The following is a 119,833-nucleotide window of genomic DNA, read 5'->3' as shown; positions in this document are numbered from 1 at the left end:
TCAGTCTTGTACCATGTTTGGGTACTGTGTCCTGAGTAGCAGTTACATATCGTCAGAAATGCTGCCTCTGTTAGATGGCTCTGCTGGGAAATCACATGACTTACAGTCATGACAAAAAAAGTTACAAACATGTTACAAACAAAGCCTGACTTTCGGTTTCCAACACAGTTGCTGCCAAAGAGAATTGTCTGCCAACATTTTCTAGCTACAGACACGTGTAAGCTGATAAGCTGTTCCCTAGCCAGGAGGAACAACCCTGTCCTGAGCTGCCCCCGGCACAGCATCACCAGCCAGGCAAGGGCATTCCTGACTCCTGATAAATGTTTTCTTAATATTTAGGAAGACATAAGGCTTAGAGGTCAACACTGAGAACTGCAATTCCTGAAAATGGCATGGTGTGATTAGAAGTGGTGGAGGGAGTGAAGGGATGGCAGCTCTGAGGTGCACTGACCTGTTTGTCAAGATCATGTGCTGCTTAGAGCCAGGCACAACTTATGTTGCCTCCAAATTCACTGCTAAAATCATTGTTCCTGAGCTGAATTACTGAGCAAGGGTAAGATTCAGCCTTTTGAGAGGTTCCTTGAGAAGCTGAAGTGCTGTCTGTGGAGTGCTGCCCAGGAGAACTTTTATTGCTGCCTCTCACTGATCTTGGCAAAGTCCATGTGAAAAACTGGGGCTTTTACCTGCACAGGTGTGTTGGCTGCACATCACATTTTTGTATCTCCAATATCTGTAGGATGAGTAGCACTCCCATGCTGGAAAAATGCTCAGAGATGCCAGTGTACCTTTGTATTTAGAGTACTGGTGTCCATGGTTTTGCAATTGCAATTTTTAAATCAAGATAAGGCATTCTGTCTAATAGACTTGCAATGACAATTAACTTCATCATTATCTCAGGAGATCCAGTTGTATGAATTAGATTGCAATAACTGTCCAAGCTCAGACACCCAGCTAAATTAGAATTTCTGTATTTCTTCTTGCAATGGCAGTTTTGTAATGACAATCTTTACAACTTGGTGGTTCTGTTGATATCCTGCAACTGTTGAGCACAAATAAACCTTCTACTAAGGGACTGCAGCCAGCAAGGCTGCATTTAAGGGTGCTGACTCTGGCATGAAGCAGGAATTGCTCCTTGAAGGTCAAGGGAGATATAGGGGAATGAATTGGAATTAAGCAGAAAATTGGATCCATGTTCCCACCACAGCTTGTTCTGTGTTAACTCAATGAACTCCTAACTTCTAATAAGTGATGTGACACCTCCCTGGGTAACTCTGAGTTCAGTTTCTGTGCTGTTAGCACAGAACTGTAACTTCCTGTTTCTTGTTGACTACTGGTGTCTCATTGCAGTCACTTTCCCATCCACAGCAGCCTCCCAAGCTGCACCACCTCACTGAGGAGCAAAACAAAAGTTCAGGTCACCATCTGCACCAAGAGAGGAGTGAGTCACCTGCATCTTATTTTCCTCACCAGCCTGTATGATAAACTGACATGTTGAAATGTATCTGGAATTGCACAGCAAAGGAGGAATGGGGCAGAGGGAGGTGAGGTGGGCAGGGCAGCAAGAACTGTGGACACAACCTGTATGATGCAGTAATGATGCATCTGTATCTGCAGCATCTGTCATTAAACAGTTGAAACCAGTAATTTGTGTTGAGAGTCTGGAACAGCTTGGAAATTTAATTTCACAAACAAAGAACTAAATAACAATTCTGGCCTTCCAAGACCTGCTTCCTGGCTCTGCTATAGGCTGATTACACAAAAATCTTGTCAAGCAGTTTGTGAGTGGTTTTTAAGGAGCCTAGACACATGGCTCCCATCCAGGTATGTGCTCTCTTTCCCAGCCTCAGTTCCTCACCCATGTTCACTTGGAGAGAGAGGTTTAAAGGACTGATCTTTGAGCTGTTGTTTTTTAGTCAGTATTATTTCTAAGAAGCACTGGTTTAAAATGATACAGTGGAGAAGATTACTGATACTGTGTATGTCTTGAGATTTACTTTAACTGCCCAAAACTTGTGCACAAGTAAAGTTCATTTTTGTATGTATGGCCTACAGGAATCTTGTTACTTACTCCCTGGAGACACATTTCTTTTATGTGGAAAAAGGTTCTGTCTCCCCTGTGATGCTGTGCTGATTGATGGAAGCTGTACTGTGAATGAAGGGATGTTCTCAGGTGCAGCCCTGGAGATAGAAATGCTAAGGTTCTCTGAAAGGGAGGTGTCTCTATCTGTTCTGACAGCAAATTATTTACTATTTATTTGTGTAGTTTGCAGCAGGAGGGAGAAAAACTGTGGCTTGAATAATTCACAGTTCCTTAAGCTTTTGGACATTGTCATTGTGTAATAAGACTTTCTTATCCACATTAAAAACAAGTAGCAGTTATGTACTCTTAGGAGTAGAAAGTGAAAATGTATACATAAGTAAATTGAGTTATTTGACAGAATATGTATTTTATCAGTTTTTGGATTCTGCTGTTGCAGCAGTTCAGCTCAAGCACACAGAGAGAGGCCAGTGTTAGCCCAAAACATCAAGACACTGCAAGGCATAAACTTAGTTCAGGGACAAAATGTGTCCCAACCTCCTCATACTTACTGTACAGAACCTATTGTGCCATGCATGGGAGGAGGCAAGAGAAGGAAAGGAGCTGCTCTTCTCTCTGCCATGTCCTGGCCTGGAGTGGTTCTGGATATCTACAGTTAACTAGCTTGTCATTTCTTCTCCTTCCTTGTCAACCTTTCTGTCAGGAGAGATACCCAGGTGGTTTTGGGGAGGCAGAGTGTGATGGGTGTTCCTACTTCCTACTCAGCTCCTTCCCTCTGAGGAAGACACCTGGGCACTGCTGTGGCACGTGTAGCCCCAAAGGAGGCTGCTAATTCAAGGCAAAACTCAGCAGCAGCCTGAGTGCTTTTAATTACCCTGAGGACATGAGGAGAATGTGCACAGGGCTGTTCAATTATGTCATGCTCAGCACAGTTAATAAATATTCTTAATCTAGTCAATAAACCTTTCATCTTGTAAATGTTAGGATAATGCTCCTTCTGTTGAAATTAAGTCTTGCTGATTTTGGTGCTTGTCAAATATCTCCTACCTTCTGCAAAATCCATCAGACCACAGATCAGAGCTGCAAAGGTCACATGTCTTTAGGGACTTCCCTAAACCCTGGCAGGCTAGATCTCAATTCCAAGCCTAAAGACCATTGAAATCATAAAGGAATAACCACATAAACATGAATGTTGATTATATGAGACATTGTACTATTTAATTCATATTGCAAAATAAATAACAGACTTCAGCACTTCAGTGTATGTGATGCCAAGCTCAAAGTGTTAATCTTTTCCAGTGGCCAGGACAAATCATACACCCCATATCAACTCCCAGTATCATTAGTAGCTATTAGTACACCAGATATTTCAACACCACAGAGATAATTATGCCATAATGAATGAAAGAAGAAATTCATTGCAAGAGGAGAATAATCACATTCCCAATACTTCTTAAGAAAGCAGAGAGGAAATTACTATCTGATGCAAATTAATGAGATGAAATTAATAAGTGTCAACCAATAACATACTCCTCCAGTGGGACCAGACTGCAGGCACGTAGTACAATCTCTTCTTGGCCCTCCTCCCATGCTCTGGGGAGGCCCCGCTGAGGAGGTGCATGTTGAACAGGCTCACAGCCCACCAAAGGGCAGGCAGCTCAAGCAGTGCCAGAGTGATTTTTCACCAAGGTACCCTTGCAGGCAGTGTCTCACATAAGCAGCAGAACAAAACTGGATCCATGTGTCAGAATAATTTCATGTAATTAAAGCCATCCTCTGGAAGGTATCACAGTGTAAAGCTCTTTTTGCAGACATGTCCAATGTGCATCCAGCTCGGAAGGTGCTGGTAACCTCTTGCCAAGAACACGAGGAGGAGCTGCTGCTGTGGGCATGGATCTCATTAGTCTATTTGCATAATTACCCTTTTCTAAATGTTCACATTTTTAAATGTATTGTAAGACTAGCTGTCAGCTAAGCTTAAAACTGTGAGGCAGTAAAGGAATTTAATTCTACTTACAAAATATCCTATTTTAATAAGATATAAATATTTGTTGGTTTTATGTGATGCTTAGCAGCTTCACAGTGTCTCTGAAGTATTAATTAATTAATAAGCCAATTATGATCAGTCTGAGAACAAGGTATAATGTGCTGGAAACAGAAGAGGCTTTGATGGCCCAGAGGCACAACAGGTCCTGGATTAATTGTGCTTTGTAATAGAGCTGCTTGCTTCCAGATTAATTTCACTGTGCCTGTGCTAGTAACAGGGGATGCTAGTGGTGATCAAAGACAAATATATCTATTTAAAGTTCTCCTTAACAGGCCAGACTAAATGGTGATGGGCCGTGTTGTGGTCTGGCAGACACACCTTGTCAGCCAGCAGCTCCTTAGGGGAGAATTCACTTCCATTATGACATTGCAGTGTCTTCACCCAGCCCAGCCTGCATGTCTTCAGTCTGAACTGCATGCCCAGGAGGGAACAAACCTCAAGGCTGGGCTGAAAGACAAAAGAAAGAAACAGAAGTTTCTTTCATGGAAAGAGTCTGGGGCATGAATCTCTGAGTTATGCTGAGGTATGGTGTCAAAAGGGTCTGACCAACTTACCCATTTTTAACACCAAGGTGGGAGGGACAAAGCGCCTGTGGCTAGGAAAGTGTAAAATCTACAGCTGGAAGTGAAGCTGGGGCTCCTTCTGGCTTTCAAACTGCTCCCAGGATCACTGGCAGCAGCTAGCAGTGCTTATCCAGCCCTGTGAGTGAGCAGCACCAGCCCAAGCAGATGCACTCTTTGCACACTGCAGCCTCACAACCCTTCTCTGCGGCTCTTCCCTGCAGCCACGGGAGCAAAGCAGTGCCGGCTAGCTGCTCCCCGAGCTTGGCTGGAGGAAGCCACAAGATTTGCCACCCCCAGGTTCCCTTAGAGGACCCCAGGTGGTGGTGCTGTCTGTGGCGTGGGTGGCACAGGCGAGGAGGACACCACGAGGAGTCCAAGGCAAAGGAAAAAGAGAGGACACTTGCGTGGCTGTCAAGGAGGCTTTATTCCTTATTGGTTGCAAAGGCAAGTGACAAGGGAGACAGGCTCGGGGGGGAGCTGATACAGGGAGTGGGCGTGGAAGGGGGGGGAGATTCAAAGTAACCAATAAGAGAACAACATAATTGAACCAATAAAGATCATACATGGGAGGGGAAAAGCCCCAGGGGCAAATCATACAGCACAGTAAGGGTGATTGACATGGAAAAATCTCGAACAAAAGGGGGGGGGTGGTTACAGTGACTGACAAGGGGAGTAGGTGGCACCACTGGGAGGGGAGAGGACTGATAAGGGCAGGGAGGGAGGAGGGAAGGATCACTGGGTTTGATGGGCAGGCAAGTGGCGGGAAAGGAAAGTAACAAACAACCTGGGACAAACCATCATGAGGGGAGAACATGGGGGGAACTGAGGACCAAACCATTTTCTTAACACAAAACAACTAACACAAATAATAATAACAAATCTTTAAAAACACGATGCCACACTTCTCCAAGGGCACATCACCAGGATGTTTTGAGAACTCTGCTGTGGGTTGTTTCCTCTCCAACAGGACTGTTTCTGCTCACACAGCAGTTGCTAAATTCCTGTCACAGCCCACCAGTGTTCTCACATCTCAGTTTCTTCACATCGAGATAAAACTCATGAGAATTAATCATTGAATATTATTTGGTCCTCTTAAAAGCAGTCCCATCAAAAATATGCTTTCAATATTCAAGTTTCAGAAAATCCTTAGGTTTCCATCCTCTGCCTGAGGAAATCCCCTGGATCTGAAAGAGTTTTGAGTGACTCAGGGCTGCCTGCCCTCTTAGTTTTTAATCAAAACTTCAATCAGAGCTTATGTTGGAGCTCAAATCCTAAAAGGATTTCCACTGTCCCCACTGCCACTGCATGTATGTGACTCCTTCCACAAACAAGCCTTGGGCTCATTAAATGTCATTAGTTAATTCTGCAGATGAGTTTTCATTTCTTGTAAGTTAAAGATGCACAGAGCCCAGCAACCAGGGAGATGCACAGCCTGAAGTTCAGCTGCTGTGTATCTCTTAGCTGACTTGCATCTGCTGAAGATTTAGTGCATAAGTAATATTGATATGTCAAAATATCCACAGCAGATGTAGGATCACGGTAATTGCTTGTGTCACATCAAGTGTGTTGTGCTGCCCAAGTTCTTAAATATCCTCCTAACTTATTGCCTTGTAAATTCAGCATTGAGTTACTGACTCAGCTTGTAAAGGCTTTAAATCTTAGCAGTGCAAAGCTCACTGTGGACATGGAAATTACTGTTATTAAGGATAATTGATATTAACATTCGAGCCAAGGCTTCTGTCCTCTTGCTGCAAGAAGAAGAGGCTTTTCTTTTTTGTCTATCCAGAATATTATAGACTTGTACTCAAATTTATCTGCAAATTTGATACTCAGGTCATCCCTGTGATTCACTGAATACCTCAAAACAATCCCAGGCAAACAAAGAACCAGTGATCTGTGGCTCTGTGGTCTGTTATTTTAGGTGTCACTGACCTGCAAAGACGTGAAGAGCTCCTCAATGCAAGAAAGACAAGGAGCTACCTGAGGGTACAGCAAAGATGATTTGGGGTCTGGAGCATCTCTCTTATGAGGGGAAATTGTAGAAGCTGAGCCTGCATAGTCTGGGCAAAAGTGAGAGGAAATCTCATTAATTAATATAAATATGTCAAAGGAGGGTGTCAAGAGGAAGGTGCCACACTCCTTTCAGTGGAGGAGCAGCGGCCATAAACTAAAACACAGACAGGTCCACTTCAATATGAGGGAGAATTTCTTTCTATTGAGGGCAGCAGAGCACTGGAAGAGCAGCCCAGGGAGGTCATGGAGTTCTCCCTCTCTGGAGATGTTCATTCACAGCCCACGTGGATGGTTCCTGTGTCTCCTGCTCCAGGTAACCCTGCCTGGCAGGGGGGTTGGACTGGATGATCTCTGGAGTCCCTTCCAACCACAACAATTCTGTGATTCTGTGAAAACAGTTTTATCAGACAATAGAAAGATTTCATTTAGGAGCACATAAGATCTAATGACACAAACCTCCAAACAAACCAACAGCAGCAAGAAATATGTCTTCAAAATTATGTTCTACTTTCCTAGGTTTCTCAATAGCTCCACTTATCCTATCTAGATTGTTTCTCTATTGATTCCAGCTTAATGAATCAGTAGGTACTACACTGTAAAGCTGTGATTGCAGTGTGTAGTAGAAGGTATATGCACAAAAATGCTGCAGAATTGAAAGGAATTCTTTGCTTTTAGAATCACAGGAATTACCAGAAAATTGAAAATTTAGTATTTAGAAGAATTCCTACATTAACACATAAGCATTAAAGCAATTGCTTCAGTCATGTGATTTACTACTGACAGGCAGCAAAGTCAGGCTCATTGAAGCAGACAAACTGGAGGGTTCCATTCCAGCTGCCACTGCCTGGAGATTGGCAGAAAAATGCAAGGCAAACACAGCTGCTCCCTCTGTAAGCACAGCCAGGGATGGCTGCTTTTGAGTGCCAGGGGGAATTCAATGCTCTTAATGCCTAATAACTGTCTCCTTGCTGGGGATTCAGAAGTAGCTCTGAGGAACAGAGGAAACCTAGGGGTTAGTTCATATCTACCCTAGGGTATATGGAAGTGTGGTAAGAACTATGCATCCATTGGGGAGAAATCATTAATAGAGTGGTTCTTTCCTCAGGATTTGTGACATTACTACACTAATAACTGGCAATGCTTTGCCAATGCAGCAGTGGCTACCTCAGTCATGCTTGTAGTGTGCAGAATTAATGCAGTTATACATACTTGTCTGTTTGACAATTTGCTGGGCCAAATTTGTGTCTGTACTAGCAGCCTGTGGCTAACAGCAGGCTGGTATGTGTGAAAATGTGCAAAGAATCAAGTATTGCCAGGTGAAAGTTTTACAAAGGGAGCTTGCAGAAGGCTGTGTCCCTGGTTTCCTGGAGGGAGGCTGACAAGGTGGAAGGGAAATGGCATATTAAGACCTCAGTCTGAAACAAAATGTTGTCTTATTTCTAGTAGGTGTATGCTCATACTGAGGTAAAGATCACCTTGGAAGAAGAAGCCTGAAACCATTTTACAATTAATGAAAAGTTCTCTCAGATAATTGTCAAGCACTTCTACAGCTTGCTGTCAAAAGTAGGTTCAGAGAAAACAATGCACTTACTTGTCCCCCTATTTTATTTCAGGTCAGTGGTGTTCTGTTGGGACAAAGTGTTTTTCTGTCAGCAGCTGTAACGTCACATTTTGACAATTCCAGGCAAACTTCCACCATGCCTCAGGTTTGACCTGCACAGCTTGTTTTCAGCATCTTGTAACCCCTCAGATGCCAGGGGTGGCTGTGGTACTGTGAGCAGCTGCACAGTGGAGTTACTCCATGGTCACCTCCTCAATTCCAGTTTAATTAAAAACATCAACACCATGACCATGTGCCACTTCCACAGCCAGCAATGGCCTTGCTCAGCAGGACCACCAGGAATGTGAAATAACCTCCTCTAGCAGCAGAGATCTTCAACTCCTCTCACACAGTCCATTAAAAATGGGATGGATTCTCAGATTTAATATTCTCTAGGCCAGAGTTTCAGGTAGAAGAAACCTCAGGCTGAGCAGGGTTATTGCTGCTGTCATCAACCATCTGTTCTGCTCTTGGGAAGCTCTTGCCATGCCTGGCTGCTCTGAAGGCTGCTGCAGAGCATGTGGTGATCACTGGCACCTCAGACCTCTGACAGAAGAGGTGAGGCAGAAAACAGCAGGATAAATACTCAGTTAGAGGACACCTAAACCCTAAGGGAAGCGAAACCAAGTCAAGGTTTGAGAATTGGGATTAGGACATTTTACAAGTGTCAGGGACCCACCAGGGAGGTCTAATACTGCCTCAGTGGAGCAATGGAAGCACAAATACTGCCAAGGCAGCCTATTGCTTTTTCTTGCAGTTAATGCTGAATGTGACTATCTTTGGCAGGATATCTCCTGGCCAGAAGTCCAGCCTTGTTGAAGGGTTTCAGAACTCAAGTAAGGTTCACTTTTTATTTCTTCTGGAACCAAATCAATAATGTGTTTTCTTGAAGTGTGATTGTCCCATCAAGTGCTGCTCCAGACTGATCTTTCCCGTCCTCCCTTTCTCCACAAGCCATCCCACTCTGCATCCTTTGCAGCTGCTTCTCTGCCAGTTCCCATACAGGCACCCCTCTGCATCTGGAGTACCAGCACCCCTCACCCAGACAGAGCCACTGCCCCTCTCCAGCACGGCACAGAAGGCAGCACTAAATGAGTCTGAGAGAAAAACGCCAAGGCAGACACCCCACATTTACAAATAGCCTCAACTCCACCAACTCCTGCACAGTTGCTGGTGCTGTCCAGCAGCCTAACAGAGCTCAAAACAACCTGCATAGTTTGGGGGTCTGACCCCAAAGATACTCCTCCAGGTCCCCCAAAGGAAAGCTTTCTCCCCCAAACATGGTTCTCACTAATTATGGATATAGCATTTTAAGCATAAACAAGACATGACACCTTTCTGGAAGAACAACTGTTCATTATTTATTAATTATGAGGTGGGAAGGACGTTTTTCCACATTGTGACTGCCATGGATTTCAGGCTTTGAAAGTGATCCATGCAGTGATATCACTGCTAGAACAGGAGGTGTCTGTGACCTCATCTTTCACCTCCCAAGTCCCCAACCTCCACTGTTTGCTGGAGCTGATCAGGTCAGTTTGCTCATGGGGTACTGCTGCCTGCTCTGAGCTCTGAGGTGTATGGAGTTGCGAGTGGGAGTGCTCAGCTCTCAAAGGTGCTGACAAACCAAACTTAATTCCTCAGAAACTGTAAAAATATAGAAGAATGGGTGTTTGAATTGGGTTTGACCCTCAAATTTCAGTGCTGGGAGTTTTTTTGTGATGTTAGGAGAGCTTTGTGCATAGTAGCTAATATTTCTCGATTGGGTGCAGAAAGGAAATCACCTGAAAGGGCAAACATAACAATGACCACAGAAGAGATTTGCCTCTCCTTACTCAAAAAACTTTCAATCCAGATGCTGCAGACAGTCATGGAGCAACCAGTAACAATACCTTTTAACAAAATGCATGTGAAGATAATTACCTGTTTGTGTGCTTGATTCCCAGAACTGTTGAGCAAATTGGTAATGTAAAAACAATGGCAGGTTAATCTGGGTATCAAAATTGTAGCTGCAGAATAAAACAAAAGACACAAACTGCTGCAGATGAAGGGTAGTTAAGTAGCTCTGCAATACCTTAAGGCAAATCTATTTGTCTATGGACAAATGTCTATGAACTGTTTTCTACTCTTCTGAGAGACCCTAAACATAGATCCTAAACCCAGAGACCATCTGCAGCACTAAACCCACAGTACTGTAGCTGTAAGTAGGATTTGAGTTCTGTGTTTTGAGCAGGGAAGGTTGAGCTCCTACCTTTGCTGTGAACACCTCACCATTTAGGGCCTGATTCAGTTTGTGGGTACCATTCTGCTGTTTTGGGTCATTGTTGCATCCTCACTGTTTATCAGTACATGGTTCTCACCATAGGTTTTTATCTTTATTGGTATCACTCAGCAGGGGAGTAAGGCCATACAGGGCTTCAAGTTGAAAAGAATCTGAAAAACTGTAAAATTATAGTTGGGACGTAGATTGACTGTAGGGACCCTGAGAGTTGGAAAAAAGCCCCATGATACAACTTCATCTCTTCCAAAAGAAGAAAGGGAGCTAGAAGAGTCTGAGTGCTGCCTAGCTGGCTTATAGAGGCCCAAGAAGATGGTTTGCTGTGAAATGGGGCTTTGGGAGACCTGAAAAAAAAAAAACCTTGAGAAAGAAGTCAGTGTCTTAGGCAGGCAGAGGAGGGTAGTTAAGGAGAAATTACTTGCACACAAAGCTATCCTCAAACAGATAAAAGACAATTTTAGGCAAGATGAGTTTGGATTTTTACATTTTAATATGTCTTTGAATTAATTATCACAGCAGTTGCTAGTAAGCCTTCTTTACACTTGTGGCAAAAGCTGAACAATGGCCAGGGACTCCAAGCCTTGCTTGAGCTCTTCCTAACAGCAAGTCTTTTCTAGTATATTTCTCCCCGTGTTTTTGAATATGGCAGAAGTGATGGAATGAGCAATTATCCTGGAAGTGACACCAATACTGGCAAGAAGACCAGCACCAGCAGCCACAAAAGGAGCAGAGGCCACAAGAGGAAGACCAAGCACGGGAATACCAGCCATAGCAATAAGACTGCCAGCTCCTATAGAAGACATCACTGCAGAAGAAACGGTATTGATATTTTGAACTGTTGTCTTGGCCTGTAAAGAGAAAGTAAAACACAGGTTAGAGACATGATAGCCACTTATATTTACCCCCTGACTTGATAACTGAGAACAGGCAAAGATAATCATGGTAAATAAACCAGTGAAAGGCATGTGCCCCATTAGCAGAAGGGGCAGCACCCAGGTTTGTACCCCAAGGAGGTGGCACTCAGGGAGAGGGCACTGTCAGGGTGCAGACAGAGCACAGGGACCCTCCAGGGGCAGGGGCTCTGGGGAGGCAGCGCTGCTTTGGAGCCCACGCCTGGCACTCGGCTGTCCCCTGCAGGCTGCAGGCTGTGTCCCAGTGCCCGGCTCACAGCCAGCAGCCAGGAGCTGCTCTGGGAGGCACCCAGGGGCTCACCCCATGCCACTCACCGGGTCACCATAGCGGAGATTTGTCACAAAATCCTCAGAGTATATGCCAAGGTCATCATATGGCAGCTCCTTGCCAATGCAGCCCTCAGCATGCCAGATGATCTCCTCAACAGGCAGAGGAGTGCGGTCACAGTCATACTTGTTGTTGACAGCTCAGTCATCATTTACGCCCACCTTCAGGAGCTCCTTTGTAACCCTGGCCTTTCTGATGAATGTTGACTTACTGTTGGCTGACAGGGGTGGACCATTTTCATCTGGGGAAAGCAGGGAGGAGATAAGGAAGGCAGGCAGAGCCTCTCTGGCCCCTTCAAAACCTCAGATGGCTTTTGGACTGCTCCTGGAAAGGTCATCTACACACACAAGGTCCACATGGAGCAGCACCTGAAGGCAGAATGGGCTCCTGGATCACCCCAACAGCCCTGCTGCATTCTGCCAGGCTGCACCAGCCTTACCTAGAGGTGTCACATGGATGACATATCCATCCCCCACGTAGAGGGCCCATTGCTTGTAAGGTCCCCTTTGGATCTCAATCAGGTCCCCAGGTTTGGGGCAGTCCTTGTTTTCTGTCATATCAAGATTTTGCAATTCACTACCTACAGAAGCCCTCAGCTGAAAAACACAGAGTAAACATTCAGCAATAAATTTAGTTTATTTGGTGAGACAGTTAAGCTTAAAATCAGTTTTTCCAGAGAACATGTCAGTAGGATGCAGCTGATAAAAAAAGTGTGACAGAAGGCCTGCACCAGCCCTTAGCAAAGCACTGGAAGGGAGGTGGAAGCCTAAGTAAAGGAAAATTTGTTTTCAAGTGCTTGCAGACAACTACAAAATTCATCACAGACAAAAAGAAATTTTTTTTTTTTGATAACATGCTTGACTTAGTACTTAGTGGGACAGCTGGGAGAAGCAAGGCCAGAATGCTGAAGATGCACGCAAAGCTATATTCATATAAAATATTCCAGGCATGATGAGTTTGGGTTATACAAGTTATTAGGGCCTTAGTTTCATACTTTCTGTAAAGGGTGGCAAGACCTGGGCAGAGACGCCATGAAGCCAGGGAATCCCTGCCTTTCTCTGAGCTTTCACTGATGGCCTATCAATGCCTCTTTTTTTCTGGTTTTCACCCTCAGCAAGCCCACCCACACAGTGATGACAACAGCAAAGATCCTACTGCCAGCATGCAAACATTTGCTGTCTTGGTAGGTAAAGGGAAACTAAAACTCAGGCTGGAAACAGGATGAGCACTTTCATTTAGCCCCAGGCCCAGGCATGGTAATGGAGCAGGGATAATCAGAACAAGTAAATCAACAAGAGAAATGTGCCCCATTAGCAGAAGGGGCAGCACCCAGGTTTGTACCCCAAAGAGGTGGCACTCAGGGAGAGGGCACTGTCAGGGTGCAGACAGAGCACAGGGACCCTCCAGGGGCAGGGGCTCTGGGGAGGCAGCGCTGCTTTGGAGCCCACGCCTGGCACTCGGCTGTCCCCTGCAGGCTGCAGGCTGTGTCCCAGTGCCCGGCTCACAGCCAGCAGCCAGGAGCTGCTCTGGGAGGCACCCAGGGGCTCACCCCGTGCCACTCACCGGGTCACCATAGCGAAGTTTTTTCACAAAGTTCTCACAGTTGCTACCAAACCCGCGATAGTTCAACACCCTGTCATTACATATCTCAGCACGCCGGATGATCTCCTCCACTGGGAGAGGAGAGTAGGAGTCGTCATACTTGTTGTTGACACGCCATTTATTATTTCGCACCACCACCTTCAGGCGCTGCTTCTTCACCTTTCTGATGAATGCTGCAACCGTATGCACTCCCAGCTGTACATCTTTTCTACCTGTATATGGGAGGGAGGAGATAGTTCAGGCAGGCAGACCCTCTCTGGCACCTACATGACCTCAGAGGGGTTTGACCTTTGCTCCTAGAAAGGCCATCTAGACAAACAGGGCTCACCACTGGCCCATGGAGAGCGACAGGGCTCCAGAAGCACACCAAGAAGCCCCCTGCACCTTGCCAGCCTGCAGAACCCTTACCTACAGGTGTCAAATTGATGACATATCCACCCCCAATGTACAAGGCCCAGTGCTGATGAAATGGCCGGTCGACCTCGATCAGGTCTCCAGGCTGGAGTTGGGAATTCTCCTGTCCCATCTCGGGATGGTGCAGTCAGGCCGTGCAGGTGCAGCTGGTCTGGCTCAGCGCAGGGCAGAGCGCAGCGGGAAGGCGAGGGCTGTGCAGGGGCAGCTGCCGGGAGCGCAGGCACGGAGGGTGTGTGTCAGGGGCGGGCGCCGAGGGCAGCGGCTGCCGGAGCGGGGGTCCCGCTGGGCCGGAGCCGGCTCGGGGCCGCTGCCGCCCGCCGGCGCAGGGCGAGGGAGCGAACGGCCCCGCTCGCAGGCAGCGCATCCGCCCGGGGCTCCACCGCGCCGGGCGGGCGTCCGGCTGCTGCCGCCGTGCCCGGCTGCCCCCGCCCGCCCGCCCGCCCGCCGTGCCCGCGCTCCCCTCCCGGCCGCGCTCCGCTCGGCGCTCCGCCGGGGCCGGGCCGGGCCCGCTCCGGTGCCGGGACGCGGCTGCCCGGGGCTGCCGCCGTGCCGAGCCGTGCCCGGCCTCTGGGGCACCTCCGGCCGCCCGGCAGAGCCGCGCCCGCCGCCGGCTGCCTGGAGGGGCCGCATCCTGCTGGAAACGCCCGCTGGCATCCCCCGAGCTCCGCTCACCCCATCGCCTGTCTCGCTGCTGCCGTGGCCGGCCTCCCGGCCCGCTGCTCCCGCTCTATATACCGTGGCAGAGACGATTCCGCTGTTCTTCAGGGGTCACTGCCCGTCCTGCCACAGCAGCTGCACGTCTAGCACCGCCCATGCCCCTGCACGGGGAAGGTTCCGCTCCCTAGGGTGGTGCCAAATACACCAGTCGAGTGAAAAAGGTAACCTTGTTGCCGAGAAAGTGTGGCCACCACCTCATTATGGGGAGACTCTATCCCCGAGTCATCCTCCAGTCGAGTCAGTGATGGGACAGCCCTGACCCTTCGCCCTGTCATTCTGCTGGATGAGTTTTTGCAGAACAAGTGCTGGATCATGATTAAAACCTGCCTTGGGTTCCAGTCTATCAGTTGCTACCAAAAATGGCAGAGAATGCTGCAGAGGGATCCCAAATGACCTTGTGTAAATGCAAAAGACTTTGCAGCAAAAAGCTGATGGATTCCATTTATGTTAACCCCATTCACAAACACAGACTGGGGGACCAGGTTGCACAATGCTGGGGCTTCTCTGGCCTGCACTGAATCAGCCCAGGTTTTCACCCTCTGATGCGCACCACATTCAGATGCTTCAAATCTCTACAAAAGCCCTTCTGCTTAGGGATAGGCTGTGCCCATGCCCCTGGCCAAAATCAAGGATATTTCTCTCATGTCTTGGGAAAAGAACAGCCTTGACTCTATTCCATGGTAAATGCTGATCTTGGGCCTTGCCAACAGCTCCTACAAAGGATCAATATGCAGCAAGTGATGGATTCTGCTGCTCCTCCTCACCCTCTCACCAAATCCTTCAGGCAATGTTCCACCAAATCCTGTCAATGCACCCACCAGGCTCCAAGGAAAGGCAGCCCATCATGAGCAACATCATCCTGACTGCAAAGAAATGCCCGGTACAACAGCAAACTTCTGCATTCTGTGGTTTCACTATTGGAGCTTTCACAAACAGCAAGACAATTCCTCAGATAAAATAATGCCAGTTCTGTTGTTTTCCAGGATGAAGTAGAGATGTGAGAGGTCCATATGCTGCCCTCACCCAGTGCTCACTTGTCAGGGTGTGCAGAGAGAATGCTCTGAGAGGAGAAAGTTTGCTCAGGTTACTGTATAACCACCTAAATAGTTTTCCCATAAAAACTGTTTCAATTGCATTTCCAGGAATTCAAAAAGGAATTTCACTTTCAGTTTCATTATGATGTGTTTTCCTCTATTAAAGACAATGTCTTTACTCAGATATAATAATAAAGGGCAGGACAAAAAGAAAGATTGACTTGGTTATTTTGAACATGGTAAAACTGCTGTTTAGAAAAGCAGTGAATTAGTTCCGTCCTTTGCTTTCCTTTAATTAAGAGCTTTTGGTTACCTACTAAACCATCTTTTACTCAAGCCACAAGTTTTTCACTTTTACTCCTCCTCTCTCCCTCATGGGGCTGGCAGGGCAGTGAGTGAGCAAGCGGCTGCCTGGTGCTTTGCTGCTGGCTGGGGTTAAACCTGGACAACCTGTTCAGAGCAGACAAAACCAGCCAGCCTCTCACACACAGCTGTGCTGCTCTCACCTGGCCCTGCAGTCCAGGCAATTGCCTGTAGGAAAAGCAACACAGGCTCTGTGTCTCCCAGGTTGAATACAGGAAACCTGCTTCCAAACACTTAAGGCAGATCCTCCACATAAAGGAAAATAAAGCAGACCTTCCCTGAATGGTTTTCTTCCAAGACAATGCACACATCAGCTTTGTGACAAGGAGATGGTGTGGCTCAGTACATTGGGAGATGAGGCATAGGTGCTTCACAGATCATTCTTCATATCCCTCACCCCCAGCACTGCAGGGACCCTGGCTTTGCCTTCCTGCTTGCTGGGTTTGAATTGATTGATCTGGTGCTTTAGAACCCTTATGAACACACAGGAATCAACATTTAGTCACTGAAGAGAGAATGGCCACAGCTCCAAGGGTCAAAGTCCTCTGGCTGCCTTTGTAATTCTTTAAGCCCTTCAGTTTTATTTTGGAAGCTCAAATAGCAGAATCCTAGAATGGGTTGAGAGTTGGAAGAGACCACAAAAATCACCTAGAAGGTTTATTCAGGTTGAAGGCCAACAATCACAGCACAACCAGGGGTGAAGATGGAAATTTTGATGGCACAGTGGACAAAAAAGCCGATTGAGAAAAAGGCAATGGGGCTTTTTCTGTCAGACCTGGGGTTTTTCTGTCAGACCTCCCTACACTGGGGGTCTGCTGTTGCCAAAGCAAGCCAGATGAGCCAGGGAAAGGAACACTTTGTAGGCAGGGAAAAACTGAGCTAAACACCGTCGCACCGAAATCAGAATGACCCTGTAGAACACGGAAGGATACAGCCTGTAAAACCTTCCCTTCCATCCTATCTCCCCAGCTCCCAGGAGCTGCTCAGTTTGGGCAGCACAAGCTGCCTAAGCTTTCAGGACACGGCACATTCCCTGCCTGTCATTTTGCAGACATGGCAGCCAGGGCTGTCCTGTCACAGTGTACCATGTCCCAGCTTGATGATAAAGGGGAGCACGACAGGGCCCCCCTTTCCGAGCTCCACAGACTCCCAGCTACCAGTGGAGGTTTGGTGCAGAAACAAAAAGGCAGCAGCACGGTCCTGGGGTGGCACTGGGGTAACTTTATTTGATGGTAAAACTCCCCGAGTCCAGGATCCCGGACCCCCATCCGGGGTCGAACAACAGCTTATAAACTGGGGGAGGTCTCAGAGGAGGATACAATCTCTAGCTAATCGGGAGAACTGTGGGCGGAACACAAGGCAGGGAATACAGTGTGTCAACCAATAAAAGAATTCAAGGGAGAAGAACAGCTTAAGTAAACTAATGGAGTTTCAAAGAATACAAAACTGACAGGGAAGTTTCTAGAGGGGAGGGTTTGAAACTTGACAGGGAATGGCAAAATAACAAACAAAACCCCTGACATTTAACTAAACTAACTAACAGGGGGAGAACAATACAAAGGGGTTGCAAAACTACAAATTAAACAGCAAACATGCCAAATAAAAACAAAACAAAACAAAACAAAACAAAACAAAACAAAAAAACCACAAAAAACCCACACTACAATGTTTTCCACTCTTACGGGTTTAGGCTTCTAGGGGAATTTTTCCATTGTCATAGTGAAGATGCTGGGAGCAGGAGAGGGTGACTGCCTAGAGGTGGATGGCGGGTGAATAAGTCCTGTAAAGGAAGTGGCTGATATGCCTGGCACATCGACGGAATGGTTTATGGGGAGGAAATGGGGTCTTTGGCAGTTTTGTAGCTGGTGTTGCTCTCCTGCGCTCGGGGGATGCGGAGCCTTCGCGCGGTGCCGCGGGCAGTGCTGCGCTCTGTGCCGGGACTGGGCTGCGCCGAGTGCCGGCCCCGCGCTGTGCCGGTGGCGGTGTCGCTGTGCCGGCCCCGCGCTGTGCCGGTGGCTGCTCTGTGTGTCGCTGTTTCGCTCCCCGCGCTGTGCCGGTGGCTGCTCTGTGTGTCGCTGTGTCGCTCCCCGCCCGTGCCGCCGCCGCTCTCTCGCGGGTTCCCCGCCGCTCCCCTGCCCAGCACCGGCGCGGCCGTGCCCGCCCGCCCTCGCAGCGCCCCGGCCGGCCGGCAGCGGCACTGCAGCCCGCGGCACAGCGGCACCGGGCGGACAGCGGCGCTCCGCGGCTCGCGGGCTCCGCGGGGTGAGCCCTTGGCCGCCCTGGGCTGAACTTTTTCTAGTAAAAAACTCTGATTCATCTTTCCACATTTCTGCCTGAAAGCCCCGTACTTTCGAAGTCATAATCCTCCGGAAGGAGGGGTCTTCTTTCTCTCTCAGGAAGGTTCCCGGCTTCTTTAGCAGACTTCTGTCTTTTGTACCAGAATACAAACACACCAAGACTCAGCCGATAAAACCTCAGCAATCCTTTTTATTGCAGTGATACACAGAATGAGCCTCCAGGAGCTAGCTGATCAAATCAGGAGGAAAAGCCAGCACCAGTGCTGGGCAAAGCACTTGAGGGGAGGTGTGTGGGATGGGGAAGGAATGGATAACTCGCTTGCAATTCCTCCTAGACTACCACCAAAACCATCACACACAATAAAGTAAAAACTCGTGTGGCAAGCAAGTGCGAGCTGCTGGGGATCACCTTGAATAGTGACAATCTTGATTTGTTATTCCTTACTGGGATGGCAGGGAGAAGCAAGGCTGAATTTTTAAAGTTGCAAACAAAGCTATACTCAAAAAGATAAAAGAGAATTTCAGGGAAATATGAGTATAGCTTTCAGACATTTTATGAAGGATTCTTTAATTTTTACAGTAAAGTAGGCACAGTTGCAAGGAAGCCGTGATGGCATTTACAGCAAAAGCTGGGCAATGACCGCTACTGCCAGGAGATCCTCACACCTTGCTCTGATCTCTGCTTGACAGCCCATCTGTAGCACTATATCTTGGATTTGCCCCCAGACAATGCAACTCTCAAAACAGCAAGAGCTCCAAGAAGAGCAGTTCCTAAGAGAGCTGTAGCACCTCCAAAAACTGCTTTTTCTGCCTATAAAAGAGTAAGAAAAACACAGGCTGTGGACATGATGAGCGCTTCTAATTACAACGCCCTAGCATGATAATAAATATAAGTCAGGGGTAATCATAGTAAATAAAACAGTGAGAGGCATGCGCCCCATTAGCAGAAGGGGCAGCAGCCAGGTTTGTGCCACCAGGAGGTGGCACTCAGGGAGAGGGCACTGTCAGGCTGCAGACAGAGCACAGGGACCCTCCAGGGGCAGGGGCTCTGGGGAGGCAGCGCTGCTTTGGAGCCCACGCCTGGCACTCGGCTGTCCCCTGCAGGCTGCAGGCTGTGTCCCAGTGCCCGGCTCACAGCCAGCAGCCAGGAGCTGCTCTGGGAGGCACCCAGGGGCTCACCCCGTGCCACTCACCTGCTCAGAGACTCCTTTTCCATAGCGGAGCATTGTCACAAAGTGCTCACAGTTTTTTTTAAGCACATCATATGACACCTCCTTGCCAATCCATTGCTCAGCATCCCTTATGATCTCCTTCACGGGGCGAGGAGTGCGGGAGCGGTCAAACTTGTTGTTGACACGCCAATTATCATTTTTCACCACATCCTTCAGGAGCTCCATCTTCACCTTGGCTCTTGTGGCACTTATTGAAGAGCTGCTAAGGAAAATGGATGAGGCTTCTTCATCTGGGGAAGCCAAGGAGGAGACAAGGCAGTCAAGCAGATACTCTGGCTCCTCCAGGATGTCAGATGGGTTTCTGACTGCTCCTGGAAAGGACAGCTACACACACAACATCCACCACCAGCTCAAGGAGGGAGACAGGGCTCCAGAAGAACCCGATAAGCCCCCTGCGCCTTGCCAGGCGGCACAAGCCTTACCTGTCACGTGGATGACATATCCATCCCCCACGTAGAGGGCCCAGTGCTGGTAAAGTGGCCGGAATATCTCGATCAGGTCCCCGGGCTGGGGGTCGCGTCTGCCTTCTGCCATCTCGGGATGGTGCAGTCAGCTGGGCTGGCTCAGCGCAGGGCAGAGCGCAGCGGGAAGGCGAGGGCTGTGCAGGGGCAGCTGCCGGGAGCGCAGGCACGGAGGGTGTGTGTCAGGGGCGGGCGCCGTGCCCGGCTGCCCCCGCCCGCCCGCCCGCCCGCCGTGCCCGCGCTCCCCTCCCGGCCGCGCTCCGCTCGGCGCTCCGCCGGGGCCGGGCCGGGCCCGCTCCGGTGCCGGGACGCGGCTGCCCGGGGCTGCCCGCCGTGCCGAGCCGTGCCCGGCCTCTGGGGCACCTCCGGCCGCCCGGCAGAGCCGCGCCCGCCGCCGGCAGCCTGGAGGGGCCGCATCCTGCTGGAAACGCCCGCTGGCATCCCCCGAGCTCCGCTCACCTCAGCACCTGTCCCGCTGCTGTCGGGGACGGGCTCCTGGCCGGCTGGTCCCCCTATAAATAGTTTTTTTTAGAGGAAATTGCGCAATCCTTCTGGGGTCGCAGCCCTTCCTGCCTCGGTACGTCTGGCAACACCCGTCCCGTGCAGCAACAAGCCTCTACTCCCCTAAGGTAGTGCCAAATACACCCGTCGAGGGGAGAATGTCATCTTGGTACCGAGGAAATGGGACCACCACCTCATTATGGGGAGACTCTATCCCTGAGTCATCCTCCAGTCCAGTGATGGGACAGCCCTGACCCTGTGCTCTGTCACTCCGTTTGAGGTTTTCTTGCAGAACAACCACGGGATCATGATTAAAACCTACCAGTCTATCAGTTGCTCCCAAAAATGGCAGAGAATGCTGCAGAGGGATCCCAAATGGCCTCGGGTAAAGGCAAAAGTCTTTGCAGCAAAAAGCTGATGGATTAGATTTATGTTAACCCCACTGAAAAACACAGACAAGGGGACCAAGTTGCACAGTGCAGGGGCTTCTCTGGCCTGCACTGAATCAGCCCAGGTTTTCATCCTCTGATGCGCACCACATTCAGATGCTTCAAATCTCTACAAAAGCCCTTCTGCTTAGGAACAGGCTGTGCCCCTGCCCCTGGCCACAACCAAGGTTTTTTCTCTCATGTCTTGGGAAAAAACCAGCCTTGACTCTATTCCATGGCTAATGCAGGTCTTGGGCTTTGCCAACAGCTCCTACAAAGGGTCAAAATGCAGCAAGTGATGGATTCTGCTGCTCTTCCTCACCCTCTCACCACATCCTTCAGGCAGTGTTCCGCCAATGCACCCAGCAGGCTCCAAGGAAAGACATCCCATGATGAGCAACATCATCCTGACAGCATAGAGAAGCACAATACAACTGCAAACTTCTGCATTCTGTGAAACGTTGGAGCTTTCACAAACAGCAAGACAATTCCTCAGATAAAATAATGCCAGTTCTCTTTATTGTAGGATGAAGTAGAGATGTGAGAGGTCCATATGCTGCACTCACAGAGTCAGGGTGTGCAGAGGGAATGCTCTGAGTGCAGAAGGGTTAAAGCTCATGGGTTACTGTATAATCACCTAAATAGCTTGCCCAGGAAAGAAGTCTCAACTGCATTTCCAGGAATTCAAAAAGGAATTTCAATTTCAGTTTCATTATGATGTGTTCTCTGGAACTAAAGCCAATGTCTTTACTCGGATGTAATAATGAAGGGCAGAACATAAAATAAAAAGAAAGATTGACTTGGTTAATTTCAACATTGAAAAACTGCTGTTTAGAAAAGCAGTGAATTAATTCCTTTCTTTTCTTTCTTCTAATGTAGAGCTTTTGGTCTACCTACTAAACCATCTTTTTCTTAAGCCACAAGTCTTTTACAGCAACTCCTCTGATTCCCTCCCTGATTGGGCTGGCAGGGCAGTGAGTGAGCGAGTGGCTGCATGGTGCTTTGCTGCTGGCTGGGGTTAAACCTGGACAACCTGTTCAGAGCAGACAAAACCAGCCAGCCTCTCACACACAGCTGTGCTGCTCTCACCTGGCCCTGCAGTCCAGGCAGTTGCCTGTAACAGAAGCAACACAGGCTCTGTGTCTCACAGGTAGAATGCAGGTAACCTGGTTCCAAAAACTCATGGCAGATCCTCCAGATACAGGACAATAAAGCACACTTATCCTGAAGAGTTTTCTTCCAAGACAATGCACACATCAGCTTTGTGACAAGGAGATGGTGTGGCTCAGTACATTGGGAGATGAGGCATAGGTGCTGCACAACTCATTCTGCACATCCCTCACTCCCAGCACTGCAGGGACCCTGGCTTTGCCTTCCTGCTGGCTGGGAGAATATTGATCTGGTGCTTTAGATCACTTATGAACGCTTCGTAATCTACATTTGGTCACTGAAGAGAGAATGGCCCCAGCTCTGGCAGACAAAGTCTCCTGGCTGTCTTTGTAATTCTTTAAGCCCTTCAGTATTTTTTTGACACCTCAAAGAGCAGAATCCTAGAATGGGTTGAGACTTGGAAGGGACCACAAAAATCACCTAGCAGGTTTATTCAGTTTGAAGGCCAACAATCACAGCACAACCAGGGGTGAAGATGGAAATTTTGATGGCACAGTGGATGAAAAAGCTGCTTGAGGAAAAGGCAATGGGGCTTTTTCTGTCACACCTGGAGTTTTTCTGTCAGACCTCCCCACACTGCGGGTCTGCTGCTGCCAAAGAGAGCCAGATGAGCCAGGGAAAGGAACACTTTGTAGGCAGGGAAAAACTGAGCAAAACACCGTCGCACCGAAATCAGAATGACCCTGTAGAACACGGAAGGATACAGCCTGTAAGACCTGCCCTCCCATCCTATCTCCCCAGCTCCCAGGAGCTGCTCAGTTTGGGCAGCACAAGCTGCATAAGGTTTCAAGACACGGCACATTCCCTGCCTGTCCTTTTGCAGACCTGGAAGCCAGGGCTTTCCCACTCTTACGGGTTTAGTCTTCTAGGGGAATTTTTCCCATTGTCATTGTGAAGATGCTGGGAGTAGGAGAGGGTGACTGCCTAGAGATGGATGGCGGGTGAATAAGTCCTGTAAGGGAAGTGGCTGATATGCCTGGCACATCAACGGAATGGTGCAGTAATCCATGGTTTTCCCGGGCCTTATATGGACCTTTATGCGGGAGGAAATGGGGTCTTTGGCAGTTTTGTAGCTGGTGTTGCTCTCCTGCGCTCGGGGGATGCGGAGCCTTCGTGCGGTGCCGCGGGAAATGCAGGACTGGGCTGCGCCGAGCGCCGGCCCCGCGCTGTGTCGCTGCCGGTGTCGCTGTGCCGGCCCCGCGCTGTGCCGGTGGCGGTGTCGCTGTGCCAGCCCCGCGCTGTGTCGGTGCCGGTGTCGCTGTGCCGGCCCCGCGCTGTGCCGGTGGCGGTGATGAGGCTCGGCACCACACATTCCGGGCTTCAACTGGAAAACACAGCAAGCCCTCAGCAATCCTTTCTATTGCAGCGATACACAGAATGAGCCTCCAGGAGCTAGCTCATCAAATCAGGAGGAAACGTCTGCACCAGTGCTCGGCAAAGCACTCGAGGAGAGGTGTGTGGGATGGGGAAGGAATGGATAACTCGCTTGAAGTTTCTCCTAGACTACCACAAAAGCCACCACACACAATAAAATAAAAACTCGTGTGGCAAGCAAGTGCGAGCTGCTGGGGATCACCTTGAATGGTGACAATCTTGACTTGTTATTCCTTCCTGGGACGGCAAGGAGAAGCAAGGCTGAAATGGTAAAGTGGCAAACAATGTTATACTCAAATAGATAAACGAGAATTTCAGGGAAATTTGAGTCTGGATTTCAGAATTTTTCTCGAGGTTTATTCAATGTTTACACCAATTGTACACTGTTTCTAGAAAGCCTTGAGGACAGGCATAGCCAAAGATGACCAGCGACCTCTGTTGCCAGGATCACCGCCTGCGTTGCTCTGAGCTGTTCCTGACAAGCAATCAGTAGCACTATCTCCTGAGCAGTGCCCTCGCAGCAAAAGCGGCAACACTAGCCACAATACCTAGGGCTGCTGCTATAACACCGCCATTAATTGCTTCTTCGACCTATAAAAGGGAAAGCAAAACACAGGCTGCAAACATGATGAGCAGTTATGTTTACAACCCATCAGGTATGATAATATTGAGAGAACAAGCAAATAAAATCAGAGCAAATAAATCAGTGAGAAGCATGTGCCCCATTAGCAGAAGGGGCAGCACCCAAGATTTGTGCCCTGAGGAGTTGGCACTCAGGGAGAGGGCACTGTCAGGCTGCAGACAGAGCACACGGACCCTCCAGGGGCAGGGGCTCTGGGGAGGCAGCGCTGCTTTGGAGCCCATGCCTGGCACTCAGCTGTCCCCTGCAGGCTGCAGGCTGTGTCCCAGTGCCCGGCTCACAGCCAGCAGCCAGGAGCTGCTCTGGGAGGCACCCAGGGGCTCACCCCGTGCCACTCACCTGATCACAGAGTGCTTCACCGTAGCGGAGCTCTGTCACAAAGTGCTCACAGTTGTTGGTAAGCACATCATATGACACCTCCTCGCCAATCCATTGCTCAGCATCCCGTATGATCTCCTTCACGCGGCGAGGAGTGCGGGAGCGGTCATACTTGTTGTTGACACGCCAGTTATCATTTTTCACCACATCCTTCAGGAGCTCCATCTTCACCTTGGCTCTTGTGGCACTTATTGAAGAGCTGCTAAGGAAAATGGATGAGGCTTCTTCATCTGGGGAAGCCAAGGAGGAGACAAGGCAGTCAAGCAGACACTCTGGCTCCTCCAGGATGTCAGATGGGTTTCTGACTGCTCCTGGAAAGGACAGCTACACACACAACATCCACCACCAGCTCAAGGAGGGAGACAGGGCTCCAGAAGAACCCGATAAGCCCCCTGCGCCTTGCCAGGCGGCACAAGCCTTACCTGTCACGTGGATGACATATCCATCCCCCACGTAGAGGGCCCAGTGCTGGTAAAGTGGCCGGAATATCTCGATCAGGTCCCCGGGCTGGGGGTCGCGTCTGCCTTCTGCCATCTCGGGATGGTGCAGTCAGCTGGGCTGGCTCAGCGCAGGGCAGAGCGCAGCGGGAAGGCGAGGGCTGTGCAGGGGCAGCTGCCGGGAGCGCAGGCACGGAGGGTGTGTGTCAGGGGTGGGCGCCGAGGGCAGCGGCTGCCGGAGCGGGGGTCCCGCTGGGCCGGAGCCGGCTCGGGGCCGCTGCCGCCCGCCGGCGCAGGTGAGGGAGCGAACGGCCCCGCTTGCAGTCAGCGCATCCGCCCGGGGCTCCGCCGGGCCGTGCGGGCGTCCGGCTGCTGCCGCCGTGCCCGGCTGCCCCCGCCCGCCCGCCCGCCGTGCCCGCGCTCCCCTCCCGGCCGCGCTCCGCTCGGCGCTCCGCCGGGGCCGGGCCGGGCCCGCTCCGGTGCCGGGACGCGGCTGCCCGGGGCTGCCCGCCGTGCCGAGCCGTGCCCGGCCTCTGGGGCACCTCCGGCCGCCCGGCAGAGCCGCGCCCGCCGCCGGCTGCCTGGAGGGGCCGCATCCTGATGGAAACGCCCGCTCGCAGCTTCCGAGCCCCGCTCACCTCAGCACCTGTCCCGCTGCTGCCGTGGCCGGGCTCAAAGTTCCCTCTACCCGCCATAAATAGGGAGCAGGAGGCGCTTGGGTGTGACCCGCTGGGCTCACTGGCTTTTTCCCCGGGGCCAGCACGTCGGGGCCCGTTACCTACTCCAGGAAGGCTCTTCTCTCAAGGTTGTTGCCCAAAGCACCGCTGCGTGAAAAATCTGGTCCTGCCCCATAGCAGTTGGGTCACCTCCTCTTTGCCAGATGCCCCTGTCCTCAAGGAGTTCTTCTGTTCCACAGCAGGCAACAACCCTGACACTGCTCCTGTACGTATGGCAGGATATCATCTTGTAAAAGAACAACGCCTGGATCATGTTTATAGTCTGGCTTGCGTACCAGTCAACCAGTACCAACCCAGAGAGAATGTAAAGGGTCAGTGCAAATGGCGTTGTGGAAATGCAAAAAATTTCGCAGCAACAACTTGATGGATTAGATGTACACTACCTCACATACAAACAGAATGAAGAGGACCAGGTGAGGCCCTTGAGCCAGGCTTGGGGCTGCACAATGTTGGGGCTTCCCTGTCTGGTACTGAATCAACCCAGGTTTTCATCCTCTGTTGTGCACTAGATTCAGACTGTTTAATGTCCTACAAATGCCATTCTTTTTAGGGACACACTGTGCCTGAGCTGGGTGTGCAACACAGCACAGGCAACGAGAGTTCTCTCAGCTGTTGGGAAAAGAACAGCCTTGACTCTACTCCATGGCAACTTGACCAGGTCTCAGGTCTTGTCAGCATTTCCTAGAAAGGCTCAGAAGTGTAGAATGTAGCAAGTGATGGATTTTTCTGCTCCTCCTCACACTCTCACCTTATTGTTTGGGCAGTGTTCCACCAAATCCTGTCAATGCACCCACCAGGCTCCATGGAAAGGCATAACACAATGAACAACATCATCCTGACTGCAAAGAGATGCCTGGCACAGCTGCAAACTTCTGCACTTTGGAAAATGTTACAGCTTTCAAGAACAAGAAGACAATTCCTCAGACAAACTAATGCCAGTTCTCTTGTATTCCAGGATGAAGTAGAGATGTGGGAGGTCCATATGCTGCCCTCACACAGCACTCACTTGTCAGGGTGTGCAGAGAGAATGCTGAGTGCAGGAAAGTTCGGAAGTTCTGTATAACCACCTTAATAGCTTAGCCATAAAAGAACTTTCAATTCCATTTTCAGGAATCCAGAAAGGAGTTTCACTTTCAGTTTGATTGTAATGTGTTTCCCTGTGTTAAAACTAAGAACATTCTTCAGATGTAGTAACAAAGGGCAGTACAAAATACAAGTGGAAACTTTGGCTTGGTTATTTCAAACACTGGAAACCTGCTGTCTAAAAAAACAATGGAAGTGATTTCTTGTTTTGCTTTGTTGCATGCAAAGCTTTTGGTTTACCTACTAAACCAACTTTATCTCAAGCCACAGGTTTTTACTCTTCTGATTCCCTCCCTCATGGGGCTGGCACGGGAGTGATTGAGCAAGTGTCTGCCTGGTGCTTTGCTGTTGGCTGGGGTTAAACCTGGACAACCTGTCAGAGCAGACAAAACCAGCCAGCCTCTCACACACAGCTGTGCTGCTCTCACCTGGCCCTGCAGTCCAGGCAGTTGCCTGTAAGAAAAGCAACACAGGCTCTGTGTCTCACAGGTAGGATGCAGGTAAACTGATTCCAAACACTCAAGGCATCCAGGACAATAAAGCACACTTAGCCTGAAGAGTTTTCTTCCAAGACAATGCACACATCAGCTTTGTGACAAGGAAATGGTGTGGCTCAGTACATTTGTAAACACTTTGTAGGCAGGGAAAAACCATACAAAACACCATCATGCCAAAATCAGAGCACTCCTGTAGAACTCTGAGGGGTACAGCTTATAAGACCTGACCTTCCCTCCCATCTCCCAGGAGTTTCTCAGTTAAAGCAGCACAAGTACAGACTCAAGACACTGTACATGCCCTGCCTGCTCCTTTGCAGACTTGCAGCCAGGGCTTTCCCACCTACAGAGACCCTCAGCTGGAAAACCCTCAGCAGTACTTGTTTGACTTTTTTGGAAAGTTGAGGTCAAAATCACAGATATACAGAAAAAGTTTACAGGAGCCAATTGATGAAAATGGATGAAAGGCCTGCACCAGTGCAAATGTGCCCAGACAACCACAAAAATCAACACAGACAATGAAATAAAAGTAGAAATGGCAACCAGGCTAGTGCTACTGGAGGTCACTCTAAATGGTGCCAATCCTGACTTGTCATTACTTAATGATAGAGCAGGAAAAAGCAAGGCTGAACAGTTGAACTTGGATGCAAAGTTAGATAAAAGAAGATTTTTTGGCAATTAAAGTTTGGATTTCTGACATTTTATTTAATTAAATATTAATTATTTATTGTTATATTAATATTATTTAATGATTACAGCAAGGGTGGCACAGTTGCTAGGAAGCCTTGATGGCAGGTGCAGAAAAAGCTGACCAGTGACTGCTGTGGCCAGGAGATCCCCCTGCCATGAGCTCTTCCTGACAGCTCATCAATAGTACTTTCTCTCTTTCTTGGATGAGTCCCCAAACAAGCCCTTCACAACAGCGGTGGCAAGACCAGCAAGAAGGATACCTCCTACAGCTGCTGTAGTACCAATTACTACTTTTGTGACCTATAAAGGGAAAGTAAAACACAGGCTGGAAATATGAGGAGCACTTATGTTTACTCCCCCCCACCCCCAGTATGATAATCTAGAAAAGGCAGGGATATCCAGGGTAAATAAATCAGTGAGAGGCATGTGCCCCAAAAGCAGAAGGGGCAGCACCCAGGTTTGTACCCCGAGGAGGTGGCACTCAGGGAGAGGGCACTGTCAGGCTGCAGACAGAGCACAGGGACCCTCCAGGGGCAGGGGCTCTGGGGAGGCAGCGCTGCTTTGGAGCCCACGCCTGGCACTCGGCTGTCCCCTGCAGGCTGCAGGCTGTGTCCCAGTGCCCGGCTCACAGCCAGCAGCCAGGAGCTGCTCTGGGAGGCACCCAGGGGCTCACCCCGTGCCACTCACCTGCTCAGAGACTCCTTCTCCGTATCGAAGCATTGTCACAAAGTGCTCACAGTTGCTGGTAAGCACATCATATGACACCTCCCTGTCAATCCACTGCTCAGCACGCCGGATGATCTCTTTCACAGGGAAAGGAGTGCGGGAGCGGTCATACTTGTTGTTGACACGCCAGTTATGATTTTCCACCACCACCTTTAGGAGCTGCTTCTTCACCTTGGCCTTTTTGGTGAATACTGATGTGGTGCTCACCAACAGAGATGGGGCTCCATCATCTGGGGAAGTCAGAGAAGAGATAAGGCAGGCAGGCAGACCCTCTCTGGCCTCTCCACGACCTCAGATGGGTTTCCTTTGCTACTGGAAACGTCACCTACACACACAGAGTCTACCAGCAGTAGCCCATGGAGGGAGACAGGGCTCCTGAGGCATCTCAACACCCATTTTGCACCTTGCCAGGCTGCACAAGCCTTACCTACAGGTGTGACGTTGATGACATATCCATCCCCCATGTAGAGGGCCCAGTGCTGGTAACCTGGCCGGTCGATCTCGATCAGGTCCCCGGGCTGGGGGTCGCGTCTGCCTTCTGCCATCTCGGGATGGTGCAGTCAGCTGGTCTGGCTCAGCGCAGGGCAGAGCGCAGCGGGAAGGCGAGGGCTGTGCAGGGGCAGCTGCCGGGAGCGCAGGCACGGAGGGTGTGTGTCAGGGGCGGGCGCCGAGGGCAGCGGCTGCCGGAGCGGGGGTCCCGCAGGGCCGGAGCCGGCTCGGGGCCGCTGCCGCCCGCCGGCGCAGGTGAGGGAGCGAACGGCCCCGCTCGCAGGCAGCGCATCCGCCGGGGCTCCGCCGGGCCGTGCGGGCGTCCGGCTGCTGCCGCCGTGCCCGGCTGCCCCCGCCCGCCCGCCCGCCCGCCGTGCCCGCGCTCCCCTCCCGGCCGCGCTCCGCTCGGGGCTCTGCCAGGGCCGGGCCGGGCCCGCTCCGGTGCCGGGACGCGGCTGCCCGGGGCTGCCCGCCGTGCTCGGCCTCTGGAGCACCTCCGGCCGCCCGGCAGAGCCGCGCCCGCCGCCGGCAGCCTGGAGGGGCCGCATCCTGCTGGAAACGCCCGCTGGCATCCCCCGAGCCCCGCTCACCCCGTCGCCTGTCCCGCTGCTGCCGTGGCCGGCCTCCCGGCCCGCTGCTCCCGCTATAAATAGGATGAAAATGGCGCTTGCGCCGATCCTGTCGGGCTCACGGGCGACGCTGACCGAGAGCTACCCCGTCCGTCTCCTCTTCCATCTCGTCCCGTCCCACCACCCCCGCCTTCTCCCTCCCACCGTCCCTCCCATCCTGACGCTCCGCTCCCGAGATTGTTTCGAAAACCACTGGTTTAGTGGAAAATCCGATCCTGCCCCCGAGGAGGGCGTGCCATTGCCACTTTCTCGGAGCCTTCCGCAGCTCCTCGAGCCCCTCCAGCCGCGGAGTGGCTCCGGTCCCGCTCTGCTGAGCGGTGAGTGAGCGCCCCTCAGCAGGAAACCTTTCGAGAAAAAAATGGGGTGCTGCCTTTCTACTTCTTCACCGTGATGAGAAACAAAAGAGGTGGAGCTCTGAGTGAAATAATTTTAGGGAAAAGGGTGTGTTTTTATAGCGTGGCCTGTACATTCCCTTTGGGACAGCAGAGGAATTTAATGATTGTGCCCGGCCAGGATCCTGGTCCAAGAAATAAGCACAGCTGAGCCCGTACAGCCATCTCCTTTACTGCTGCTGGCACAGTGTGCTAAAACTAATGAGAAAAGTGCCCTCTGGGTAAGTTGAACTAAGCAGTATTTAAAGCCTTGCATTTCAGAAGTCAGGCAAGCAAGCTGGTTGATACAAAAGATGAGAGCAGTGGAAGATTTGCCATCTTTTTGTCTTTCAGTGACATTGTTAATTCAGAGGAGTGTTGAACAATAGTTCTGCTTTCTGTATCATCCCCTTCTTTAAATCTGAACTATTTGCAAAGATTTGCAGTGGAAATTTAATCACCAAGGCAATTCTTGTGGTATGAAAAAAACCCCTAACATATACATGGAAACCCAGATATCTGCTTTACCTGGGCACAGCAGGGTCCTGTTGCTTGGGGGAGTCTGGGCTGGGATCCTGCAGGGGAGAGTCTGGCCTGTGCTCCCACCCAGGGCAAAGGGAGGTCAGTGTGGTCAGCACTGCTTGGCAGTCACAGAATCATGCTGTGGCAGGCACGAGAGTGCAATAGAAGCTGCCACTGAACAGGCAGCAAAGATGGTATTATAAACACAGTGAAATTCCAGCATAAAGTTGACAGTTCATTTGTGCACGAGTAGGCTTCCCTCACTGATTCATTTTCATTGTGTAATGAGGTTGAAAGGCCCTTTCTATTCATACCCCTCCCAAAATAGATGTAGCCTGTGTGTATGGGCAGCTGCTGTGCTCTTGAATGGACCAGAATAACCTAACTCACCACGGAGACTGCAAATACTTCTCTGGCTAACAATACACATGATTTTAGGGACACAAGGGAAAGGAAAAAGGATAATTAAATAATAACAAGCATTACAGAAGCAAAACCAGAAAGTCCTGTTAAGGAAACCCTCCTGTCCAACCATCCAGGACCCACTCTGGCAGTCTCACTTGCTGTACTTGAGCTGGGATTGAGGCCCTGTCAGAGTCCCTTTGAGGTGTCCCCCTTGACTCCCAGTACACTTCACATTCACACATCCAAAGTTTTCTCACCTGCACAGCCCCAGGATTGCCATAGCGGAGTCTCAAACATCTGGATCCTTAAAATAAATTAATCATGGTGCAAAACAAAGCAAGAGCTTGAGCTGGATGCCTCCAAGGAGGAGCCCCAAACAAAAGAAACCCTGTGAATTTTGTACCCTCACAGTTTGGGGTCCTCAGCTCCTGCAGTATCTCTGAGTGTCTGTACATGTGCTTGTGGCACAGGACCCCCTGCCCTTTGTTATGTAAATGGTGGGCATCAGTTCAGCCAGGCCTTGCCATTTAGTGCTCAGTCTGCATCTTACACTGCAGCTGCACACTGAGCTACCTGCAGTATATGTCTTCCTCAACAATCAGAAAGTAACCCACTACGAACTGGGAAAGCACCAGAAATATTTTCATGGTGCTTTAGGTCTCAAAGCTTCACTCACAGCCCTGCTAATCTGTTCTGGGCTTGGACAAGGCTCAGGCAATGCTTCAGTCCCTGAGCTTTGTGAGTGGTCTGTCATGGGGTGGGTCTCACACACAGCATGTAACTAGGCATTGCTGCAAATGCCTTTGGTCTCCTGATGTAGGGGAGTCCTAGGTATGGTCTAGGGCTGAGTTGATGCAGAGCTCCTCTCACATTCATCAGTGTGGCATCTTCTGAGTTTGCAAAGACCCCCCAAGGAGACGTTATGATACGATCTCATTCTTCAGAAATTTTTTGTAAAGTTATGCTCTTATTTAGTCCCTACAGGTTGGGGACTGATGACAAACCTGCTTCTTGTCCCGTCCACTCTAAGAGGATAATGGAGCTCATCCTTTTTATTACATCTGTCCTCAGGTGAGCTCAGTGTCTTGTTTCTTTCTCTCCCCAGTTGGACATGCCTTGCCAGAAGTGGGGTGAAGAACTGTGTCCATGTTGGTCAACTAATCCCCTCCCCATGGAAGGATTTGGGTAAGCGCTCATGAAGACCTGCCTGGGATGCTATAACTAGTTCATAGAGTCATAGAATGGTTTGGGTTGGAAGGAACCTAAAGATCATCCCATTCCAATCCCCTTCCATGGGTAGGGACACCTTTCATTAGACCAGATTGCTCAAAGCTCTGTCCGGCCTGGCCCTGAACACTTTCAGGAACAGGGCATCCACGATTTCTCTGGATAACCCATTCCAGTGCCTCACTGCCCACATAGTAAGGAATTTCTTTCTAAGATCTAACCTGTACCTACTTTCAGATATCTAACCTTTACCTACTCTCTTTCAGTTTGAATTCTGACCACATCAGCCTATGGTTTGCACACCTCTCCAAAGTGTGTATGTCATGTGCAGCACATTTGTGCCATCAAGGTCTGTCTGGAATTTATGCTTTTCAAACATCCTTTGAAGACAACAGAGTCTCTTACATTAGTTAGAACATATTTCATTTTGGGCCTACAATGTGAGATCTGAGAACTATTTTAAATGAACAATTACGCAGGTTTTCAACAAATGCAATGATAAATTTATTATTATTTCTCCTCAGAATATTAGAAATATGATTAAAATACAGAGTAAAAAGTATGACAAATTATTAGGAATAATATTGTTAATTATAGGTGTGTATTTGGGTATTCATTTTGATCAAATGCACTGTTCACAATGCAGCCATAATCTTGCTCATGTACTCTGGCATCCAATTTATTCCTGGACCCTTTCAAAGAAGAATCCCTTGTTATAACACATGTATCTGTCTTTCTCTTCCTTCTGTACAATGGGGGGGAAAAAAAGAAAAGAACAACCTATTTTAATTTCAATTCTTATTTATAGTGAGAGATCAAACAATGCTGTGAACATGAACAGAACTGGGTTTTGGAGAAGCTAGAGTTTTATGATAAGTGATGCATATGCTCTCTGTAAAATAAATGGAATGTGTTCACTCCTGATAAAAAAAGCTAAGTTTTCCCTCACATTCCTCAGAAGAGATCCCCAATGCTGTGGCTCCTTTCTGCTCTTACAAGTATGTGACTGATGAGAGTTTTGAGGTTTACAGGTGCTAAAAGTGGTGTCTTTACTGAGTGTAGCAAAGCTGGGAAAAGCCTTACCTGAACAGGTACACTGTAGAGGAGATGAGAATGACAATAACAGCTACTCCTGCCACAACTCCGATGACAATGGCAATGGTGTAGTCCGAATCCTCTGTGGCAGGGTCTTCAGCTGAAGAACAAACAAGAGCCCTGTCACTGAAAGCTAACCATGCTGTGAACAGAAATGGGTTTTCCCCACCCTTTTCTGTCTGTTTGGTTTTTTTGTGTTCTCTGTGGCTTTCTGGAGTGGTGTCAGACCCAGGTCCCGTGTGCTGTACCAAGCCCTGCTGTCCTGCTTTCTGGTACCTCTCCACTGGACTTCTGACCCTTCTCTCTGCTTGGATGACCACAGGCTCTCACCCACTGGGTTACTAACCTACATCATGAAAATGCAGAGCAAGCCCAGTTCTTCTCCACAACAACATCCATTTTTGGAAATTATGTGCTTAATGCAGACAGAGAAATACAGAATAGTTTTATTACCTATTTTTTCAGCCTCACAGTTTTGTCCTGTGTAGAGTTCTGAACATTCACAGAAGTGGAGGGAGGTGCTGTTGGAGGTTTCAGAGCAAATGCCATCATTTTTACAAGGATTTGGCATACATGGGCCACCTGGGAAAAAAGGAGAAATGTTTGACTCTCAGATAATCCAGCCCTGAAGAGAACTGTTCTTGCTTAGATTACACTGACTCCTCATGCTGCACATCCCCTGTATTTTAGCATGTTTCTTGTATCTGACAGCATGAATAAGGGAAAGAAACACTGTTTCTCCAGTGAAGCATCAGAGGAAGAACCCTTAAATAGGGTACACTCTTCTTCTGTACACTCTCTCTTGCAACTATCCCTAACCCAAAGATGCTCTTTAAAGTTAGTCAAGACTTCATAGCATCAAAGACAATTAGATAGTGGTTGACTCACTCCTGTAGCATCCACGACTGTAGTTTGAAATGCCACAGATTTCTCCAGACCCACACACATCATCAGAGCAGAAAACAGTGGAGCTTTCTGTGCACTGGCATTTCTGAGAGCAGTCATCAGTGGTGAATATTTCTCCAATCTGGAAAAACAGGAGTTAGATGTTAAAAAAGATCAAATAAAATCAGCCAGAAAAAACATGAATGTAGCCCTGGAACCCTTATTATGCTCTCTCCAATGCTTTCCTGATGAATGGAAATAAGGCAGATTTTTTTTTAAGTAGTTTGTTAAAAAAAAAAACAAAAACAAAGCGAGCAGCTTATTAATACAGCTCTCTGAAACTTGAGGATGGCCCAAGAAAGAAAGCAAAATAAATGTTTGGGGCATGCAATCCTAGCCCCAGGCAGGGTACATGTGCAACCAAAAATAGGCAACTGTTGCTTGGGATGAGTGGCAGATGAATCACATCATACCTCCAAGGCAATGTGGAAATGCTATCTGCCATTTCAGGGTTTCAGAGGGAGACCAAGAGATCTTGACCTCTCTTCCCTTTCTCCTGAAACCAGAATTTTATTAAACAATTGCTCTTTGTTTCTAATGTTTCTACTGCAAAAATACATGCTGAGGATTATGAGCAGATGGTCAAAATAACTAACAAGAGAAAATGCTGTTTAGTGGGAGCTGTCTGACCCACAGAGAGACCGTACCTGATAGTATTTGTTAAGGTATGTGCAGCCACACTCTTTGTAAGGCACACATTCAAAGCCACTAAGAACATAACCAGGGAGACATTCACAGCCTTCAACACAGGGTGATTCACACTCAGAGGGGCTGGTCAGGTCGCTGCAGGATGCTGGACATGCAGACATGCATGAGTTGTACTTGCTGTTGGGAGGACATGACATACCTGTAAAAATAAGGAGTCCAGTTATACCAGGCTGCTGTGTGTTACTTCCTTACAGAATTCCCTTTCTGATCCATTGTGTAGGAGGCAATATGATAAATACACACACATATTATATATGTGCATACATATATAATAGCTCTGAAGTTGTAAGTAAAGCACTCCAAAGTCAGGAAATACATCATCCAAGCTATTTGTATACTGTGCTTTCGTTCCTGGTGTACACTGCTCTCAGAACAAGTTCTCACAAGTTCAAGGTTGCCATCCCTGCAAGTGCCAGAGCTGTTCCACAACTTTGGGAACTGTGTTTCACCAGAAATACAAAGTCATCTAACCGTGGAAAACACAGGGAAAACGTGGTTTGATGAATCTCCAAACTTAAAAATAAAATGAGGAAAAATATGTTTGAGATGATTATAGGTCTTATTTCAGCATTTTTTTAGTCTGAGAGTTTTGAGTTTTCAGTTGAATTTTTTTTTTTAATCTTGAAATTTCACAGGCAAAAAAAGATAATTAGAATATTTTGTAGATTTAAAGAGAGTGTGAAATGCAATGTTTTGCATTCAGATTTGTAGCTTGTGGTGGTCTCCAAAATTGAAACTTTTTGTCCCATTGGGGATGGGGACATCTTTCCCCTTATAAAACTTTTGATGACAGGGAGTTGACAGCTCTGATTTCCAAAGTATCTCTCAAAGCTGGGGTTTAAATGCAAAAGTCAGCATAGGACACAGAACAGAGGCCAGAAAAACAAGTGTGCTTAACTGTAAAGAGTGAGTAAAGTGTGACTCAACATGTTTTTATTACCTGAGAAGATATGCTATAGGTAAAGGCTTAAACTTCAGATTTAAAGAGTCCTGTAGGTAGAATCCCTACTTTCTGTTTCTTCCTGTGCTTACCACAGTCTGTCTGTTGCCTCCAGTCATCCATGCTGACTCCTTGCTGCTGACAAGCCAGCGCATATTCCTCCAGACTGCGACATAAGATAGCAACCTCATCTCCTTCCACACACATATCAAACAGGCAGCTCCTATGAGCAACATGAGAAAACATTAATTCCCAGTACATTTGTTATTGGTGCTTTTCATCTGCTTTTCTGCCTGACTCTGAGTTGGTTTTGTTTTTCAACAAAACTATCTGATGACAGAAAACAGAGGAATACCCCAAGGACATGATTGGAAAGATCAAGTCATTTGTTGTGCAGCTGCTGCTGCTATGTGAGGTGTTCAAATAGGATCATTAAAGCTGGAAAAGGTCTCTAAGATCATCAAGCCCAACCTTTAACCTAACTCTACCAGGCCCACTACTAAACTGTGACCCTGAATTGAAAGTTTTCCTCATATGCAATCTAATAAAGTAATAAACAGTTACCTGACTTAACACAGTAAGTTCTTCTTTGCCCTCTGCTTGTTACAGGATACATCTTGCTTATACAGCACTTTTTAGTGCTGCTAAGTCTTACAGCTGAACTACATGTCTCTTTCAATACATGGTACCTTCCCCTTGTCCATCTGCCTTGAATGTTGGCATAGAATTCTGTTTTATCCAGAGTTTGTCTGCCAGTGCTACTTTCTTAGTTTTGCTCATCATTTGAGTATTCACAGCCTGATTTTCAGAGGCACTGAGATCCAAGATGAAAGGAATCAGCAAATATTCAGCACCTCAGAAAAATCAGGGCGACCACTAAGCAGGTAGAGCAGGATGCCCAACCAAATTCTAGAGTGATGAGAAAAGTAGGCTTATGTTAAGAATATGGATAGTGGTCCACTTTATTTGGCTTAAAGTACTGTAACATTCTTCTCCTAGATAGGAGGGACTTTGGGGTGAGCACTATCTGTCTTTAAATATTAGGCACAACTACGTAACTAAAGAAAACTGGCAGCTACTTGGCAAAGTTGTGACTGATGATGGATGAAGCATGAAAGATGAACGTGGGGATGAATACAGCTCAGAATTAGGTATGTTGGAATTGTATATGTAGGAGGCAGAGCAACCTTGAAACACAGCAGAGGGAACTTTCTTGAAGATATCAGGTTAGTTAATCTTCACTAATCTGGTTTTTGTACTTCTCCATGGAAAATTCAAGAAGTGTCACTGTCAGCTTCACCCTTTGGCTATGGCATGATACAAATTTTGTGAAGCTAGGACTGCTACCCAGCAGACTCAGGTTCTAAAGTCTCACTGAATGTGGATGAGAACCGTAAGCACATTGGAAATTCCAGGCTACAGGGATAATGCTTAACACTGCTGCTTTATCTGGGTGGGAAAAGAGGAAAGCTGCTTTGTAGAACTAGCAGAGAAGTGAAATGCTGAATAGATGAAAGATAGATAATCACAACTATTTAAAAATAAATAAATAAGGGGATGTAAATATATCAGTAATGGAATCCCTGGGTTCAGTTCTACAAAGACACTATCTTCAGCTCCTATTAGTAGCCTGGAGACTCCAGATGACTGAAGATAGTTCTTTTTAGAAGCTGTTGCCAAAATTATCTTGGAAATGGGGAGAAAAACTGTCTGCAGTAGACACTTACGTGAAATAGAAATCTGGTTGGACTGCAGAATGACACTTGGCAAAAGGACCATTCACGCCAGTCAGGATTTGACACTTGGAAGTTTTGTTTTGCTGCTCCAGCTGATTTTCATTGCAACCTTGGAAAAGCCCTGGATCTGGTTTCTCCTCAGACTCGTTTTCTGAGTTGACATCTCGTCTGTAAATGAAGTCATCATGAAATCATCAGTGTTCTGTCAGCATCCAGCATTCATGGTACTATGCTCTGAGCAGCACTGCAAGAATACTTCTGCATTGTGGTGTAAATGTAAGATAAATGTATTTATCTTTCATGTATTATCCTGAATGGGAAGGAGATATAGCAAATCAAAGATGTACTGGAACACTTCCTACCATCTCAGAGATTTATGGAAATTTAAAGTAAACGGGATATCTGTAGTTATCTCTTTGCAATCTTTGAATGATACATATTTTATCCATTGCCGCCTCCATCCCATCTATTCAACAAAAGTTGAATATTAGTCAGAAGGATGCAGCTGGAATAAAGCCCTATTACTTGGATGTATGCTCACTTTCACTGAACAACTCACTGCATACCTGAATTGCCAGAATTTTCCTATGGGCACAGACTCCAGAGCTCCTTTATGCTCAACACTGCTCTGTATAGTGTTTTCTGCTATTCTGGCAGGCAAATTTTTGCAGCCAAAATATATCCAGACAGCTAATACCGTTACATTTCTTTTCTGAAAAAGCAATGTGTTAATGGCTAAGCAATTTCCAAAGGGCTTTCAAAGCAACAGGGATAAAGGAAAAAAGGCAGGAAGGAAGGAAACCTCAAGGAAACAAGAAAAACATTTTTCAATGTTGTGTATGGACTATTTAGCACAGAATTTTCCTGACCACAAATATTATCCTCATGTATGGTGAAAAAAATGTCCTTAGTTTTTGCATACTGGCAGAAAACAAAATAGACAGCCATTAAAGCAAGAAAATCAGACTCTTCAAGAACATTTATGGGAGGAACTGTGAATTTATGTTGATGGATTTCAAAGCTACCTTCATGTTCCAGAGGAATTTTGCACTCCCTCAGGCCCATAAAGCACATGTATTTATCTTTTTCAGGAATCATCAGCTTGGCAAAGATGTTATTCACCCCTAACAGTGCCCTAACAGTTGTAATGACTGTGACTCCAAAGAGGGATACTGAACTGGAGTTCAGCCCTCTTTTGGCCAGAGAGAAGGGCACTGATAGTTCAACTTAGTGATGAGCAGGAAAAGTCCATGCACACAAACAAATGGAAGAAGAAAGATAGGAGAAATGAGGCAGTGTAATTATTCCTAGAGATTAACTATGACTTAATTCACTCACTTCGAGTGGCAGTGCTTGCTGTGGATATTAAATAGAAAATCAAGTACCTGAGGCGAGAGCTTCTTTTCAGAGGAACTTTCCAGCTTTCACCAAATACATTCACATTCCTCACCCAAACACCATCTGGATTTTTGAAGTCATTTCTGTATATCCCATCAAAGTTACCACACAAGCCTTCCACTCTGCTTCTGTAGGTGGTAGCCAGCTTTATGTCTAGGCAAAGTCAGAAGGAAAAAAAGCTGTTACACAGAAATTGTTGCCACTGAGTGTATGGAAGAGGTAGAAATCAATGTCAAGTGCCACATGTCATGATTCAGCTTGCAGATGGTAATATGACATAGGTTTAATATGCAGCATAAGAGCATAGCCCTGAACATACCTGTTCATACAGGTATTCACAGTTTCTGTGCTCTGCAATGTGGATCAGGAAAAAAGTAATTTTTCACAAGTTTTTATATAACATGATATCATGCCTGGGTGCTCTTAGTGCATACTGCTTACTGCTTTGAAATAGATGGAATGCATCACCCACTTTTTGCCCTTCACTTACAATCCACTAGATCACTGAGAAAGGGAATTTCTATAGACAGACATTTGCTTTCTGCATTTGAATTTCAGGGTTTGGAAAGATGCCCATGTAAATACAGAGCCTGACACACTTTCACCATGCACTCAGAAATACTACAGCTATGTGCTGTTGTAAATCAGGAGTAGCTCTGCTGTGAACAGAGGAGGTACCATGTGTCCAGCTGACAGGAGTGATTTGTGTATAGGCCATGTGAAGTCCTGACAAACACTGAAGAATGGGATTATCTGGAGTAGGCTTGAGAGGAAGCATGCAAAATGATACACTCACAGTGTATAGCTTCAGGATCTCAGTCCTACAACCCCTGTCACTGGGTTCAGCTGGCAAAGGGGCAGATCCCCATTTTGCCACATCATCCCAATTAACAATTTGAAGTGATTTTGTTTTTTTCATTCAGACCTTACTTAACATGAAACAAATGTATGACAGTCTGACTCTCTACCTCATTTCTCCTAAATTCAGTGAGATCCAAATAGAGAAATGCCAGTTTTATGGTGTTTCTGGTTCCTGGGAAACACTTCTTTCTGGTATTGTCTGATTATATTCTGGTATTTTATATAACAAAGGACCATAAGAGCAAAGGGTGAAGATTTCAAATTTTCCCTTGAGTTTAGACCTCCTCTGGAATGAGAACATTTTTGGGGGCTGTGCATAAATATTTCTGCAAAGTTTTATAGCATCCCTTACCTGCATTTTGACTGCCATCATAGCTCAGGTATAAGCCAAAATCTGTCTCCAGGTAAATTCTTGTTGTCCTCTGATATATATGAATACCCTCATGAGGTCGAACAGGGGGCCACACTCTCACACCATCCAACTAACAAGGAATGAAAAAAATAAAATTCATTATATATAGACCAAATTTAAATTTGATTTCTGTACAGGTCAATGCTACAATCCAATACTTCTCTGGTTTTATGATAAATATATCAGATAATTTAACAGCATTTATTTTTTTAAGTTAACAAAATCATGTCTTGGGGAAAGCGATCTGAATGCAGTCCTTTCATATCATCCAAAGAAATATCTATTATTGAGCTAAAAATGTAATATAGCAGCTATGTATGCTCTTACACACCAATAAAGAGGAAGGAAATTAAATTACCCTAGCATAAAACAAACCTTTCCTTACCACTGATAAAAATTGGTGTGGCTTTATTGTAAGCCTTGGGACATTTGGGGTTTCATTGCTAAAACTATACTCATTGATTTATTTGTTTGATGTAGAATTGTATCTTTCATAGCTATGGAGAAAAAAGACTCCACATGACTGAAAATCTCATTTGTGGTTGCCTCACGGCACTGTTGCAATAATGCAGTTCACTTTAATACTTTAATTTTTCAAAACAAATGTCCATCACTCAAAAGTGTTTTACTCCAAGGGAGGGCCTTCCTTGTGCTCTGCAGTCAGGGAGGGACTTACCAGAACCTGCTTGTTCTGCCTGAATCGCACTGTGTGGTTATAAACAGTGATGAGCATCTCTTTCAGGTAAGTAATGCGTCGAATTCCACGTAAAGGATAGTTCACGCCCTCAATGCTGAACTGTGTCAGAGTGTCAGGTAGGTCAGGGATGCTCTGAGCCAGAATATATGTGTATTTCCCTTGGAAGTGGTGCACCAGCCCATCAAAGGTGATGTAGTGTGGGTCCCCCATGACCTGGCATTTCCCAAAACCTGCAAGGGAAGAGCTTCATTACTCTCCAGTCTAAATGTGCATGTGCCAGACGGCGTGCCTGGATCGATCCAAAGTGTTAGATAAAAATGATTGCTGCTAGCATGCAGGTCTGAAAGCAAAGATGGGTGCTCAGGCTGCACTCTAGTGAATAGATACTCAAATGGAGAGATGGACAGAGAAACTCATTCTTCTGCTGAGAACCACTGTGAGCCAACTGAGCTGAAGCAGAACATTAGGGTTTATAGAATTTATGGAGACTGTTGTGCACATTGGCCCTCTGCAGAGGAATGACTCTGACACCAGCACAGCTTGAACCGGCCTAATAAGAGATGTTGTTTTCATAACCTTTGCCATGTGTTGTTACATAATTGAGAGGCAATATTTAATTTTGGCTGACTCGGTGCTGTCACTGATTTCTGCTGAGGTTACTAAACTGATCATTTGGTTAACCAGATGTAACAATCAGATACAGTGACATCATCTGTGTATTCTCCTTGACCACTGAGCACAGAATAAACCACTATTCCAGGAGCAAGGCATAGGAAGGCCTATTACATATCCATACCCTTAACTGTTGGGTGCTTCTGCTCAGATATTTTCCCAGAATGAACCGGGGACACTGAATTTGCCTTATGCTTTTGTACTGATCCTCAATACAGTAGGACTGATGCCATGCTATTCTTCAAAACTGAGGTGTAGGAACACTATGCAACAAGCTCTCTCCTAATCAACCCAACCTACCTAGAGATTATGGGATTAACTTGCCTAGCCAAAAAATATGCTGAATGAAAAGCACCATAGTCCTCTGACAGGCCTATCATATGTCTGTCCAGATCTGATCTGTCCTGGCTTTGCTTATTGGTTCTTGGGTTTTTTATTCTGTTCTCAAATCAACATGCAATGGAAAAAACAGGGTAATTGTGATGGGATTCACAAACTGGGTTCAGTAGATGCAGTGGGATTTTTTAAAAAGAAATTTCAGTCAAACTGGTCAGACTGAACTCTCAAATTTCTAGATATAAGTAAATTATACCCAGGTATCCATTTCCCTCTACAAATTCCTACATGGAATAGGAACCTTCTGTTATGAGAACTGAGGCCTTTTGGTATTTGATAACATGTTGTCAACAAAACAGTCAGAGTTTCCTTCTTTCCCCATGAAAGAATGGAATTCCATGAAAGAAAGTATGTATACCCACATCCTCCCTCCTTCTGCAGCCCTCAAGTGAACCCCAAGTGAAGACCTGCTTGCACATACTTGTTGGATTGCACTTGTGTTTTCCATCTTTGATCACACAGGTTTCTCTGGAATCACAGCTGTAGCTCCTGCAACTGATGACACCGTTCTTCTGGCACTGGCATCTTTTGGTGCAGTGTGGAGTTAGCCATGTCTCCCCAGCCTGGACACAAGTTATGTTATTAATACACTATCAAGGTGCTCAGCTTTGCAGTGCAATGGAAGTTCAAAAGCCACAGGTGTGTACACTAGCTGAGTGCAGCCTTGTCTAGTTGGCATTTCCACAACTGCTTGGTTAAGTGTAGTCTCAACAAGAGCCTGTGAGAGGGGATCTCAGTCCATTTATCCTACTATCTTCAACATAAGAATTTGAACACAAAACTGGACTAGGACAGACTGCCTGAATAATTCTGATCAGCTGACTGTTTTAAAATAGGCCTCAGTTTTGGCCTCACATGCAAAGTACCAAACAAGCTTCTGTATCTCCTAATACCCGAGGCAGCAGCTTTTAATAATCAGATGAAAGGTATTTAAGAGGTAGATCCTGAAGTCTTTATCTCTCTCTTTCATACTAAGATGGGCAGGAGACCAATTTTCTATGAGTTTTGAAGTCAGAGATTTGCTCCTTAAACTACTTACACTGTAGTAATTGTTGTCATCGTCCCTGCAGCCACAACTGCTGAGAGGCACACAGTTGCCATTGCTGAGCACATAGTTATCATCACATTCACAGCCCTCTGTGCACTCTTCTGTCTTCTCACAAAGGGAAGAGGCAAAAATGTCACTGCATGTTGATGGGCAGGGAGAGACACAGTCTTTGTAGTGGCTCCGGGATGGGCAGGGCAATGCTGTGGGGGAGAACAGAGCCAACCTTATTAAATACACTTACAAAGTGCACTGCAAACCCTGAAAGCTACACCTTGGCCTATGGTGTAGGAATGGTAATACAGAACTGCCTTTTAATAGCTGATTTTGATCATCACCTGGTTTGGTTCTTTGTTTTAATATTTTACTTAAAAAAACCCAAAAAAAACCCAACAAAAAATAGAACAAAGAATGCTCTCTGGAACTGCTTATTTAGTTTTATTACAGGTATGACTGAACCACCCGTCACCAGATTTAGTATGCCAGTTCAGCTGCAAATGCATCTTTGGGCACTGCTAGAAATGAGATTCTTAAAGGCAAATTCCTTAAAATATTCAACCTTCCATTGATGCAAACCAGGTGTTAATTTAGCTTAACTACAGACATACAAGAGCAGCAGATGTGCATTGTCAGAGTGCAGGTTCATCTAGCTCTAAACCTTATGACTAGACATGCATAAGGTGACAGGTCAAGAAACATGAGAAAATGTTTGTCAGTCCAGTATTTTCCTACACTCATGGCAAGGAGGCAACTAGGGATTTCTGATGGATCTATTAAACATTCATCTGACTTGCTTTCTAACTAGTTAACTGTTTTGTCCTCCACAACATTGTTTGATAATCCCACAGTGTAATACTCAATTGTAAAAAAAGGTCACACAGACAAAACCCCTCTACATTATCTATACTAGTTGTTATATCATATATTTGTAACTTTGTTGAATAGGTGGAGTGAAGGATATACCCTGGAAATTAATCTGAGAACATAATAATAAATAGCTGGGCAAATTGACAGTTTTTGTTCAAATCACTGTGGGTGGCATTGAGCCCTGTGTCCTAACACAGTATCCCTCTTTTTTTTAGTCTTCTAGTTATATTATTTCTCCATTTTAGGCTCACTAAATTATCTCATTTGTCTAGCAGTGCCATTCTAACTCCACATTAATATCCATAACTTGTCTAGTTCTGAGTTATCTCTGGGTTTATCTGAACCTGAACACAGTTCAGTGCAGCAGTGGAATCATGAGAGTATTATCATTTTGTGATAATTTACATTTAATTTTCTTTTACTTGTTCAATTAATTGTGCTATTTTTTTCATGCTATCAGTCATTCAGGTTTCAGTTTTTTCACTTGCTTGTGTACTTACGACAGAATGTGCTATTCCTCCATTTAATGGTGATTCCATGATTCTTGCAGGTGTCCACATAGGCTTGAACTATATCACAGAGAGCAGACTTCATCCCATCATACTGGCACATATCATAGATGCAGATCTCTATGAAGTCGTCAGGGTTGACTAGGCTATGGCATGCTTTGAATTTGTCTGATTTTAGAACATTGCACTGTTTTTCAATGACTTGTTTATTCTCAGCAGTGCAAGGAGGCTCATCATCTTCTCTTAAGTCTGGCAAACAACTGCAAGAAAGCACAGACACGAGCTGCTATAAGACAGACTGAAACTGAAAAGTTTCTTTCCAATGAAAAGTAGAAAATGCTGGAGACTGATTTCCTTCTGTCAGTGGATGAAAGACTGAGCAGAAGTAGACCTGCCTGACAACCCCCATGCTGTGTCTGACATCTGTTACTCTCATTGAACTTGACCCTGACTAGAGGATTGACTTCACAGCTTGACCTTGGATCTGTCTCATCACAATATATTTCTGTGTGGTGACCTGAACTGAGCCAGGTTGACCTTAGCTTCCATCTGTGGCACTTCCCTGCTTGCCTTGCTTAAGTAGAGTGCAATGGACCCTGCCTGGTGAGGCCAGAGTTTTTTCAGCTGTGTTGTCACATATGTATGTCACATATGGCTCCCTCTCAGCCAGGGAGCAGCTGGTCCTCACCATTCCCCAGCACCATCATCTTGCTCTGGGTGTTACCAGTGTGAAATAAACTGAGTCCACACTGCAGACTGTCCCAAAGACTCATTCTCCAAGTGTGCATGTAGAACAGCTGTGATTTTCCTGTGCAGTGTTTCCTATGGAAAATGGTTTCCTGTGGGGATGGCTGTTTTTTGAGCTACAAATTCAAGAAAAGTCTGGTATATAGTGCTTATGTGTTACAAAGTAGCAGACAGTCAAAACAATTGAAAACAATTCACTGTGTTCCTGAAGCAAGATGGGAGGTATGAAAATTATTTAACATTTACCCCTTATCACTGTCTTCCTCCACTTCCCAGCTATTTCCAAACTGTGGGGCAGTGACAGCTGTACCATTGGTCAAGGACAGATCATCTTCATGATTACCATTGAAATTGCCACACATGCCATGCACCTGCAGATGGAAAAGAGCCATATTCTAAGCATGACCTCTTTGCATCCACTTCCCCAATAACTTCTTATTTGTTGCCTATGAAATAATGTGATCAAATCATCACCACCAACCAATCCTGTACCAGACATTTCAGACATTTTGACTGCACCCATGGAGAAACAGAACAGAAATTACAGTAAATCTGTGATCCCCTAGGGCTTCAAGCTGTTTATTTCTCTAAGTTGGAAGTATTCCCCTAGACAGGTAATTTTCTTTAACTACCCCCTTGGAACAAAAGAAACTGTTGTGAACAGAAAAAACCAGAAAGGGAAAAAAATTACATTTGGTACAATACAGCTACAAAGACAGATGCAACAGCAAAACACAGGAATAAAAGGAACTAGAAGTAAATGCATGAACCAGCAGCTTTGAAACAACTCCAGCTGTTTGTATACTAAATCTCACCTGTGAGAAATAAGAGCGTGGGAGGGTGATTTCCAGATGGTGATTGCCATCATATCTCACTATCACACCAAAGTCAGTTTCCACTACTATAAATCTGCCAACATTTCCAATGGACACGCCTTGCAGTCGGTTCTGCACTGGAGTGTAGACTCTCTCGTTGTTCAGCTGGAGAGATGTGTCATTTGTCAGTATGGACATTCTTCCATGGAAACTCACAGTCTATATTCCTAGCAGTGCTGATGATTTCTCTGTGACAGCTTTAGCTCTTTACCCTTCCACCATTGCATATTTCAACTATGGTGGCAGGAATTAGCATTTTAGCTGAGGAGGGCTGGGCAGGACTCATAGGCAGTGCTTTTAACAGGGAGCTGGAAAGATCCCTGGTTGTGAACAAGCCCTTTCTCACCCTTGGGGGAGATTCCCCGCCATGGCTCCCCATGTTTTTCTAGGCTGATACATTATGCCTTGCTCTCTAGAGGTGACTGGCTCAATAAAAACTGTTGAAGTGGGGAGTCTCATATTTTAATTCAGGCAACAATTCCCCAGTCTGGAGGCCCTGGGTTCAATCTCTAAGATAAGGACAACAGGTCAGTAAACCCAAACCAGAAGTCTTGGGAACTAGTGAGAAATTTTATTTCCTCATGACATCCACTTTATGGGGGTGCCCACAATTGTTAAGCATATGCATATATGTTCCTTAGGACATATAGGAAGATCCTTTTTCCTACAGCTATTCTAAGCCAGCTAATTTTAAGATATTTTTTGCCAGAAAAAAGAGCACCACCACTTACCAGGATTCCTTGGTTTTTCTGAAGGGTGATTCGTACACCATACAAATCGATGTAGACTTCTTTCAGGTATGTGGCCCCTCTTAGTCCTCTGTCTTCATTCTTGCCAAGTATGGTTATAGGAATGACATTGGTGGCAGTGTTGACAACCTCAACCAAAGTGTAGGTGCAGGTTCCCACAAAAGTGTACTTCATTCCATCAAAAGTGAAATAATGGGGATCTCCTACCACTTGACATATTGCGTGACCTGAAGGTGAAACAAATGATCTGAGAACTTTGTACTGGGTTTCACCATGGACTCAGGTGACCAAAGCAGTTGGCATTAGTATAGCAAACTCATCCTGAGTGTTATTATGTGGGCAAACTTTCAGAGAGGCATCTCAGGTTCATGCCAAGGACATTTATTTGTAAATAAGAAGGTTCCAGAAAGCAAATTGTATACGAAAGGACAACTTGGCAGCAAGTGAACTTCTGTATACACTTCTATATGCTGTTGTAGCTATGATTTATGGTATGGTTGAGAGTAATACAAAGCTTTTCTACTTATCTGTATAAAAATACATAATTAACTGTACAAATACAGATGTAAATATAAAGTAAATAAAATTGCATCTATAGATATCAGTACATAATGCGCTTGTCATTACTTAGGCCCACAGAAATACAATTCTCACAGAAATGCAACCAAATTTAAAACTTGCAGCACTGGTGATGTGGGACTTGAATTTTCATTATCAGGACAAATAGAATGCAAGCAACCTTGCAAACTTTTGGGCAGCATCAGTTTTTGCTGATATCCACTACAGCAGGAGGGCATCTGTGCTTGCATGACAGAACATCATGCATTTTCATCTCAACACTGGCAGTCAGCTGGGACTTTTTCCTATCCCATATGAAAAGATATTTATAATAAAGCTAGAAGAAGAAGAGGATCTAATGATGGAATTGACACTGGGGTGGTTTTCAGGCAGGACTCACCATTGGAATGGCAGCCCAGCACACCATCCAGAATACTGCACTCCTCTTGGACTCCACACTCCCAGGATATGCACTCAATGGTGTTATTTGCCCTGCAGGTGCAGCGCTCAGTGCAGGGGTTATGGGGGAACCAGCTTTCATTCAGCTACATGGGGAAAAAGGGTGTAGAAGTATATATTGTAAGATAAATAGGAAGGTAAAACATAAGGGACAATCAAATTATTAGTATTTGAATGTTCATTATATATAATCATTTGGGCAATTGTATGCAGTTTATGGATCAAGAAACCTGGCAAAGTAGGCCCATTTTGAAATTATTAATGGTGTAAATATGAATTGGGTAATGTTATTAATATGTTTTTCCCCTCACAGTGGCAAAGAATGAGACCCCCTGGTTTTGTTTTTTTCCTTTTTTTCTTTAAATATCTGATGTAACTTGCCTGGTGATAATGGTTTTTTTCATCAACACAACCACAGTTGCTTTCTGGCACACATTTGTCTCCACTCAAAACATAGCCTTCCTTACAGAAGCAACCTTCCACTGGCAAAGAACTGCAGGAATCAACTGGTGAGATGTTCAAACAGGTAGAGGGACACCTAGTACCACAGCTCTTGTAGATGCTGCCTCCAGGACAGGACATTGCTAAATAAAGAGAAAAAAAAGATCACTCAAAAGGGAAAAATCAAAATAAAGTTCTTCCTGATGCTTTCACTGTTTGCTCCTAAAAATATACAAAATGGCTGTTAGAAAGTCTGGCAGGAAAGTGCTGAGTACAAACCCTTTTCTGCTGATTTAAAGGCATAATGTGACCCAGTTATGGGATAGAAGAATATTTTGCCATACCAGCTGATATGTCCCCATTACTGTAGTTACTATATAGCATCTGCTATATATTCCAAGATAGAACTAAAAATCACACTCTGTCTTTGACTGAGATTCCTTGAGAACAATATGCTTTCACACCCCTTCTGCTTATGGTACAATTGGGCTTCTATTGCTCAAGATATGGTCCCCAAGGATAATGTTACATTTTACAGAAATCCTGAAGTATTTGTCCATTTCTATTGTCTAAAAAAAACCACAGAAAAACATGGGTTTGGCTGGATTCAGTTGTAAGTCACTACATATGATTCTCCTTTATTTCTGTCCCTATAACAGGATCTCTTAGTCCTTTTCAAGGTCTCTTTTTTTTTTTAACCAAAGGGCATTGATAATCATGTTTTATGGAGGAATACCAGCTCCACTTAGGATTGAGGATGGTAGATTTTCACTGAAGCAAAGGAACCTATTTCTTCAATGCAGAAGCTCACATAAGACACAGTTGAATGTAATCAGACTTTTCCAAGAAATAATAGCAAATTATAAATATTATAAAACTTTAAGAATTTAACCTGCATGTATCCTAATGTTCTCAAAATTAGCAGCTTATACAAGTCCTGGAATGGTTCTGAATCTGAAGCAGGCTCAAGACATTGTAAAAGACTGACTACACTCAGAACATTACGTAAAATGAAATAACATGCATGGAGAAGGTAGAGGACAATGAAGTTAAAATTCAGAATAGATATTTATATCAAAACACTCACGGCAAAGAGTAGCATTCCTCCACTCTATGCATATCCCAGCATTAACACACGACTCAGCATAGGCCTGCAGTCCATAGCATAAGGATGTTGACTGTCCCCCAGTGAAACACATGTCATAAACACAGTTTTCAAAGAAATTCTGTGGAGGCACCTTGCTGTGGCAGTCCTTGAAGATTCCTGTGTAAATCAAGAAGATATAGATAAAAGAATAGAAACAACCCACTGGAATGTTAAGACTGACCACCATGTATTTTCTGTCACAGCAAACACATTGTGGGTGTTCCAGGCTGTGTTAAATTAATCTAGTACTTGAAATAGATACACAATGCACAGTATAAAAATGGGCTCCCTGGATCAGGTTTTCCTCTTTTTGCATGATTGATACAACATAACTTACATAAATTGAGCATTGCTGCCTAGGAAAACCACTAATTCTAGACTACTGCAGGGAACATGTACAGAATTTCAGATAAAGTGTCTGTAATACACACACTGACAATCCATCTGAGCTGCTTCTTTTAGCAAGCAGAGTACAAGCCACTATAACACAAAGAGCAGCCATGGTTCCCAGATAAAATTCCTGGACACATTGGCATTGTCTAAACAGATGGCATATTCTAGCCAGGCACCTATGGGTTTTACATTGGCCAGTCACACCAGAGGCTTTATATGCTTCCAATATAAGCTCAGAAAAAGAGATTATAGGGAAGGGACAACACAAGCTAGACCATGCTCCATCACATGGCTCACAGAGATCTGTCAACACACTACCTGTTGGGTCTGTGATCATGCCACATGCTGTGTTTTTCTTAGCCTCACTCTCCAACACAGGATCACATTGCTCTTCTTTCCCACCACTGGAGCATCTGGGGAAAGCAAGCAAACCAAACATGTTTCACATCTCTTACTATCAGATTTTCAGTGGCAAATTAATAAATAACTACCCTGCACAAAAGAGTGCATTTTATTTCTGTCACAAGACTTTATCCAGCTTCTTTGAAAAGCTGATGTCAGCCCTCTCACTGAATGGCCCTTTTTTGATCCCTTCTGGGTGATTCAAAGGCTCATTCTTAGCTGAAAAAAAAGAGCTATGGGGTCCAAACAGTTATGGTTTCCAATCAGGGAACTGGACTGGTGTACCATCCCCCCTCACACTCAAAAAACAGTCCCTACTTCGGAAAATGAGACTTAAAGGACACAAGCTCTCTTATCATTCACTGGTTTAGGTGAAAATCCAGCTCCCTACTTCTAAAGGGCAGCTGAAAGATGTAGAAAGGTACTGGGGAAAAAGCCAGCAAGTAGATGGACATTTGATTTTAAGAGTTTACACAGCAAATGCCACATGATGAAATGATTTTACATACATGGTGTTATTCTCAGGCACCAGCCAGCTTTCTCCAAGATCAGTGGAATCACTTGCAATGTCACCATTGGGCTTGATATTATCATCATTTGGATCACCATTATAATTACCTGTGAGGGTAGAAAGAGATTTATGGGACACATGAAGTTCAAACCTGTAGAAAAAACCTAGGCTTCCAGTTGTAAAATAAATTAAAATGAGAGAATTTTAATTCTAGGGAGAAAAATATGTAACATCAATCTGTACTGGGCAAAATAAGAGCAGAATTGTGTTTTGATTACTGACAAGAGCTGCTGCTCAGACTTTTGAAGCAGGGAGTCTGTAAGTTGCTATGTAACTAGATTACATCCAAGAAAAAAACTTACCTAAAAAAGACCCTACTAATTTTCTTGGATCCTACATGCAGAATGTTGGACTAAAAATTAAGCAGTGCTATTTGCATCATATTCTTAGGCTGATTTCCTGCATTGAAAGTGTGAAAAACCCATGAAGAGATAATTGAACTAGAAAACTCCAGATGATCCAAACCAAATAATCAGAAACTCACAAGGCAAACTACTCTTGTAATTTCTACATGCTAAGAAAAAAAAATTAGTAATTGCCCACTAACACTTACCACAGAGGCCACAGAGCAGACCACTGTAATTAGAAGGCACAGAGACTTCTGCATAGTGATTTCCATCATATCTCACCCACAGTCCAAAATCAGTTTCCAAGAGAACATATCCACCACTGCTTTGAATACTGATCTTCTTTTCAATAAATACAGGCAAGTTCATTCTGTGACCATTCACCTGTACATCAAATTGTGAAAGTAAGTGTATGGCTGTTGGGACTCCTACAACTAGCAGCAGCTTATACAGATTGCTGAAAGATAGGATCTTGTGCATAGGGGAACTGGAACTGATCAAAGAACATGTGAGCAAGTTTGGTGGAGATCTCATTACAATGAGTATGTATAATTAATGAAAAGATAAAGTTTTGTTAGAAACTCAACTGAGATAATAATTATCTGCATGTCAGTTAAAAAATATATATGTCTTTTAAATAGTATTTTCTTACATTCACTTTCTTGTTTTTCAACAGAGAAATCAGATTGCCATAGACTTCCACGTGCACTGACTTCACATAAGAAACTTTGGTGTTGGCTCCTCTGTGCTCATTTGTTGTAGACACATCAAAGTATGGAAGACTCTCCGAGGCAGTGCACACTTTGGAGAGGGTGTAAGTGCAATTTCCCATGAAATTATGGACTTTGTGGTCAAAAGTGTTGTAATGTGGGTCCCCAGAGGCACTGCAGGAAGCACGATCTGTGAAGAAGGAAAAAGACCCTCTCAGTCTTCACCAGAGTTTTGCAGCTGCTAGGCGTCCAGTTTGTTTGTTTCATGCTGTATTTGTTGCTCAGATGTAACAGTGATGACATCAGTCAATAGACTCCAAAGGCCAACCCAGCCTGCAATCTTTGGACTCTAAATCTACTGTGGAGTAGCAGAAATCTATGCTAGAGGTTGATGAAGAAAGTTGGGTAAAAGTCAGAATTAAGTCATTGTTCTATAAAGGGGAACAGAGTTTTTAGTGCTACATCTGAAAGGCTTTTTCTGCTTAAATAGAAAGAATTAAATCAGAAACTTCACAGGGCTGATTAGAAAGAACAGAGTGCTGCACTATCAGCAGTCTGGGGTTCGGAATTCATGTAATTTCTGGAACTTAAAGTGAGTATTACTTTCACAAGATCTAGTTGGTGAGGTAGGGAGTACAGGCTGCACTGTGGTGCCTGACACAGCTCTCATGGTGCCAAAGGATCAAGCACAAGAGATAGTTAGAAGACCTGTGCACCAACAGGGGAGTTCTGTTCCAGGCACCTAGTCCACTCATTAAAAACAGCCGAAAACTTGACCAGAAATACTCAGGATGCCCAGGACAGAGACAGAACAGTGACACCACATCCAAAAATCTTCCACCAGAATAGATAGAATGAAGGAAGAGACAGACATGCCCCATGGTGATGGACATGGAGGAAAAAAAAGGAACACTTTTAAGGAGCAGTAGGAGACAGGGATGAAACATGGCAGTACCTGAGCTGGGTGGGGGGCTTGTTGGTGAGGTGGTGAGTACAGGCTGTGTTGTGGTACTTGGCAAGGGGACCGTGGGTGTTGGTGTCGATGGACCTAGCAGAAGAGAGAGTTAGAGAGATGTGCACCCATAAGGGAGTTTCGTAGCAGACATCTGGTTCTCTCACCCTTCTGAAGTACCCAACACCATGACCAGGCATAGCCAGGACAGGGATTGAAGAGTGTCATCTCAGGCAGAGCTGTCCCACTCCATGGCTCTGCTGCCAGCTTAGCTGGGTGACACCAACAGATAAGGCACTTCTGTACCTGTGACCAATGTCTTGTCCGTGGGCCTTGTAACACGTGAACTAAAAGAGTGACTGCAGGCATTGCCAGTGCTCCAGCCTCCCAGAGGAGAGTAGACTTGGTCACAAGGTGCATCAGTGCCCAAAAACAACCTGTGCTTCTGCCTCTATCACAGCTGTGCCTCTAGCACAGCCTGCTGCCTCAGTCAGAGACATGTCTCAAGCTGCTGTTCCCAAAGCCAAGCCTTGTATCTGCACAGGATCCCTCTAAAACAGACATCATGAGAAGTGGAGGAAGATAATGGAGATTTGATCCCAAATGGGGATGTTGCACAATTCCCATAACACCACCCACACCACTGCAAACAAAGGGCAGGACAGGGATTCCACCTGTCTAGAGGAGTCTCCTCATGCAAGGGCTGGCCCACCAGAATGGCTAGTTATGTGATACATGGGGAAATCTCTGCCCCATGTACTGCCCCCAGAACTGCCCCATCCCTTGACTCTGAGATTCAAGGAAATCAAAGGTGGTCAACAGAAGGCTTACCACAGACAGTGCCAGCACTCCAGTCTCCCAGATCAACGCCCGCCTCAGCACAGGCTGCAGCATAGGCCCCCAGGTCATTGCAGAGCTGCTCCGTGCTGCCACCCGTGGCACACTGGTCATAGACACAGCTCTCAAAGTATGTCTTGGGTGGCAGAACTGCATGGCATGGCTGGAATGGGCCACCGAGGTGTGTGAGGATTGAACACTGCTGGTTAGCTGCCTCCTCTTCAGCAGGGGAGCAGGATGCAGGTGGGCTGATGGCTGGGTCACACCTACAAAGCAGACAAACAGCCCTGAGTTCCCTGCAGCTTGCTGACAGCCGGCACTGCGTTTCCTGACCTCCTCCCCAGCCATAACCTCAGCTTCTGCAGTGCAGATCTCTCACTTGAAAGGGTGGAACACATGGCCCACAGGCACCATTGCCCTCCCTGGTTTCAGGTGGACAGAAACAAACGACTGAGGCAGCTGCAATCCAAGCAGCTTAGGAAAAGCATCCTGCCCAGGCTCAGCCCGCTCTCCCAGGGGTCAGGAAGCTGCCTCTTCTGCCTTGCCCCATGCTTGCCATCACCAACCCTCCCTCCGGATGTCCCTCAAAGTTCCCCTCTCCCACGCTCCCTTCTGTCCTTCATCTGCATGGTGGAACAGGGACTCACGGCCACTCATCATCCGGCACCATCCAGCTGGTTCCAAAGTCGTTGAAGTCGGGTACAACCACCCCATCGGGTCGCATGAAGTCATCCTGCTGGCTCCCAGTGTACGTCCCACACAGCCCACAGAGTTTGCCCTTGTACTTCTCAGACACCTTCACTAGGAGCTCATGGTCCCCATTGAACTGCAGCTGCAGGCCCAGCTTGGTAGAAACCCGCACGTAGGAGCCGCTCAGGGAAATGGTGATGCCAGGGGCAGGAGAAGCAGGCAGGGAGACCAGGGCACCGTTGATCTGGAGAAGGGGAACAGAGGGAGACAGAAGCATTAAGATGTGCCCTCCACGGAGAGGTCACTGTTCCTCACCAGGGTAGTGCCGGTGCCAGTGAGCCAGAAGCACTGCTGCCATGAGAAAGCCTGCCCAGACCTACGAGGGCAGCAGCAACTGTCCCAATGGCACACTGAAAGCTCAGGAAAGCAACCAAGAAGCTGTGCCTGCATCAGCAGCCATATGTGGCCCCACTCAGAGCTCTCCCATGCTGCTCTGTGAGCATGCAGCAGGCTCAGGGAACAGCAAGCTCTCCCTGGGGACAGTGGGCTATTTTAAGACTGTCCAGTGTGTCTGTTGTTCCCAGATACCAAAATGAGAGGCTTACGTAGACCGCCTTGTGCTCGCGCAGTGCAATGTGGAGGCCTTCGAGGGACAGTGCCACAGAGTTCAGAGCTGTCCAGCTCTGGCTGCCGCGATGTTTGTTGCGGGTGGTGACACTGAAGCCAACGGAGGAGTTGCCACAGCCCGTCACCACTGTGTAGTTGCAGGAGCCCTGGAAGTGGTGGAGCTTCCCATCAAAGGTGCTGTAATGTGGGTCACCGTAGATGTGGCAGATGGCAGTGCTGGCTGGGTAACAGCCCCTCTGGCCATCCTGGATCTTGCAGACCTCATCCTCGCCACAGGACAGGGCAGAGCAAACCATCTGGCCTTTGGCTTCGCACCGGCACTGGCGAGCGCAGTTCTCATTCACGTAGGATTCCCCTTCCTGCAGGCAGGGAAACACCAAACCTCAGTGTGTGAGGCAGGAAAGTACAGGAAGAGGAGTGGCCTGGCAGGGGTCTGCAAAGCAGGGCAGGGTTTTCACTCACAGTATAGTAGTTGCCCTCAAAGTGGCAGCCGCAGTTGGCCTCAGGCACACAGCTGTCTCCGCTCAGGAGGAAGCCAGAGCTACATGCACAGCCCTCCATGCAAGGCTTGGAGCAGTTCTGGGGGGCGTGTTGGTCAACACAGGTAGCAGGACAGCCCGTCATGCAGGGATCATAGTAGCTGTTGGGAGGACACTGCAGGGCTGCAATGGGAAGGGGAAAATTAGGACAAACAAGACTTCAATCATGGACAGCCTTGAGGGAAGGGAAAGATCTAAGACACACATTGGCCAGAGGTTTGGAGCCAAGGCTGTGGCCCATTTCCCTTTCTGGCAATGGCAAGGCAGGTACTCACGGCAGAAGGTAGCATTCCTCCAGGGAAGAAGAGTCACACCAGCTGCCTGGCACGCGTCAGCATAGGCCTCCAGAGCAGGACACAAGAACTCCTGGCTACCATTCAGAGCACACAAGTCATACAAGCAGGTGTCAAAGTAGTCCTGGGGGTTGATCACACCGTGGCAGCTCTCAAAAGAGCTGGGCCTGGTGGTCAGGATGCCACAGAATTGGTCAGACTGGTAGAGCTTCTCCTCTTCTGCACTGCAGGGTGGGGAGGGCTCGGGGACACCGCAGGAGGGGTCACTGTCTGGCACCTGCCAGCTCTCTCCCAGAGCATTGGAGTCTGCGGCTTGCTGCCCGTTGGGCATCATGTATTCGTCGTCTCTGAGGTTGTTGAAATTGCCACACATGCCGCAGGTCAGGTTGAAGTAGGTGGTGGGCACCTTCACCTCCACCGAGTGGTCAGTGTCGTAGGACACTCTGAGGCCAAAGTCTGTCTCCAGGACGATGTAGCGACCGCTCTTGCTCACTGTGATGGCCCCTCCTGCTGCACTCACCGGCAACGTCTGGCGCACGTTGTTCACCTATGGCACACACACCACAGTGAACCCCGGGCCTGTTCCCGGCCTCCCTGGCTGCTCCTGCCTGGGAAAGCAGCTGCCAGCCCAGGCACGGCAAACAGCTGACAGGGATATCCTCACACCTCCACACCCCTGGGGCTCACAGAGCTGCATGCCGGCTTCTGCACTGTGCCCACATAGCCCATGCTCCCCATTTGACTCCTCCTCCTCCAGCCCCTCCCAGAAGGGAAAACAAAGCGACCCGGTGCCTTCAGAGGAACCCACCCATTCCTGGGAGTACTGGTACATGCCAGGCCCTGCCAGCAGCAGCGGCCAGCCCAGCCTTGCAGCTGCACGACTCTCATTCCAGCCCCACTGCCTACCAGCACGTGGCTCTTCTGCTGCTTGAGGATGACAATGCGCTGTCCATACACCTCAACCACGACTTCGCGCACGTAGGACACGTGGGGGTTGCCACGGTGCTCGTTCTTGGCCTCCACGTTGAAGTAGGGCAGGGAAGTGGTGTTGGAGCACACTTTGGCCAGGGTGTAGGTGCAGTTGCCCATGAAGTTGTGCGTCACCTTGTCAAAGGTTTGGTAGTGGGGGTCCCCGTGGACGTGGCAGATGCCGTAGGAGTGTTCAAGGCACACAGGTTGCCCGTTCTGCACCCCGCAGTACTGGCCCGCAGGGCAGGAGGCATTGAAGCACTGCACTTTGCCTCCCCGTGCGGGACAGGTGCACTTGGAGGAGCAGGTGTTGTCCGTCCAGAACTCAGAGCCCACGGGGTAGTGCTGCCCGTTGTGCCAGCACCCGCACTGCTGGCTGGGCACGCAGTGGTCGTTGTAGAGCAGGTACCCGCTGTCGCACACACAGCCCTCCACGCACGGCAGGCTGCAGTTGTTGGGAGCTGTCGGGTCAACACAGGTGGCAGGGCAGGCTGCAGCACAGGGCTCATAGTGGCTGTTGGCCGGACAAGTGATTGCTGCCGAGAGAGATGACCCAACAAATTACTTGGGGAGCAAAATACACCTTTCTGCTGAATATCCGCGTTTGAAAAAAAAAACCACCTCTCTTTTTTTTACAGTCTCTTTGTCTCTACATGTATTCTCAGCCCTACCTGTTTAAAATTAATCAGGGGCAACAGAGGTGATGCCTCTAATACTGATATATACCTGTACATCCCTACAGCCCATAAAAAGAATAGTTCTTATTCTCCAGCTCACTATTCCAATCCTGTCCCGTGTTTTCCTGAGAGTACTGGCCCCAGGTAGCATGTCTGGACTTACGGCAGAATGTTGAGTTCCTCCACACAGGTATCTGGACACCGAGTGACTGGCAGGCATCTGCATAGGACTGCAAGCTCTTGCACAAGGTCTCACGGTCCAGCCCCAGCTCACACAGGTCATAGCTGCAGGTGTCAAAGTAGCTGCTGGGGCTCAGCACAGCATGGCACACCTGAAACGGGCCACTGGTGTCAGTGAGGAGGCCACAGAAGTGGCTGCTGCTGATGAGTTCCTTGTCGGTCTCATTGCAGGCTGGGGTGGGCACAGGTCCTGCTGAGCAGCTGCAGAAAGACAGGCAGAAGGACTCCTGGGTCATTTGTGGACTTCTCCTGGTGCCCCCTCCTCCTGCTCCTGCCCAATGTGTCCCCAGGGCTACACACAGGGCCATACCCACCTGCTGTCATTGGACACTTCCCAACTGTTGCCCAGGCTGGTGGAGTCTGGCTCCATTGTCCCTTCTGGGTTCTGGAAGTCATCTGCTGCTATCCCGTTGTAGTTGCCACACATGCCACAAACCTTCTGCCCAAAGGTGCTTGGAAGTGTCACCTCCACCCGATGGTTCCCATCAAACTTGACTCTCAAGCCAAAGTCTGTCATGACCATGGTGTAGAACCCACTGGACAAGACCTGCACGCCCGCAGATGGGCTGCAAGGCAGGATCTCTTCCACTCCATTGACCTGGAAGGACAGGAAGCCAGACAGGATTGGAGCAGTCCATTGGGCACCGTTCTCTCTGCTCACACAGCCCCACAGCATCTCCCCCTCAGGCTCACCGTCACCACTCCGCCCTGTCCCAGCCTTATCCGCTGGTCAGCCACATCGACATCCACGTATCGGACATAGGACACACGGGTGTTGCCTCCCCTGTGCTCGTTGGCCGCTTCCACGTTGAAGTAGGGCAGGGAGCTGTTGCTCTCACACAGCTTGGAGAGGGTGTAGGTGCAGGTGCCCATGAAATTGTGTAACTGATTGTCAAATGTGTGGTAGTGAGGGTCTCCTTCTACCACACAGGTGCCTGACAGTGGAAAGACCAGAGGAAACTTTCAGTTGAGCACCTCCTGCTGCCTCTTCTCCTGTGCTCACTTTGCTCAAACTGTATCTAGTGCATGACTTGTCTATTGTCTTTATGGACAAACAGAGGTACTATAGACCTATATCCCGATATTATTAAGTTTTCCAGACATACTGTTCAAAGCTACTCAAACATCCTATTGCTGGAAGCACAGCTCTCCCACACATACCCTTGGAAGCGGAACAACATTCACTGCATGTATAATTATTGAGAGAGACTGAAATAAATCAAATAAGAGCCCTTAAATGCAAATGCACCATGTTCCCAGTATGGGTTTTGGAGAGGACTCAGAACTCTATGAATAATAGTGGTACCTGAGGTTGTTCCAGGTGTAGTTGTTGGTCTTGGTGTTGACGGTGTTGTAACGTTTGGCAGCGGAGTGGGGGAGGTAGTAGGAAGCGGACCTGAGGTTGTTTCAGGTGTAGTTGTTGGTCTTGGTGTTGATGAAGTTGTAACGTTTGGCAGGGGAGTAGAGGGTGTAGTAGGAAGTGGACCTGAGGTCGTTCCAGGTGTAGTTGTTGGTCTTGGTGTTGATGGTGTTGTAACGTTTGGCAGCGGAGTAGAGTGTGTTGTAGGAAGTGGACCTGAGGTCGTTCCAGGTGTAGTTGTTGGTCTTGGTGTTGATGGTGTTGTAACGTTTGGCAGCGGAGTGGAGTGTGTTGTAGGAAGTGGACCTGAGGTCGTTCCAGGTGTAGTTGTTGGTCTTGGTGTTGATGGTGTTGTAACATTTGGCAGGGGAGTAGAGGGTGTAGTAGGAAGTGGACCTATGGAGAGAGAGAGGAAGAAGTAGCAAGTGTCAGCAGGGGTGGTTGTTGTAAGCAGCTAATCCTGCCTTCCTCCAAAAGCAGACACACTGACCCGAGAGATCCAGGGCAGGGATGGCACTGTTATATCTCTGCCAAAATGCTACCACCAGCAGCAGAGCTGGGAGATAGGAGGAGGCACAGCCTCCTTTGGTACAGACCCTCCATGCCATGTAATGGTCCTTGGAGGAAGCAAAATGAAAAGTTTCGAAAAACAGAACCAGAAGAGGATGGGAGGTGGCAGTACTTGAGGTGGTATAGGTCTGGTTGGTGAGGTTGTATGTACAGGCTGCATTGTGCTACCTGACACAGCTCTCATGGGTGTTGGTGTCAAAGGACCTAACACGAGGGAGAGTTAGAAGACCTGTGCACCAACAGGGGAGTTTTGTTCCAGGCACCTTGTCCACTCATCAAAAACAGCGAAAAAGCTTGACCAGAAAGGCTCAGGATGCCCAGGACAGAGACAGAACAATGACGCCACATCCAAAACTCTTCCACCAGAATAGACAGAACGAAGGAAGAGACAGACATGCCCTATGGTTATGGACATGGAGGAAACAAAAGGAACACTTTTAAGGAGCAGTAGGAGACAGGGATGAAACATGGCAGTACCTGAGCTGGGTGGGGGGCTTGTTGGTGAGGTGGTGAGTACAGGCTGTGTTGTGGTACTTGGCAAGGGGACCGTGGGTGTTGGTGTCGATGGACCTAGCAGAAGAGAGAGTTAGAGAGATGTGCACCCATAAGGGTGTTTTGTAGCAGACATCTGGTTCTCTCACCCTTCTGAAGTACCCAACACCATGACCAGGCATAGCCAGGACAGGGATTGAAGAGTGTCATCTCAGGCAGAGCTGTCCCACTCCATGGCTCTGCTGCCAGCTTAGCTGGGTGACACCAACAGATAAGGCACTTCTGTACCTGTGGCCAATGGTCTGTGGGCCTTGTAACACGTGAACTAAAAGAGTGACTGCAGGCATTGCCAGTGCTCCAGCCTCCCAGAGGAGAGTAGACTTGGTCACAAGGTGCATCAGTGCCCAAAAACAACCTGTGCTTCTGCCTCTAGCACAGCTGTGTCTCTAGCACAGCCTGCTGCCTCAGTCAGGGACATGTCTCAAGCTGCTCTTCCTAAAGCCAAGCCTTGTACCTGCACAGGATCCCTTTACAATGGAGAAATCATCCAATGCTATGTTGCTCCGCACATCTTCACCCCATTCTCCCTCCAGCAGAATCTAAGGAAAGGAATGGTTCCAGCATTAGCTCCAGCTACATGTGTGAAGAGCCATCAGAAAGCACGGTTCCTCTAAAATGACAGTGAGAGCCTGTGGCCTTACCTGCATGTTTCCAGTGGTGTTCACTGTGACCTCTCCCAAGTGCCACCTGTCTCCATGGTTCCCGACTTCTTTCCAGACCATCACTTGCTCATCACCCTTCTGCACGTACACCCGCAGGGCCATTGTTTGAGCAGTTCCGTACATGTGGTACCAGAAGCGGAAGCAGAGTGTTCCTTCCCAGCTGCACTCTGGACTGACCAGGATAGCCACAAAACCGGCAAGAGTATCAGCACTCCCTTGCAGGAAGATGTAGTAGCCATCTGAAACAAAGCATGAGCCACACTGTCACAGATGCATCAGAGCTACCCAAAGCAGCCAGGGACGGCCCAAGCACAGTCCTGGGAGCTCCCCAGCTGCAGTTTCAGGCAGGCAAAAGGAGGGGAGAGCAAACACAGATCCTTCAAAGCTACAACCCTCCCCAGAACTGAATGCCTCTATGAATGTGCTCTCAGGGCCATGGCAGATGTATGCTTTGCACTGGGACATGGAAACACCTCCATAGTATTGTCACAGTCCTCACATGGCCCTGCAGATTGGGAGAACCCTCATCTTTGCCCTCTGGAAAAGCCAGGATCTCGTAACAGAGTCACAGATTCATTTGTCTTCCCAAGAGACCGACAGGTCATCAAGCTGTGCATTGCATTCTCCCCTGCATGACAGGACCTTGCCTGCTCTGGGGTCAGCACAAACTGATTTTCAGGGCTGCAAATCCTCCCAGAGGAATCCTGTGGTCCTCGGGGACACTGGACAAAGTGCTCTGGAGGAAGGCCAGCAAAGACGTGGTCTGTGTTTGCTGTTAGAAATTTGTTGCCATCTTAGTGGGAACACCCCTCAGCCTGTGTGTCCTCATTGCCATTCCTACCTCCTGTTGTGTGGTCAGAGGATGGGCCAGTATTTGGCGTGGGCGTTGGGCCTTTGTTCCTTATCCAGTCAATGCTGCTGTAATCTGCCTGGACCCACCCACAGAAGTCCTCGTCAAATGTGCAGGCAAAATTGCAGTCTGTTGGAGGAGCTGAACATTGTGCAGAAAGAACAGCAGAGGTTTTAGAGTGAGGGTGGGGCCACCTTTTCCCCATAAACATCGGGGATCAGGTACATCCATGCACATCCAGGGCATGCCCGTGGACAGGCAAGGGTGGCCAGCCAAGGGGGAAGAGCTGAGCACAGCCACTGAAAACCTCAGATGGGAGACAACAGTACCTGTGCTTGTCCCAGGCAACGGTGATGTTGTTGTATGGGGAGGTGGCGTTGTAGTGCCTGGAAAGGGGGGCAAGGTTGTAGGAGAAGGTGAATGAAACAGTGCAAAAGAGAAGTGGAGGAGGTATGTTTGATAATGGAGATTTGTTCCCAAATGGGGATGTTGCACAATTCCCATAACACCACCCACACCACTGCAAACAAAGGGCAGGACAGGGATTCCACCTGTCTAGAGGAGTCTCCTCATGCAAGGGCTGGCCCACCAGAATGGCTAGTTATGTGATACATGGGGAAATCTCTGCCCCATGTACTGCCCCCAGAACTGCCCCATCCCTTGACTCTGAGATTCAAGGAAATCAAAGGTGGTCAACAGAAGGCTTACCACAGACAGTGCCAGCACTCCAGTCTCCCAGATCAACGCCCGCCTCAGCACAGGCTGCAGCATAGGCCCCCAGGTCATTGCAGAGCTGCTCCGTGCTGCCACCCGTGGCACACTGGTCATAGACACAGCTCTCAAAGTATGTCTTGGGTGGCAGAACTGCATGGCATGGCTGGAATGGGCCACCGAGGTGTGTGAGGATTGAACACTGCTGGTTAGCTGCCTCCTCTTCAGCAGGGGAGCAGGATGCAGGTGGGCTGATGGCTGGGTCACACCTACAAAGCAGACAAACAGCCCTGAGTTCCCTGCAGCTTGCTGACAGCCGGCACTGCGTTTCCTGACCTCCTCCCCAGCCATAACCTCAGCTTCTGCAGTGCAGATCTCTCACTTGAAAGGGTGGAACACATGGCCCACAGGCACCATTGCCCTCCCTGGTTTCAGGTGGACAGAAACAAACGACTGAGGCAGCTGCAATCCAAGCAGCTTAGGAAAAGCATCCTGCCCAGGCTCAGCCCGCTCTCCCAGGGGTCAGGAAGCTGCCTCTTCTGCCTTGCCCCATGCTTGCCATCACCAACCCTCCCTCCGGATGTCCCTCAAAGTTCCCCTCTCCCACGCTCCCTTCTGTCCTTCATCTGCATGGTGGAACAGGGACTCACGGCCACTCATCATCCGGCACCATCCAGCTGGTTCCAAAGTCGTTGAAGTCGGGTACAACCACCCCATCGGGTCGCATGAAGTCATCCTGCTGGCTCCCAGTGTACGTCCCACACAGCCCACAGAGTTTGCCCTTGTACTTCTCAGACACCTTCACTAGGAGCTCATGGTCCCCATTGAACTGCAGCTGCAGGCCCAGCTTGGTAGAAACCCGCACGTAGGAGCCGCTCAGGGAAATGGTGACGCCAGGGGCAGGAGAAGCAGGCAGGGAGACCAGGGCACCGTTGATCTGGAGAAGGGGAACAGAGGGAGACAGAAGCATTAAGATGTGCCCTCCACGGAGAGGTCACTGTTCCTCACCAGGGTAGTGCCGGTGCCAGTGAGCCAGAAGCACTGCTGCCATGAGAAAGCCTGCCCAGACCTACGAGGGCAGCAGCAACTGTCCCAATGGCACACTGAAAGCTCAGGAAAGCAACCAAGAAGCTGTGCCTGCATCAGCAGCCATATGTGGCCCCACTCAGAGCTCTCCCATGCTGCTCTGTGAGCATGCAGCAGGCTCAGGGAACAGCAAGCTCTCCCTGGGGACAGTGGGCTATTTTAAGACTGTCCAGTGTGTCTGTTGTTCCCAGATACCAAAATGAGAGGCTTACGTAGACCGCCTTGTGCTCGCGCAGTGCAATGTGGAGGCCTTCGAGGGACAGTGCCACAGAGTTCAGAGCTGTCCAGCTCTGGCTGCCGCGATGTTTGTTGCGGGTGGTGACACTGAAGCCAACGGAGGAGTTGCCACAGCCCGTCACCACTGTGTAGTTGCAGGAGCCCTGGAAGTGGTGGAGCTTCCCATCAAAGGTGCTGTAATGTGGGTCACCGTAGATGTGGCAGATGGCAGTGCTGGCTGGGTAACAGCCCCTCTGGCCATCCTGGATCTTGCAGACCTCATCCTCGCCACAGGACAGGGCAGAGCAAACCATCTGGCCTTTGGCTTCGCACCGGCACTGGCGAGTGCAGTTCTCATTCACGTAGGATTCCCCTTCCTGCAGGCAGGGAAACACCAAACCTCAGTGTGTGAGGCAGGAAAGTACAGGAAGAGGAGTGGCCTGGCAGGGGTCTGCAAAGCAGGGCAGGGTTTTCACTCACAGTATAGTAGTTGCCCTCAAAGTGGCAGCCGCAGTTGGCCTCAGGCACACAGCTGTCTCCGCTCAGGAGGAAGCCAGAGCTACATGCACAGCCCTCCATGCAAGGCTTGGAGCAGTTCTGGGGGGCGTGTTGGTCAACACAGGTAGCAGGACAGCCCGTCATGCAGGGATCATAGTAGCTGTTGGGAGGACACTGCAGGGCTGCAATGGGAAGGGGAAAATTAGGACAAACAAGACTTCAATCATGGACAGCCTTGAGGGAAGGGAAAGATCTAAGACACACATTGGCCAGAGGTTTGGAGCCAAGGCTGTGGCCCATTTCCCTTTCTGGCAATGGCAAGGCAGGTACTCACGGCAGAAGGTAGCATTCCTCCAGGGAAGAAGAGTCACACCAGCTGCCTGGCACGCGTCAGCATAGGCCTCCAGAGCAGCACACAGGAACTCCTGGCCACCATTCAGAGCACACAAGTCATACAAGCAGGTGTCAAAGTAGTCCTGGGGGTTGATCACACCGTGGCAGCTCTCAAAAGAGCTGGGCCTGGTGGTCAGGATGCCACAGAATTGGTCAGACTGGTAGAGCTTCTCCTCTTCTGCACTGCAGGGTGGGGAGGGCTCGGGGACACCGCAGGAGAGGTCACTGTCTGGCACCTGCCAGCTCTCTCCCAGAGCATTGGAGTCTGCGGCTTGCTGCCCGTTGGGCATCGTGTATTCGTCGTCTCTGCGGTTGTTGAAGTTGCCACACATGCCGCAGGTCAGGTTAAAGTAGGTGGTGGGCACCTTCACCTCCACCGAGTGGTCAGTGTCGTAGGACACTCTGAGGCCAAAGTCTGTCTCCAGGACGATGTAGCGACCGCTCTTGCTCACTGTGATGGCCCCTCCTGCTGCACTCACCGGCAACGTCTGGCGCACGTTGTTCACCTATGGCACACACACCACAGTGAACCCCGGGCCTGTTCCCGGCCTCCCTGGCTGCTCCTGCCTGGGAAAGCAGCTGCCAGCCCAGGCACGGCAAACAGCTGACAGGAATGTCCCCACACCACAACACTCCTGGGGCTCACAGAGCTGCATGCCGGCTTCTGCACTGTGCCCACATAGCCCATGCTCCCCATTTGACTCCTCCTCCTCCAGCCCCTCCCAGAAGGGAAAACAAAGCGACCTGGTGCCTTCAGAGGAACCCACCCATTCCTGGGAGTACTGGTACATGCCAGGCCCTGCCAGCAGCAGCGGCCAGCCCAGCCTTGCAGCTGCACGACTCTCATTCCAGCCCCACTGCCTACCAGCACGTGGCTCTTCTGCTGCTTGAGGATGACAATGCGCTGTCCATACACCTCAACCACGACTTCGCGCACGTAGGACACGTGGGGGTTGCCACGGTGCTCGTTCTTGGCCTCCACGTTGAAGTAGGGCAGGGAAGTGGTGTTGGAGCACACTTTGGCCAGGGTGTAGGTGCAGTTGCCCATGAAGTTGTGCGTCACCTTGTCAAAGGTTTGGTAGTGGGGGTCCCCGTGGACGTGGCAGATGCCGTAGGAGTGTTCAAGGCACACAGGTTGCCCGTTCTGCACCCCGCAGTACTGGCCCGCAGGGCAGGAGGCATTGAAGCACTGCACTTTGCCTCCCCGTGCGGGACAGGTGCACTTGGAGGAGCAGGTGTTGTCCGTCCAGAACTCAGAGCCCACGGGGTAGTGCTGCCCGTTGTGCCAGCACCCGCACTGCTGGCTGGGCACGCAGTGGTTGTTGTAAGCAGCTAATCCTGCCTTCCTCCAAAAGCAGACACACTGACCCGAGAGATCCAGGGCAGGGATGGCACTGTTATATCTCTGCCAAAATGCTACCACCAGCAGCAGAGCTGGGAGATAGGAGGAGGCACAGCCTCCTTTGGTACAGACCCTCCATGCCATGTAATGGTCCTTGGAGGAAGCAAAATGAAAAGTTTCGAAAAACAGAACCAGAAGAGGATGGGAGGTGGCAGTACTTGAGGTGGTATAGGTCTGGTTGGTGAGGTTGTAAGTACAGGCTGCATTGTGCTACCTGACACAGCTCTCATGGGTGTTGGTGTCAAAGGACCTAACACGAGGGAGAGTTAGAAGACCTGTGCACCAACAGGGGAGTTTTGTTCCAGGCACCTTGTCCACTCATCAAAAACAGCGAAAAAGCTTGACCAGAAAGGCTCAGGATGCCCAGGACAGAGACAGAACAATGACGCCACATCCAAAACTCTTCCACCAGAATAGACAGAACGAAGGAAGAGACAGACATGCCCTATGGTTATGGACATGGAGGAAACAAAAGGAACACTTTTAAGGAGCAGTAGGAGACAGGGATGAAACATGGCAGTACCTGAGCTGGGTGGGGGGCTTGTTGGTGAGGTGGTGAGTACAGGCTGTGTTGTGGTACTTGGCAAGGGGACCGTGGGTGTTGGTGTCGATGGACCTAGCAGAAGAGAGAGTTAGAGAGATGTGCACCCATAAGGGTGTTTTGTAGCAGACATCTGGTTCTCTCACCCTTCTGAAGTACCCAACACCATGACCAGGCATAGCCAGGACAGGGATTGAAGAGTGTCATCTCAGGCAGAGCTGTCCCACTCCATGGCTCTGCTGCCAGCTTAGCTGGGTGACACCAACAGATAAGGCACTTCTGTACCTGTGGCCAATGGTCTGTGGGCCTTGTAACACGTGAACTAAAAGAGTGACTGCAGGCATTGCCAGTGCTCCAGCCTCCCAGAGGAGAGTAGACTTGGTCACAAGGTGCATCAGTGCCCAAAAACAACCTGTGCTTCTGCCTCTAGCACAGCTGTGTCTCTAGCACAGCCTGCTGCCTCAGTCAGGGACATGTCTCAAGCTGCTCTTCCTAAAGCCAAGCCTTGTACCTGCACAGGATCCCTTTACAATGGAGAAATCATCCAATGCTATGTTGCTCCGCACATCTTCACCCCATTCTCCCTCCAGCAGAATCTAAGGAAAGGAATGGTTCCAGCATTAGCTCCAGCTACATGTGTGAAGAGCCATCAGAAAGCACGGTTCCTCTAAAATGACAGTGAGAGCCTGTGGCCTTACCTGCATGTTTCCAGTGGTGTTCACTGTGACCTCTCCCAAGTGCCACCTGTCTCCATGGTTCCCGACTTCTTTCCAGACCATCACTTGCTCATCACCCTTCTGCACGTACACCCGCAGGGCCATTGTTTGAGCAGTTCCGTACATGTGGTACCAGAAGCGGAAGCAGAGTGTTCCTTCCCAGCTGCACTCTGGACTGACCAGGATAGCCACAAAACCGGCAAGAGTATCAGCACTCCCTTGCAGGAAGATGTAGTAGCCATCTGAAACAAAGCATGAGCCACACTGTCACAGATGCATCAGAGCTACCCAAAGCAGCCAGGGACGGCCCAAGCACAGTCCTGGGAGCTCCCCAGCTGCAGTTTCAGGCAGGCAAAAGGAGGGGAGAGCAAACACAGATCCTTCAAAGCTACAACCCTCCCCAGAACTGAATGCCTCTATGAATGTGCTCTCAGGGCCATGGCAGATGTATGCTTTGCACTGGGACATGGAAACACCTCCATAGTATTGTCACAGTCCTCACATGGCCCTGCAGATTGGGAGAACCCTCATCTTTGCCCTCTGGAAAAGCCAGGATCTCGTAACAGAGTCACAGATTCATTTGTCTTCCCAAGAGACCGACAGGTCATCAAGCTGTGCATTGCATTCTCCCCTGCATGACAGGACCTTGCCTGCTCTGGGGTCAGCACAAACTGATTTTCAGGGCTGCAAATCCTCCCAGAGGAATCCTGTGGTCCTCGGGGACACTGGACAAAGTGCTCTGGAGGAAGGCCAGCAAAGACGTGGTCTGTGTTTGCTGTTAGAAATTTGTTGCCATCTTAGTGGGAACACCCCTCAGCCTGTGTGTCCTCATTGCCATTCCTACCTCCTGTTGTGTGGTCAGAGGATGGGCCAGTATTTGGCGTGGGCGTTGGGCCTTTGTTCCTTATCCAGTCAATGCTGCTGTAATCTGCCTGGACCCACCCACAGAAGTCCTCGTCAAATGTGCAGGCAAAATTGCAGTCTGTTGGAGGAGCTGAACATTGTGCAGAAAGAACAGCAGAGGTTTTAGAGTGAGGGTGGGGCCACCTTTTCCCCATAAACATCGGGGATCAGGTACATCCATGCACATCCAGGGCATGCCCGTGGACAGGCAAGGGTGGCCAGCCAAGGGGGAAGAGCTGAGCACAGCCACTGAAAACCTCAGATGGGAGACAACAGTACCTGTGCTTGTCCCAGGCAACGGTGATGTTGTTGTATGGGGAGGTGGCGTTGTAGTGCCTGGAAAGGGGGGCAAGGTTGTAGGAGAAGGTGAATGAAACAGTGCAAAAGAGAAGTGGAGGAGGTATGTTTGATAATGGAGATTTGTTCCCAAATGGGGATGTTGCACAATTCCCATAACACCACCCACACCACTGCAAACAAAGGGCAGGACAGGGATTCCACCTGTCTAGAGGAGTCTCCTCATGCAAGGGCTGGCCCACCAGAATGGCTAGTTATGTGATACATGGGGAAATCTCTGCCCCATGTACTGCCCCCAGAACTGCCCCATCCCTTGACTCTGAGATTCAAGGAAATCAAAGGTGGTCAACAGAAGGCTTACCACAGACAGTGCCAGCACTCCAGTCTCCCAGATCAACGCCCGCCTCAGCACAGGCTGCAGCATAGGCCCCCAGGTCATTGCAGAGCTGCTCCGTGCTGCCACCCGTGGCACACTGGTCATAGACACAGCTCTCAAAGTATGTCTTGGGTGGCAGAACTGCATGGCATGGCTGGAATGGGCCACCGAGGTGTGTGAGGATTGAACACTGCTGGTTAGCTGCCTCCTCTTCAGCAGGGGAGCAGGATGCAGGTGGGCTGATGGCTGGGTCACACCTACAAAGCAGACAAACAGCCCTGAGTTCCCTGCAGCTTGCTGACAGCCGGCACTGCGTTTCCTGACCTCCTCCCCAGCCATAACCTCAGCTTCTGCAGTGCAGATCTCTCACTTGAAAGGGTGGAACACATGGCCCACAGGCACCATTGCCCTCCCTGGTTTCAGGTGGACAGAAACAAACGACTGAGGCAGCTGCAATCCAAGCAGCTTAGGAAAAGCATCCTGCCCAGGCTCAGCCCGCTCTCCCAGGGGTCAGGAAGCTGCCTCTTCTGCCTTGCCCCATGCTTGCCATCACCAACCCTCCCTCCGGATGTCCCTCAAAGTTCCCCTCTCCCACGCTCCCTTCTGTCCTTCATCTGCATGGTGGAACAGGGACTCACGGCCACTCATCATCCGGCACCATCCAGCTGGTTCCAAAGTCGTTGAAGTCGGGTACAACCACCCCATCGGGTCGCATGAAGTCATCCTGCTGGCTCCCAGTGTACGTCCCACACAGCCCACAGAGTTTGCCCTTGTACTTCTCAGACACCTTCACTAGGAGCTCATGGTCCCCATTGAACTGCAGCTGCAGGCCCAGCTTGGTAGAAACCCGCACGTAGGAGCCGCTCAGGGAAATGGTGACGCCAGGGGCAGGAGAAGCAGGCAGGGAGACCAGGGCACCGTTGATCTGGAGAAGGGGAACAGAGGGAGACAGAAGCATTAAGATGTGCCCTCCACGGAGAGGTCACTGTTCCTCACCAGGGTAGTGCCGGTGCCAGTGAGCCAGAAGCACTGCTGCCATGAGAAAGCCTGCCCAGACCTACGAGGGCAGCAGCAACTGTCCCAATGGCACACTGAAAGCTCAGGAAAGCAACCAAGAAGCTGTGCCTGCATCAGCAGCCATATGTGGCCCCACTCAGAGCTCTCCCATGCTGCTCTGTGAGCATGCAGCAGGCTCAGGGAACAGCAAGCTCTCCCTGGGGACAGTGGGCTATTTTAAGACTGTCCAGTGTGTCTGTTGTTCCCAGATACCAAAATGAGAGGCTTACGTAGACCGCCTTGTGCTCGCGCAGTGCAATGTGGAGGCCTTCGAGGGACAGTGCCACAGAGTTCAGAGCTGTCCAGCTCTGGCTGCCGCGATGTTTGTTGCGGGTGGTGACACTGAAGCCAACGGAGGAGTTGCCACAGCCCGTCACCACTGTGTAGTTGCAGGAGCCCTGGAAGTGGTGGAGCTTCCCATCAAAGGTGCTGTAATGTGGGTCACCGTAGATGTGGCAGATGGCAGTGCTGGCTGGGTAACAGCCCCTCTGGCCATCCTGGATCTTGCAGACCTCATCCTCGCCACAGGACAGGGCAGAGCAAACCATCTGGCCTTTGGCTTCGCACCGGCACTGGCGAGTGCAGTTCTCATTCACGTAGGATTCCCCTTCCTGCAGGCAGGGAAACACCAAACCTCAGTGTGTGAGGCAGGAAAGTACAGGAAGAGGAGTGGCCTGGCAGGGGTCTGCAAAGCAGGGCAGGGTTTTCACTCACAGTATAGTAGTTGCCCTCAAAGTGGCAGCCGCAGTTGGCCTCAGGCACACAGCTGTCTCCGCTCAGGAGGAAGCCAGAGCTACATGCACAGCCCTCCATGCAAGGCTTGGAGCAGTTCTGGGGGGCGTGTTGGTCAACACAGGTAGCAGGACAGCCCGTCATGCAGGGATCATAGTAGCTGTTGGGAGGACACTGCAGGGCTGCAATGGGAAGGGGAAAATTAGGACAAACAAGACTTCAATCATGGACAGCCTTGAGGGAAGGGAAAGATCTAAGACACACATTGGCCAGAGGTTTGGAGCCAAGGCTGTGGCCCATTTCCCTTTCTGGCAATGGCAAGGCAGGTACTCACGGCAGAAGGTAGCATTCCTCCAGGGAAGAAGAGTCACACCAGCTGCCTGGCACGCGTCAGCATAGGCCTCCAGAGCAGCACACAGGAACTCCTGGCCACCATTCAGGGCACACAAGTCATACAAGCAGGTGTCAAAGTAGTCCTGGGGGTTGATCACACTGTGGCAGCTCTCAAAAGAGCTGGGCCTGGTGGTCAGGATGCCACAGAACTGGTCAGACTGGTAGAGCTTCTCCTCTTCTGCACTGCAGGGTGGGGAGGGCTCGGGGACACCGCAGGAGGGGTCACTGTCTGGCACCTGCCAGCTCTCTCCCAGAGCATTGGAGTCTGCGGCTTGCTGCCCGTTGGGCATCATGTATTCGTCGTCTCTGAGGTTGTTGAAGTTGCCACACATGCCGCAGGTCAGGTTGAAGTAGGTGGTGGGCACCTTCACCTCCACCGAGTGGTCAGTGTCGTAGGACACTCTGAGGCCAAAGTCTGTCTCCAGGACGATGTAGCGACCGCTCTTGCTCACTGTGATGGCCCCTCCTGCTGCACTCACCGGCAACGTCTGGCGCACGTTGTTCACCTATGGCACACACACCACAGTGAACCCCGGGCCTGTTCCCGGCCTCCCTGGCTGCTCCTGCCTGGGAAAGCAGCTGCCAGCCCAGGCACGGCAAACAGCTGCCAGGAATGTCCCCACACCACAACACTCCTGGGGCTCACAGAGCTGCATGCTGGCTTCTGCACAGTGCCCAACATAGCCCATGTTCCCCATTTGACTCCTCCTCCTCCAGCCCCTCCCAGAAGGGAAAACAAAGCGATCTGGTGCCTTCAGAGGAACCCACCCATTCCTGGGAGTACTGGTACATGCCAGGCCCTGCCAGCAGCAGCGGCCAGCCCAGCCTTGCAGCTGCACGACTCTCATTCCAGCCCCACTGCCTACCAGCACGTGGCTCTTCTGCTGCTTGAGGATGACAATGCGCTGTCCATACACCTCAACCACGACTTCGCGCACGTAGGACACGTGGGGGTTGCCACGGTGCTCGTTCTTGGCCTCCACGTTGAAGTAGGGCAGGGAAGTGGTGTTGGAGCACACTTTGGCCAGGGTGTAGGTGCAGTTGCCCATGAAGTTGTGCGTCACCTTGTCAAAGGTTTGGTAGTGGGGGTCCCCGTGGACGTGGCAGATGCCGTAGGAGTGTTCAAGGCACACAGGTTGCCCGTTCTGCACCCCGCAGTACTGGCCCGCAGGGCAGGAGGCATTGAAGCACTGCACTTTGCCTCCCCGTGCGGGACAGGTGCACTTGGAGGAGCAGGTGTTGTCCGTCCAGAACTCAGAGCCCACGGGGTAGTGCTGCCCGTTGTGCCAGCACCCGCACTGCTGGCTGGGCACGCAGTGGTCGTTGTAGAGCAGGTACCCGCTGTCGCACACACAGCCCTCCACGCACGGCAGGCTGCAGGTAACAGGCGCCATTGGGTCAACACAGGTGGCAGGGCAGGCTGCAGCACAGGGCTCATAGTGACTGTGTTCAGGACAAGCGATTGCTGCCAAGACAGATGATCCAGCAAATTACGTGGAGAACAGAATACTGCTTTCTACTGAATATCCCCCTTTGAAAATGTATCCTCCTCCCTATTTTCTCTATGGTGTCTTTGTCTCTACATGTATTCTCAGCCCTACCTGTTTAAAATTAATCAGGGGCAACAGAGGTGATGCCTCCAATACTGATATATACCTGTACATCCCTACAGCCCATAGGGAGAATCGTTCTTATTCCCCAGCTCACTCTTCCAATCCTGTCCAGTGTTTTCCTGAGAGTACTGGCCCCAGGTAGCATGTCTGGACTTACGGCAGAATGTTGAGTTCCTCCACACAGGTATCTGGACACCGAGTGACTGGCAGGCATCTGCATAGGACTGCAAGCTCTTGCACAAGGTCTCACGGTCCAGCCCCAGCTCACACAGGTCATAGCTGCAGGTGTCAAAGTAGCTGCTGGGGCTCAGCACAGCGTGGCACACCTGAAACGGGCCACTGGTGTCAGTGAGGAGGCCACAGAAGTGGCTGCTGCTGATGAGTTCCTTGTCGGTCTCATTGCAGGCTGGGGTGGGCACAGGTCCTGCTGAGCAGCTGCAGAAAGACAGGCAGAAGGACTCCTGGGTCATTTGTGGACTTCTCCTGGTGCCCCCTCCTCCTGCTCCTGCCCAATGTGTCCCCAGGGCTACACACAGGGCCATACCCACCTGCTGTCATTGGACACTTCCCAACTGTTGCCCAGGCTGGTGGAGTCTGGCTCCATTGTCCCTTCTGGGTTCTGGAAGTCATCTGCTGCTATCCCGTTGTAGTTGCCACACATGCCACAAACCTTCTGCCCAAAGGTGCTTGGAAGTGTCACCTCCACCCGATGGTTCCCATCAAACTTGACTCTCAAGCCAAAGTCTGTCATGACCATGGTGTAGAACCCACTGGACAAGACCTGCACGCCCGCAGATGGGCTGCAAGGCAGGATCTCTTCCACTCCATTGACCTGGAAGGACAGGAAGCCAGACAGGATTGGAGCAGTCCATTGGGCACCGTTCTCTCTGCTCACACAGCCCCACAGCATCTCCCCCTCAGGCTCACCGTCACCACTCCGCCCTGTCCCAGCCTTATCCGCTGGTCAGCCACATCGACATCCACGTATCGGACATAGGACACACGGGTGTTGCCTCCCCTGTGCTCGTTGGCCGCTTCCACGTTGAAGTAGGGCAGGGAGCTGTTGCTCTCACACAGCTTGGAGAGGGTGTAGGTGCAGGTGCCCATGAAATTGTGTAACTGATTGTCAAATGTGTGGTAGTGAGGGTCTCCTTCTACCACACAGGTGCCTGACAGTGGAAAGACCAGAGGAAACTTTCAGTTGAGCACCTCCTACTGCCTCTTCTCCCCAGCCTGCCCTTTATAGAGGCCTGTGGTCCCATGGCAGGTTTTTTCTAGTTACCTGAATCTGGCATGGGTGTTGATGTGGGTGTCTCTTCTGATGGTGTTGTGATTGTGGGTCCTGGTGTTGTTGGTGTAATGTCTATGAAAGAAACAATGGTACAAATGAGATGAATCCTCCTTGATCACTTCTGGTTGAAGACCGCAACTATGGTTTATTACAGCACTTCAACTTAGTGCGAGAAAAAGCATAAGCTTTTTCAAGGTGTCCTCTCCCCGGCCATGGTTTGTACCTGTGCATTGTCCCTTTACAATGGACAGATCATCTAAAGCTATATCACTATGGATATCTTCACCGATCATGCCCTCCAGGACAATCTAAGGAAAGAGATAGATCCTGTCATTAACTGCCATTTGAAAACATGGTTCATCTCAGTGAGAGTTAGTGAGAGTCTGTGTCCTTACCTGCATATTGCCTCTGCTGTGTACTGTGACTTCTCCCAAGTTCCATCTGTCCCCTTTGTTTCCAGCATCTTTCCATTCCAGTGTTGATGTCTCATTGTGAACTACATACACACGCAGAGCCATAGCTTCAGCTGCTCCATACATGTGATACCAGAAGCGGAAGCAGTGAAATCCTTCTGAACTGCACACTGGACTGACCAGGCGGGCTACATCAGCTGGCTCTTGCTTGCTTCCTTGCATGTAGATATAATAGCCCTCTGGAAACAGCAGAATGACAGGTTTTCATATTAATGGGCCAGGATAAGACAAATTCAGTTCATTTACAGAGTGTGTACTGTAGAGCATTACTTTACCCAGCCCCTGCATTATTCTTTCAATTCCCAATTGGACTACTAGGAGATTACACCTGTCTTGTACTTAAGGAAAGGAGCACCTTCTAAAGGAAAGGTCAGCTGTCACAGTGATCCAGCGTCAGCATGAATATACCTTTGCAGAAGCCTCCTTACAGGAACTCATGCTAAGAGGTCACATGCTCCTCAATGTTCTCTGCTGCTCATCCACCCATAACAGATTCCTGACTAGTGCAGAAGACCCTGGATTAAGCCTAGAAACACATGGCCTGGATTTGCTGTTACAAGAGGCTCCTTGCATTCTTCCAAGAAAAGCACAACCCAGTGCTGCTTGCTGTTCTCACCTCCAGTTGTGTGATCATGGGAAGGGCCAGTATTGGGTGTGGGTGTCGGTCCCTTGTGTCTTATCCAGTCAAAGTCGTCATTAGTTTCCTGTTTCCACTCACAGAAGTCAACCTCAAATGTACACGACATATTGCAGGCTGGTGGTGCAGCTGTATATGGTGCAGAAAGAAAAATAGAATTTCCACAATAAAGTTTGGAATCTTGTCTCTGTTTAGAAATGCCCTTCTAAGTCTAATGAACCTATGTTCATGAAAAATCTGAAGATGCTACAATGGAATGGGTAGAATTGACCAGTACTGAAAAATTGACTATAAAATATGAAATTGTAAGTGTCTGAGAATGTGTGTTATTTTACAACTCCCTTCCTCATGCGTCATCATAATGCACTAAGATCCTATATTTTTTCACTATGCGACAGTCATAATCCTTTGCCATTGCAAACTGCTCAAAGCTGTGCTATTTGGCAAAGTAGTACTCCACTGGCTCTCAAAGTGCTTTTTAAGTGGAAATGTAGACTTCATAATAAGAATGGTCTGACATTGTTTTTTACTGCTCATAAACTGGGATGAGAAGTATTGTCTTGGAATTGGAAAGCAGTTACAGAATGCCTTTTTATGTAATAGCCTCATTCTTAGGCTGCTGGTTTTTGCTGGCTTTGGTAATTAACTTTTGGTAGCTCCAGAAAAAGCAATTTAAGGGTACAAGGAAGAAATTTTTTACCTTGAGTATGGTGAAATCTGGGAAACATTTGGGGTGAGCTTAGATGGTGAATAACCTGATCTAGTTATAGAGGTCTCTGCTTGCTGCAGGGGAATTGGACTAGATGACCTTTGAAGATTCCTTCTAATCCAAACTATTCTATGATTTTATGAATGTCATGCCTCCTGCCTTACCCCTGAGTTAACCACTCTACCTAGGTAAAAATGGCACAATGCTGAATGGACCTCAAGGTGCAGGATTCTTTTTTACTGATTTTAAAGCTCTGGTTTATATACTTAGGAATTTATTTTGCATGTTTGGTGAAAATGTGGAGCTGTAGACAGGTTGGTTAAGTGATTTGTTAATACTTCTCAAAAAGAGAAAATATTTTCTTAAGGCTAAAATGGTGATTTATTAGACAAGTGCTCAATTGTCCCTTGCTGAGCCCTTAGCTGACAATGCATGCTGTCTCCCATGACCCCATTCTGAACAATACTCTTGGATCAAATGTGTTGAGATATCACATTCTAAAGTGAATACTGGGAGCCCATTAATAGCTTAATTAGAAGGCAAATTTACAGAGATGCTAAGCACTTGTAAGCTTCCTGTGTTTTGTTGAATGCCCATCTCTGAAATTCTGCTCTATTCCTTAGTCACTTGAATTTATATTTGTAGCATGAGGATTTAATTAGATGGTGATTTGCTAAATGTCCTAATGACTTACCACAGATGGTATCCTCCCTCCATTCACCCAGATGTACACCTTCAACTTCACAAGCAGCAGCATATGCCTCTAAAATCTTGCAATACTGATCAGAATCCCCCTCTGTGGCACACAGATCGTAGACACAGCTCTCAAAGTACTGTTGTGGGGGAATGTGTGAATGGCAGAACTGGAAAGGTCCACCAGTTTTCAAAATAATTTTGCAGAGTTCTTCATATTCTTTCTCTTTTTCGGTGTCACAAGCAGGTGGTACAACTGAAACTTGATTACACCTGCATGAAGAAAAACAGCAGAGTGGTTATATAACCTTTGTGTTTTGTTCTATCCTGCAAGGCACACCCCAATGGATGGAATGCTAAGCCAAATTCTGTAGGCTTGTTATGTATAAACATGGTTTGTGTGTCAAACTAAAAGTGAGAAATATTGCAATTTAACTTATAAATCCCCATTAAGAATACAGCTGCAAATTGTGACTGTCTATCCACAGAACAAAGTCCAGAAGAAACAAAAAAATCAGCTATCCAGCATAAGAAAGATAATTGCAATTCAATATTGCATATAGTAAGAGTAGTAATTTGTATGTGAAAGCACTAACAGACAGATAAATGCCCCATGCCTACGTTAATCTATGTGAAGTTATCTTAGGAGCTGAATCTCAGAGATAGATTTAGACTTCCAATAGCAGGAATTTGGAATATTTTAGGGTGATCTTTTAGGCAATATTTTAGAATAAGAAAGTAAGGAAAAATTCAAGTTATGTCCATAAAAAGGATGCCAATCACAAGTAAAATCTGCAAAGCTCTTGTGGAAAAGCTCTGAAGGTTGTCTGAAATTTTGAAATTTCAATGCTTTCTATTGAAAACTGAAGTTATCCATAGGTGAACACACTAGCAAACAAGAATTATCAAAAGAGGGCCACTATGGAATGTAAATAATGTATGCTAGACCTATAACTAGATGATCTATGCTTCAGGCATTTTGCTGTTTCTAAAAGTATGATCTGATACTTACGTCCTGTTGTCATCCTTCACTATCCAGCTGTCACCAAATTTATTTGGATCCTGTTCTAGGACTTTATCTGGGTTTAAAAAGTCATCCAGTTGGTTGTCATTGAATGTCCCACAGAGACCACACAGCTGTCCTTTGAGACTTTCATCAACCAGAATGAAAAGCTCCTGGTCACCATCAAACTTAACCTGGATCCCTAGAGAGGTATCAATGACAATGTAGTGCCTTTGTATGGATATTCTGGCTTCATGGTTCAAATCCACAGGAAGACGAACCTGATCTCCATTCACCTAAAGAAAACAAACCCCACATAACCAAGAGTCAGCTTTACTCTAATGAGCTATATAGATAACAGGAGCCTGAGACTAAGCAGAGACTAAAGGCATACACTTATCTCAGACCTTGAATAGTACTTTGTGGCACAACTTTGGCTTTCTGCTGTCATAACTACACACAAAGCAATTGTGGGATAGTTAGTTTAAAGTTAGTAAAACGTTTCTGTTATAGATGAAGACAGAGATGAAGCTGTTTTATCCTTCAAGCACATTAAGAAAAGATACAACTGGACAAAAAGAAGTTATGCTGATTTCTGCCTTTTTTAGAAAAATAAATAAATTCTGTGACTTCTTGCATGTGCTGTCTTGGGGGTGAAGAATTCAGAGAAGCCTGATTCAGTTCTTTTGGGCAGAAATGTAAAGTGCATAGATGTGATGGATTGTTGTGCTGAAAGTAGAACACTTACATAGGTCTCTCTGTTTTTCTTCAAAACAATGTGCAGATTTTTCAGTGTGACAGCAACTGAGTTCAAGGCTGTCCAATTTGGATTTCCTCTATGTTCATTTCTGGTTGTCACTGAGAACTTTTCAGAAGAATTTGTGCATCTCTCAACAACAGTATAATTGCAGTCTCCTTGGAAATGGTACAGTCTCCCATCAAAGGTTATATAATGTGGATCTCCAAAAATGTGGCAGGTGCTGGGATTCAATGGATAACATCCCAGGAGTCCATTCTGCACCTTGCAAACTTCGCTCACTTCACATGTGTCTGAATTGCAAACTACAGTTCCATTTCCAGTACAAACACATTGGCCTACACAGTCTGGTTGCCAAAAAGATTCTCCTTTCTGTTAGAGACAAGAAAATAAAAAAAAAATTAAAATAATCAAAGGTAATGTTGAGTTGTGAAATAAGCCCCACATCAGAATTATGTTCCAGAACAAACCTCATAATATTTGCCGTCCTGAAAGCAGCCACAGTTGCTCATGGACACACACTGTTCTCCACTGAGGACAAAGCCACTGTTGCATTCACATCCTTCTACACAAGGTCTGCTGCAGTTCTGTGATGCAAGAGGGTCAGTGCAGGTTGCTGGACAAGCACTGGTGCATGGATTGTAATGACTATTGGGAGGGCATGCAACAGCTGAGAAACAACAGAAAGCACTGCATTAACCATCACAACCCACATGAAAAAACTAAACCCACAGGAAATCACTATTCAATAACATTATTGTTTTGAGCTTGTGGCAATTGTGGGGGTTTTGAAGCCAGAAATTCCCTTCCTATTTTACTATCAGAAAGAAGAAAAGAAAATAGACTACATGAGAAAAGTATGATTAACCCTTTATCCTGGCTATAAAGCATCTCCAAATACAAGGAAAACTATGACTATCTACACTAGATCTCATACATAGACAATACATTTTCACAAGTATAAGACTTGCTAAAATCATTAGATGCAACAAGAATATAAAAGACAAAACATAATCTAAAACTCAGAGTTAAGACTACATTAAAAGGGGTATATTGCAAGTGGTTTATCAAAGATTCTTGAGATAATGAACAAAGGTATTCTCTGTTCTCTGCTAGGAAACAATAATGGCATGAATTTTGAAAAATTTTATCTCCCAGTATTTTCTGTAAATATGTGAAGAAGGTATGATGTCTAAGCTATAGCAATTACTGGCTAAAATCATCCTCTTAAGACAAAATGGAGCTGTTCAAAGGCTCATTTTTCTATGGGGGAAACTCACGGCAGAAGGTAGCATTCCTCCAGGGAAGAAGAGTCACACCAGCTGCCTGGCATGCGTCAGCATAGGCCTCCAGAGCAGCACACAGGAACTCCTGGCCACCATTCAGGGCACACAAGTCATACAAGCAGGTGTCAAAGTAGTCCTGGGGGTTGATCACACCGTGGCAGCTCTCAAAAGAGCTGGGCCTGGTGGTCAGGATGCCACAGAACTGGTCAGACTGGTAGAGCTTCTCCTCTTCTGCACTGCAGGGTGGGGAGGGCTCGGGGACACCGCAGGAGGGGTCACTGTCTGGCACCTGCCAGCTCTCTCCCAGAGCATTGGAGTCTGTGGCTTGCTGCCCGTTGGGCATCATGTATTCGTCGTCTCTGCGGTTGTTGAAGTTGCCACACATGCCGCAGGTCAGGTTGAAGTAGGTGGTGGGCACCTTCACCTCCACTGAGTGGTCAGTGTCGTAGGACACCCTGAGGCCAAAGTCTGTCTCCAGGACGATGTAGCGACCGCTCTTGCTCACTGTGATGGCCCCTCCTGCTGCGCTCACCGGCAACGTCTGGCGCACGTTGTTCACCTATGGCACACACACCACAGTGAACCCCGGGCCTGTTCCCAGCCTCCCTGGCTGCTCCTGCCTGGGAAAGCAGCTGCCAGCCCAGGCACGGCAAACAGCTGCCAGGAATGTCCCCACACCACAACACTCCTGGGGCTCACAGAGCTGCATGCCGGCTTCTGCACTGTGCCCAACATAGCCCATGTTCCCCATTTGACTCCTCCTCCTCCAGCCCCTCCCAGAAGGGAAAACAAAGCGACCCGGTGCCTTCAGAGGAACCCACCCATTCCTGGGAGTACTGGTACGTTCCAGACCCTGCCAGCAGCAGCGGCCAGCCCAGCCTTGCAGCTGCACCATTCTCATTCCAGCCCCACTGCCTACCAGCACGTGGCTCTTCTGCTGCTTGAGGATGACAATGCGCTGTCCATACACCTCAACCACGACTTCGCGCACGTAGGACACGTGGGGGTTGCCACGGTGCTCGTTCTTGGCCTCCACGTTGAAGTAGGGCAGGGAAGTGGTGTTGGAGCACACTTTGGCCAGGGTGTAGGTGCAGTTGCCCATGAAGTTGTGCGTCACCTTGTCAAAGGTTTGGTAGTGGGGGTCCCCGTGAACGTGGCAGATGCCGTAGGAGTGTTCAAGGCACACAGGTTGCCCGTTCTGCACCCCGCAGTACTGGCCCGCAGGGCAGGAGGCATTGAAGCACTGCACTTTGCCTCCCCGTGCGGGACAGGTGCACTTGGAGGAGCAGGTGTTGTCCGTCCAGAACTCAGAGCCCACGGGGTAGTGCTGCCCGTTGTGCCAGCACCCGCACTGCTGGCTGGGCACGCAGTGGTCGTTGTAGAGCAGGTACCCGCTGTCGCACACACAGCCCTCCACGCACGGCAGGCTGCAGTTGTAGGGAGCCATTGGGTCAACACAGGTGGCAGGGCAGGCTGCAGCACAGGGCTCATAGTGGCTGTTGGCCGGACAGTCCAGTGCTGTGTAAGAAAATATACAGATATAAATTTTTATTTTTTAATTACTCAACTATTGGGGTTTGTTTATTATCATATTCTGATTTCTTTGAAATGTTTGTAAACATCTTGGAATTATCAGCATTTTCATGTATCCTTTGGTTTTCTTACACACTTGAATTTTTGTTTTGGTGTTTGGCTGTCTAAACATTCACTCAGAGAGAGCATTTCCTAGAATATGAAGATGATTTCTTGAATAATTGCACTGGGGAGAGGATATCAATGCATGTTAGCTATTGGCACTAGACATCCTATATTTAGCCTATAGTTCTGATAGTTGATTCCAGACATGTTTTAATTTCTTAATTCTTTTTTTTCACTTCACTGAGGTCTTGAGGGTTTGTAAATAATCAGGATGTAGACATGCTCTATTCTATTTTTACATTTTGTCACATGCCTGACATGTAACTACCCTTGGTAATTAGATCTTTTAGACACTGTCATGAGAAGTTCTGAGAACTGGAGCTTCCTGAGCAACCTTTTTTTCAGCTTCCAGATGTTTATATGATGTGGGGCAATTAGTAATGACATATTTTCTCATTTTATCTTTAGCCTACTTTTCTAAGGAGACAGAAATTATACAATGACCTGGTGCATTTCTCTGCCCATCCTCCCAACTTGACCCAGGTGCTTTACAGGAAATAAGTTGCTGAGGTTGGCAGAGGACAAAAATATATACAGCTTCATTAAAGGAAATAGGCACAAGGCAAGGAGAAGGGATCCTGCAAGCTCTTTCAGCAGAAAGAAGAGATGCAGAGACAGCTTACTCCTGCTTAGAAGCCCTAGAACCTCTAGGAGAGAAAGCCTCAGTAATGTCCCCAGCCTAGAAAATGTGCCAGAAGGAGACTGAAGTAAAATGGGAAACAAATTCATAAAAGAAATTAGCCTTCAGTAATTCTGGTGCTTTCAGATAAGGTTTTTAGTCTCCCCATCTCCTTCAGAACAGAAGGCTCATGGGTCACTGAGTTACTATTTCCTGTTCTTTTTATTGTTTCTAGTGGGAACAGACCTGTTCAGGCATTTCAGGCATTAAATTTGTATTTAAATTCTGTTCTAAAAAGAATATGGATTTTTTTTCCTATAATATATATCTGAATGCTTGAGAAATGTTCTTTATTTACTCTTTACCAATACTCAAAAAAGAAAAATCATTATTCCTACTTACTCCCTAGTACAGACATTTATCTATTACTTCAATACTTGACACATTTTGTCATGTACCTCTGTGTGTTTCTGTCTCTTCCATCTCTTCCCTACCCTCCCTGTGTTTTCCACACTGAGTAGCATTGTTACAATATACATTTCACAGACTTTTGACTTCAGTCCTAGCCTTTAATTCCAGGCTTTTTATCCGTGTTGGCTCCCCTCCCATCTGAAACCATGAATGACTATGCCTGTATGGGCGTAGTACACTCTGATGCTTTCCTCCACATCCAATTGGGAAGAATGGTCAGCACTCCCTACTCTCTTATACATATGGAAGTCTGTGCCCCTGACTTTGTAAAAACTTAGAGTTTTTACAACACTCTACTCCCTTTATCCCAGATCTCCTGCTCAGCTTGTCAGAACAGTTCCTCCTTCATCTTGCTCTCTTTGCAGAGAAGAATTCCAATTCAATTTTAAGATGGATTAGATGGAATTTTTTACTTTTCATTCAAAGCAACTGAGCTATTTTCACTAGCATCTTCCCAAAGGAATCAAACCAAGGAACTACATATAACCTTGAAATCTTTACCCTGATCAGTCAAGATTCTCAGTACTACATGAATTCAAAAGAGGGCTGTAAGGGTCTGTCTTCAGGAAATCCTCATTAAACCCTCCTGACAAATGATAATTTCTTGCAATCTTTGATACATACGGCAAAAGGTTGCGTTTCTCCATGGTGCCAGTTGGACTCCTGAAGTTTGGCACATGTCTGCATAAGCCTGTAGGCTTTCACAGAGAGCTGCATTGTTCAAGTGAAGTTCACAGAGATCATACTGGCAATCTTCAAAATAACTCCGTGGATCGACCACTGCGTGGCAGTTCTGGAATGGACCACTTGGATCTGTGATCAGACCACAGTATGCATTGCTTTGGATCATGTGTTTTTCATCATCAGTGCAGTTTGGAGTATGACCATAATCTGGTGAGCACCTAATGAGGAAAAAAAAGAAAAAAATATGTGGAAAAATTAATGGATTAGCTTTGGATTCACTAACACATGGGATGCTTTTGAAATCACATCTACCAAAACTGCAGGTCTCTTCCCAAACTAAACATGATGTATTTCCAATCCCTCTATTTCAGACTCTTAGGATAGAAATTCAGATTTTAATATGATCTCAACCTGATAATCTTTAAGAGGCCTGGATGAAACCCAGGTATTTATTTTTGGCTTTCTGGTAAGTCAGGCTGTTTACATGGAAGAGGAATTAGAAAGTGAAAGCATTTGAAGTTCAAATCCTACCATCATTAAATAACATACTGTGAAATAATTAACAAGTCAAGTATCTCAGAAGAGTTGAAACAATGTAGTCAATTATTAGCATTCATAAACTAAAACAATAACTGAAATCTTAATGGGCACCTTCAGTGTTTCATTCAAATACTAAAATGTACATTTAAATGTACAAAAGGAATTTAGCCAAGGCAATGCTAAAACTCACAGATCATTCTCCCTGTCTGGCCTGTGCTTGTATTTAATATACTCCTTCTTTGTGTTTGCTCAAACAGCACCAGGAGACAAAAGAAGCCCCTGTGGCTTCTCTCTCCTATCAGCAAAGCAAAGCAATTGAGAAAGGCAGTGTCTCTTATATGGGAGTGTTGTTTGCTTGCAGCTTGCCCTGGGTTGCATCAGGGTGCCTGAAGAGACCATTTATGGAGACATTACAAGATATATATGTTTTTCTGATTTAATTGGCCACTGTTCTGCAAACCTCCTTGTGTAAGTAATCCTAAAACTCGGGGCCAGGGGTATGTGATGTGAAGATATGGGCGCTGTGTTTGCAGTGCCCAGCACCTGGCAGGATCCAGCCCTGAACAATAGGGACAAAGCCCCTCCCCATGGTGAGGCTGCAGGGATGGTTCTGGCTGCCTGAGCCCAGCAGAAGCCTGAACTTTTCCTGAAGAATCATCATGATGTGAGGGAACAAAAACCCCTGCCCCCTCCCTGCCCCAGCTGGACTGTCTTTGGGCACAAAGCCTATGTGGAATAAGATTTGAAGGGGGAAGAAGGAGGATCACTCCCCTGTCCTTGGCACTGTTGAGGCCACACCTTCATTCCTGTGATCCCTTTTGGGCCTCTCACTGCCAGAAAGACCTTGAGGTGCTGGGCTGTTACCACAGAAGGGAAATGGAGTAGGTGAAGGGTCTGGAGCACAAGTCTTATGAGGAGTGGCTGAGGAAATTGAGATTGTTAGGCCTTGGGAGAGGAAAGGCTCAGGGGACACCTCCTCACTCTGCAGCTTCCCGAAAAGAGGTTGTAGTGAGATGGGGAACAGCTTCTTTTCCAGGAGACAGGGTGAGAGGAAGTGGCCTCAAGTTGCACCAGGGGAGGTTTAGATTCAGTATTAGGAAAAAATTCTTCTCCAAAAGGGCTGTTGAGCATTGGAACTGCCCAGGGAAGTGGTGAAGTCACCATCCCAGGAGGAATTGAGAAGATGCCTAAGTGTGGCATTTGGGGACATGGTTTGTTGATGGATATAACAGTGCTGGGTAAACTGTTGGACTCAATGACATTAAAGGTCTAACAGCCTAAGCAGTTCTAAGAGTCTAAGAAATGTTCTCCTTTTTAAGCACAGTTAAATTTTCTGTGAAACTTTACCAAGATGCATAAAGTAAGAACATAGACAAGGATGGATTTTATCCCACATGTCAGACATTTTTGGCCTCCAAAGAAGAGTTTCATAAAACACTGGTCATTGCACAGCCAAGACGTAAGACCTGACGTCCTGGCAGGAATCCTACCTGGAGTCGTTGTAAACCTGCCAGCTGTTGCCAAGGCTGGTTGAGTTGGCTTCCATCTCTCCATCCGGGTTGAGAAAGTCGTCTGCTTTTTGCCCGTTGTAATTTCCACATATTCCACAGACTTTAGACATATAGGTACTGGGAAGAGTAATTTCTGCTCTGTGGTTTCCATCAAACTTGACTTTGAGCCCAAAGTCAGTAGTGACCACAACATACTGCCCGCTGAGGGAAATACTGACGCCTGGGACCAAGGTCACAGGGACCACCTGGCTGACTCCATTGACCTATAGGCACAGAGGAGGACAACTATTGTAAGCACTTGACAAGAAGCACTTTTAATAGTGACCCTCTTAAATCCCTATAATGGCACAGTGAGCAGTAAGAACTCACTCTGTGCTAGTATATGTATGTATATGTGTATATGGCCACGTAATCTAGGCTTTGAGGGCATAACAGCATGGCTGCAGAATAACTTACTAGTGCTGTCTTGGTGAGCCAGACACAGCTGGCAAAAGTCCAAGACTTAGTGTGGTCTGTCTGCAGCAACTGCCTACAGGCCTATTCTTTTTTATAATAAAACCAGTAAATAGAGAGGAAAGGTAAAGAGAGAGGCTGTTGGACAAATGAGGACATATCAGTTCTTTATGTCTCTAAGACCAGATGGGAAAGGTTTCAGTGTACCTTTAATCCTTTGCCTCCTTTAAACCACTGTTGTATTTTCTTATAAGGATAATAATGAAGCAAGGTGACCTGTTCATATGCAGGGGGTTTGGCTCATTCTTTTCTACTGTCTTGGCCCTTTATGGAAAGGATCCAGGAAGATGTCCTAGGATGTAATGGCAGGCCAAGTGTACAACCAGTGTAAGGAGAGTCATGAGATTGTCAGTCCAGGACTGCCACCTGACCCTGCTTTATGGCAAAGGCCTGGTGTTAAGTAAAGTTAACAGTGAAGTGGAATAAGTAGAAATCAGGGAGAAGTGTTCAGCATTACAGGCTACCACACAGAATTGGGAAATGACCACCAGCATGAACTCAGCTAATTCAGAGCCTCTTTGCTCCCTGTTACATGCCAAAATTGAGCATGGGAGAGCAAGTTAGAGAGGCAGTCTAGACCACCAATCCCATCTGGATTGTCAGCTCTTAGCCCACCTTTCAACAACACAGCACAGAATTCTAGCCTATGCTTTGAGTTTTGAAATTCCCATGTTTAGGAACTCCACAGTACTCCTGCTCCTAAATATCTGACTGCCCTCTAAAAATGATTGTATAGATGCTGGAAATTTGTAGTCACTGTACAACATCTTCATTCATGCTACCTTACCTTAACAGCTCTTTTTTGACCAAGGTTGATCCTGTAGCCATAGACATCAATATCCACGTATCGGACATAGGACACGCGGGTGTTGCCTCCCCTGTGCTCGTTGGCCGCTTCCACATTGAAGTAGGGCAGGGAGCTGTTGCTCTCACACAGCTTGGAGAGGGTGTAGGTGCAGGTGCCCATGAAATTGTGTAACTGATTGTCAAATGTGTTGTAGTGGGGATCCCCATGTATACTGCAAATAGCTTCTGGAGACAGGAAAGTAGAATATGGTCTCATTAACATACAAACATATCCCTAAAGCCCATCTTCTTGTGTCCTCCCACTGCACAATCACCCTCCTTTTGTAGATTACACCCGGAAGAACTGAAACAGACAAGGCTGGTAAAGCAACAACATAGACAAATATCCATAGAAATTAACTGAAGCAAAGAAGCAGTTCTGCTAGTAAAAAATGCAAATGTCCTACAACTCATTGAGTAGTATAGTTGATTGGCTAAAATTACCTGTCACTGGAGCTGGTGTAGGTTCTGTCGGTCTAGGTGTTGGTGGTACAGGTGTAGGGACAGCTTCTGTTAGTGGAAAAGACAAAGCAATACAATAAGCTTTAACATTACAGGGTGAACACTATTTACACACCAACATACAGGAATTTTCACTTACTCCTCAGCAGCATAAAGTTAGAAATTCTCTAGTGAAGCAAGTAGAACTGCCTGTGTTTAAAATCGGGGATATGTGGGTCTTTTTAGCTCTTAGGAAAGCTCACCTGATAGATCACGGTGACTGAGCTCAGGCTCCTCTCGGGAGTTGGAAGTGTAGTTACAGTTGGGTGTGTGACTCCCTCTGGTGTGTGTTAAGACACGTGAAGGTCCTACTCTTAGTGAGTGCTGGCAGGTATGAGAGTGAGATGAACAGAGAAGCTCTTGTCTCTTGGAGTAACCTTTGTGCACCATCCAGTGGCTGAATCATGTGCTAATACAACTGGGAAAATTACGAACTGGCTCTCCCTGGCCCTCAAACAAAATAAGGCCCCAAATCTTTTTCATGGAATTTTAAATAGAATCATATGATCAGAGAATGTGGACCTGAATGGAAATCTTTGTCACAGGTATTGTACATTTGAAACATGTTATGTCATTACCTTAGTAGTATTTCACAGAGAACAACACCTATTGAGAACTAATGAAATTTTCTGTAACTTTTTTAGCATATGTCTTGGTCAATTCACATTCTGTAGGTATTTCATGCTTGTCAGTGAAAATGGATCCCAGCCATGCACAGCTTGTGCTAGTCTTGGCTGATCTGTTACAGGGTCAGAGATCGAGCTCAAATTGCTGATTTGTAGTCAAAGCTGGCAGTGCAACTCAGTGTTATTGACTCGTTGTTATTTCTTTTCGTGACATGTGGTTGTACTATGTATTTAATGAGCTGGCATGAATTGATATTTGCTATAAAATGCCAATTAGACCATTTAATCTGGAAGCCAAGATCAATGTGCAAAGCCTTGTCTAGGCTTAGAGATGCACTTCAGACTTAGAAGTGAAGGTGAATTTTACTGGACCTGGTGAAAAAGTTCACATTTGCAGAGAAAGGGATAGCATGTCTTGGATGTTGGAAGGGATGAGGATAGATTTAGTAAGAAATTACAGCAAAACACATAACATTGAACTGAAGTGAGCTGTACAGTTTTTGCCATTTTTCTTTTGTGGTTTGAAGTTCTGAGGGGTTGCTATATTTTATATGGAGTAGAATAATGGAAATTTGTGTTCAGCTCTAAACAGAGAGGAGGAAGTAGCACAGACTTGGTTGCAAATGCAGACTTACCACAGGGTCCATCCCTTACTCTCACATTGTCCAGTGCTGTATCCCCATACTCTGTCAGTCCTCGGACAGCCTCAAAAATTACCTAGGCAGGACACAAAGTGATCTCTGCATCAGAGATGTTTAGACACAAGACCATTTCTCTTAGCATGTTTTCAAACTAACCTGTCTGCTTTTTTGCTAAAAATTGCAACCAGCAAAATGAGGTTATAACAGCTAAAGGAATATATATGTTCTGTAATAAGGTGAGGACTGCAAGAAACCTTGTCCTCTATTTCGCTGACTTATAAATGATTTATGAAAATTTGTGGTCTGGATTCTTCAGAGGAGTCCAACAGGGGGCATCCCAAAGTTCAAACCTTGAAACTCACAGTTGATAAACCTACATTTAATTGTGACATCTTAAGTTCTTAACTTCATGATAAAATTAAGAAGGAAAGGAAGGAAAAAGAAAAGTAAACTGAATCTTATCCCTTAACTAACAGCATTGGTGAAACCAGGAGGTTGGTGGTTTCTTGTCTTAGGTCATTAACAGAAATCATGAGGCCATTCTATTACAAAATATAAATCGAGCAAATCTCGGTTATATTTTCTAGCTTACATGCACAACATTTTGCAGCCTACAAGGTGAGAACAAATGCTGACACTGTACAAAGAAATATATTCTGCAAATCTATTACCTTTATCTTCCTCTGTGTTGGAAGAGTGTGAGTGGTGGCACCATATTTCCACAAGGAACTCTGGTTTCCTTTCCGATGCCACACCACAGACTCCCCTGAGCCATCTTGGACAAGCACTCTCAGCTCATTCATCTCTTCTGATCCAAACATGTAGTACCAGAAGTCTATGCATATTTTTCCAGAAACTACAATATCTGGGCTCTCCAGCCTGTTGGTGTCGAAGGGGATCAGATTACTCGCTTCTTGGTAGATGAAATAACCTTCTGCAGAGTGAAACAAAAATTAAAATATGGTTGAAGCTTCTGATAACTTAATAGGTATCGTTGAAAACTGAAGGACAATCCAAATCTGGAAAATATTAAGGCATCATTATCAGTGTAAAGAAGCAAAGCAAAGGGTGTTTGGACTTCACATTGCAATGGATAACTTGTGTAGTTATACAAAGTAGAATGTGAGCCTGAGAGCAAAGCAGATATATTTCATCTCACAAGAACAGTTATTTTGGGATCACGATTAAAGGCGTGGGACTCTTTCAAGAACAGCACTTCCAGACACTGCCACACTGATTTAGGTTCAGTTTCCACTTTCCCCAAAGGAAAATAAGCCAATCTTCTACACATGTTCTTTTGTGGGATACCTTTTTTAAATAAATATTTTGGTCTCAAGATGAGTAAATCCTTGCCACAATGAAAATTCTAAACTGTCAGCATTTTCTTTTGCCTCAAAATAGAAGAAATAGAAAGCAATGCTGATATTTCCTTCAAAATATTTAAATTTGACACTATGAAAAGGAAGGAAATTTTTCAAAATTCAGGAACTTGCAGTCTTTCTTTAGGATTTGAAAGGCTCTAGTCTGATTGGTTCAATATGAAATCAGATTTTGCTTTATTAGGGCTGAAATCTTTTGCTTCACATGAGCTAAGATCAAAGTTACTTTTCCCCAGTGCAGTTAAATTCAAGTCTCTCCCATTTGAATATGGAATAGAATCAAGAATAAATTAATGACCATTTCTATCTGGTAAAGTATGGCTCCACACTTAACATCTAACATTCAGTCATAGATTTAAGTTGGCAAGAAAATCTAAGTCACATATAAAGTTATATGGTCTATGTTAATTCAAAAAGCAAAACATTATTATTTATGTTAATCCAAATTAAAAAATGCTTCATTTTTTTCTTCCAACAGACAATTTTAATTGTTATCATCAAAATAGAAAAAATGCAGAAAATTATTTAGCAACAATCCCAACTAATACTGTTCTAATCTGCTTACTGACTCTGACAGTAGCTGACCTTTCAGTCTTGGGATAATTACAGGAAGCCATATGACTGCAGACTGATCCCCCTAAATGGATCTGCTGGGGCAAGGACAGTGGTTCAAACACACAGAGATGGAACCATGGAGCATTTGTTTGATCCTGTGACCATGTTGGACTCCAGTTTTTAAATCACAGGTATCAGAGGACAAGGTTTTAAAAAATATTCTTCAGTTTCAAACTTGATTTTATAATTAGCCGGTGTGAACTTTATCTCATGCCAGTGCAGTAATCATTGCCTTTGTTGCCATAAACTGGTATCAGTGGAATTTGACCAGAAGCCCTCTCTTGAAAAATGACCTGTTCTATGTCACTGTATTCTCTATGACGCCTTTAGCGTGATCCAATTTGCTTTCTTTTACTTTCATACACTGATAAAGGTATCCAATCTATGATGCTCAAGTCAGTGTAATAAGCTCCTGTCTGGTATGCTGAAAAGTCGAAGACAGGTGACAGCATGAAAGAAACAAGACACATTTCAAAGGGCTTCAAGAATCTCTTTTCTCTTTCAAGGAAAGAAGAATAAAGGCAGTCAGAATAGGAGAATCAATGAGGCCACAAATGAGCACTTACTTCCATCAGGATAGTCTCCATCAGGACCTGTTCCATCAGTTGGAGTGTCATGCTTGGTTCGTATCCACATTCCCTGGTTGACATTGCAAGGCTGGGTCCAGTCACAGAATGGCCTTGAGTTATTGTTAAAATCACATCTGGTGAGGTAAGCTAAAATACAACACATGAAAGTGAGGAAGAGGAGCCAGCATGTGCAAAGTGTATTGATGGTTATCAGCACCAATGCCGTGCAGTTACCTGTTTCAGGATCCCATGTCCTCAAGCTACCTCTTGGTCTTTGCTTGATCCTGTCAAGAAAAAAACAGGGTGAAACCCTTGTGGAATTAGTGACTCAAAAACTGTTTAAATAAGCATGTTGGGTCCTCAATTTACACCTCTGGGTATTTCACTGAATAACTGAATAAACCCAGGGTTTTACCCATGTCTGAATTACTCTTCCCATATAGAAGTTACTTGTTCATGGCAAAGCTCTGAGAGTGAGTCAAAGGTGAGAGGGATCCTTTGCTCTGTATACCACTGAACCTAAATGAAGGGAGTTCTCCTGTCCACAGACAACTGCAGGGGGATGGATGGATTCATCTCAGCTCAGATGAGATGAATCCTGAGCACCAGGATAATAGCAAAGACTTTCTAGGAACTTGCTCAAGCTTTATTATCCCCCCTGTTGCCACTCAGTCTCTATTCTTTGCTATTGTAAAATTGTTACACATCAGGCAAATCCTAAAGCAAAGGTTACTGTAGGTATATTCAGAGTCAAGAGAATTTTATAAGTATTGTGGCTATTTGTCCTGATCTCTTCTTTTCAGATGTTCCATTAAAAGTCCAGATGTTAAAGGTTTCTCTTTCAGACAGAAGCCAGAGCAGAATAAGGTAACCACAAATTTAAATTATTTCTTTTTTAAAATGACATGGTTCAATTGTACAACATTTATAATTTAAAAAGGGAAGAAACATTCCACATTTTAAGAGTGAAGAAAGGATATTAATCATTAACAGCTAATCTTCCTGAATTAAGCTACATTCAGTAGTGTGCTACTTACCCTGTGGTACTTGGCACTGAAATACAGAGTAAAATTAAAATGTATTGTAAGTGCCAGGGGGTTCCCATGCTAGAAGACAGAGTTAAATCTTCTGTGTAGTGCAGTTTGCATAGTAATCCACTTGCTGTACTGAGCAAGGAGGAAAAGGGGATGAACTACGGTGAAGCAGGTGAATATATTGACAAGAGGGTGGAGGCGATTATAAAAATCTGTCCAACCACGTATCATGTTCCCTGGGCTGTCTACCTTGAGAAAAGCACCTATGAACCGAAGACTCATACTCTGCATCACTTTCTTTGACACCCTTTGCTGTTTGCTAGAGAAATTGATGTGATTTTAAAAAATTTTTTGTTGCTCTTGTATATTAATTAAGTTTGGAAATTTAAAGGGATTTTTTCTGACATAGATAGCAAGACAACTTTTTTCATTTTAAAATTCCTGACCAGCTTTTACTGCTAATCTGTGTGAGATTTCTCACTCTGACTGAATTTTCTCCCTTTCTGAAACTAGCAGTCAGCAGAGCAGATAACATTTCAATTTACTCACAACAGTCAAGTTGTCATGGGCATAATTCAGGAACTTGCTGAAATATTACTTATACCATATAGGTCTTGCTTAAAAATAAGGGATCATTTTCTGGGCTTCCGTGAAGTCTCTGTCAGTTGCTGGTAGTCCAGAAAAAGCAGGTGGATCATTCTCACTGACACTTGGGCCTTTACCATTTTGTTCTTTTGCAGCATTTCTTGCACTGGGGCCTGCAACAAATAGCTCAAAGGCAGAAAATTCCTACTCCATTTGGTTTCATGAGTGATGACAATCGAAGCAGCATCATAAAGTGTACAGTGCTTCATTGCACTGCCAGGAAACCCCAGACCATGGCTCTTTTTTTTTTTTTTTAAATCTTAAAGGAGGATGAGTCTGGGTGTGGGCATTTCTGTCAAAGTGGCCTCTCAGCATTTCTGTAAAAGTGGCCATTTTCTCTTTTCTATTACATTCTGATGATTAAGATAATTCAGCCTTCATAAGTTAAGTCTAGAATTTCTTCAACTCCTTTTTGCCTTACTCATTAAGGCAAAAGGAGGCAACTTACAGAAACAAGAGAAATAGGGGCAGATCAAGGGAGGCTAAGGAGAAACACAAAAGTATTTCAAGCTAGATGTTAACAGATTGTGCTGACAATTTGCCTGGGCCTGCATTCTGCCACAATGCCATGTCCCGCACAGCCCTCCCAAGCAAGAGGGTAGATGCTCTTTTGACTGGTAATAATCCCTCTCCAGTGCAAATATTTTCCTAGGATAATGTGTGTACTTTGGCCACACAGTAAAAAGGGAAGAGGATTTCTATGATTTAGAGATAAAAGAGACTCATTTCCTGCACAAAACCCTTGACCAGACTTTCCAGTTCAGTTGAGCAGAGCTCAGTGGGACAGGGAGAATACAAGTGACCACTAGACACAGATGCATAGTGCAGGGCTGCAGGACTGCATTTTCAGCAGGGCTGAATGAATCCCTTTGCCACCTGAGGTGCTGGTCCAGCAGGTGGAAATGTAGGCAATAGATGTGCTTAGCACTGCTGTGGGGTGCAGTACTCCATGTACTCACATGCTTTCCTTCTGCAGGCAAGGGGCTTGCCCTGAATCTGGGGCTGCTCTGTACTATTCTGACAAGATGTGAGTCCGTCTTGGAAAGAGAGCAGCCCTCTGATAAACCATCTGTTCATTCACACATTCTTTGACTCCTCCTCACCCAAAGGTGAGGCCCTGCAGCACCATGAACATCCCCCCAAGCCTTGCTGTGTGACTTTTCCTCTGACTTTTCTGTCACTCCAACATTCTGCCATCTCAGGTACTCTGTGAAAGGTGAACTGAAGTACAGATTAAGGCTTTTCAGTGAGGGACAAATATAAATAACCTTCTTTCCATGTGGAAAGGATGACAAGGAAATGACTTGTTATTTTATTCCAGTGGGATATGACAGTATCCCACATTCTTGAGAGTCAATCTGATCACTTTGCAAGCCCACTATTTCTTTCCTCTACTTGCATGCTTTGTATCTCTGAAAGGTGCCTGTGAGACACTGCCCTTTGTATAAAAATACTGGGCTGGACTGCCCAGTAACCTGAAAAAGCTGAAAAGCAACATCTGTTCTTAATTGCTAATACAGTGAAGCTAAAATTCTTTCTAAGGAAGGGCATTTGCAGGGAATCTCACCAACAGCTTTTGTTTTACTTCTGCCTTAAATCCAGGGTACAAGTGATGCACACCTGGTTGGTAATGCCTATGACTGGCTTGCTGGTGCTCTGTACTGCTGTGCCTTCTTCTGACAGCAGATTTCACTCCATCTGCAGCCAGCATTAGATATTTCACCTGCTGCCTGTTGACAAGGCACATGGGGGCTGATCATGGGGACTATTTGCCTATAGGTGATACATTTCCCACATTAAATCTGCAGCAGAATATGCCAATAATAGGGCTTGTCAATGATCAGTGTGACATGCAACACCCTCAAAACGACAGATAATACTGCATAAAACTTTACTTCTGGCTGGTGGTCAGAAAGGGTCACTTCAAGAGACTGTCTTAATTTTTTGCAGGATTAATTTATGTTTCCCAAGAGATAGAATCAGCTTGATATGTACTCAAGGGGACAGCAAAATGAAGAAAATAACAGAACAAAACAAAATAAAAAAAAAAGCCCAAGATAAATCAAACAATAAAAGAAGCAAAATCAGCAGTTCATCCATTTTAGTGAGTGCTGTCTAGTGCAGCTTTTGCTGCACAGTTGCTCCAATAGATGTAATTGTCCTCAAGTACCTAAATCTGGTTCCTCCCATTTTCTTGAATCCAAGTGTTCTCTGATGAATAGCAATTGCAATTCACTGAATAGCTAATGCTCACTCTGTGGTGTTGTAATCAGTTGAAAGCCAGGGAGCTTGAAAAGCTTAAAGAATGGGGGAAATTACACAAAACCTCTTTCTTCTAAGGCATCAGTTTGAGGCCAGTTGAGCCTCACAGTGACACTGCAGGAGGCTGCTGAGACTGCTACCTAGCACAAAGAAGAGAGGTGACTGTCTGATATGAAATGCTGCTGTCTTGTTGGGATGCACTTGAAGCATGTGTATCTCAAGACTTATTTTTTCTGAGGCTATATCTAGAAAAAAATTTAAATTGATTAACAAAATGGCTGCCCTTAAATGGCAGAATTCCGTGCAGATTCCCTTAATTTAGAATACATTAGGTTCTGTAAATTTGCACATAGAAATGAAAGATCTTTCTCTGTTTTTCAGACAGTGTATCTGTATCTCACTGGGCTTTGCATAGATTTAACTGCACTGGTTTTTGCATCAATTTCAGTTTAATTGATACAACTTCAGTAAAAGCATTCTCCTGTTGTTTCTGTTTCTGTTCAGCTAATAATTTCTTCCTCTGTCATCACAAATGACTGAGTCAGTTTTTGGAGCCTGTATTACCTCTGTTACTGTTTCTGGAATTCTCACTGACCTATGCCTCCATTCTGCCTTTACTGACATTGTGGGTGAGAAGTCACTGATAGATGTCCTATTCCTTCAGAGATCTCTCTATACTGGACTCCTGTTGGAGCTACACTCAAGTCACTGCTCTGAGAAACATTCACCAAGGAGTTATAAATCAAGCAGTCAGCACCCATAAATCTATAAACAGATAAATTCAGATAATACAGAAGTGTAACTAATCTCGCTTTTGTACTGTTGAGTAATATATGGTGACAGGCTGATAGGACACAGAAAATGTGTCTTATAACTGGATGCTGGATGTTTGCCTGATGAGTAAAGTGTTTGTGTTCCGTTGAGCACAAGCTGAGGCTGTTTTTTTAACTACTGGCTCTCCAAACTGAAACTTCAGTTTGAAATTCAAGCTATCTCTTTCCTGGTCTGAAATCTATAATCAATTTGGAAATTAAATGTAGCATTCTTACTAGAGTACAGATGCCAGATTCAGATTTCATTCTCTTTCTTATGGTTTGAACAATGCAGAGATGATAGAAATAAAAAGATAGCAGCTTTTTGGCCAGTATTTTCTGTTGTCAACTACCTAGGGCAAAATTCCTGAGGGCAAATAGTGTTCTTATCCTGTGTTCTAAAATACATGTTTTTTCAAGGTAACATTCATGAGTTTATTCAGTGCTTACAAATGTGTACTATATAGATAATGTACAATTAAATCTGCAACTATTATGGCAGCCTTTCTTACCTCAATATATTTTATTTCCAGGATATGGAGGTAAAAACCATAAAGTTCCTCCCAATTAATGTAAAAAAGAGGGTATTTTCTGGTATTCCAGTGGATATTTGAAGAAAGAAAAGACTGTAATAGGTAAAACTCTTCTTTAATTTGGAGGTCTACACTTACAATCATAAGATTATTAATCAGTTTATAAAAGCCCAGAAATTTTCCAAGTCTGTCTCTTAATAATAGATAATAAATAAGATATAAAAGACAATTTTGAATGTGTGTTTTGGGAGTAGCTCCCTGGCAGGAGGAAATACATTATCTCTTTAACTGCCTTCTTTACATAGGGTTGGGGTTTTTTTGGTTCAATGATAATCTAAGCAACTGTCTCTCGTTCACTGGAGTTCAGGAATTTTATATCTGCACCTTTATACATTTTACATTTATTATTGCATCTACACTGCACAACAAACCTGGGCTAAGCAGAGACCATACCCTAATAACACTTACTTTCAGAGGCAGGGTGCTGCTGTTTATTTGTCCATGGGTTTGTAAATGCAAGTTACCTAGAGAGACAGAGGTCTGATTCCACTATTGCACTCTTTGAATTTCAGTATTCTACTTTTAAAGCTGGTGGTGCTGGTCCTAGTTCATTGTGATCTAAATAAATGGGGCTCCTGGCTCATTCTTTAAATATAACTTGTATTACAGCAGCAGCTGTGTTAAAAATTAGCAATCTCAGGCTTGGCTTAATGAATGCTGAGGTCTGAATTTTCAGCTCACCACTGCATACTCCTTTGGTGCTGATGAAGCCTGCATTGTCTCTCCTCTCATCAGCACTCTGGCTTCACCAAGCCTTTCACTTACTTGAACACAATTCTAAACAGCTGTCTGTGTCTATTTGAATATTTTTGCTACAGATCCCAAATGAATTGGGACCTTTGCCTTCCAACCCAGCTCCTCATGAACTGTGTAATCCTGCAAGCCTCTTAACTCTTCTTGGTCATTTCACAAAGGATGACTTCTCCCATTCCCTGTCTTCTGGATAAATCTGCTTCCTCTCAAGTTACAGTCCCAAGGTATAGTCACCTTACAGCCCCTTCTGTAAGACAGCCCTCTGAATAGCAGATGGTTTGGGCAATTAAGCTATTATAACTTGTTACTCCAGTTGCTTCACAAAAAAAAAAAAAAAAAAAAAAATCGGTTTAATGTAAATTTTTAGAGATGTAAAATTATAAATTACTTAAATATTAAGAAACTTGCCAAAATATATTCATATGGATTTATCTGATCCAAATCCTAAATTTCTCACGACTGCTGGAGCTATGCAGTACTTTCCATTACCTAGTTCACAGATGACACCCTGATCACTTTATAGAAAAACACACTGAGAGGTGACTGAGTTCAGCTAAGAAAAGTCTCAGTCCAGCAGCTCCTGCTTCTTTTACAATCAGAGAAAGTTAACCTGTTGCAGTCTGTTCACAGATCAAAAACCAAATCCACTCTGGACCCTAGCAAAGTATGAAGGTTGTGGAATGCATTGCTACTTGCACTTTGTTCTGCACCTGAAATGAAATGAACACCTGAAATGAACAAAACTGAAATGGAACCCACTTGTGTCATTGATGGTTCAGAGCAGAGTGATTCTGTTGTTTGCTTTGGAGTGAACTGTATTTACACTGGAGTACTTGAGTTCTGAGCTATGCAGGAAAACAAGCCTTGTGTCTCTTGAGGTACACAGGGTTCCTTATCAGCAAGGCATTTAGTACTCCAGGTGACACCTGGGTGTGTTTGCAGGCTTAAATACAGAAAAAAATTTGTGTGAACAAAGTTTAGGACATGTAGCTGACCTCAGAAAATGATTTTTTTTAAATGAATGACTGTGATTTCCATTTTCAGAAACCAAAGACAGTTGGATAGCATTTTCTAACACATCGAGTCCACTCAAAGTGTTACATTCTAGACAACATAACTGTATTTTGATCAAGAGAAAATGTTTCAATTTGGGTTCTGCTGGTCAAAATTAAAAGTTTACACACTTCTTCTAAGCTTCTCTGTTTGCCACTGAATCTTAAAATCAAACACATATAGATAAAAGATGAAGACTATCAACTACTGTAAATTGAAATGTTAATTATCAAAAAGAACACATGCATATAAAATGCTTTTTAGATCTAGATTAAGAAATTATCTTTCAAACTTTAAATACATTATAATCTATGGAGAAAGAGTGCCTACAGCAGTGGATATGGACCCAAGAGAAAAGCCACTGGATATCTTATTTCAGCATTTGGTAGATAGAAGGGGTCAGCAAAGTAATATCTCACTGCTGAAAGAATGCCTGAATGGAGGATGTGGGTTGGGAAATTCACATCATACCAAGGAAACAAATAGTTCTTGGAAACAAGGATAGCAAAGCCACGGCAATCAAGTCAGTGATTTATTACATCCCTATTTTCTAAAAAGCATCACTGTGTTACACTCATAAAAGCAAGGACATAAGTAGCTATTAACATGATTCAGAAAGATAAAATAAATTGTCCTTACAACAAAATCATATATGATCTCGGCAATCTAGAAGCTTCTATGGAAGTAAGCAAATTCATCATGCTTTAAAATGCAGAGCTGGAAAACTCTTTATGAGACACCTGCAGAGATGACTCATTGAGAGCAGATATGTCTACCACATACAATCTGTCCTTCTTTCTTTTGTTGTACATAAGAAAATTGAACAGTTTGCAGACCAGATCAATAGTATTAGAATATTCTACCCTCATTTCAGGATAGTATGCCTATGTGTGTAATTGTATGAGTAAAATTACAGCAATGCCTTGATTCATCTGGAATTATATCAGTCAAGGTTCCCTAGTTGGGCAGGCCCATGGCAATACATACAAGTTGCAGAATTATCAAAAAAAGAAGGATGTTCTGGTTCACAGCCTGCTTAAAGTCTAAGTAATTCCAAGATTATATTAGGTTGGTCCGGCCCTTGCCCAATCAAGAAGGAAACACCACAACATATCTGGGTCCTTCTGTGATTCCTGTGTTTGACCATTCCCATTTTGAAGATTTAAAAATGTAATTAGGAGTGAGTGTGAGTGAGTGTGAGTGAGTGTGCGTGAGTGTGACAGCACATGCAGTTTCCCCTTATTTCTGATTTTCTTTTCCTCAAGCTGAGATTTCCGAGCTGCTGCTTTGTTCCTGGTTTTCGGGGTTGAACAGTAAGAGATGATAGGGTTTGTCAGACGTCACAGGCTGGAAAGGAAACCTGGCCTTTCCTTTATCTCAAATGTCTGTTCTGCAGGGTGAGTTCTTGTACCTTGGTCTCCTGCATCCCATGTGAGTCAGCCTAGATTTCTGAGGGTATTTTATTCTTCACAGGAAATGAGCAAGTCTGTAGAGGAAAAATGTGCCTGAAATTACCTGGTTAGCTCAGGGATTGGAGCACTCACACAATTTGTAAAACACCTAGGTTTTACCAAAGTGAAACAGCAGCAATGATGGAGCCTGTTGGCACATGAGCAGATTACAGCCTTTAAGGCATGAAGGTGGCCAAATTGCATTGTGGTAGCCATGGGGGAAATTAAAACCTGTGCATTAGAAAGCGAGGTGAAGGATGAGGTTTCTCTCCTTTAGGCAAATGGCTGAGGCACTTCCAGGCTTCCCTGAGATGATGTGTTTTGGGAGACACGATGGTCAGTCACTTTCAGAGCCACCATTGTAAGCCCCTGGGCTTTCACCTGGCCTTGCTCAGGACATTCCCTTTGCCTGCCAGCAGGCTGAGGCACGTGCCAGAGATGCGGAAACAGAGGCTGGCACTTACAGGTGGTCACAGAAGCAAGGAGTTGATTTTGGTACTCAAAACCTGAGCTAAAAGCAGACCAGCCTGGGGCCACACTCTGGCCTTGAAGCAGCCCAGCCCTGTCTGGCTGTAGGCTGGGTCCTGGCTTCGGACAGAGCCTCTGCTGCATCCAGGCCCAGCTCCTCTCCCTGGGCCCGGCTCCTGTCCCTGGGCCCAGCTCCTGTCCCTGGGCCCAGCTCCTGTCCCTGGGCCCGGCTCCTGTCTCTGGGCCCGGCTCCTGTCCCTGGGTCCGGCTCCTGTCCCTGGGCCCAGCTCCTGTCTCTGGGCCCAGCTCCTGTCTCTGGGCCCAGCTCCTGTCTCTGGGCCCAGCTCCTGTCCCTGGGCCCGGCTCCTGTCCCTGGGTCCGGCTCCTGTCTCTGGGCCCGGCTCCTGTCCCTGGGCCCGGCTCCTGTCCCTGGGTCCGGCTCCTGTCCCTGGGCCCAGCTCCTGTCCCTGGGCCCAGCTCCTGTCTCTGGGCCCAGCTCCTGTCCCTGGGTCCGGCTCCTGTCCCTGGGTCCGGCTCCTGTCCCTCGGCCTGGCTCCTGTCCCTGGGCCTGGCTGCCATCCCCAGGCCCGGGGGTCAGTGCTGCTGCATCAGGGGCCTGTGCTGCAGCCGGCTGGGGGCTGTGGTGTGGTGCTCCCACTGACAGGGAAAAGGAAGAGGCTGGTACATGGATGGAAGCCATGGTGGGCAGGTCCACAGTGTGTCACACCAGCTGTCTCCTCACAGGGAAAGATTCTTCAGGCTGAGATGGTTTCACCTTTTACACAGTCCCCTGTGGGGCTTACACATTCAGGGCATCCTGCAGTAATGCCATAGCAATTTTCTGTTCATGCCAGAGTCACTCTTTAGTTTGTTTTCTCGTGTCTGGTCTGATTTTGATAAGTGAGAAATTCAGTTGTTGAGTAAGCTGATGGCATTGATTTCTTCCTTGAGTCCAAACTTCATTTTCACAATACCAGATGTTAAAAGAATGAGCTTTGATGTGCACTGTGACAGCACAGCCTGGCACATAACTGGCTGGGGTCCAGCATCTGCTCCTGTTTGTGGACCTGTGGAATTACTTCTTCATTGCAAGCCACTTCATGACTGTAGAAAGCTGTCAACTGATTTAATATCTTCAGACAAAATCAGAAAAATGAGAAAAGAATTGTTTCAGTTAGCCCTCTAAATGTGCACAGGCCTGAAAACCTTGGGCTTTTTTGTTAAGTCAAATATCCAGCTACCATGGCCTTTGGCTTTTGATTCATTTCCTGAGATTGGATAAGATCATATTTATTTTTCAGACCTTTTCAATAAAAGTTTTAAGAATATCTTCTGGCAGGCCTATGTTTTGCCCTGTTGAACTCGGTAAGCCTAGCCAAGGCCTCAGATGCCTTTGAGCTTTCTTGAACATTTTGCAGACTCCAGACTTGGAATTCTATGAAACTGAGGCTAAATCTCCTCAGTGTTTGGCAAACAATTTTTTTTTCTGCACTTGCATATATCTTTAGGCATAGTCCTTTCTTCCTATTCCTCCAAACTTTAGGGCTGAATTTCCCAAATAATTCTCTCTCTGCTCTAGATTGAAGCCAAACTCATGGAGTTAAACACCCTGGCACCAAAATTGGGCGCAATAACAGAAGAAAGACAGTAGTGTCTCTAATCTTGTTTGACGCTATTCCTGCTAATTTTTGTCACCTCTACTATCTCCAGAGACCATCAGACACTGAGAAGGCTGCCTAAAATGAAGCAAGGGTAAAAGTGTGAGGAGGAGGCAACCATTAGGGCTAGTCCATTATTCCATTAATGCTTGAATAATCCCAGTGCTGCACATGATGGCTATGATCAAACTGTGCTGTGGTCCTTTAGCTAAAAATTTGCTGATGCCTTAGGCTGTAGAGATGTTTGAGGATGTTTTCAAAGAGATACCCTGCTTCTGTAGAACTGACATCTAAGATACCCGTGTGTGGCCATTCACATGCTGTGAATACCTGAGTAAACCTCCTTGTAATTAAAAATATTTTTACATGGTCTCTACCTGGCAGCCAGTACAGTTGGAAGTCGATGCAATTCTCTAGAAAAGCCACATCCTATGCATTGTGCTAAATGTTTTTGTGAGAATGTTTTAATTCTTGAGGAGCTCCTTTCCCAGCTGAATTATTTGCTAAATACCTGTGGGTAACTATAAACAAGGGATTATCACAGTCTGGGTGTGGAGCTTAGGCTGATTTCTTGGGTGTATGCTGTTTCATAGTCTGAGCAATGATGTGTAAGAAACCATAAAATGATGACTGATAGGGTGTTCAGATGAGACATTTATGGATATATTAGATAAGGCAACCCAGAGAATGGTGGTACAGAGATCTGTAGTGCATGTAATATACATGGATGTTCACTTAAGGAAAATACACAGCTCTATTCCTGTTACCAAAATACAGGCTAAAATTCAAGGAAGGTAAGTAATTGAAGGGCTAAAGTAGTTTTCCAACAGACTGGATGTTCACAGTGTAAAATCAGCAGAATTCAATATCATAAACAGAAGGGCTGATCTGACTTGGGCCTGGGAAAACTGAGTCAGCTGTGGCAGCTATAATTAACTGAACATTTTTGCTCATTTGAAGCATGCTATATTAGTCTGGAGTCAAAGGTTCAGGAAACCTGCAGAAAACGTTAAAGTAATTTGGAAGAGAGCAGGTAGAAGAAGTGAAGAATATTGAAAAACATATTGTTGGATAAATCATATTCAAAAATGTTCTTAAATGGCATAACGCCTACAGAGAATGGGAGTACAGGGAAGGAAGCAGCCCAGGTGCACATTATTATGAAATTATTTAATCTTAGAATCTATAGGCTGTATAAAGGCATGAGGTTTCCTTGGTTTGTTTTTGATTTTTTTTAACACTGTTTTGCTTGTGGTGAAATAACTTTCTTGTGTGTAGTAACTTCCTCTCTTGTTAAAACATGCAATAAAGGGAAGTAGTTCCTCAGTTTTGTAATGATACCTTAAAGTTATCAGCAACATGAGACTCAGTGCTTCTGCTGCCTCATGGCATTACCAGTGGCTTTTATTAGTTCCTCACACTTCAGCTGTTTCAGTACTTGCATATGATCTATTTGACCTGCCACTGCTTTGGCCGCTGCTTTCTAGAAGCAGAGCACAGCACTTTGTTCCACCTCCCATGTGTCTGAGCTGCCCTGCTGTTCCTGTCACTTTGATCAGGCTGTGGGTATTCTCCTATGTGTCTGTGTCCAGTGGAATTGAGGCAGCAGCTTGATAGTGAAGAGGAAGCAGGATACCAGATCTGATTCCTTATAATTTACCTGTTTAATCCTTAGCAGTACTTTGGTGCTGGGTAAATGAGGCTTTACTCACCTACAGTTGGTCCAGAGCTTGCTAAATGCACTAAGTGGAGCCAGAAGAGGAAATTCAGTTGCAGGAATCTGACTAAACTGTAGTGAAGGTGAACAGATGTGCTGTTAAAGTAGTGCAGTTCTGTTAAATGCACTTCTCAACAAGCAAATTACTATTACTTTTCAAAGAGAGAACATAATAGCCTTTAAAAAGGAAAAAGTCACTAGAATTTTAAAGCCAAGTAGAATTTTTGACTGATTTTGGGGGAGGTGCTTTTAAATGGCAGGTGTTCTGCTTGGAGTACCCCAGAGAAGCCAAACCTGAGGCTTAGGTTCTCCCAAACTGTTCAGTTTGGCAATATCATTCATAAATAAAGACAGCAGAAGAGTTCTACTTTTAATGGCTCAAATTCTCAAAAGTAAGTGTTTGTTCTGATTGCCTCCATTTCAAGACTTTTAGTGGCTGAGTTGCTGATGGTCTCTGAAAACCAAGTTTCCTCAGGTTATTACTAAGATAGGCAGGAGAAGTGAAATATCCTGAAGACTTGACACAGTAAAGCAGAAGATTGTCAATTTGTACCAGTTATCCTTTGGTCTTTTAGGCTGCCTTTTACTAGGAACTACAAATATGTGTCATTTAAATGTTTACCCACACAGAAAAATATTTTAACTCTTCACACCTAACTAACATAATCTCTGGGACTTTGAAGACACTGAAAGATCTGAAGCCTTGTAACAGAATTTTTATCTCTGGAAGCTATACATAATCTCATAGTTTTTAATGACTTCTGTGAGTCAAAGGAACTTCCACCATGGGATGAATCAGTGGTATCTGAAAATCTCTGCATTGCACTGCATTGTGTAGATATGTCTTGAGTCATGTTCTTTAATTGCTCAGACTGGAGCAGACTGTACTTTGTAGAAAGTACAAAGATGAGTGGAATACTCCAACTGGTGCCCTTTGACTTTGCAGGACGGAGAGTGTTATGTAAATGAAATCTTAGAGGGTTGTCTGGTTCTCAGGTTAATAGTGCAGAGTAGAAGATGAACAGGGGCCCTGTAGTCATTCCCATCTGAAAGTGACAGATAGTGCATCTTAGATAGCTTAATATTTTCAACATTTCCAGGTACAACAAGGTAGGTTCCTTAGATAGGAGCACCACAAATCACAAACCCTTCTTGAAACCTGTGAGTAAAAACTTGTCTCAATACAGAACAGACATACTCTGAGGTACATATGGACAAAAGATAGTACCTAACACACTCTTTAAGAATATAAAAAGAATCTATAAAAGACCAATTAGGAAATTCCCTCAAATTTCTGAAAGGATTTTAAACTTCACAGAAAATCAACTTTTTCTTCAAGGTTGTTTCATCATCTCTCTATATCAGGATTCTTTGAGTGAGTTATGTGGTAGTGAATGATACTGAACAATAAAATCTATTTATCTATTCTTACTGCAGTGGTTACTAAAGAAATACCACAGTTTTATTGCCCAGCTATTGCCCATGGATACCCTGAGTCTTTCTCAGACTGAAACAAGTAGATGGTGAAATGTGTGCAACTAGGTGCCCTCTGCCAACTCTTCAACTTTGAAATACATGAAGGTATTACTGAAGGCCCTTTACTGAAGGCCAACATGAAAGATTCTTTTCAGTTAGGTACTGCAGTTAGGTACTGGACAGAAGACCCATGGTTAAATCCTGGACCTTGCAACCTGTTCACATAGAGAAGGGTGGATGTTCCAGTATGCATCCAGATGTTGACTTGGCCATACTAAATCTGATACCAAAAAATTACCAAAACCTGGGGGTTGGAGAGCCAGAGTGGCTGTGCAATCACCAGTCTAGTCTGGAAACTCTAACTGTGCACACAGAGTACAGATCTAGTAAGTCTGCTCCATGTGGAAAAGAGAAGGCATAGAGCTGACCTAATTGTGACATTCCAGTACCTGAGGGGAATCTACTAAAAGGTGGAGTGAGACTATTTACAGGAGCATGTAGTGACACCACAAGGGGGAATGGATTCAAACTGACAGAGAGTAGATTGAGATTAGATATTAGGAAGAAACTCTTTACTGTGAGGGTGGCAAGGCACTGGAACAGCTTGCCCAGAGAAGCTGTGGACTCCCTGTCCCTGGAAGTGCTCAAGACCAGGCTGTATGGGGCTTTGAGCAACCTGGTCTAGTGAAAGATGTCCCTGCCCATGGCAGGAGGGTTCGGACTAGATGATCTTTAAGGTCTTTTCCAATCCAGACTATTCCATGATTCTGTGAAGACAGGATGAGAGGTGTGCCAGCTCAAGGTAATGTCAAAGGGTGCTGCCTCTGCCCATCCAAATGGTTTTTAATAACACCAAGTGTTATCAGCTGGTTCAGGGCCCTGAGCAGCAGCATGCACTTTGGAGATCCTCCACTGTCCACCTACAGCATAGAGACAAAAATCCTTTCTTTCTCTCATCTTCATCTGTCAGGACTCAAGGTCTTTCAGGCCCTGCCTGTCTATCAATGCCCTTTTGTACTACCCCTTTTCTGACGTGAAGCCTGATCATAGCAGGGACACACAATCTGTGGGTGGCAGTAAAACCTTGTCTAATTAATGTAATTTTCCTGTATCCTGTCAAGACTCAGTAAAATGCACCAGCAAATTACCTACTGACTTTGATCTCAGAAACTTTTAGGTCCAGACCCATTCTGCCTTACAGAGCACCTATCTGCCAGTGTGTCATCATAACAGAGATTAAGCAGTGTGTCTCTTCTAGACTCACCCATTTGGAAGCCAAAATAATTTTGCTGAGGGCCCTGCCTTTGACTGTTAAATTCTCTCTGGCTTGAACAAGACTGTCTATGTTGACAGGACAATGAACTTGGATGATATTTTGGGTGAGGCTCCTGTCTGTGGGTAGGATAGAGCACAGGTCATTGGGTGTGGAGAGCTTATTTTTGCAGCCAAATAAATGTTAATATTTAAATCAGGTTCAGCTTGTTTCATGAACAGGAAAATGTTCTATCCACAAGATGACTGAAATTTTCACTGTCTATCAAGAAATGATGCCAACAGGAAAGGAGGAGATGACAAAATTCATTGCCTAAAGATGAGGAAGGTATTCAGTGATTGCAGCTGAAGGTGCTGCCAATTTCCACAAATTCCTCTTTGCCCTGGAGCCAAGCCAAACCAGGGAGCTGGAATGCACAGCAGAAAAAGGAGTTCCTTCCTAAAGAAAGCAATGCCAGATGAGGCAGTCAGAAATTGATTGCTACTGTGGGACAGCAATCTGTAGCTCTGTTATGGTTGTATTTCCATTCTGACAGCAACATGTGTGGTGGGACAGCTCGTGGCCTCCTGTCTCTTTGCTGTAAGGATTCCTTAGGGATTTCCTGTGTGGCAACTTCTGAAAGTATTCTGCTGTCTATTCAGAAACAAAAAACTTTGCCATATGGCTGCTTTACAATAAATCAAGACACATATCAATGTTATTTCTATTGTCTGATGCTCACCACCCCACAGTTCTTCCTTCATCCACAATATAATGAAAATATCCAAAAGACTTACATCTTTGGGCTTCATTCAGGTGGTCTTTTTTCAGATGGACTGGACAGAAGATGCATGTTAAATAAATCAGAAGTAATGTCTGAGTGCACATAACTGAAACAGATTTGTTTTCCAAGTATCAGTTTTTTGTCACTGCTGGCACATGCATTTCCAAAGTGTTATACTGCAAGAACTCTTATTCTAAGGCTTCTTTGTAGCAATAGTTGAAGGATTAAGACCTGCTTCTTAGAATATATTTTTCTCTAAAAGAAATTTGTAACCACAAGAAGGTGCTGGCTGTGTAAGCCTTTGACAGAGGCAGACATTTGACAGACATTTTTGTAGTCAGGAAATCTTTTCTTTCTTGGGTCCCTGGTGGGAGACATCAGCTCTCTCAAATAAACTCTGTTCTACAACTTTCCAGTTAATGAATGTTATGTAATAACAAGGCAACAAAAGCACACCACTACATAAACAAGGCATATGGCTACCCCAGCCTCAGCTGCACCTGCTGATGCTGCAGTAAAGTTGTATGATGTTGGATAGCACTCTCTCTATCACTCTGTAGAGGATAGGCCAGTGGGATTCATTCACTCACAGAGAAGTGGGGATGCACTGAACCAGCAATCTGTTCTGCATTGGTGGAGATGAATAATCTTAGAGTAGAAAAAGAGGAAAGATGAAGTCTCAATAATAATAATAATAATAATAATAATAATAATAATAATAATAATAATAATAATAATAATAATAATAATAATAATAATAATAATAATAATAATGTGAAAGGGATTCAACCCACTTCCAACTAGGCTCTGGTCTCCCCATATCCTGAACTGGCCCAGTGGGAATCTCTCCTGAAAATGGTGATGGAGGCATGGTGAAAAAAAGAAGTTCAAACTGTTGCCAGACTGTAGCAGGCCAGAACATTTTCCTGCAAGAATGCTTGGAGACCAGTTATGGGAGACCCTTCTCCTGATAGATGTCTCACTGATAGTGTCACTCTCCAGAGATATTAAAAAACTGTCAAGACATAGACCTGAGTAACATATTCCAGGAGACCTTGCCTGAGCAGGGAGGTTGGACTAGATGACCTCCTGTGGGCCCTTCCCAACCCTCAACCATTCTCTGATTCTGATTGTGACAGATGTAATCATCATTTTCATTTATCTCAGGCTGCAACAAAGTGCAGTCATTATCCTAGAAAACCTGTTGCCATATCCTTCTGGTTTTAATTTTAGACAAATAAAATATCTTTATTTTTCGCTGATGGGCATTTAGCCAAGATGATTTTAATGTTCTGGTACATGCTTGTTTACCTTTGCTGTCTATAATTTTAATTTAAGATGGACTGAAGTCTTTCCCCCAGACTCCTGAGAGCAATCAAATCATGGCCCCTGCTCAGCTGCAGGGAGGTGACAGTGTGTAATCCCTGCTCACTGGGCTGGGACTGGCAACCAGGGACCATGGGGTTGCCATAAGTAATAGCAGCCGTGCAGTTCATATCCTCTGAAAGGCCACTCCCACAACAACAGACCCACAAACAATCCTTTGTTATAAGAACTTCCAAGCTTCACAGGCTTGTAAACCACAATTGCATTTATCTAAAAGATAACATTATTATTAAGCTACTATATAGCTTTACCTTTACACCTGCAATACTGTAGAGTGACTTTTTCAACAGCTATAAAGTCATTCAACCATAATTAAATTTAATTTTAAATAATAATAAAAAAAAATACTAAAAAAAATATGGACCTTTTTATAGAGAAAAAATGGATTCTGAAATCAGCCCAGTGAAAAAAAGAATTTTGCTGGCTTTTTTTGAAGTCCCAGGCTCCAAGATACTGCTTCCAGTACACCACCCTGGGATGCACACTGACTACTCTGATGCGTTCATAAGAAACAAACAGAGCAAAAAAAAATCTGAATGCAAATCAGACATAGCAGAGCAGATTGAATGGTGTCTCAGTCAAGACTTGTGATTCACACAAGATACAGTATTTGCAGAATGTTGCAAAGAATTCAGGAGTAAGTTTTGAATACCCACTACTACAGTCATGAAAGTTTAGTTTCAGTTTTCCAAATCTCATTTTTTCTCAGCAACAGAAAAAGAAACACTGGCATGGAGGGAGCCTCAAAGAGACCAAACCCAGTGTCTCTGCAATCACAGCAACCAAGCAACCATCGAGATACCAGTGTCTGCGACCATCTATGCTAGGAAACAGAAAAGAAAAGGAATCACTTTTTCATCAAAGAGGAATCTCACTCAGCTAAGTCAGCCTCCTCTGACTTGGGCACCAGTCAGGCTGTTAAGAGAATGCCATGGTAGCTTGTAGTTAAGTTTTGTGGTTGGAACTAAGGGAGAAGCAAGGGAGGAGAAGCAACAGAGGAGGGCTTTTTCCTTGGTCAGAGGAAGCTAAGACCTCCCAGAGAAAGCTAAAACCTCCCACAAATGCTTTTGGTGTATGGAAGTGTTTACCTTCTCATGAAAAATAGTCCTTTTATTTTCATTGAAATCCACAAGTGAAGTCCATCATTTAGTACTTTGGCAATGACCAACTTCCCTTTCTCAAGGGTAAGGAGAGAGCTGGTCACAATTTGTCAGAGGGAAATTATTCATGGGAAATTCTGAAGAGAATTTCTGTGTGAAAGTGTGTGAAGGGAAGTGTCTTATTCCTCAGCTCCTACAAATCACAGTGAGGTAAGATTTCTTCCAGCATTTTCAAAGAAATTGAGTAGTTCATACTAGGCCTACAGTAGACTTGTGCCTATCTGTTCCAAACACTTTCTACATAAATTTTCCTGTCCCAGGTCATAATACAGTGTACATTTATTTCTTCCCAACAATATCCTACCAGAATTTGAGGTACAAATGGCTAATGATTCTAGTCATTCTAACATTCTAGTCCCATGCTCTGAGAAATAATCATGTTCATCTCAGAAAGAGATTAGGTTTATTTTTCTTCCTCATGCTGCTGTTTTCTGGTGAAGTAATTGACTTTACATATCTTACTCAGCATCTCCTTGGCAACCTGGAACAGACTCCTCTTGTCTTCCTATTACTAAGGCAGGCACTGTCACACTCAGTGGCAGGAGCAGGGAGCAGGGGAGAGCAAGTGTGTCTGTGGAGGAGAGCGAGAGTGCCTCCCAAAGCCAGAGGTGTAAAGAGCACCTGGAGAGGAGCCAGCACTAACTCCTTCACAGCAGTCCTGGTGCTGCTTGCGACCACAGCAAACACTGCAGGAGACTGGATGCTGGGCTCCATGGATGGTGGTCTGGCTACTTAATCAGAAGTCACCCAGAGCTTTAAACACTGATGAGGCAGCCACAAAGAATAAAAAATGTAGAGCTTGGGCACCTCTCCTATGAAAACAAGCTAAGAGAGCTGGGGTAGCTCTGTTTGGAGAAGAAAAGGCTCTAGGGAGACCTTACTGCAGCCTTCCAGTACCTAAAGAAGGCTTTTAAAAAGAGGAACAGTGTCTTTTTGCACAGGCAGATAGTGATAGGGAGGGGAAATGGTTTTAAAATAAAAGAGATCTAGATTAGATGTTAGAGCCAAGTTCTTTACTCATGGGGTGGTGAGGTGCTGGCAAAGGCTGCCCAGAGAAGCTGTGGATGCCTCACTCCTGGCAATGCTCAAGGCCAGGTTTGATGGGGCCAGCAGCCTGGTCTAGGGACTGACTTCCCTGCCCATGGCAGGGGGATTGGAACTAGATGATATTTAAGCTCCCTTCCAACACAAGTCTTTCTACTAGTATGTTAAAATACATTTGTAAGCATCAGTATAACTGAATTACAGGGAAGAACAAAGTTCTGTAGGAGGTGGTTTTGGCACACTGCCTCCCTCCTTGCTCCAAAACCCTGGCAGCAGGCTGCCTGGGTTACTTGAAGTGGAATTTGATTATGGCCTGCCAGCCAGAGCCTCTGCTGCTTTGCTAGACTGAACAATGTGAGTGTGTCAGAACAAGTTCATGGCAAGGGAAACTCCACTGAAGTCAAGAAAGTTGTACTAAGAAAAAATCCAGCCCACCATTAGGCCTTTTTCTTCTGAGTGAATCACGTGCTGATGCAAGCGGGCACTGGTCCCACTGGAGTTGGCAGCAGTCTTTTTAGAGACTTGGGCTTGATTATTTAGTGCTGCCCTGCTCTAGGAGCAGCAAAATCCTTCAGTGTTTCTTGCCACATGACATTCCTCTGCAGGGAGAGATACAGTTATTATAGGTATCACAGTGCTTGTGGCTGTGGGGAAAATTTCAGAAATACGTCACTGATAAAATACAACTTTCCTGATATGACAAACAGTGTGGGAAACCAGTTTTTAGACATCCACATTAATTTATCACAACCAAGTTACTACAGTTACTTCCACAGCAGTCCATTTTGCCACTGATCACCTTACAGAACCATCCAGCTTATTTACTTATGTCATCCCAAACTGCCAAATTCTGTGGCAGCCTGGCTATCACTCATTGTCTTTCCCTTCCCACTGTTCCCACTGTCTCCAACTGGAACAGCTTCTGCAGTCCCATGCTGAGTTGCCAGCATGGAGTTTAGAGCAAATGGAGCTGAATATATGGGATAGAGTCCAGTGAAATTTGATTTAAAACAAATAAATATTCATCAGTGAAGAAATTCTTCTGGATGTCCAGCCTGAACTGGAACCTCTCCTGGTGTGATGTGAGGCCTTTTCCTCATCTGGAATCTTGTCTGGAATCTTGTCTGCCTTTTCTCTTGTTTAGAAAAGTCCTTTCCAAAGGACTTTTCCAAACATCCTTTGTGGTGATACATTATAGAGGAGAAACCTCCAGTTTCCAAAGATATCTGCTACTAAGTTTTCAGGCTGGTACATTGATAAAATGTAGAAATCAGAGGGACTGGGCAAAATAGATGCTCAAAGCCCTCTATGAGCTCCTCAGCAGCGCCCCATGTTTTTGGAAATTGTCTTCCAAGATTATTTTCTGAGATTTTTTCCCCTGGTTTTCTTCTCTTTTGCAGGACACTGGCTGAGGCCAGTTCTGCAGAACCAGCCTTGGTGCAGGATCTCTGTTATCTGATGTACACCAGCACAACTGCACTGCCTCTTCTGGGAGGGAAACTAGTGTCAGGCAAATGTCTGGACAGGCAAGGTAGGAATGAGGATACCATGGGAATAGCATTTTTCCAGATTCCAGTGATAAATTTGTTTTTAATATCTTCAGTGGTGATGGCCATGACATTTCCTGAAGATTAAAATGCAAGGAGAGGTTTCTGTCCTTTGGTGATTATAAACCTGAAATATGGCTCACAAAACATGGGAAAAAATTCTCCCATTACCTGCTTTTCAAAACCTGTGGGACTTCTAATGCAAATACAAGCTAGAAACTATACCCATAGGCTTCACGAGCCTCTTGTTTACAGGCAAGCTCACCCCTTGGCAGCAGTATCTCTAGGACAGAACCTCTGCAGTTATGTGAGGCTGTCACTGCAGTCACACTACTACAGTATTTTAAAGGAAAGAAATATATCTGTAGTATAATTATCTTTGTAAACAGCATTGATATATCAGAGATGGGAAAAATCACTGATGTGTGCATTTGAATGGCTGAGATTGTACAGGCTGATGTGCAGTCTTTAGCATTTGGGATTTTTGAGAGAATGTGGTTAAAAAGGGAACCTATAATTCAGACTAACTGTTCCTTCAGAGAGCAGGACAGAGGCAGTGGGAATGTTCTCTGAATGCAGGAAATTCAGATGGTGTGATGGAGAGACTGCAAGGGGAACCCAGCCAGGTTTTGATTATTCCAGTTCAGATCAAGACAAAAGAATCAGTGACCTGCTGGATTTAAATGGTCAGTTTCAGTGGCCTGATTCTACCTTTTATGTTAAATCCCATCAATGCTTCTTTTACACCACTTTTACAAGCCCTTTGCCTGATTGAGGCCGTAGAGAGAGAGCCAAGCACGCACTGTGACTCAGGAGACACAACACTGATGATGTAAGGGAAACCCTGCCCACTCCCCCCAGTGCTGGTTTTGGCCCCAGATGTCCAAATCAGCCCTGGGAAATGGCAGCTTTCAAATATGTGCTAATTCATGTGTAAGCATCTCTTACCTTTATGCAGCCCTGATCAGCTGTTATACTGGGGGCATGTGAAGGTGGGAAGCAAAGCAGATAGCCAACAGAAACACATTTTCTTATACATCTGAGTACACAGTACCCAGCATAGGAGGAGTCTGCACAGCTCCAGCTGCAGGGACTGATAGGACAGTGTTGTGGGACACTGAGACCTGCTCTGCATGGTCACACATATGTTGTGTGGCCACAGACAGATTGCTTCACTTTGCTTTTTCATATTTTTGCCCACCTGTAACATGAGGTGTCTGTGCTCCAGCTGTGGGAAATTAGGGCTAAGAGCATGCCCTGAGTCACTGGCTACAGCTCCCCATAGTGCAGGCAGCATTAGCTTCACACCAGCTGGAGGAAGGACTTCAGCTTCCAGAAAGTGCCTTGGGCTCTGCATGGTTAGAGGTTTGGAGTTCACATTATACCCTGGGTTCTCTTGTATTTTATTAACTTACATGAAACTCTATTCCATGTTTGTACATGTGATGATGTAAGTAAAGAATATGAAATCTAGTAGCATAGAATAGTAATTTTGAAGGAATAATAATTTAAATAAAGACAAGACTGCTGGTCTCAGAGACAGAGAAATAAGATTGCGACTCAAGAGGTAATTGGATGAATATGATAGGCTGGCTTGTAAACATTTGCAGTTCTTGACAGTGCTTTTTTACATTTAGTTATTTTGTGCTTTGTTGTGTTTTGGATGCAAATATATGGCCACATATGCAGCTAATGGTGTTTATTTGTTGGTTTCAAAAGCAAGAGAAAGTATCTCCCTTGTATTTCAGTTATAGCTGAGTAGGTTAGAAGGATCCCAAGCTTATGAATGTCCCCTACGTCTAGGGGATCTCCCAGCAGCCTTTCTTTTCATGTTCATGAAATCCATCTTTGTCACAAAGAGCAAATCTGAGGCTATGGAATACCACAATCTCATTATGAGATGTCATCCCACAGCACAAATACATTATTCTCAGTGGATTTACAAACAGCATAGCCAATATTGCCACCTGAATGTGACAGATGTACTGGGTATATTTACACTGAGACATGATTTACACTTGTCAGGACAGTGGCAAGAATAGGCTGCAGAGAAGACTAGAATTACTGTTGAGAGAGTTTCTCCTTCATGGTTCCTTAGACACCATAATCCCTGTCCTGAAGCATGGGGTGGGGGAGGTAGCAGCTCTCCCTTGCTCTTTAAGTTAGAGCTGGATGTAGGGAATAATATTCAGCTCAGTATTTCTGCCTGCAGGGCCTGAGCTCTGCCTTCCAGCTGTGTGAGCAGTGTTAGCCCTTAGCAGTAAAAGGAACTTGTAGCAAACATCCTTGTCAGCCCAGCCCATGGATCCTCCAGATGTATCTCAGGGGGTGAGGGATAATGTCTATGTCTGACCAAGTTGCAGAAGAGCTCAAATTATGCTATGTGGAGTGTGCCTCAGTACCACTCCTTACTCCCAGGACAACAGCCCTCAGTGGCTCTCCAGGCACTCCTTCTATACCAAGGCAAAAAGCCCTTGGCCACACTGTCTGCTCCCTGTCTGAAGGCTGAACTCTTGGCTTTGTTGATCCTTGAAACCAGTCCTCCATCTTTAGCTTTGTAGGAGCCTATAATCCAGACCTGAGCTGCACAGGGAGCTGTCCTCACAGCACAGGTGTCTGCACAGTTTGGGTACATTTCCAGCCACTTGTAGGTTACTGAGACAGGGTTTCCAGCTTCCCAGGGACTAAGGAGCAAAATGCTGATTACAAAAGTACCACCAGTAAGAACATGTTGCTTTAATACTGGCCTTTCTAAGAAGGAGAAATATAAATGTCTGTGAATGAAGGTAAATCAAACTGAAACAGGCAAATCTGTTCCACCAGAGCCAAAAATAAATGTGAGCAAACCTCCAGGGTTCTATGAGATGAGACAAATGAGAGAGGAAATGACCCACTTAGAGCTGGAGAAGTCCAGATAACATATTAACATGGAGAGGACAGCCTGAGGGAATGTCTGCAGAGCTCTGTCACCCACAGAATCAGCAGGACTGATAGCACTCAGTATCCTGGCAGTCTGTAAGGCCAGCAGGGACTCACTGTTTCAAGGGTACAGAGAGGAGACTTTCACTCCTTCCTAATGAAAGAGGCAATCAGAACATCCTTGGAGATCCATATGGGGCAGGATTGAGGGGTGCTGCTGCAAAGAGGACATCCTCTGCTTTGTGGAGATAGGAGAAGCAGCAAGTGCTGCTCTGGGGGAGTAGGGAACAAAAGAGCTTGGCTGGGATATAAGCAGAATGTGGAGAGGAGTGTGAGTTGTGCAGCTCCCCTGGCCATCTCAAATGAGATCTGGTCCCTAAAAAGCGGGTTATCCTCAACCTCTGCATGGGCTGTGGACTACTACACATCCCTAAAGCATGGTGCCCTTTCACATGAACAGCAGGACACAGTGAAGTGCTGAAGAGAGCTTTCAATCCAAATTCAAGGCCACACTGGGTCAATGATCCTCTAGCTGAGCAGAAGTGAAGCAAAGCAGAACAAAGCTGGCATATCTCCAACCAGCAACTTACAATCTAATTTCCATTTCTCAGCTATGGGCATTTTAAGCCCAAAGCCTTTCTGAGTAAAGTGTCTGTGAAAATTAGGACCTTTACAATCCAGAGGGTTTGTTTATGGCTCAGGTCTGCAAGAGTCTAGTGCTTGAATTTCTCATCTGTGAAATTTTAATGGGGGAGCTGTAGAAAGAAGAGAGTTCTGCATGGTTTTACAGCAAAATAACAGACTTATGTTTTAAATATGAGATATCCACAGTGCAAAATTACAGTCAAGTACAAAGTGAATAAATGAAGTAAATGAAAAGAAAATGAAAATTAATTGGGAAAAAAAAAAAACCTGCACAAAAGTGAAAATCTGTTGACAGATTGCAGTTGTGCTCCTGTGGTCAACAGTGCAACTGGTCTGACTCCTTGAACAGAACTTAGGAAGATAGATGGTCACCTATCTATTAATTTCTGCTGGGGATGCCTTTTTTTTTTTTTTTTTTCAAAGTTTGTGCTAAGATTAATTCTGGACTTTAAGTATAAATGAAAGTGACTTGTCATGTTGAAATACAAATTCACACAGAAGAGAAATTGATACTGTTTCCTGTTTCAAGAGGGAGTGGTCAGGTCAGTCCAGGCCAGGCCAAGGCTGTTGCAAGGCTGTTTCAGTGCTCACTTAGCTGCTCTACTTCGCAAGCACTGATCTACTTGCTTTTTATTTCATCTCATGCAGAGCACAGAGTGCAAGGGGACAGGTGCTCTGATTCCTGAGATGTGCTGAAGCTGATGACTCCTAGTTTGCTCATCAGTGCAGCAAAGAAAATCAGTCAGTTGAGGTAACATGCTAACATGCATTTTGGCCCAAAGCCTCTCCAGCTAGAGCGGTGAGAATGGCTTTTGTTCTGCCACAATGGAGGGGAGAATTCTCATGTATATTTTAAACAGCATGCTGAAAGTAAGGCCTGATCTTCCTTGCTAATACCAGGGAAATTTTATTTAACTCAAGGAAAATTGCATCTGAAATCCCTCAGTGGAAAAAGGATCAGGTCTTGCAAGCTCTCTGTTATGCCTGTAGAGTTAATTTCCATCAGCAAATTAATTTCCTTTTGCTTTTGTCTAAATGAGCCATGAGAATCCAGCCACCATTACAAATAAGCGTACTAACACATTGTCCTTTTCTGGCTACTGCTTCTCTCCTGTCCTGAGTTCATTTGGACACAAGTGACATCAGTCACATCTGGAGAGATTGCAACCAGGGTAAGTGGATGTGGCAGAGGAAGGAAATTGCAGAGGTACAGACCCAGCAGAAGCAGATACTGCCATGAACCAGTCCAGGAGAGAACCGTGCCCATCTGTAAATCTAGTGGAAGAAAGGATATGATTTTATGGCTTCATTTGTAAAGCAAGATGCTGTAAATTCATCTACAATCCAAAATGAACTAAAAATTTCAGCAGACTGTTAATGGAAGATATGTCCACTTTTCCCATGCTCACGCATCACACATAACTACAGAGTATCTGATGGCTGCTGGGTGTGAATAAGGCTGACAGGTGATCTTGTGTTGTCATTGACTACTTCATCATTATAGCTACAGTTCATCCTATCCCTAATTTTGGTAACTAGGCAGGTAAAAATTTCTTGCATCTGCAAGGGTTTGCACACACAAAATTGTATTTTAAATTTGGAGGCCTCTTTCCACCCTCCACTTTCACTGGAGAATGCATCAATGCTGACTGTTCCCTTCTAGGATGGAGGACCCTCAAGTAGACAGATAAACATGTTTAAAACTTGTTTACTCTTGCAGGCTCATGGATCTGCTTGAGGAAGCCACACTGCATGGAATGCCCCAACATATTGTAGGCTGGTTAGAAAAGGTAAATTGGGGTAGTTAGGGAAATCTGCAAGAAAATGAAGTTTATCTTACCCATGACATTTTCATTGTAGGGATCTATATGGGGAGAGCTGGTGACAGCTCTCCAAATTTTACAGTAAAATGTGCTGGTGTTACAGAGATGGACAGAAGCTGACTGACTGACTGACTGACTGACTGACTGACTGACTGACTGACTGACTGACCTTTTGACTTTAATACACAGCCTACGGTGTCAGGTTCCTGGCATGCTGCAGGCATAGCTTCTATTACACATTTCCTGCTGGAAAGTTGAGTAAATATACTTTAAAAGCAAACTAAAAAGTCACTGTTCACTGACAGTAATTGAACAGAACTGAGAAAGGATAGCTTGAGGAGTCAGGAGCTAAATGACCTGCAGAGAGCATGGATAGGTAGAGACACCAGCCACAGTGCATTGCAGCCAAAACATGGTCAGCCAGCTGTCTATCAGTTCCACAACACCTCTGCCCTGTGGATCTACCCACCCCTGCTTATCTCACAAACAATGCAGTGGGTGGCAGCTCAGTACCTGCGCTGGGTGGGCCGAAAGGATGATTTGTTGTAGTTTTACCCACAATATTTTGCTGGTTTTTGTGTCTTTTTTACTCATTCCTGTGCAGCTGTTAGACCATTTTTTCTTCCTACTTAAAGTCTTTATTTTTTTCTCCTCTAGCAGCATGTTGTTTACATGCCCTGATCAGAGTAATCAAAGGAAGTTGTGAGATGCCCAATTCATGCAGTTTGCTTTCTGCCTAAAGGTAGGCTTTTTCTTCAAGGCTTGAAGTAATGTTATACAGGCTTCCTCAAATCTCCTTTTTCCCATAAAATGAAGAAGCCAGTTTTACCCAGCTCAAAATGTCTGTTTGAAGTTAGATTGTAGCTGTCTATACATCAGTGGGAAACACAAACCTCTGCACTGAATTGATCACACTGGGCTCACAGCCAGTGTCTGGTGTCATCCACCTGCTTCCCCTACTTCAGCTCAGAGCTCTGGGGATAAGAAATAAGTCTTTGGAAAAACCTTTTGCATGGGTACTTCCACCCCTCCCATCTGCAACATAAACAGCTACCTGGACTTCTCAGATCTAGAGCTGAGCACAAAGGGGGGAAAGAGCACACAGAGGTATTTTTAGACACCTCATTTTCCCCCACACTCCTGGCTTGAATGCTGGCTAAAGCAACAGAGAACCAGGTTATGAAAGACACAAAATCACACTAGAGGGGAGTTGTGGACAAGGTATTGGCCTGGCATGAATGGGATAGGAAATTTCCTTCTTAGCTTCCAACATCTCTCCTACCCTTGCTGGTGGTCTTGCCTGCTGCTTTACAGTGCTTCACCATCACTAAGGGACAGACATGAGCCAACCCACTGCAGACCCACATGGGGTCTGTGCCGGACACAGACTTTCTTGTGCTAATACTGCACATCTTCAGCTCAGGACTTAATCCAAGAAGGAATTCTTATGTTCTAATACCAGGAAATAGAGTGTAAAAACACAATTATAATTAATACTTCTCTGAGATATGATGTGCAAGCCAACCTGGAAAGGACAACACTGTAATCTTTTTGGTGTTATTGTAGCCCTGTGCCCATAAGGAAAAGCAAATATCAACTTCAAATTAACTATAATACACACAGTGAAAGCTAAGTGGAGTGAATGAGGAGAGCCCAGAGATAAAACAGGCTGCTCTCCAGATATTATTCTGAAAATTAAAGTGAGTGGATGGAAGATGTACATCATGAAAATATTCTATTATACTCAGTGTACTAGAGCAGAACTTTCACCCCTTTAAACTCTCATTAAAATGCAACCATTTTTGTTTCAAAGGATTAACATGTTGGCTCTAAAGAGAGAAGAAAAATGTGATTCATGGTGTGCTTGGAATTAGATATTGTTAATTGAAAATAACCCTAGGCACCTACACAGTGATTTTCAGCTCAGAATCTTGAAACTATTTTGTTTGTATAAAATTCATTCATGTAAAGGGGCTGCTAAAAGACATGTGCAGCAAAAATCTCATCGAAGAGTACTGAGGGAGCCCTTGTATGCTTCCACTGTACACTAAGGCAAACATCACTTATGGGCAGAAGGCTTTTGAAAATGTGTGGATTTGCTGTCACATAGGAACAAAACAGCTTTCTGTAAGAATAGCAGGAAATTATTTATTATGGTTTGGCTACAGCTGAATGGGTATCTGTACAGCTAGATAAAACAAGTCCCCTGAAAACTCTGCAGCCAGCCAGTTTTGAACCTAGCATCTGAGGGGCCTTCTGTTCCCCTCAGAAGGGAGTCACCCACTACAACAGCCCTTCTTTTCTTTTTAGTATTAGAGGTGGTGATCCATGTGACAGATGAAGTGTAATTGGGAGGCTCACTGGGCAGATCATTTTCTTCTATGTCATCTGTCTGACCCTCTAGATCCAGGGCCTCATACCTATTCTGAAGAGGCACCTGGGTAGGTGATAGGAATTGGAGGGAATTTTTATCCCCTCCCTGAGTGGGGACTCGTTTCCAGTCCCTTCCATCCACCAGGTGTCCTCCTACTGCCTGACAGTGAGAGGCACGGGACTCCTCTGACTCCTGATGGGCGTCCCTCAGGCATGGAAGGGCAGAACCCCACCGATCTATTTCCTATTCACTTCCTCTAATAGTCCTTAGTCTTTCTACTTCCTCCTT

At 46.1% G+C, this 119,833-nt stretch overlaps 4 protein-coding genes across 9 annotated transcripts; all 4 read right to left on the bottom strand.

Annotated features, from left to right (window-relative positions):
* Window positions 1–11,003: 11,003 nt before the first annotated feature.
* On the bottom strand, window positions 11,004–11,912 carry LOC103815634 (phospholipase A and acyltransferase 1-like; the record flags this gene model as incomplete). The annotated part of the gene is made up of 2 exons (XM_050978128.1): window positions 11,004–11,384; window positions 11,763–11,912. Coding segments are annotated over 2 exons (402 nt in total), but the record flags the coding sequence as incomplete, so codon positions are not given.
* On the bottom strand, window positions 11,868–14,725 carry LOC127059066 (phospholipase A and acyltransferase 1-like). 2 transcript variants are annotated; one of them, XM_018912958.3, is made up of 5 exons: window positions 14,464–14,721; window positions 13,786–13,996; window positions 13,339–13,589; window positions 12,215–12,371; window positions 11,868–12,016 (listed from the first exon to the last, which is right to left on the bottom strand). In XM_018912958.3, the coding sequence occupies exons 2-5, from the start codon at window positions 13,901–13,903 to the stop codon at window positions 11,916–11,918; spliced, it is 627 nt and encodes a 208-aa protein (XP_018768503.3). In that variant the 5' UTR covers window positions 13,904–13,996; window positions 14,464–14,721; the 3' UTR covers window positions 11,868–11,915. The 2 variants fall into 2 exon arrangements, with proteins under 2 accessions (XP_018768503.3, XP_050833802.1); XM_050977845.1 differs by lacking the exon at window positions 11,868–12,016 and adding an exon at window positions 12,063–12,112 and having other exon boundaries at window positions 14,464–14,725.
* A 3,647-nt stretch (window positions 14,726–18,372) lies between these two features.
* On the bottom strand, window positions 18,373–29,788 carry PLAAT1 (phospholipase A and acyltransferase 1). 5 transcript variants are annotated; one of them, XM_050977848.1, is made up of 4 exons: window positions 29,633–29,783; window positions 19,857–20,046; window positions 19,396–19,664; window positions 18,373–19,013 (listed from the first exon to the last, which is right to left on the bottom strand). In XM_050977848.1, exons 2-4 carry the CDS (start codon window positions 19,966–19,968, stop codon window positions 18,906–18,908), a joined length of 489 nt encoding a protein of 162 aa, XP_050833805.1. In that variant the 5' UTR covers window positions 19,969–20,046; window positions 29,633–29,783; the 3' UTR covers window positions 18,373–18,905. The 5 variants fall into 5 exon arrangements, with proteins under 5 accessions (XP_050833805.1, XP_050833804.1, XP_050833803.1 ...); XM_050977847.1 differs by lacking the exon at window positions 29,633–29,783 and adding an exon at window positions 25,462–25,531; XM_050977846.1 differs by lacking the exon at window positions 29,633–29,783 and adding an exon at window positions 20,355–20,510.
* A 2,888-nt stretch (window positions 29,789–32,676) lies between these two features.
* On the bottom strand, window positions 32,677–86,575 carry LOC103815631 (IgGFc-binding protein-like). The gene is made up of 67 exons (XM_050978127.1): window positions 86,300–86,575; window positions 84,979–85,262; window positions 83,090–83,166; window positions 80,396–80,994; window positions 79,471–80,035; window positions 78,661–78,806; window positions 74,142–74,226; window positions 73,910–73,990; window positions 73,555–73,796; window positions 73,176–73,459; window positions 72,785–73,062; window positions 71,881–72,479; window positions 70,956–71,520; window positions 70,604–70,803; window positions 70,120–70,500; window positions 69,472–69,758; window positions 68,819–69,090; window positions 68,440–68,496; window positions 68,102–68,251; window positions 67,240–67,499; window positions 66,827–66,840; window positions 66,524–66,616; window positions 65,464–65,944; window positions 64,540–65,104; window positions 64,188–64,387; window positions 63,704–64,084; window positions 63,056–63,342; window positions 62,403–62,674; window positions 62,024–62,080; window positions 61,686–61,835; window positions 60,824–61,083; window positions 60,411–60,424; window positions 60,108–60,200; window positions 59,149–59,456; window positions 58,394–58,635; window positions 58,015–58,298; window positions 57,624–57,901; window positions 56,721–57,319; window positions 55,797–56,361; window positions 55,445–55,644; window positions 54,961–55,341; window positions 54,313–54,599; window positions 53,660–53,931; window positions 52,832–52,924; window positions 51,819–52,066; window positions 51,373–51,550; window positions 50,758–50,866; window positions 50,165–50,259; window positions 49,394–49,570; window positions 48,247–48,449; window positions 47,807–47,951; window positions 46,831–47,075; window positions 46,040–46,204; window positions 45,471–45,595; window positions 44,469–44,737; window positions 43,096–43,304; window positions 42,478–42,619; window positions 40,968–41,218; window positions 40,232–40,361; window positions 39,006–39,171; window positions 37,612–37,788; window positions 35,977–36,107; window positions 34,884–35,083; window positions 34,180–34,318; window positions 33,745–33,873; window positions 33,280–33,391; window positions 32,677–32,941 (listed from the first exon to the last, which is right to left on the bottom strand). The coding sequence occupies exons 1-67, from the start codon at window positions 86,573–86,575 to the stop codon at window positions 32,788–32,790; spliced, it is 15,963 nt and encodes a 5,320-aa protein (XP_050834084.1). The 3' UTR covers window positions 32,677–32,787.
* Between the last annotated feature and the right edge of the window lie 33,258 nt (window positions 86,576–119,833).

This window comes from Serinus canaria, chromosome 9, assembly GCF_022539315.1.
Source record: "Serinus canaria isolate serCan28SL12 chromosome 9, serCan2020, whole genome shotgun sequence".
NCBI classification, from domain to species: domain Eukaryota; kingdom Metazoa; phylum Chordata; class Aves; order Passeriformes; family Fringillidae; genus Serinus; species Serinus canaria.
Note: the sequence above shows the minus strand (reverse complement) of the source record. Positions and strands in the feature narration are given on the sequence as shown.

Coding starts and splice junctions, on each gene's coding strand:
- LOC127059066 (XM_018912958.3), bottom strand. CDS start 13,903: ATGGGACAGGAGAATTCCCAACTCCAGCCTGGAGACCTGATCGAGGTC. Junction 13,590..13,785: donor CATCAATTTGACACCTGTAG/GTAAGGGTTCTG, acceptor TCCCATATACAG/GTAGAAAAGATGTACAGCTG. Junction 12,017..12,214: donor CATCCATGTGACACCTCTAG/GTAAGGCTGGTG, acceptor TGCTTTCCCCAG/ATGAAAATGGTCCACCCCTG.
- PLAAT1 (XM_030226965.2), bottom strand. CDS start 29,098: ATGGCAGAAGGCAGACGCGACCCCCAGCCCGGGGACCTGATCGAGATC. Junction 28,784..28,980: donor CATCAACGTCACACCTGTAG/GTAAGGCTTGTG, acceptor TGACTTCCCCAG/ATGATGGAGCCCCATCTCTG. Junction 28,128..28,514: donor GAGAAGGAGTCTCTGAGCAG/GTGAGTGGCACG, acceptor TTCCCTTTATAG/GTCACAAAAGTAGTAATTGG.
- LOC103815631 (XM_050978127.1), bottom strand. CDS start 86,575: ATGAGACCATATTCTACTTTCCTGTCTCCAGAAGCTATTTGCAGTATA. Junction 64,388..64,539: donor GAGGAATGCTACCTTCTGCC/GTGAGTACCTGC, acceptor TTCCCATTGCAG/CCCTGCAGTGTCCTCCCAAC. Junction 41,219..42,477: donor ACACAAGTGCAATCCAACAA/GTATGTGCAAGC, acceptor CTTCCCTTGCAG/GTTTTGGGAAATGCCAGGTC.